General features: G+C 36.6%; 4 protein-coding genes and 1 long non-coding RNA gene across 7 annotated transcripts; 3 read left to right on the forward strand and 2 right to left on the reverse strand.

Annotated features, from left to right (window-relative positions):
• Positions 1-4458: 4458 nt before the first annotated feature.
• Positions 4459-28485, reverse strand: LOC117424512 (dysbindin domain-containing protein 1-like). 2 transcript variants are annotated; one of them, XM_034040898.3, is made up of 4 exons: positions 28219-28485; positions 22690-22833; positions 13362-13499; positions 4459-5153 (listed from the first exon to the last, which is right to left on the reverse strand). In XM_034040898.3, exons 1-4 carry the CDS (start codon positions 28247-28249, stop codon positions 5008-5010), a joined length of 459 nt encoding a protein of 152 aa, XP_033896789.1. In that variant the 5' UTR covers positions 28250-28485; the 3' UTR covers positions 4459-5007. The 2 variants fall into 2 exon arrangements, with proteins under 2 accessions (XP_033896789.1, XP_033896790.1); XM_034040899.3 differs by lacking the exon at positions 28219-28485 and adding an exon at positions 23822-24397.
• A 4603-nt stretch (positions 28486-33088) lies between these two features.
• Positions 33089-38698, forward strand: gas8 (growth arrest-specific 8). The gene is made up of 11 exons (XM_034040589.2): positions 33089-33244; positions 33735-33833; positions 34217-34414; positions 34503-34709; positions 34850-34904; positions 35551-35756; positions 35951-36118; positions 36344-36430; positions 36607-36816; positions 38108-38173; positions 38258-38698. Exons 1-11 carry the CDS (start codon positions 33242-33244, stop codon positions 38405-38407), a joined length of 1449 nt encoding a protein of 482 aa, XP_033896480.1. The 5' UTR covers positions 33089-33241; the 3' UTR covers positions 38408-38698.
• A 4031-nt stretch (positions 38699-42729) lies between these two features.
• Positions 42730-49652, forward strand: mthfsd (methenyltetrahydrofolate synthetase domain containing). Of its 2 annotated transcripts, none has more exons than XM_034040516.3 (8): positions 42730-43072; positions 43471-43574; positions 44196-44309; positions 44593-44706; positions 45412-45502; positions 45892-46004; positions 46912-47037; positions 47766-49652. In XM_034040516.3, the coding sequence occupies exons 1-8, from the start codon at positions 43045-43047 to the stop codon at positions 48294-48296; spliced, it is 1221 nt and encodes a 406-aa protein (XP_033896407.1). In that variant the 5' UTR covers positions 42730-43044; the 3' UTR covers positions 48297-49652. The 2 variants fall into 2 exon arrangements, with proteins under 2 accessions (XP_033896407.1, XP_033896406.1); XM_034040515.3 differs by lacking the exon at positions 44196-44309 and adding an exon at positions 44353-44466.
• Positions 49653-54020: 4368 nt separating this feature from the next.
• LOC117424397 (forkhead box protein F1-A) lies at positions 54021-58736 on the reverse strand. The gene is made up of 2 exons (XM_034040692.3): positions 57430-58736; positions 54021-55323 (listed from the first exon to the last, which is right to left on the reverse strand). The coding sequence occupies exons 1-2, from the start codon at positions 58412-58414 to the stop codon at positions 55163-55165; spliced, it is 1146 nt and encodes a 381-aa protein (XP_033896583.1). The 5' UTR covers positions 58415-58736; the 3' UTR covers positions 54021-55162.
• Positions 58737-59452: 716 nt separating this feature from the next.
• Positions 59453-83297, forward strand: LOC117424277 (uncharacterized). Its single transcript, XR_004547888.3, has 3 exons — positions 59453-59752; positions 79459-79620; positions 82978-83297. It is a non-coding gene; the product is annotated as an uncharacterized LOC117424277 (long non-coding RNA).
• Positions 83298-144179: the final 60882 nt, after the last annotated feature.

The raw sequence follows: 144179 nt of genomic DNA on the forward strand, positions 1-144179 counted from the left end.
TTGTAGTTCCTACAGTGTCAAAAAAGAAGTGAAGAGGGGTGTTAAACATTTATTTAGTAGGATTGGTTTGTGGTTTTAAGTAGGCCAGAACATTGAATCACTTTCCTGTATGGCACTTACTTATTTTTATTTAATAATTTATTGTTATACTGAGAATGGATTTATTTTACTTGTACTGTGGGAGATGGGCAACCCATCGTAAGACCTCCTGACATCAGGCGCCTAAGTTAATTTTGAACAAAAATAACAGGTAATATAGGTATAAATGGTAAGTTCTTTTTACTCAGAAGAACCAGTTCAGCTTTCCTGTGAAGAAAAAGTTTAGTTGGTCAAAGGACAGCTTGACACTACCAGCAACAGACAGATAACTGGAAAAAATGTTTTGTATGACTGAATCTGTTTGTTGCAGCAGATGTAATGTTTCAAAAAGCCTAACAGACTCCCAAGAAATTCAAAAGAATGACTACACAGCAAACCATACCTTACTCAATTTTGCATTTTGGGGGGAAATATAATGGGATAGGTTGCATTACATTAAAAAACACACTGAGAACAGTATTACATATATTATTTTTATTAAAGATATGGTATTTTTCCAGCAGTAAAACTAACACCAATCTACCTAATATTTTGCCTTGAAAGCAGGTTTTCACAGCTAATACTGTTGCATAAGCCTATAACATGATATGAAGTGTATTTCTGTGTAGACCTAGTCTTGCCATGGCATACTTTAAGTGTAATGGTAGCGCATTCCATGTGGAGCAGTAATTTTAATGACAGTATCTAGCGTAGAGTCTGACTGGAGTTCAGTAATGAAAAGGGTTGTCAGTTTTTTGTTCTTTTAATTGATTCTGGAAAACTGCAGAATTGCAAGACAACCTAGTTGAAAATAATACTACAGTAAACTGCATTTTCTTAAATTATTGTACTAAAGTACATATTGTACTTTAGTGACCAATGACCCTCACCTGATTTCTGCGTAATCTGAATAATTGGTTCGCGCAGCACTAAACCAGAGTTATATTTAAATAAACCCTACCTATTCTCAAAGGTATGCAGTTCAGCCAAGTTACATAGTTGTTTTTTTTTGAAAAAGCTACTAATAATGTTGATAAACTCATAAATAACATTAAAGCGTAAATATTTGTCTTTAAACTTTTTTATGTGCACACTCTTTTTCAGCACCTAAGGCACATTTATGCATTAAAATAGTTTTTCAGATTTCTTTTTGTTTAACAGTTAACTCTAAAACAACAAGAAGCAGCAGTCACTTAATTTAATATCTGATAAGACAAGCTTTTTGTTCTCATGCTGCATGTTTTGTTGTTTGTCATTCCTAGACTCCCATCTCTACTCTGGCCAACATGTTTTAATTCCTTAATTAATAGGTACAACAATGAAGAGTCACATAGTACAGTATATGACTTACCATAAGTAATCAATTCATTAACATATACAAGCCACAGTGTTTCACGGAAAGCTCATTTTTAGGAACCGATGGCCAAATATATATATATATATATATATATATATATATATATATATAATTTCCTCAGCTTGATGCAAAAGGATCATAGCAGTGCCTTTCACCAGTTCCTGGAATAACTTTTTCAACAATACCCTGACAGTCTAGATTTTTGTTTCATGTATATATATGTATTTTGTTGAAACAAAATCAGTCATTTCTGTTTTCCAGTGCACATAAGACAGTATACAGTAGCTACAGTGATTACTCTATGTACATGGTTATATATCTTTTTTGCTAGTCTATTTCAATCAAAATGGACAAGATGACAAATCTGTCAAGTCTTTGATAGAGGACTGGTTCTTGGTTGGTAGGTGCTTCCAGAACCAGGAAAAATGATGACAATATGGGCCATTCTGGAGAACAAGTCCATGTATATGTGCTAGAATACATCAACCCAAACTACTTGTATATTTGCATTAATAAGTGCACTAAGGAAACTTGTTTTGTGGAGTTCAAAATCGCACTATGGTCTAGCTGTAAACAGGTTTTGCTAATACAACTTGGATGTGGACCGCCTTGCTTGGTATTTCCCTATCAATCCAGCATTTGTTCAACAATGTCAACAATATTTCAGATGAAATGGATCTGCATGAAAAGTGTTCCTCACTCAAGCACACATTCCTCAGACATGTTTTAGCAACAATCCTGTTTGACAGATGGAGATGCATATCTAATTTCTAGCATCTTCTAGTCCATGGTAAAGCATTCCCTATACTGATACAATCTACGTGACGGCTGCAAACTGAACGGCATCTGCTGCTGTCTGCTTCATCTGATCTGTCTAGTTCTCTGAAACACATTCAATTCCAGTCCTACAGCTTTAGCAAAAAGAGCATTCCCCTGTGGATTATTCAGCTTTCACCTTCACTGTCTGAGGCTCCATTGAGGAAGGGTCAAGGTCAATGTCTTATTTTATGTTTTCCCTTGATAGATTGCTGTGCCATGGACTTTTATTCCAGAGAGAGAAAATAACTTATTAAAAGTGTTACCTCGTACCTAGTAATGGTCAAATGGTTCCAGCAAAACAAAATCCCAGCTTGGCTCATCAAGACTCCCCCCACCCCCGCCCTCCCCAGTACGTTGTGTACAAACAAGGAATGTGTCTGCTGCAACATGTATGATCATAAATCTTAAATATTGCAAACCTTTTATTTATGTACCATTTATTGCCATTTCAGTTAATTCCTCTATGCCCATTTATACGCTTGCTTACTGTATATTATGCAATTATTCACCACTGCATGGATATTGTTTCAAATCAAATGACAGAATTACCGTCTTAATCACACTTTTAAATTATGCTGCATTGCAAAGCAGATTCAGAGCTTGATTCAGCTGTTTATTGGTAGGTTTATTCGTGGACAACAGTGGAAGTTTATTTAAACCCTAATTTCTTTGCATGTCTAAGTACCTCAGTGTCTTTATGTTTAGTTATTACCCTTGGAGGAGCTCATGAGCAAGTTCAGTACTGAAGCACTGTTTCTGTGATGCGGTTCAGTTTTATGAGATCCCTTGTGTTTTTGAAACTTGCTTGTACTTGAAAGCCTTGTGTTCTGACGCCATTTGTGAAAATGCCTTCATCAAGCAGTATTCCAGTTGAGGCAAAAGAAAAGATGTCTCAGTTTCGGCTAATGAATACAAATACCATCTGCAGTACAGCTAGTGCTTGACTGTTAAAAAAAATGTTTCAGGGAAGTATTACAAATGACTGGTATGAATTAAAAGTTTGGATTTTTTTTTTTTTTCTTCTAAAATAAGGGACTTTGCACACTATTACGCCCACTTGAAGTTAATTCAATCAGTTCTCTTTCATTACCTCTGGGCACACCATTACCATACATCAATGAGAACTGAATTATTACAACTTGTAATGAAATTTCTCATGTTTTTCTATACATTTGCAGTGCCCAAATATTTTACCCCTGATTTTCTCCCCAATTTGTCCAATAATTTTTTCCCCTCACTGCAGCAATTCTCCACAACAGCTCAGGATATCTGAAGGTCAGTGGCATCCTCTGATCCCACAACCAAGCCAGCTGTTTCTTTACCTCCAGGAACTCGAGAGCGATTGTCTGCTAGCTACCTGCCTCTGGAGGACAAAGGCCAGCCCTGCAGTTGTCTGCCTGAGCATAGCCAGGACTCCCCTGCATGCACACAGACATGCTTTTACCAGGTGAGCCACTCAGGGACCCTGAGGTTCCTTTTTTAATTAGTTACCTACAGTAATGTTTGGGATGGGATGTCAACCTGGGCTGACAGAGCCCAACTATAAACTCACTACCAATCTCTTAGAGCCAGGCTTTGTAAGTGGAACAGTAGGGATCTTTTGTACCAGAAACCGTCACACCATCAAAATAAAGTGCCCCAGAAGGTCTAGGTCATTAGATCTAGTGGCTTTCAGTATCCAGATAATTTCAACTGACTAAAAGTTCGTAATTCACTGTATTCCCAGCAAACTCAATTTATAACATTGGCCTCCCAAACCTTTAAACTAAAAACACGCTTGTGTATTTAACATTTATTTTCTATCTCTAGGACCAACTCCAGAAAAAAGTGTTGTCTCCTAAATTTGTTATTGACTTTACAATTCAGTGTTTAATGTTTTATTGGTGAAGCATTGATATTTTAACTGCTGATCCCGTTGGCAGCTATTGTACATTGCATTGTCTTCAATTGCACTTTAACGTTGACATTACTGAACAATGCTCTGGTGGCCAAACGGTGCACCACAGAGTGTCTCCACCACAGACATTTTTCCAGCACACTTCTCCCCCTGTGACATCCAACCCCTGCGATGCTTCGACAATGTTGCACAAACTATGAATCACCTTGTAAATATATACTAAAACCAGACAGTACAAACACACAACTAATAGCAAAGAAAGTAAAGGGAAGTGATATTCCAGTTTCATTCTATTTAACCCCCCCCCCCCCCCCCCCCCTGCTCAGGTCATAGGATAGCAAGTCACATTGGACATTAGAAGGTATGAGTATTTTCAAGGCAGGACAAATATAGGCTTTTGGTTTTAAAAATATGTTACAGTGAATGAGTGCAATGGATCATCTGCCATTGGTGAGACCACAGTCTTGAGTGCAGTACCTGCAAATGTAACAATGTCTCCAAAAGTGCTTAAAGAATGTAGCTAAGGGTTGCTTTCAATTCTACAATGTTTTCACAAGAGAGGATGATCTTGACTTTGTAAACCCCCACTTGTGACTGGATTATTATATCCAAGCATGTTTATCTTAGTTGGATTTCTGCCTATACCTAATGTGCAATAAGGCAAAACATTCAGTCAATCAATCCCGCCAAGCCCACAGGCTTTTTAAATAAAATAAAATAGTGCTGCATTCACTCATAAGTTGCCTACTTTAGATTACAGTGCACAGTATCCATCTGCCATTTCTCTTCATCAACACAGATTTATATATCGCTTGGTATTGGTGTCAGAGTCCAGGCAGGGGAGAGTGTCTGTGGCTCAGGTCTTCTTGGGCCTGTCGGTATTCAGGGGCTGCTCAGACTCACTGGGGTTGCTCTTCCTGTCTCGCCTGTGCTCTCCTTTGGTTTTGGTCCATGAGGGCGAGCGCAGGTATCCTCCGCGAGGGAGAGGGGGCTGGTGCAGAGCTGAAAAACACACCATGCATGCGACAACCAATGAGTTGTTTAAAATGGAACAATCGATTTTGACACTTCAAAACAAAATAACCGCCCACATAGCAAGTCCAGCTCTTTTCCCTCATGATACTTGTTTACATCAAATACGTTTTCTCTAGGTACAGCCACAGCAATCGTCACAATATTATGAATACAGTTTTTCAGGTTTTAGTTTCTAGTTCATTCTCCAGAGTTCTTCACTCTCTGTGCAGCAAAAAGCCCAGAAATTTGGTTGAACTGACTATTTATTTCAGGAATTTTCACTCAACCATTTAACCTCTGCACCTTTCTACCAACACAAATCAGCTGGTCAGTCAATCACACAAGTCAGGCAATGTGAGATTCATTCTACAGCCTACATTACCTGATTACCTGATTGTTCCTAACTAGCCTGTGATTTGCATGGTTTTTCAGCCCCCCCTCAGAACCCTAACAGTGGGCAAGCTTTGCTCCGGATCCCCTTTTGTTTGACTTGTAAGTACCACTGCCTGCCATACTGTTGCAGTTGCTTACTGTATATTACTGTCACCCCTTTAAGTGGACAACCAAGTTTCCTCCATTACTCTTAACCCATAAAGACCTGTACAGGCACTTTTACATGTATCTTTCTAATATGGTGTAAGTGCTTCGCAACACTTACATTGGACTATGTTGGATTTGTCTGCACTCACAAACCCAAGTGTTGTAATAGCAACCTTGCCTCAAGTGACAGAAACTTGAGCGAGCTGGATTCACACATCTAATTGACCTGGGAAATGCACTCTGTTTTTACTCTGTTACTTCAGCTAGTTAGGATTTACCCTAGAGGAATCTCAGAATATACTGGCAAAAAAAAAAAAAAAAAAAAAAAAGATCCCCTCATATAAACTCTCACAAGACAGTTAAGGATAGACACCGGATTACTTGTAAATCCTCTTAATCTTAATGGATTATATTTCCGAAAAAGATCAGTGTTGAATTCATACTGCTAGCATCACGTTAATTCATACTTAAACACAGATTTTCAGCTAGGCCGTCTTGTCTAGTTTTTAAATTAAATAAAAAAATCAGCCAACTATTTCCTTTGTATTAGAGTTCTGTGTGCGTTCAGAGCAGCATTATTGATCTCAATTAGATTGATCCCACCAGTGCAGAATTTGATGAGTCTGCTTTAAAACTTATTCAGCAAGTTTCAGGATTCCTGCTGCATTCTTTGTGTTTCTGTGGGGAGAAGGGGGGTGGGGGATTAGTGCCTGTCCTTTGCTGTCGTCCCTGATTTATACCACAGTGAGAGCTCAATCCCCTGGCTAAATGAGTTTAAAACACCATCCCAGTCAGCACTACTGTCAGAGGGCTGGTTGAGGCTTCGCCTTTCTGACAGACACTTTTATGAGTGTACATGACATGGGCCACAATGCAGGACCCGAACAGAGGGAGAGCTTCAGACCACATGCCGGGTGTGTGTGTGTGTGTGTGTGACACTGCCAGCAGCAACAAGAAGTCAAACATCCCCAGTCTCAGATAATTATTATATTTCTATTATACTTTGTTGTCCTTGGGACTCAAGTAATGAAGCTGTTTGAGTGGCGGTCCTGTACAGTGGGCTCCAAAACTACTGTACACTTACAGGACCCTTTCCCAAAATGATCCTAATTGATCACAAGAATACGCTTCTGAAACAGTCAAGATGGCTTTGAGAATATCTGACCTTGGGTTTATCTTAATGATTTAAACATGGGCTGATCTACATATCTACATCCTAAAACTCTTAAACCAGAGTTCTGGATAATCGCTTATCAAACTGTCCTAAAACTCTGTAATTCTTATTGTATACCAAGAATCGCTCTTGACATATGTCAAAGTCATCAACATTTACATTATTCTGAAATACTTTACAGCCATGGTGGGGGATGTACGTTACTGACATGGATTATTAGATGAGAGGGACAATAAATAAATAATGTGGGAAAACACCTGTCCGAATAAGAGAGAAATAAAAGGTGCTATTGTTTTGATCAAACAGTTTTGTGAATAGGTTGCATGTTTAAATTATAAAATGTTATGTTATGTTAAGTTGTGAAAAAGTTGAATAAATGTCGCTCATTAACTTTTCCCAGTATCATTCATATTCAACCAACAATTATATCTGACCTTTCAAGAGTGCCAGTAAGATCAATTGAATCTATCAGAAAGCACTGTGACTTTTGACCTGTAAGTACAAAAGCCTAGAACTGAGGTAATATCACATTATAATATATAGCAGACCCTGACACAGCCATATGAAATGTCTTCTGTATTAGATAGCCTGTATCGACTATAGTTTGTATTAGATAGAAATGACATATTAAAATTATTCTTATTTACTATCTATGATACACATTCTAGTATAGGGTGCTGTGTAAGATACAAGCTGGTTCTCAAGGCCCTCTTGTGAATACCTTTGATGGAGTGAATATCAGATTGGATCACACAGCATCCTATACAATAGTCTATATATAACATTTTACCATCATATACGCACATTGTAGTATTATAAATGCAGAGGTTATTATTTAGACCTAATAGCATCATATAAGTATCTGATCATTTTTTAAACATGGCACTTTCTCCAAGTCTTTTTTTCCACTCTGTCCATTTTTTCACTGAGCAGTGAAGCAAAGCAAAAGCAGCAGTGTGGAAAACAGAGACAATCAGAGCTGTGAATCTTCTGTTGAAAAGTCAGTGCCAGTGCTGGGTCCATCTGCACCCCTGTCTGCACAGGAGCAAGCTATGCACAGAGAATGCTGCATTTGGTTTTCAGATTCCGACAAATGTGTTAACTTAGTATTTGGGTTGAAAGTTATGTCTGATGTTTGAATTCATGTTTCCCTTAAAAAAAAAAAAAAAAAAACCTTGTAATGCTCATTTATGTATCACATCTGATCCAATGCTTAGCCACCCCTCTATAGTATTATTTTTTTAATCCAGCCTCACCAGACAACATTTTTCATATACAGTACATTATGTGTTGCCAGACAGGAAAAAAAAAAAAAAAGTTTTGTACAAGAAACAGAATTTAGTTACATAAATAAAGCAGCTTTTCTAATTAAAAAAAATGCGTGGGCATTACACTGTTAAATAGCTTCAAATGTAGTTTTAATTGTTTTAATTTTCTTTTAATAAACTACTGGAATCAAAACATATAAGAAACTAAGTCAAGTAGAGAGATTGTTATGCTATTGCCTTCTTCAGTGTACTGATTAAAACTGTGCGTGGTGATATTAAAGGAAGTACTGAAAAGGAGAACGATAGACATGAAATAGAATTGAGAGGAAAAGATGATTAGATTACAGTGTAGGTACGGCCGATCTTTTGGTAAAGTGGTGTCACTTTGTTAATCCGTTCTAGATTTGATGTTTAGTTCACATTGGGACAAGCGGTTGGGTTTACACTCCCTAAAATGCCATCCTGAAACCAAAAACAGCTTTAGAAAAGACCAGTCTGCACAGGTAAAGAGTGATCGGGTCTCCAGAAACCCTGCATCAATCAATCAATCTTTATTTTATATAGCACCTTTCATAGTGGACCACCATCACAAAGCACTTTACAAGATACAGTAAAGAAAACAAGCAAAACATTAAATACAAGGCTAGGATGTGAAAAGAAAATTCTAAAACACTGTGCATGTGTTTAAAAAAAAAAAGTAGCAACGACACAACATCTAATAACAGATATCAGGCTTAAAGAGCATGGAAAGCAAGAGAGAACAAGTGGGTCTTGAGAGGTGGGAAGAGGCTTGTTCCCAACATCCCTGGGTAATTTAAACAAACTGGAAAGCCAACTGATGCAGCACAGCGTATGGAAGATTAAAACAATCTAGTAAGCATAGTATTTGAATCAACAATTGTACATGGTAGTGGGACACTGCAGCTTTAAGCTTAACATTGATAATTACCATGAAAGAAAAATTGTTTCTTGTTTAATGATGTCTGCTGAGTGGAATGCTTAACATTGTTGGCTTTGATGGCATAATATTTTATCTGGATGAGATGCGTGACAATGTGTGTTTGTCTTTATTATTTTCTTTCTTGTAAAATATATTTTATAATCTGGTAAAAGTATGGTAAGATAAAGGTTAAATTTAAACATTAAAAAATAAAAATGTTCTAGTGACATTTGCTTTTGGTTGACAACATTTGTAAGCCATGCAATGTATCACAATAATCTATTATACTAATAATATGTACAGGCAAAAAGCTTTATAATGCCTTTGATGGGTTTCTCGATCGAAAGGGAATTGGTCATACAGCACTGCAATCATGAATCATTTTCCAGAACAGAGATGGGTACATCTCTACTGATAAGGCTTTTCAAATACAAAGCACTATCATTGTTCACTTTTGCTTGTTCATCATTGTACTTTGTTCTTAGTTCTTCATCTGTGAGTTGCATTAAAAAACATGCAGTCTATGAATACAGTTACAACTCCTACTTGTGAATTATTCATAACCCAGCGCACAGGCCAGCCTGGAAGAGACATTGTTGACTTTAATTTTGCAGTATTGGAAAACAGCTGTTTTTTGTATTAGTTAAACTCTACAATAAGATCAGTTTGCTCATAAAAAGTCCTTTGCAATATATATTTTTTTTGTTCCGTAAACACGATTCTCCACATTCTTACTCAGCAAAATTTACATTTAGATTCCTGCTTAACCATCAAAAATCTACTGACTGCATGTAACTGCTGTGAGCAAGCTGTGACTAAGCAAAGGGCACAAGCAGGCCCAATAACTACAGTACAACTCTGAAGGTAGGCATGGCTGTATTAATGCAGGTCTACTATAAAAACGAATGACCAAGAAAGTGGCCTGCATTGATCTAGTGTAATACCAGATATCATGTTTTTCTAAACCATATGTTTCTTTTAAAATTACCTATTTCAGACCTATACAGTGAACAGATGTGCATGGCATGGACACTGTATGGAATTATTTTATTAGCAACAATCATTGACACACACAAAATGCTCGAATCCCAACAATAGCCTTATTGAGACTCGACACGGTACGCAATCAGTAATCAAGAAGAGGCACCTTCATTTTCTGGTGTGGATCTCTCAGCCAGGTGGAGGCACAGCATGCCACGGTAATCCTGTACCCTTAGGAGAGCCTAGATTAATGGGTGGCCTCCACACTTGGCACATAATCACCCCAGTCATTCAGCCTGTGAGGGGACTTGAGGCTTGCAGAAGAAACGAATGGAAATGAGCCTGGCTGCAGTGTTGTTATCGCGAACAATAAATCATTGGTGAAACTACTGCCTTGTTGTTATTCACAGGCCTGTCAAGCATCTTCAGAATAAAATCAACATAGCAGACGAGGACTTATTTAATACTGGTATCTATCTACTGCCTATTTTATCGGCTTAATGGAGAATGGAGATAGTCTGCTTTTCATAAAGTGTGTGTTTTGAGGGTGCTTGTTATGAGTTGTTGGGGGAACCACAGGCAACAGTAACAGGTCGGCTTGCCCCTTTAACACTTGCCCCTTGAATCTGCACTGTACTCTTATAATAAGAGACATCTTACACACAATGTACTGTATTAACTTATTGCAAGTCCCCAAAACAAAGATTCTTCCCAGCAACTACTATTAAACATAAAATAAATACATTTGGTGATTTATAATATTTGATTTATATTATGCATTTATTTAGATCCACAGTTTTGACCATGCTTTACAGTACTTTATGATTTACCATGGTTGCCTGTAATTTACTGTTATTATATGCTTTTTCTATTCTTTACTAAACATCGTTGTGCTTTAACCTTTAACTTTTGTTAGGGCAGCTGGCTTAGACTTTACAAGACTCGTCAAGAGAGCGAGTTCCCCATTGCAAATGTACTGTATACATATGGCTTTCGAAGACAAACAATTGCCTAATACCATCTCATACTTAAAGCAACTATAAAACATTGTTTTGCAACACTGACTTCAGTTGGGCAAAAAACAGACTAGATAATAACGAAGGTTTAAATCTTTCTACATTTTCTTTTTTTCTGCTAGTAGGAATACTGGCAGGAATACATTACCATACTTTTTTTTTGATTACTTTTCTTCATATTTGTCATCTGCCATGATCCACGGCTACAGATATTTTTACACCTAGCTCATGTTTAAAAGCAAATTACCTCTTTTAAGGATCTTCAGGTTACAATAACATTGCCGTAATCAATCACAGCCAGGTCTGTAGACAGTAAATCCTCCTTGTGTAGGTAGTAGTTGATGTACACAGTATCTATTGTAGCTACTCATTTGAGAATGTGTATTCTAAAGCAAAGGACCTACCCTCAAATGACTAGATGTAATGGGTCAGTATGGATTTAAGGCACCACTGAAAGTGGTCATTAAAGAGTGCTAAGCAAGGTTTTAATCCACGGTTTTTTTCTGTTGAAGATCTTTTGGTCCTTGTATTTTACACCTAAATTTGGTATTTACAGATATTTCAAAGAAAATGCTATAGAAGTAAGATTGTTGATGCTTCCTGGTACCAAATCACTTAATGTAGTTTAAACTCACTTCACTGGTCAAGCTGCTAGCAGGACAATGACCTACAGCAAAAGTATCAGGATGTAGATGTATTATTATTATTATTATTATTATTATTATTATTATTATTATTATTTATATAACTGTATACTGTATACAGTTGTGAATTAATATACTGCAGTATATTGTAACATATGTTTTTTAAACATATTCATTTTCTGTTTAATATAATTCAAATATGTATTCTGTCTATATTTCATTTCCATAAGGGTATTGAAAATGATGGATGAACGTCTCATCTCAGAGAGCTCAGCTCTCCTGAGTACAATAATGAAAATGAGATGATATTTGCCATGATATGTCTTCATTTAAATAATTAATGATTTGAATCAGGGGAATAGATTAGAAATGTAGATTTAAACTGTCTGGACTGGGTCAATTTATATATATATATATATATATATATATATATATATATATATATATATATATATATATATATATATATATATATATAATGTATAAACTGTAGGAGAGTTTTTTTCAGAAAACTAGATTATGCCTGAAGGCTTAAAAAAAGTTGGATACTTGCCAGTCTGAGGATTTAATAAAACTAGCAGAACTGTTATCTCAGTGTAATGCACAGAACACATTCTCTGCGGTGCAGTATATGTTTCCTATTTTGTTTGTTTGTACATAAGTACAGTCAGCACTCGGAAATCCTTTACCCAGATACACGGAGTCCGTTTTACCACCCTTGTATTAAGAATAAAAACAATCCCCATTTTATATATATATATATATATATATATATATATATATATATATATATATATTATTTGTCACATGCGATTTTCGACTCCATCACCAGTTTTCTGATACAAAGCCCATCTCTTCAATGTTACAGTTTATCCGTCACAGCCCGCGTTTTTTTTTTTGGTTTTGTTTAATATTCTGTCTAACGCCAATTCAGTCTGTCTTACATTGTGAAGTTACACAGCGCTTCCTCCGGTTTCACCAAATGAAAATGCAGCCAAAATAAAGCAAACGAAACATGCTTGGGTAATGTAACCGTTAATCATTAAATAGTTCTAGATACTGTGATGCATTTTTTTTAAAATCTGTGATCTTTAGTTGTTTTTGTGCATTTGCAAGTGAACTGTGGCATTATGGCCTAATGTGACGTCACATGAAAACCCTCAATAGAAACAGGAATACTGTGCACCCCACTGTTTAGTGAATCAGTTGAGGGGACTGGGCTGGGATCCTGTCAGTCACAGGGTTTCGAGTGCCATCTATATTATACAGAACTGCTGGGGAGGGTCGGAAAATACCAGGTGACAGATTATGGATTGTCAGCTGCATCACGTCCAAGAAGTGCAGGGAAAGTTTGGGACATTCCCGGTCTATGGTTCTTCATTGAAAAAAAAGAAACATATAAATGAAAGATATTGGCCCTGCCCAGGTTTTTAGGTTTGTATTTTTTAGCCTGAAAGCATCTAGAACCGCCCCCCAAACCAATTATTGAGGTTTCGTATACAATAGTAATGGCATTGTGACTAAGATTTGGTTTTTTTTTCCCAGGCTAGTGACAATATAATTTCCAGTGCTGAACAGGAATCTTTGAGTTTACTCGTTATAATGGGCAGACAGATAGAAAGACAGAACTTACTTGCTGGGGATTCGTTTTGGTTTTCCTCATCAGAGTCGGCAAACACTTCAGCCAGCTCCTGATCGGACATGTCTGTGAGCTCAGTGAGGTCCAGCAGGTCAAAGTGCACCTCCAGGGAGGACACGCTGCTCAGGGGCTCTGGGGAGCACAGCAACATCAACACATCAACACACTGCCCACTTCTGCCCACATATTGCTTGACTGCCGGTGCGCAGTCTTCTGTGGGGCTCAGCAGCAGCACAGTTACTGGTACCATGTCTATATGCACATGGTCTTCGAAAAAATGCTCTTTTCTTTTTTCTTAGGTCTACCATATTCTCATGAATATAAGCTCATGCACCTATTATATATACAAGGGTGTGCTTATGCTAAGATATATTCACATGTGCAAGAAGATGAAGGAGACAGACCAAACCACAAGCATACATTTAAAACAGAAGCAATTGTAATGTGCAAGCCTGTCTGGCGTTTGTACTGAGACTGAACAGCCTTCCTGTTTCAATTCAATTGTGCTGCACTGATTCTCTATAAATAGACAGAGAGAGTAGGTGGGGCTTGCAGAGCTAAATTCTTCTCACTTCGGATTCTCCAGACAAGCTTAAAGGCAGATTCAGAGAGCATGACAAAGGTCATCTATTGGAGCCAGAACCAGAGACATGGAAAAACATTTATTTTTAACTTTTGAAGCTACTTACTTTCTAAAGAGACTCTGTACAGCAAGAGCTGGCTGGAATTGAGCTGTGTGACACAGTTTGTGCCAAACTGGGATTTTTTAATTTTTTTTTTTTTAATATTGATATTTACGGGCCATTGGAGACTAAGCTGATAACACCCGAATCGTTTCACTTTTTATCCAGCACTAGATTCCAACCCGAGACTCCACAGGTGAAATAGCAGTTGGTTCGTCCCCCTTGATAGTCACTTAATAATGATCTAGTTTAAGTTTGTTTTGTTTTTAACCATGGTGCATAGCATAGCAACATAGTGCTTATGAAAGGGGAGGTACTAATGCACTGGCTGTAGTCAGGAAATATATTTAAATCCTGCCATTTCTCTCAGATTCAGTGGGGCTAAGCTGACCACCAAATTCACAGTATAGGATGCACTCCTTTACAGAAAATTATATGTTTTAATATACTGGTACACAGCATAGTTTGGTGTCTTATGTACTTCTTGCCAAAAAATAAATGTATCTATGCACATACTGTAGCAAGAAGGCATAGTGCTTTATTTGTAGTTACAGCTGTGGCCTAAAGATTTGCATCACCCTCTAGAATTAACTAATAAAGTTGAATGAAACCTGCTGAATAATGTTATGTTAACATATTGAATTAATTTTCCATATATACTATACTACTATTATGGCTTATGGTAGACATTTTCTAGTTTCTTTGATTACATGATGTTAAATAAAATATCTAAATTTTTTTCATCTAGTTTTTTCTTTAAAATGTTGTCTCAATCCTATAATTCTAGATGATGGAAAACATTTGGTCATAGCTGTATATAATGAAATACAGTATATAGGAAATGGGACAGATTTATGGTTCAGTATACGGACAATTGTTGCATTTTTGAATATATATGGCATAATGACATACTATAAATTGTTTCATACAATACATTTTGGGACTCATAATACTGTATACTGTAATATAATAGTCTATATATTTAGCTATATATTTTTTTTAAATGTAACTTTTTAAAGGGATGTTTTTCAGATATCAGAATTACTAGGCTGAAGCTCCATCAACATCCACTGCTGTATCCTCAATCTGAAACTGTAACTCATACCTGTAATTCCCTCTGAAATCTACCTGGCACACCTCTACATCCTGGCTTTACAAGCACTGCATGTTCCAGGATTTAACCTGGCTGTTCTGGGAAATACAGTAGAATCCGTTAAGTAAAACAGCCTTAATTCCATTTCACCAAATATAACCAAAGTGGGTTGTCAACAAGATCTGATAAAAATGTGGGTAACCATTTCTTAGTGTAAAATAGAGCATGCCTGTTGGACAATGCCGCTTTCAATAATGATAGCTATATCATTTTTTAACTAGTTTTGTTTCATTTGCTTCTGGTGAATTTAAATTAACAAGCCTCTGGCCCCTTAAAGGTAGAACAATAGGGTGTGCAAGATTAAATACCTCTGCTTTTGTTTTCACCCACACATCATTTATGGTATGTGGTTGCCATTTCTTAAAAATCCTTAATCCTTAAAAAATTCAGTGTGGTTCACAGCAATATTATCTCAGCTAACGAACATAGATGCTACTAATGAGTTCCCCACTAATAGCTTTTTGCACCATCACTGTGAGACTAATTTTATTATTATACCCACCATTCACCACCTTTGTGAACTTGTGATGGGCTAGTTCAATTGCTGCTCCAAATGAGATGCAATGAGCCTGATGTTTTGTATTTTTGTATTACAGGGAAGCTCCCAGAGGTGTTTAAGGTAAGACTAATAATCTTACCTTTAGTCTGGCATTCATTATACAAAAAGCCCTTGTAGGAAACTACCTGGAAGCATCTTGTCATGGTCTTTAGTACAGAAAATATTGCGCTCAAAAATTGTTGAGCTCAAACATTAAAACTCATTTCCAAGGAAACAAATTAAGAATCGGAAACCAAATACCATGAATGGTAAGTCGGTGAGAAAAAATATTTCTTTTTGAACAGCCTTTTTATTCTACCTTCATAGGCTAACTGATACCACCCAGTATCCTATACTGTAGCATACCAAATAACAGAGGATTGGCTCTAATGCATACATGCCAACAGTCCCTATGTGGATGGGACAGTCCCAATTTCCTAGCAAATGTCCCACGTCCTGATGCATAGGAAGAAAGTCGCGATATTTACCCATAGAAAGAAAAGCATTTATTCTGCACAGTAGAGTCAGTGAAAACCACACACTGTGCTCTTCGTGCGGCTGACACATCTGCTGATCACTAACTTATACAAAGGCAAGATTATGTCTATTTTTACTTTTTTGCTGTCATGATGGTCGTGTGGTGTTGAGTTGGGGGGATACATTTATTATATGATAATGAGCGTCCTGCTGAAGTTTCCAAATGTTGGCAAGTATGTTAATATAGACTAAATGCAGAAACACTCAGCATTTCTCATTCCATTGCTGGCTGCACAGCATCAATACAGAGCCAAAGCTGCTCTGTGGAGGACTCAGGTCAGGAGCTTATTGGCACTGGAACTGCTCATCAGCAGTCTTCCCCTCGTTGCCCTGGATTATAATGAAAGTGTGCATACAATCACAGGGGGCATTCACACCTTCATAATGATATATTAGCATCTCTGAGTGCACAGAAATGCAACAGATACTGACTGACGCTGAGGTTCTGTCGACAGGATTCTGTACATTGGGCTAACGGTTATGTTTCGGAGGATGTTTTTAATCGGAATCTGAATTCACTATTGTCTGATGCATGTGTATGTACTTGTTAACGTGTTATATATTTATTTATTTTTTGTATTTGTTTGCTTTGTGCTGCTGTGATGTTTGCCTCTTGACCAGATTGTCGTTGTAAATGAGAATTTGTTCTCAATCTTCTTATCTCCTAAAATAAAGGTTAAATGAAAATGAAACAATGGTAACACTCAGGTACTAAGGGCGCATATTACATACTGGTAGTTTTTAGTAATTGTTTGGAAACTACTGTTTAATCATATGAGGTTGTTATACTGCAATATGTAGAATTTATTTTAGAATTGCTTAGTAACTGCTTACTGATATTCATATTTTATGAATTTTAAGTGCTGACAGAATACATACATTAATAATTAGGCCTTCTGACACAGCTTCAATTCATGTTAATGTATAGGTGTGTGCCACGGAACCTAAAGTACATTTGTGACCCCTTTCTTGCATAGTAACACCAAGTAATAAGTAATAGGGGATATCTAGTAGTTAAGTAATACATCCTCTGTAACCTGAGCATAATCAAAGTCAATGGTGGTTTATCCACGGCTCAGAACCATCATTTCCATTTAGTTAGATCTAATAATAAAATGAGCCCAGTAATACAAAAGTTATCATTTATTTTATTGTTGAAGCAGATCCAATATTCTCACAGCTTAAATGCTGTCTTGTACGTGTGACAAGATCATCGAGATCCAGTTTAATGACATCTGCACTTTAATCGTTTTTTCCATATAGGAAAAGTAACGAGGCCCATTGGGTGAGAGATGAGGTTCTTTGATGTGCTTTAATGAGTGCTGCTCACTCAAGATTAGCTAAAGTACTGCACGTGGAGGTTGCCACCTTGTTTTGATTAAAAGGCATAGAATAAAGTGGAGAGAGACAGGCACAGACAAACACCATAGAGAAAAGTAATGCATGCAAACATCAAAGGTTTTGTGTCAGTTCTCTGCTGGCCCTTACTGTTTGAAGCTTTGCAGCCTTTCTTTGTTCAAGCAACTTTGAGGAATTATATGTTTAGCCTTTATAACTCATGGTAAGTCCATTTAAAAAAAAAAAATAACAGTTGTGGGTTGTAATTCGATGCACTGGCAAAAAAACAAACCCTGTTTGCTTTATTGGACAATTCTATAAACCTGTGCCTGCACATACAGTGAGTCCTCATAATTGCATAATAATCGCACAGCACCTGAAAGGTTATATATTTGTACACAATCAAGAGTAAATTAAATCTAAAACGTCAATAGAAGGCTAGGTACGTATGACAAAGGTTTAGTGAAGGTGCAACATCAAGGCATTATTATGTTCACCACTCAGACAGATGGATGGATAGAGCATAAGGGTCCCCATTTTTTGAATGAGCAACAGTGGAGAATGCTGTATTTGATCAGTTAAAAACAATTACGATGGTATCTCTTGGATGAACTCAGCCCCTGTTATTGTGTAAACGATTGTCTTTACATTTTTATCGGCAGTCATATAAAATTAGATATAAATATGGCTGTGGTGGCTGAAGTAGAAAAGTGAACCCAATGCCATGAGGCAGGTTAATAAAAAACGAGCACTGGGACTTCTAAGGGTTTCATAACAGATCTATCGAACTATTCCATCTTCTATGGGGAAACATCCAACTTACTGGTGAATGGCATGCTATAATGGGACTAATACAGTATCAGTAACTGAACTGTATATGTTACATGCTTAACTAACTGGAGCAGCTGTGCCTTAGATGACTCCAGATATCTCAACAGGATGAAATGTAATTTGAAACTGAAATAACCTCTCCTAACACATTTCCACTTACAGTTTATGTTGATGTTCTAAGGTTATCAACCTTTATAATGAAGCTATAATTCAGCAGCTTGTTTTTTGTGCTAGAATCTTCTACTCAGCATTTTACTGATGAATGCAAAGCACACCTCTGTGGGTTCAATATTGTGTTGACAGCACTGTGGATAAATCTGTTAGATTATTTTTTTTTCTTAAATCACAAATCGATGGTTGAATCTTGAATACAAGTCACTTAAAATATCTCATTTTTTTTGTATTAACCACAATGGAGCTAGCATATTGCTGGGTTTCTGGAAAGGGTAAATTAGTGTAAATTAAGTTGTATTTGTATAGAATTCCACCTCAGTGTCAGAATCTGCTACCTTAAAGGGGTTATGGCTGGTAAAATAATTCCATAAATCTTACATCTTGTGCCTACCACTGTGTAGAACGTACTCTGTGTATGTGGGTAATATCAGCACAAGCAGAAGTGAAAGGACTGAGTGAATGACCTCATAGACATTGCAGAGGTGAAATGAACAAGAAAGTGCAAGTGGAGCAGACTACCTGAAAGCAAGGCATACAAACTTTTTATTATTTTTTTAATTTTTTTAACCCAGTACAGTCATGCATTTTTTCAAACTGCACATTTGAGTTACATAGGCAGTAACACAAGAAGTCTAATTCCGCAGTGCATCAATGTGACGGATATCACGTGAATCAACTGACTTGATCTATAGGGCTTCTGTTGTTATGCTGAATGAAGTTCAATTGTAATTAATATCAGGAAGGCCAGCACATCTTTGAAGCCTCGACGGAAGACCTGCTGTATATTTTTGTGCATGCTTTTTTCTTGTTGGATTTGATTATAACCAAAAGCTCTTTATTGAAGCACCCTGTAATGCCTCAGCATGCAGAACCCTATATATATTCAGAGTCATTTATATTGCTAGGCACCGTCCACTGTGCTGTTTGATGTCTCCACCAGGCAAGTTTCATTGCTCTGCAGTGAAGGGTTTTATACAACTGATTTGTCCCCCTGCACACAGTATATGGAAAACAAGCCATTTGATGCTGCTATTGTGGAAAACATTCATTCAGAGAAAGGTTTTGACTCCTTATAGTGCCTTACTGTGCAATATAGCTCTGTGGCTACCAGGCTAGTTCTTTAAAGAAAATAGGTGTCTGTCCCTTAATGTGAGCAAATTGAATAAGCAGTATGCCTAAAGAAAGAGCGAGAAAAAGTATAGAGGCAGTGTCACTTTTTTTCAATTTATTAAATCTTACCAGCTAGCTTACTAACATGATAGCCATGTTTTGTTTGTATATTTATAAAGAAGTAGAGCCAAAACTGTTCAGCAAACACCAGATCCTTACTCAGGGACTATAAAAGTCGATCATATCATTGAAATGGGGTTCAATATTTTGTGGTAGAAATGTTTGATAAATATGTTAAAGCAATTGTAGCAGTTTTGAAAGAAACACATGTTACAGCAAGCATAGATTTTAAAACATGGCACTGCACCAGGTTTGCAAGCCATGCCTGTGCTGCACTTCCTGGGTGATATCACCTGGTGGGTGAGTCATGTAAAATTTATTGTCCATAACCAATCAGCTACTTCCCCTCTCAACCAATAACAAGCTTTGACCCAGATATATATTAACTACTACCAGAAAATGAACACCACTTGTTAATGTTAATAAGGTAGTTGCCAGCACCTAATAAACTTAAAAAGCTAATGCCTCTTAAAATAAAGAGTAGTTTCAGTTGTTCTAGTAGAGGTTTGATGCAATGTGCAGTTAGCCTTGACATGACCAGTTTCTCTGATATTGTTTTCGTTTGGTTTGGCTACAGCTGAACTTCAGTGCTGGCAGATGTTTCTTCACATCATCAGTACAGCTACTGCCACGCTGCACTGGATATTGATTGGCTGCTTATTTTACCCTCAGATGTAATCAGGGCAGCAGTGTGGAGTAGTGGTTAGGGCTCTGGACTCTTGACCAGAGGGTTGTGGGTTCAATCCCCAGTGGGGGACACTGCTGTTGTACCCTTGAGCAAGGTACTTTACCTAGATTGCTCCAGTAAACACCCAACTGTATAAATGGGTAATTGTATGTAATGTGAAATAATGTATAATGTGATATCTTGTAACAATTGTAAGTCGCCCTGGATAAGGGCGTCTGCTAAGAAATAAATAATAATAATAATCAATCCCTTATTTATTGTAAGCTGCCAGCCACTGAAAACAAACTTGGCAGAGGTTCAATACTGCCCTGGCTGGAAGCACCGAACAGTTAACTACTTCTTCACAAAGTTAAATATAAGTTTTTCAGTGCAAATCAATCTCCTCATCACACAGAGGACAAAGCATACCACAGTATCCTGACAGCTGATATTGAATAGCCCTGCCTGGGAACAACAACATCTGGGTTGATATCCTGCTGGTGAGTGCAGCACACTCAGTGGAATCGGTCCCAATTGGTCAAAGTGATTGTAGCAAACAAAATAATGACATAACCCTGTTGTGCATGTGTTATATAGGTCTCATATGTGCAGTTTTGAAATAAACTGTTATGGCAAACATGTATTTTCATTTTAAAACATGGCTACAGGAGGTTAAAGATATATCTGTTTGCAAGCCATGCTTCCAGGTAGTGTTGGTCATTTCACAGCTTCTTTCCTGTGATAAACTAACCAGCTACTTTTATTTACTGACATGCTTCAACCTTGTAACATACTTTGACTCAGAAGACACTGCTAAAGAGAAATTATCAAGGAAGTTCAAATGTAACAGGTGGAAACTGAGAACTTTCTTTAAACTAGTGTAGCACAAGACATCGTGTTTTAAAATGAAAACACATGCTTGCTATAACAGACTGCCCATTTGAGACCTATGTAGTGAATGGAAGTGCTAAAGAGGTAAGATTCATGGTACTATTTTATTAGATTCAAAATAGTACCATTTTATCTGACTGTCAGACAGAAGGCAGTTGCATTTGCAAGTTAAATCAATAAATCTTTCAAGTGATCGATAAATGGATTACATTTTCTGTTTAAAAGGGACGTCGATGCAATATATTTTAATTACTACAATGCAGTCCCCTATAGAAGGTCTACCATTCTAAATTCTTTGACTTCTAAAACTTTTTTTTTTATATATACATTTGGAATCGCCAATTGTTTTTTACCCCATTTTCTCCCCAATTTGAAATGCTCCATTTTAAGCCTGGCTCACTGCTGCAACCCCCGCGCTGAGTTGGGAGAGACAAAGACAATCATCCTCTGAAACGTGTGTCGTCAGCCGTCCGCTTCTTTTCACTCTGCAGGCCCGCCATACAGCTACCTCAGAGCTACAACGTCGGAGGACCACACAGCTCTGGGCTGCAGGCGCCCAGCCAGTTTACAGGGGTCGCTGGTGCACGGTGAGCCGATAACACCCTCGCCGACCTAAGCCCTCCCCACCCCGGGCGCCACTCCCTGGGAACTCCCGTCCACGGCCGGCAGGGGAATAGCCTGGACCCGAACCGGCGACTTCCAGGCTATAGGGCGCATCCTGCTCTCCACGAAGAGTGCCTTTACTGGATGCGCCACTCAGGAGGCCTGACTTCTAAATCTAAGCTTACAAACTGTATGGCATTCATAGGCACTGAAGTTGTGGCTATACTAGTTGAAGGATGGCTGTTTAGTCCACAGTGTGACAAAAAGGCCCAGACATCTCAAGGAGGGAGGGAGCTTGGATGAAGTCAATAGTTGAAAGCTCACAATATCACATAAAGCATCACCACACAGGCCCGAAAACAAAATGGCAGCCAGTCATAGCAACAGAAATAAAGCAACGTTAATGTATAATTTCATTTTACAACTAAACTATGTTTTAACAGGTTTCTGTATATGCAGGCAAACAAATGAACATCTTCATGGTCTCATAATAAAGGAGATATGCGACCATGCTTTATATTAGTAGTGAGTCAGGGCACAGTGGATCATTCTTGTGAGATGGCTTCATGCAGCATGAATAGTGAACAGTGAGGGACTCTTTTATTGAAGACTTCATGGTATTTGTAAAGTGTAAATGTTAAACCTTTGGGTTAACAAAAAATAAGTTGTCCACTTACGCCTTCTTTCTGCCACATGCAGTAGCCCAGAGTTGGGAAAGGGGATCCCGCCCTCCTCTTCTCCTAAAGGATTGTGGGATATGTCTGTTTTCAGGTCACCCGAGGCAGAAGGTTTCAGTAAGTTTAGAGCTTCTTTGTTCAGTTCTAGCAATACAATAAAATAATTTATAACATGAAATACTGGAAATATAACAACACCTGAGTGCTCACTTAAGTGTGCCCACTTATATTTAGGTAAAAGAATCTTAAGCTAAAGTGAGCACTTACATTAAAGACTGAAGGCATTACTGCGGCCTGAATAAATTTAAAAGCTACAGTACTGTGACCTAATTTTTTCCCTGGTGAGATATTTAGGGCAGTGAATGAATGAAGGGCTCTTATACTAGCACAGTACATGCATCAGTTGTCCTCAACATGGTCTAATGGCAAAAATTGGAATGATTTGAAGTAACAGAGAACAACATATCGCTAATATAGAATAAACATTATGATAGTGACATTAAATAATATTTAAATAACAATGTATATGTTTTCACTGAATTTATTTAGGTGTATAAGTGATGACTGCATGATGATATTGTTTTAATAATGTTTTTGTAGTCTTGAGAAGCGATTTACCCATATCAAAAGTCAATTTGCAATTTGCTATGCCTTTCCTTTACATTTACCTTCACTCTATAACCTAGAATGAATCAAACTGCTCGCCAGTCTTATTTAACCCAGCATTTATAAAACAAAATCCAATACAACTAAAAGCATGGATTTTCTAAAATCCTTACAAAAGAGTCATGATGACATTACACAACAGATCAAAATAGTTTTAAGGAAAGCTCGTTTTAAAATCCTCCAACATCAGTAATTAGTTTGTATATCAACTACCATTCCACATTCACATACAAAATAAAATACAAAACCCAGCCTAATACAATTAAGTGGAAAAAAAGAGCCAGATGAAGCAGTCAATAATTACAAAAAGGTCAGTTCATATAAAAATTGGGTGAGCTATTCATTCAAAAGTGGATGGAATTAATATCAGGAATTTAGAAAAATACAATAAAACAACAAAGCAAAAAAAGGATTGGTAAAGCCCTTTTCAAGACACAACTAATATACAAAAAATGACAATACTTACTGAACAGATTAGACAGCATTATGTCACTTTAGCACCTCAGCAGCATACACTTAAAATTGAAAACACTGTGTTCATGGGCGCTGTAGTAATCCCTATCCTTCTACATTGAACCCAGTGATGGAACGACTCAGTCATGAAAGTGAGGCCTTCTCAAGAAATCAAGCAATTCATATTGTTCACAGCCAGTACCGCTTGAAATGCAAACCACGTCACACCACTGTACTCTGAGGCAGTATGCCAACTGATGACTGTTAACAAAGCAAACACAGACTAAACACAATGGGATCTGATTTCAGTGAAAATATGTGGTTAGAATCTCAGATTCCCAAAGCCAGGTTCAGCTGTTCCGTTCAGTCTTTCTGAGGTAATGCAGACGCATAACAAATGGAACATTTCCTTGTGGGCAGCTGTGCTTTTGGAAATGATCTGGCTTGGAACAATTCCATAAAATGGAGTGTTTAGAGGGTATGTTACTGTAATTGAAACATGATTTCATCTGGTGAGCTTGTACATCGAACAGATACATTGAAAAAAGAGTATTTTAGTGTTTTGTTGAACACTGGGGAAATATATGGCATGAAAATGATGAATGTGAATTATGTGTGTGCAAATATATGAAATCATGTTCTTAGATACTATTAACTGCAATAAAAGAAGAGAACTGAAGAAGAGAACTGGAGAAAATGAACAAAGTAGAAAAATAAATAAACTGTACAGTTTGGATAAACAAGTATCACAATACAGTATAGTCCACAGCGACAGCAGCCTGCTGACCAGAATGTCTAATTTGGTTAAAGTCAGAGCCAGTGAAGGAGATTTTTATATAAATTCAGGTTCTCAAAAGAGGAGAAAACACTTTTCACATGACAGCGATAACAGGGTGCATCTAGTGTCCATGGAGACAATAGCCTTGACTTGACTCGTGTTCCCTCAGAAAACTGGTATCTCCTTGTAGTTTAAATATATCTCATACTTAAAGAGGGAAACTGCTCTCTTTTCAAAATAAGGCCATTGCTCTGAAATATACACTGGTAAGCAAGTACAGCTGCTGTTATATCATTTTTCATATGGGATGTTAGTCTTCTACTGCTGAGTGAGTGCTACCCTTTATTATTTAGCAAAAAGCTTATATCCTGATTAATTTCATTTCATATGTTTTTTCCTGATCAAAAGCACAAATTGGCAACCATTGTACCATGTAATTTAGGAGAATATGGCTACTGTGTCCTCAACCCAAGGCTATAGATTAGCATTTGTACTTTTTTAAGATTGTCATATAGTGCAATGCTTTGTGCAATGCATTAAAGACATGCATTGGTGAAGCATAGTACTCTGAAGCCTATGCAACACTATTTTTATCTAGCAATTCTTGCTGGAATAGTTAGTAAACATGTAAAATAATGATAATACACCTAATAAAATATTTAATAATTAAACTTTTAGAAAATGAAGATGATATGAAACCCTTTTATTTAATTACAGTTATGTATTACTGAGAGATTCATTGAGACTAACAACCCTGGAGCATCACATACAGCTATTTATATATGTTTATAGTGAACTTGTGGAACATGCTATCATTTGCAACCCAACATCAAATGTATGGAGGACAAGGGGCAAAGTGTGTAAGTGGCTATGTCTCGGAGCTTAGCAACCCCTTACCCTAAATACCCCATTAAATTATTGCTTAGTTTCTATGTTTATACTACCTAGGTCCTAAGTACTGACACTCAGACATCGTAATAAGGATTATTAGTGGACTATTTTTTATTTGAATCTACCTAATCTAGCAGTATAGCCTTTTCTTAAGGGCACTTGACATAAGCCAGGATATCAAAGGTGTAAATCCTGCTTACAGTCCTTGACCCAAAGGACGTGCGTGTGATATAAAAACTTGCATGCCTCACTTGGTAAAAACACAGCCATGTGGAGTGCATGGTGAGTCATACAGTCAGGGGAGCGCTGTGCAAAGTCACCTGTCTGCTGGGGATTTGAAAGGTAGCATTGCATTGGCTCTAGCACTCTTGCGGGTTAGGGAAGCAAAACCGGCAGGGACTGTATCTCCTCATCGCACTACAGTACCCTACTGGCTAGGCACCTGGTGAGCGCAAGCAGACACCTAAAGGGCTGGCCTTTATCTTCCAGAGGCCGGTAGGTCACTAGCATCACCTCTCTATTATTATTCAGTTACGTATACTGCACAGAAGCATTATCTGAAATTCCATCTGTGCTAGTAGTTTGAAACCAAGAAAAAACATGTTGGTACCAAACCAGTACACTACGCTGCAGTTTCAGGACCACAGTTCAATATTAAATCCACAGTGTTGCTGACAGTACTATAAAGGCAATTAGTTCTGCTAGGATTGTTTCCAGTTTACTTCCAGTAGTATTAGGTATAATTTTGCACACCAACGTTTTATAGTCCTCCAAGCCCATCTTGAAAGCATGACAAAGGCAGATCCCTTTCTCATTGGCTGCATCCTGCCTGTTCTAAGTACTGAATTAGTCATAGTCATTAGCACAGACTGGCCTATATTCAAAGCTGTGCTTACATTTATTAAGAGCTGCTGTGAGCCATATGGTGATGGGCAAGTCGAGCCAAGGATACAAACTTGTTTACTACAGTACCCATGAACTTCTCAATGTTAAATATTAAATATTATTGACAAAGCAGTTACAAAAAGGCTGGAGAACAAATCGAAACACTTTTGTAAGTATGTTGTCCCTTACATGACTCAAGTTTTTTGGCCTCCCTGTAATAAACTGTATAAAAGCTGCATCTTCCTCTTGCAAGTCAATCTAAATAGGCATGACACTAGATCTGATAGACTTTAGGAAGTATGATCTGCACTACATGTAAGCATTTGGAGGTCTCTCATGTGACAGTGCTGTATGATAGCATGGCGTTCTATGAACATGTCAGTGCTGTATGATAGCATGACGTTCTATGAACATGTCAGTGCTGTATGAGAGCATGGTGTTCTATGAACATGTCAGTGCTGTATGATAGCATGGCGTTCTATGAACATGTGAGTGTTGTATGATAGTATGGCGTTCTATGAAAATGTCAGTGCTGTATGATAGCATGACATTCTATGAACATGTCAGTGCTGTATGAGAGCATGGTGTTCTATGAACATGTCAGTGCTGTATGAGAGCATGGCGTGCTATGAACTTGCCATATGGAGGGTATTGAAATGCCCCTCAGTATGTATTTTGTATTCAATTATTGACTTCTTCGGAAAAAGGCCAGCACCTCAGGGTTTTAAGACTTCAAAGCTGAATGATTTGCATTCTGTGTGCCGCTCTCTTTCAAGAAGGAAGCAAACCCCTAGTTAGAGGAGAAAATGAGTTTCAGGGATGACAGTTAGGCTTGTGTTAAGTATTAATAATTCATAATTATTGAATAGCTCATGAATATCATGGGAATCCACTTTTAAATATGAAAAATAATTACATTTTATGTTAACGTTTTTTATGGCAAAATTGTATCTCTGAAGTATATCAAATATATTTTGTATCCACTTTCAATTATTTAAGATATATTCTAAGCACAACTATTGCCAAATTATACTACAGATATTTTTTAAAAATATGTATGTCACGTTTAAGGTTATCTAATTAATTCTACAGTAGCAATAACCATTTTTAGGCTTTATATTCCTAACCATTCCAGACTTAACTATCTTTCAGTAGCAGGGCCAAATACATTAAAACTATACAGAAATAAATAAATAATGACATTAATGTAATATATGTAATATATATATATATATATATATATATATATATATATATATATATATATATATATATATATATATATATATATATATAGATAGATAGATAGATATAGATATATATTTTAGGTATATTTATTTTTAACATGGTTATGGGGCGTTACTAATAATGAACAGCTCATCTGTGACAGAATAGAGTAAATGGCATTAATGGCATAACAATTTATTTTATTAGCAATTATGTTTACTTATGTACTAATATATTTGTCCATAGACTTTGATACATGCCAATGGCATCATCCTATAGTTAATCTTGAGTCCTAACTAGTCATAAACCCATGCTTAAAAATGCACCTTAGCAGATCCTTCAAATAAACAGACCCTAAAACCTAATTTGAAGCATGCCTATGATTGCCCTGCAGGTTTTCTAGAACTTTATGCTCAAGTACCATATTTCAAAGACAGTAGTTATGTGCATACAGTATGCCTTTAACAATTTTAGTATTAGAAGCTTGTGTTAAAAGAAAACTCAGCATTTAAAAAAAGAGAAAAGAGTTATTCTTGCAGCTTATAAAGACTATTCCTCAGACTGTAGCTCAGTTTTGGAACATACAGTATTTCACTTCTTTCTATTTGAATCTGTCTGACTTTACTCACCTGGGGTACGTGCCCCTCCTTGTGCCTCCATCCAGTCAACCTGAGTCAGCTCGGCAGCTTGCTAAGGCAACAGCATCAGAAAGAAGGGCGAGGGAGGCTACTCTCACAGGCAGAGCATCCCTGCAACAACACAGCGCTGGGCATTGCACCAGCAGAAATACATTGCCATGCAAGCAGAGATCACTGTGTGAATTGAAGAGCCACACTGCACTGTAAGCATTGCATTGGAAATGAGCAAATTAGGAGACTGCAGAGAGAGAGAGAGAGAGAGAGAGAGAGAGAGAGAGAGAGAGAGAGAGAGAGAGAGAGAGAGAGAGAGAGAGAATGTGAGACACGCTGGCAGACAGCCCAGACAGAAGGAGGGAGGAAAAGAGAAAGGGGAGGAGGAGGAGGAGGGGGGTTGGGGCTGGGGTGAACTATGTATTAACTGTATCTACTCTGGTGGAGATTTGTCAACCACCACTCTGAAGCTTTGGTTATTAACATACGGTAGTGTAATAGAGCAACATCGTTGAAAGTGATAATAACCAAATAACTCACATTCTATGTTGCAGATAGAAGGGTCTATGTAGGGTCAAGTGGATTCTATTACCTGTAAAATATACAGAAAGTCAACCAGTGAGGAAACCAAGTACAATAGTACTGTAAGTTGAGTTCACCTGCATCAAGGTGAAAATGAAATCTGAAAAACAAAATGTACACCAGAAATACAGTCCTACTATATATAACCAATGTTATTTACCTATTTTATAGCACAATTCAATCATACGCCATTGCATTCAAAATCACAAAAAAACATGTTCATTTAACACATATAACATACATAATTATATAAATTACAAACGTGTTTTTGCTTGAAAAGGAATTAAAATTAAAAAGCAAATTAAACTTACAGCTTTTTAACAAAATAAAATTAAAATTAAATTAAAAAAAGCATAAACGCATGCTCCTATTACACAATGGAAGCCCAGAATGCGACCCCTGCACCATTCAAAAGCTCACCTGAAGCATAAAGGAAGGAATCTAACGCCTTAGCGATGATACATTTATTCATCCCTTACCTATGTTGTTACACCTTTTGTTGTAAGTTCAGTGATGCTTTCACATTGAATCATTGAGTCTCATTTAAATACATGTAGAAAGCATTTACATGGATTCTGCTAACTCTCAGATCCGAGTTCTCTCTGTTCTACTGTATTTTTCTCTCGGCTTCATAACATTTTCATGAGAGTTAAACAGAGCATGAGATTAGGGCTCACCAACTCTGCTTTCTGTGTGATTTTTAGTTACAGTTAGGTAGAGGAGGGGAAGCAAACACATGTGGCACTTCTTTAGAATTTAGAATCCTGAGGCCTCACAGCTAGAGTCGTCACAACCTCCTTTTATTTGTGATCAGCACTCCGATTCCTTTATCACATGTATTATGGACTGTACACATGTTGTCTGCCCTTAAACATGATGTTTCATTTCAATACAGTGGCACTGCAATGATAATGCAACAGTGGCACTGTTCTAAAGGGCAGATGATAGCATGAGGGCAGCTACAATGGTACTGAGGCATTGCTATCACACTTTGTAATATTTTCATAATACAAGTATTCCATGGCTAACTGATTATGTTGAGAGTGGTGTTAGTTGTGTCAAGTCTGGAAGTGTATTTTTAACATTTTATGTAGAAAGTGAATGTGTTGGCAGCTTAGAATTTGTTGTCAATGACTTTATGAGTGCCAGACACCACTCTGCAGAATTGTAGTGTTGTTGCTACTAATAGGTTCTAAGAGGACCATAGCTTATCGTTTAAAATGGTATGTGAACCCATAAATACTATATAAGTATATGTAGTGCCATCATTGAAGTACATTAGTCCCATATCAACACTGGTGTGATAATATATACTGTGCAATATTTAGTCTAAATAGTCTTGGTTCTACTACAGGTTTCACCAGTTTACTACACTGGTATTTTAATGGCATCCCAATAATAGTTTTTCTGTGAGGGTGTGTTTTTTTTCCAGGAAAGGTAGTAGTCTTCAAAAGCACCTGATTGGTGAAACTCTGCAAATGCTTAATAAATCAATGAAAGTAAAAGCTACTCTAATTTCAACAACAACAGAATTAACCTGCAATTTGATTTTTAAATATGTTTTAATGGAACTATTTTGGTAATTTTTTCACTTCATTTTTGAGGGTGTTCTGTGTTCTGGCTCTCATATATTTTGAGGCACTGACTATCAAGCATCGTGGTTTAGATTTATGAGAGCTTTGAATCCCCACACAGCCCTGACAGTCCAGGGCAGTTCTCAAATAGAGACTGCTAGTAGACCGCATTGACCTGAATTGTGGTGAGATTTTGTGATATGGTTTCTGTCCTTTGAAACAACAAAACTTATTTAACTTATAACTTGCCCTGAGATCACGAACAACACATTTAAAAAAAGTTTTTAACATAATATAAAATATCATTGTAATAGGAATCACAGTTGTGAAGAGGACAACAGAAGGCTTCACAGCTTCATCACTTCCCTGTGGGGCTGGGGCAAAGGCTGTCTAATATCACAGTCCATTATAAACAAGGTTGCTGTTATTAAAGTCACAGCTGTGTCCTGGCTGAGGAAGACAAGGAGGTATTACAGTTGTTTTACAATTTACAGTCATGGCCGGGGATATTGTTCTCTTGGTAAAGGCTGAGTATGGCTCTTACTGTGTTATTGGATTTAACAACATTTAGTATTTAAATCATGTAAGATTATCATGAAACAGCACATGCTAATTTCAGTAAAAAAAGAGATTCAAGTGAAGTTACTAGAAATAATTCCTGATACCTAATCAAATAAGATTTTCCCAGCACCAAAATCTATAAGAAATGTAATCAAAATGATTGGCTATATCATCATTAATAGAATGCCACAACATTGAAAATATTTTAATATAATCAATGCCACACAGGTTAAGGCTTTGCTACATTTATGATGTAAAACTATACGTGAAGCAGTTTTGGCAATGCAGTCCTTTGTAGATTTGATGTGATTTAATTCTTAGCACTTATACAACATTGCCCATGGGCTGTTCTGTGTGTTTTATGAGTGTCTTGGAGAACAGCTGTTTTTTTCCTTCCCCTCCTACTACAAAGCACCACATTTAGTACCAGTCCTTTCTGTGCTGAGATCCTCTTTACTGTATTACACTGTGGTTAGTGGCTGCTGTTACCCATATACGTTACCCTGAATGTCTTTAATATTAAACCCTTCCATTACATTTGTTCCCTTGCAATATCTATGGTCGCTGCAGTATATTATACAATTATTATTTTCAGCTGTGCAGTTTAAGGTTGACAACAAGGACTTGGAAAGTGCTAAAGGTTGGTGGGGAGGAGCTGAGGAACTCTGTCACCCCCTAGTGACTGCCTCCAGCAATACAAGACCAGGAAGTCACTGAAATCACCAAAGCCATATTTTGTCTAATTACATTCCGTCTAGTGCTGCAGATTAATTTCCTCTAACTGGGATAGCTTGATTGGGTTGTCATGCAATATATGTTCTCTTGATTATTTTATGTAGTTTTCATAAATAGTTGAATATAATCCATGTTTTCAATATGCTAGAGATGGTGCCAGTATCAAAATCCTCTATTCTTTATGGTTGATGTATTTATTTATTTATTTTTAGTTGATTGAGTGACATTGCTAGACGAAAGAAACAAAGGCACATTTCAAGTTATGAGTGTCTGTGCTTGAATCAGATCACTGCGTAGTCTTCTTTGTTCAAGACTGAATAGATTCAATTATTTAGCCTGTCTTCATATAACATGCCTTTTAAACCAGGAAAATTCTGGTTGCTCTTCTTTGCACTCTTTCTACAGCAGCAATATCCTTTTTGTAGCGAGGTGACCAGAACTGAACACAATATTCTAGATGAGGTCTTACTAATGCATTGTAAAGTTTTAACATTACTTCCCTTGATTTAAATTCAACACTTTTCATTATATATCCAAGCATTTTGTTGGCCTTTTTTATAGCTTCCCCACATTGACTAGATGAAGACATTTCTGAGTGAACATTACCTAGATCTTTTTCAGAGATTCTTTCTTCAATTTCAATATCTCCCATATGGTATTTATAATGGACATTTGTATTGCCTGCGTGCAGTACCTTACTCTTTTCTGTATTAAATGTCATTTGCCACGTGTCTGCCCAGTTCTGAAAGCTGTCTAGCTGCTGCAACGGTGTTTGCTTACTGTACCAGATCCTAAGTCATTTGATTTGGAAGAGCAGAGGACCTAATACTGATCCATATGGTACTCCACTGGTAACCTCACTCCATCGAGGTTTCACTTCTATCAATACTTTCTGTTTTCTACATGTTAACCACTCCCTAACCCATATGCATGCATTTCATTGAATCCCTACTGTGTTCAGTTTGAGAATCAATCATTTATGCGGGACTTTGTCAAAAGCTTTCTGGAAATCTAAATAAACCATGTTGCATGCTTTGCAATTAGCCATTGTCCGTGCTGCATCCTCAAAAAAATCAAGCAGATTAGTTAGACACGATCTCCCTTTCCTAAAACCATGCTGACTGTCTCCCAGGATACTGTTACCATACAGATAATTTTCCATTTTGGATCATACTATAGTTTCCATAAATTTACATATGGTTGGTATACAGGGAGTCTTCCAAAAACAACTGTAAAAACTGAATGCGATTGTGGGACATTGCAGGATAAACTAGGGGATTAAACTTCAGTGTGTAAAACAAAAATGATAAAAATCCAAACACGATGTTTTAAAATAGTGCTGTCTGTGTTATTGCGCATCTCGGCGATCTTTGTCGTAATCCCGCGAGATTTTATATTTTCATGAAAATGCTCTCTCGCGATGTTTGTTTGGTGTTGTTGCCTGGAGACGCGGGTCTGTTTCTGTGTGGATCACTGCTGAGTGTTAGGTTTCTTGTGAAATGATCAGTTCGTTATTATTTTTATTTTATTTTTAATTTCCTTGTCTTTCCACGCGTAAAAATCCCTCGAAAATGGTACGTTTTTTGTTACGTTGTTTATGCGAGTTGCTTGTATTTGCAGTATCCTACTGTACGTCCATAAGTAGGAATAAGTCTTTCTTTACTTCACTTTGCAGTATTGTTTTTAAAAAAAATGCATTCGTCACAAACTAAAGGCAAATCTTCCATTATTCCAGTCTTTATCATTGAGAGTTTCAAGTCAAAATAACAATTTTCTTTTTTTTTGGAGTTTATGCATTTTACAAATTGGTCTACTTTACTTGCGTTTTCAGACCCTCCATTTATACATGTAGTTTAAAAGTTATTTTAAGTTACGTTATTACAACAGTCATTTTCTTTTCTCTTTGTAAAAGATTATTGTTTGATAAGCACTGTTCTTACTGTAACTGTACAAAAGGAATTTCAGAACAGTCCTATTTAAATGCAAGGGAAACAAAAACTTAACAACTTCATTGATGCACAATGGAGTGCAGAATATATACTCATATCGACATTATTTTTTTAGCCACCAAAAAAGAAGAAAGGGGGGAAGAAGTCTGGTAAAGGAAAGAAAACACCAACAGTTGTAGATGGACTTTCTACAGTGGAAATGTCTAAGGAGCAGGTAATATTAATACAATGATAAGATTTAAGAAATTACTACCTAGTAAAATATATCACCAAAGCAATTATTATTATTATTATTATTATTATTATTATTATTATTATTATTATTATTATTAAATGGTTGTATGACCTTAAGAAGTATTGTTTGTAAGTTAGTGATTCTTCAACAGTGTGTTACCACTTATAACTGGTCCTCCAGTTTTTTGTGTTGAGGATCTTATTTATTTGGTTTATTTGTGTTATGTTACTTTTGATTCTTTGCTTGTTTTTACATTACTGCAGCTGTTCAGATTGTATTAACAGTATGCAGCAGAGTGAAATGCTAAGATGCTGTAGGTCACATGGTTTGAAAGCATACTTGTCTTAAATATTTCAATGTAGCTGGAGGAGCACATTGTCCGTCTACGTGAGGAACTGGACCGGGAACGGGAGGAACGGAATTATTTCCAGCTGGAGAGGGATAAAATCCACACCTTCTGGGAAATCACCAAGAGGCAGTTAGAGGAGAAGAAATCAGAGATGAGGAACAAAGACAGAGAAATGGAGGATTCTGAGGAGAGGCATCAAGTAGAAATCAAGGTAAAATCTCACTGCAGTTATCTGCCTTTCAAAAAAAAAATCTGGTTTTGTTTTTTGGTGACCTTCTCTGCCACATTTTATTTTACAGGTTTACAAGCAGAAGGTGAAACACTTGCTGTACGAACACCAGAACAACATTACAGAGCTCAAGGCTCAAGGTGTTGTTGCTACGAAGCTTGCACAGAAAGATCAGGGCATGCAGGAAGATGATTTACGTAAGGGTGTGCGCACCCTGAAAGTGGATTTAAAAGAGCAGGAGCTTTCCAACGAGAATCTGGTGAAAAACCTCAAACTGGTATGTCAACTCATTTAAGACATTTTAGAATTACAAAAATGTATGTTTATTATTTTCATATTGAAAATGAAGTTTATTACCGCCTTCCATTTGTATATTTGTAACCATATTTGCATATTCCTTTTTTTTTATCTCAACAGAAACATGATGAAGAAGTAACTAAACTGCGGAATGATTTTGAAAGACAAGTACGAGGTCAGCGTTATTAGTGTGAAGTGAGCTTGTTTGAGCTAGCGGCTGATACAGGCCTATAGGTTTCATAAAAAAAAAAAGCTTATTTAGGTGCAACAGTTGGCTATATCCTTTTTAGTTATTTTGTTAAATATTTTAGACCTCTCATTTTGTTCTTATACAATATATATATATTTTTTTAATGTATAACGTGCATAGCCTTTTTATTACATTTCATAAAGATGATGTTTGGATAGCTAATGCCACCTGCCATTTTGATCTGCTTAATGCCTTGGATATTCATATTATGCAAAAACTTTCAAATTAACTTTGACATTAATTTATGTTTAAATGTAAACTGACAATCATCTTTCAAGAGGTGTTATTTGATTACATTACCGTTTAATTTAATTAAATGATATATGAGCCTGCATATGCTTTGGTAGTCAGAATGGCTTCTAAAGACCTGTAACACAAAAATACTTTGATTAAAATATAAAAACAAAACAAAAAAAATCATTTTAGATTTCTAATTAGAAGATTGAAATGTACTGGGCAAACAATGTGATGTAATTTTCACATCACATTTAAGAACATTGTATTGCATCTTTTTGCTAACTTGTTTTCATGCTTTTCTAAATCTTATTTGGTATCTTTCTTACCCAACCAGAAATCGAAGCTAAGTATGAGAAGAAGATGCGAGTGCTACGAGATGAGCTGGATCTGAAGCGCAAAACTGAAATCCATGAAATCGAAGAGCGAAAGAATGGCCAGATCAACACACTGATGAAGAACCACGAAAAGGCGTTCAGTGATATCAAAAACTACTATAATGACATCACACTCAATAACCTGGCTCTTATTAACTCTCTGAAGGTAAGATGATAACACAACGATTCACAACAGTGGGATGCTACCTTCTATATTCTGAGTCCCCATGGAATGAAAACATGGAGTCTCTGATAAACTTGACCTAATGATTTCAGTGGTGTGGATTTATTATTTTCAGACCTGCCATTAAAGTAAGAGGTGGAGCAACTTCATCCTTTTTCGTCTGTGTAAACTTTTAGGAGCAAGTAGAGGAGATGAAGAGGAAAGAGGAGCGGTTAGAAAAGGAGATGGCGGAGGTCCAGCTCCAGAACAAGCGCCTCACTGAACCTCTTCAGAAGGCACGGGAGGAGGTGACTGAGCTACAGAAGCAGCTGGCCAATTACCAGAAGGATAAAGTCTCCCTGGCGGTAGGCATCTCTGATCATCCAGACAAACCAAAATTATATTGTGGGATGATGAAATATGGACGCACTAATATATTGGCTTTGCTGTACACTTAACTGTGGTCTTAGCTTCATCATCAGCAAATGAGAACATAAAACCATTCCCTCACTGGAGTGGATATACAGAACATTGAAAATAAATGTTGTCTTAGATTTTATTACATTGTTTTTATGTACTTTTTTTATCAGGGTGCCAAAGCTCGATTAAAGGTGGCAGATAAAGAAATGAAAGACCTGAAATGGGAGCATGAAGTATTAGAACAGAGATTCAGTAAGGTAAGAAGGTGTTTCTCATTAGTTTTGTAACATTGTCAGTTTTATTTTCCTTTCCTTTCGTTCACCACATTGCAAAAATGGATCTCTTGCCAAGTATGGTATTGCAGCTCTTCATAAATATATTTTTTTATGCTGGTAGTATCCCTTTTGAGTTGTCCTCTTTCTCCTTGTATTAGGTGCAAGATGAGCGGGACGAGTTGTACCAGAAGTTCATTAAAGCTATTCATGAGGTACAGCAGAAGAGTGGATTTAAAAACCTCCTGTTGGAGCGGAAGCTGCATGCTCTTACAGATACACTGGAGAAGAAAGAAGTTCAGTTGAACGAGGTGCTTTCTGCCTCCAACCTCGACCCCACAGCTCTGACTGTTGTAACACGCAAACTTGAGGTACAGTATTTGGATGCCATTCAATTGTGACTTCATTAATGTTTTTTTTTTTCCATTACTAGTACACCAATACTAATAGCTGATGTAAACATCACCGATGTAAACATCAGCTGCAGTACAATAAATACATAATCTCTATAACCGTTTTGGAATTCCTTGAAGCAGCAACTATTTTTAATGAGCTGTTTCCAACGAGTCATCTTCCTGAATGCACACAAATTAGAGGGTTCATATTTAGTTATAATATAGTGAAATACGAAAACCCATGGGGCTATGTGTAGTGAAAACTTTGTGATTTTGTGTTATAAAGTATGACCAAACAGATGGTGTACGGGTAAAGTATAATGGACTAATTGACAAGCACTGAAAGTGTTGTCACATTATCAATATTAAATCCCAGGTTTCTTATTTAATACTGCACTTTTTTGCAGGACTAACTTGGGTGTCACAAAGTGTACATTTTGAACCTAATGACTTTACTTATTGCGATTTGTTAACACTAGCAATTGAGTCAAATTAGAAGCTTCGGCTGAAATTCAGGGGAGAGATTATTGAATAATTGCGCTCTCATTAGGATTCTTGAATAATTGCGCTCTCATCAGATCACGTCCTCGTATGTTATATAAATCTCAGGTAAACTCACCTGGGCGTTGCCGTCGCAATCCCAGTTGTAATCCTACCATCTACCTCCCCAACCTCCCCCTTAATGCAGGCAGTCCCCTTGATGAGGGGGGAGGGACGTGGCTTCACCACGGTCCACCCTGCTGACCTGGCATCGGTGGCTTCTTCTCCCCTTAACAGGTGGGACCAGCGGCCAAATAATCACCACTTTCACCATACCCATACAAGCAGTCATGATCCCGACATTGAATAGACTTTATATACTATTAGAGATCTTGATCCCATAACCACAGAGGTCCATATTTTAATGATCCAATATATATGAAAATGTATAGAAGTAAAATAAATGAATTTGTATTAGATGAACCATGTAATTTTTGGTTGTGAAATATATACAAACATTTTAATTAAAGTATTATTAGTGTATGATTTGTGTATATAATTTACTGGACAATTAAAAAAAGAAAACGATGTATGCTGGTTAGATTTTAGTTTTATTTCCTTTATTATGAACTAATAGATATGTAGAATTACCTTTTATGCTTTTCTTGTCAACTTATTTTATATTTTTCCCACATTATTATTATTTATTTATTTGGCAGATTCCTTTATCCAAGGCTCGCAGCTGACTTTTTACATTTTTTAACTCTTAAAATGTTTTTGTTTCTAGGATATTTTGGACTCTAAGAACAGTGCTATCAAAGACTTGCAGTATGAGTTAGCCCGGGTTTGTAAGGTAGGATTACTGTGTTGTTTTTTGCATTTTTGCAAGCTCTATTTCACAGCTGGTTGGTAAAACATGTACTTTTTGCATTTTCAGGCTCATAACGATTTGCTGCGGACGTATGAGACTAAGCTTCGTGCTTTTGGAATTCCAGTAGATGAGCTGGGATTTAAACCTTTGGAGAGTACAGTAGCTGGACAGACACTTGGTCAGGGACCTGCAGGACTGGTTTCTGCACCAACATAAAAGAGCCACTCAAATAATGATACCTGCTTTCCATAAAAAAAGACACACTAAACCTCCCTTCTATGATGTCTGCATATATTCTTTTAAAAATGTGAAGATGAAAACTGTTTGTTTTGTCTATTTTAAGGGAAACATGTTGATTATAAATTCAAAATAATATTCTCGTTGTTTTGGAGTATCATGTTGTACTATACTTGTGTCCAGAAAGTTTGTCATTCTTAATACTAAATGGTTTCATATGCAAACAGGCAAACAAAAAAGTGATTTAATAAAATAATATAGACAGGTAAATTATGTATTTTTCATTAAAGACAAAATAGAGTACCATCATTTTATGGTAATTAAAGATGTCTTCATAAGAATCATACTATGAATTAAACATGTTGTTGAAGCTGACACCCTGGGACCCTTCAAGAAGCTGCTTGATGAGATTCTGGGACCAATAAGCTACTAACAACCAAACGAGCAAGATGGGCCGAATGGCCTCCTCTCGTTTGTAAACTTTCTTATGTTCTTATGTTCTTATACATTTTCGAATGATAACCGTATACAGTAGCAATTCAAGCATTCTACTTGGAACACTTTTTTCTCTCTCCAAACCAATGCGAGACTATATTATCATGAATACATGTTTTTAAATAAATGTATTTAACATAATAAGATGTTTATTCAGTGAAGTCCTGAAATTAAGAAGTATAAAATACATGACAATCATGGTGATGCACTGATGCAGCTGTCCCTTATTTGTATACCGTTTAAATTTTTTTTTTTTTTAATACGGATTTTCCTTTTTTTTGAGGTGCGATAAGCGTTTCTAAACACAAGATTCACAATTAGATTACAGATGATTAGGAAGTACATATTTGAGTCTCAGAAAGAATACTATTGAAATTGTCCATGGAAACTGGTGCAGTTTTGATATGGTACAAGCCAAAATGGCCCTAACCCCCTTACCTTCCAAGTATTCAATGCTTTAAATGTATATTTCCATAATCTAGTTTAATGTAGTTTTTGTATAATGACATCACAATTCTGGAAAAATAATGTTCCCCACAGGGTCCCAAAAGGTGCAGTAAACATACCCTAGGTGGTGGGCTCTTTCAAATTGTTTCTGATTCACCTTTGTATCTGAATCACACATTTTCTCAAATAATTTTAACGTATAAATTGAATGTACAGCTGTTTTTTAAACTCTTAAGCAGTTGAGCTTCAGTGCTTTATAAGATAAACTGCCATAAAATAATTACGAAAAAAAAGTGTTATGATATTAAGAATAATAGTAATTAAAAAGTGAATCATTTTTGCAGTATTCAATATTTAATATTCATTACATTGTTATGGACCATTTCTGACTTTACATATCGGTTTTGTGACTACATGCAATTGCAGATTGTTAAAACATTTCTTCAAAAGCCTGAAAAAATACCCACTGGCTACAGTATAAATAGATCTACGAGCATAATAATTTACAAGCACACATTGGTATGATTATAAGAACGAATGTAATCTTTGGGTCCAATACGTTTAAATTTGATAAAATAAGAGACCGCCAAGGATCAATTCACACACTTTACATGAGAGTTAGGAGAAGAAAAAAAAAGAGCTATGGATAAATATATGAAACTTACTTATCTCTAGGTATATGTTAACCCAGTACAGGTAGTAGCATGAAAAATTGACAACAAAATTATTTAGCATAGATCATTGGAAGTATCAAATTGTGGAGATATATAGAGCTCAACTCAATTTCTAACATATTTAAACTGTTCATATGCACAGATACAGACTGTTGTAATGCCCATTTTGTTTAGTCTTTTTTTTTTCTTCTAACTCTATAAGGGCTTTTACACCCCATCTGAGGCCTCCTGCAAACAGCGGTACCAAGTTTGCACCCCAGTCTTTCACTGTGCATCAGTTGACTTTCCCTAGTTGCAATTGTTTCTGTGCTGGGAACACCAGCTCCCACCATGGACTGCTGCAATATGAATTTTCTGAGGCTGCTTGAAATTCATAAATAAAAACCAAGGTGTGTAATATTACATATGTACTGTATTTCTTTCACTTTGTCAAGGAATTAGCCAAACGCTGTCCATTTCAAAAGTGGACATTATAACAATTAAAAAAAAAATTTGAAAATATCAATTAGATCAATAACCCTATAAACAGTAGCATTGGTTTAATTACACCGTGTAACAATTTTTTTTTTTTTTTTGTTCCTGTGTAGTAAGTGTTATTTCCTAATTGCTTATGCCTCAAAAGTATAGAAAATGGCTATTATTCCCCACAAACTTTGCTTTTGTGACCAGGACAGTGATATTTTGAAATTTACCTATTTTCCAGAACATTCCAGATAGATTCAGTGCTGAGTAAACTTGGAGTAACTTCTAGAACTTTCCAGTAATATAAATAGTAGTATAAATTCAGGGGCCTTAAGCCCACCAGTTCAGTTTAGTTCCAGCTGCCTAAGTGGATACATATCTGCATTTTTCTGAGATGGCATCAAGAGGCTGCAAGCATCCGGCAGACGCATTTTGCTATGTCTGCGGCCAATTTATCAAGACGAGCGAAAAAGTACTCCGTGGAAGCATCTGCTAAGATGTGTGAGGCCTATAAGGCATATTTCGGCATGCCTGTCGGGGATCAAGACAAACCCTGGGCACCTCATTTCACCTGCGAGCACTGCAAAAGAACTCTGGAAGGTAAGATGGACAATTGTTGCTCGGAATTATATGTGATAAAATTTGTTAAAATTTTTAAAATTGTAAAAGTTTTTAATTTTAAAATGTTTTACAATTTTCAATGTTATTGAAAAAATATATATGAAAAATGTTGCAAGAATCTCTTACACATTAGTCATGGGTGAAATAAATGTATTTTAGTAGGATGGTACAGAGGGGAAAAGAGAGCCATGAAGTTCGCTATCCCAAGAATTTGGCGGGAACCCACTGACCACTCAAGCAACTGCTGCTTCTGCATGGTGGACCCTTCCAAACGTCGGACTGGCAAGAATGCACCTGCTATCACGTATCCGGACCTTCCTTCATCCATCGCCCCGGTGCCACACTGCCATGAGCTCCCCGTACCCACTCCTCTGGAGAGAGAGCAGCCGTCTTTAGAAGAGAGCAGCAAGTCAGAGAGCGAGGAAGACGTTGTAGATCCAGATGACAATTTCAGAGGTGGAGCTGAGGAGAGAAACCCATACTACCCCAACCAAAAAGACTACTCACTTCTAAATCTTTTGTAGTCATTTTTGTATTACTTTAGTATAAATACATGTTAATTTGGATTCATATGTTGTTTTTTTCTGACTTTATGTGAACGAAAAGACACAAATTCGCCCGTTTTCTCATTGGAAATAGGTACATTTCAAAATATCACTGTCCTGGTCACAAAAGCAAAGTTTGTGGGGAATAATAGCCATTTTCTATACTTTTGAGGCATAAGCAATTAGGAAATAACACTTACTACCCAGGAACAAAAATTGTGTTACAATTATTTGTTTTACTGTTTGAAATGCAGAGCTAGGGCTATTTGTGGATTGTGTTCTAGTGCCCTCTAGTGGAATGTTCATGCAGCATATCAAACTGTCTAAATTGCAATGCACTGGTATTATAATGGTATCCAATGTTTGTTTGTTTTTTCTAACTTGTGTGAAAGGGTGATAGGCATTCCTGTGCAGGAGCAGCTTTAACTAAGCAGCTGTGAAACAGTAAATGAAAAATCTCTCTACCAAATCACAGTTTTAGATGGGAAGGATGCATATAATAAGGGGAATGGTTTGGGAAAATGAAAAGAAATATGTGAACAAATGTGGTTGTAAACCCATTCATTTCCCCACACAAATATAACTTTAGTGAGAGAATCATAGAATACAATCTGTGTCAGCAATGGCCAAGAAAAAGTAGTATGCAGCTTGGGAGACGGAACTGTTCTTTTCACAGTAATGTAATGTTAACTGTAACTGTCTAAATTCTATAAAGACATCATCTGCATGTCATCACTCCATTACTCCACTGCACCGTGCTAATATGTAAGTACAGATACCTTATGTGTAGCTGTGAAGATCAGCACTGACAAAAATAAAACCGTCTGCTTACTGTATACAAATTCAACCAACGCACAATAATGAATACTTACTCTATTAACTTAGAATTCAATGTCGACTGCTCCCTAGACGCGCTTTGTGAAACTGCGCCCTACAAAACGTTTTTAATACCGCTTTCTCCAATGGGACTGTCTTTAGAAATGAATATAGTTGTTATTATAGCTAAACAATACGATATACTTACAGTATTTAGACTGCGCACTAGAATGAGTTTCGACCTTTGTGAGTTTCCGTACCAAAGCTACTTGCACGTGTCTGACATTCTACAACAAACAGCTGATCAGTTGTGAAGTAACAGAATTTACATCAGTTGCATAAATTTGAACTTGCAGTCATTTTGTAATGAGCTATATTTATGGCACTGGCTGATAACAACGGAGGTCGCTTTATTTTACTTTTTAGTATTTTCTGTCATTGAGACGTGTAATGGATACAGTCTAGCCGATTTAAAGAGATGTCCGTACAAAGACGTGTTGAATTCAAATAGTGTAATCGCTTAATCATTTGAAAAAAAATAAAGTGTAAAAAAAAAATGGAGCCTGTAATCAGTTTTTATCCAGGTGGAGTATATCATTTTTATTATTAATGTCGTTGCTTTTTTGTGTGTGTGTGTTTTTTTAAAAGAATAAAGTAAATTTGCTTTTGGTTGTTTAGATTTATTTATTTATTTATTTATTATGCACATTGAACTAACTGATTTCATGTGAAAACAGAACGCCTCAGTTTGTTGTTAAGTTACTGTCTCCGTAACAGTGCCATATCATTTCTGGAGTGACTTTCACGTTGTCTATAGCGCTCAAATGTAAACATAATTCTGTCCAATTAATATTTTACCGTTTTTAGATTCCCATTGTTATTAGTATATTTTTTTTACGTATTTCTGTTCAGCAGATATTATGGGATAGTTTATAAAAATGCCATGTACACAGTATAATTCTGAGATAACGTGTTTTTCCAGGTGTTACTAAGTGGGATATCCGGAAGAAAGTTTGGGACTACATTGAAGACAATAACTTGGCCAATTTTCCAAGACCAGTTCATAACAGAATACCTAACTTTAAGGTACCCTCCTTCTTCTTATGATGATGATGACTTTTATTGTGATGTACAGTACCACTAGGTTATATTATTGGAAGGTACCGGTATAATGTAGTACTGTATGAACTATATACAAGTATTATCATCCGTAATAGTTTTAGATAATTTGAAAGTACATTATGCTACATATAAAAAATATTGTTAGAGGTTAATATTAAGGATATTAATGAGGAAGATGCATTCAAAGTACACACTTAAATTTGCAGTGTACTGGTAAAAACCTGCAACAAACTGGACCTTGCAAGCGAAATGGCAGCCTATATATATATAGCGACCCCTCTACCTGTAATGAAAGATTAGTTCAAAGCTGCAAAACAGAACAATTGTTGTTTGATTATACAAAATCCCATAGTTTACCATAGTATATTTGAATGGTAATTTAGTATTTTTACTTTGCTTTTCCTATGATTGAGCTATACTATGCATTTCTGTTTAGGGCAAGGTTCTTAATATGCAACCAATACTTTACAATCTTTTCAATATGCTACACTTTGTTATGCTTTTACCTTAGTAAACTTTTCTAAGGGATGTTAGTGTAGTATCTAACTGCAGTATCTGATCACTTTGGTTCTTTTGCACAAACAGGGAGCCTCCCAAGCTGCAGAAAAGCTGACAGGTTTAGAGGAATTTAGAACCAGCAAGACTATAAAAGTTAACCCTGACAAACCCCAGCAACAGGCCCGCTTTCTAACCCTTGATGTAAGTCGCATTGTATCTCTATCTGTCTTTCTGTTTGCTGCAGGGGGCATATCAAGCATGTGATAGCATCAAAGGCCTTGAGGTCTTCAACAAAACGTGTGGAGTTAAGGTGGACCCCGATAAACCGCTAGAAGGAGTTCGATTAGCGACACTGCAGGTAACCTGCCATTCTGAGACGTGTAGGAAAACCGAAGGGGTTTGGGAGTAGCGTGTGCCTCAATACATTGCATAGTACTCTTCGGTCTGCTTTGTGATGAATAACTGCAAATACTTTTGATTTCAGGCAAGAAAAACCTTATTAGTCCCAACCCCGCGCCTGAGGACAGGGTTGTTTAATAAGATCGTCCCCCCTGAGGGAGCTAGCAAGGATATATTGAAGATATGCTCGACGTCCCAGGTGAATGTTTTATTAGCCTGACTTTCTTCATTTTAATTGATATACAAGGCTTGCACCCTTCTATAACACTAAATTAGCTGACCACAGAATATGTGTTTCACCTGTAAGACTGTAAGACTGTAAGGGCAAGTGACCATACTGCCATAATATTGGTTCTGTACTTTAAAGGGTCACTTTATTGATCCAAAATGAAGAGGCCTCACAGACAGATCCAATATTCCACGTCTGAAGTTTTGAAATATTTGTGTACCCTTCTATTATATCCCAGGGGTGGTGTTGTTTCCCATTGGAACTAGTTTGTATTTTATTCTATCAGGATTATATTGTAATGTCTTAGATTTAAATTCCTTAAATGTACTGCCTGGTGGCTGAGTAATTACGGTGGCTATCGTATTAATGTAAGGTTTTCTACCAATAAATAGATTCAATAGCCTTTTTCACATGTTTAGTTTAACAAGATACCACAGCATGTGGAGTTCAAGCAAGAAAAGGTGTTTAATGGGTAGGGACCTACATGGAGGATAGGGCTGCTATAGAGTGAAGTGATGAACATCTTTGACAAATGATAAATTCGACTGCACAATTGTGGAGCAGAGAAAATGGTACTGAAGCAATTTTAAAAGGTAGGCAAGTTCAAATCCACATGTCTGTAGTACATCATAGCCAGTCTAGGTACTAATGCACTTTTTTGTCTTTGGTGTCTAGGGAGTGAAAGAGTACAGTGTGCCCATTGGACTGGATGCAAAAGTGCAGGTGGACTTGGTCGTGGTGGGGTCTGTGGCAGTGTCTGAAAAAGGTTGGGTTAATATAGAATAAGCCATTGCAATATTTTTGTTTCATGGCTTTTTGCTCCCAATGCATTTTGGTCAATTTTAAGAAAAAAGAAACAAAAAAAAACCATACAAGTAAATAACAAATGTTGTAAGAATCATATTTCTTGGTATCTTCATCCATTACCTTCCAAAGAAAACATCACTTATTTGCACTGTATAGAGCGAAAGATGGCATGCTTGAACCTACTTCTCACAAACTTTTACCCAAATCAGCTAATTGGTTTTACTCGTACTTTTAAAAAGTCGAAGAGCATGGTCCTGTTGATGATGGTTGTCATTTTGTTTTCTAATCATGCCCATTACTTTTCTGTTGTTTCTCATCAAATGTACTTTCTTCTCGTTTGTGATCCAGGATGGAGAATAGGGAAAGGAGAAGGATTTGCAGATATGGAATATGCCATGATGGTCTCTATGGGAGCTGTTAGCCAATCTACCATTGTTGTGACTATTGTCCATGACTGCCAGGTTAGTAAAGAGAATCACACAGACTACTTTCTACTGAAGAGTAATCACCTAATTAACCTACAAAGCAGTCTAATTATTATTGCAGCTTTCCTTTGTCAGTTCCTAGTTTTCATTGTAAAATGACAATTTGCTTGCCCTACATACCTTCGAGGTGGTCTTATAAATTGTGTCTATATATCCTAGATGTGCAGTGCGTGAAAGCACGGAGGATGCTTTGTAGTTCACATTTCTTGTTATGAATGTTCATGCATAGAACTAGTGAAAAAGCCAGCGTGACTGTATTTGAAGCTTGCTAGAAACATTATTAATAGAGGATACACCATGAACAGTCATGCAGTACTGGAGTTATTCCACGAATGAAAAAGGCTGAATAACCTCTATGGCCACCCTCATGTCTGTTTAGATAGCAAGTACCATCCTTAGATTAAGCTCCACATCTGCTTAGCAGCGCAGCAACATTTTTAACTGTGTATTTCACCCGGTTGGATTTGAATGAATGCAAAGTGAGATCTGGTAAAAAAATAAAAAAAAAATAATAATAATAATAATAATAATAATCACAATCACTCAGCACAGCTGAAGAAGTTATCTGATACTAGCTCTCTCACTGGTTGTATAAAGTATTAAACAGTCAAAGAGTTTCTTATTGATAAGATTAAAATTATGTTTCATAAAATTGGATTCTACTTTCTCATGCAAGAACTACATACTCTATGGTATTTCCTTAATAGAAACTAAAGCACCCTGACTGTTCAATAAAATTTGAATATTTTGCTGAAAACTATTTATTATAAATACGCTTTTCAGAAGTTGACATGTTGTAAAATACTAATCAAAATGTATTTTTAAAATCAGTAAGAAAAACCGAATTCCCTTCCAAAGTGCTTGTGTATTTGGTTTGTTACAGGTTGTTGATATCCCTGAGGAGCTGGTAGATACCCATGATCTAACAGTGGATTATATCCTCACCCCAAGTAAAGTGATTAAAACTGAATGCAAACACCCGAATCCAAAGGGGATTATTTGGTCTAAGGTAAGATGTGGTCACTACTGTGATGGCTTGTATTTATTTTCTTAGGTTTCCTTTTCTACTAATTTATTACAACAATAGTTTAAAGATTCAAGCATTTCATGTACAATTCGTGTTTTGGGCATCTGTTAATCTGTTTCTATTACTGTTCAATGTTGTGCAGGGGAATACAATCCTGATATTCCACAATTATATTATACATCAGCAAAAATCTCTGGGACTAATCTAATACCTTTCTCTTGTATTGTATTTGCTTTTCTGCCAGCGTTTGCATGTTTTCAGTATTAGTATATAAGAAATAAATGATATATGGTAGGTGAATATTGTGTTCATAATTACAGTATATATATATATATATATATATATATATATATATATATATATATATATATATATATATATATATATATATATATATATATTATAAATATAATATATATATATATATATATATATATATATATATAAATATAATATATATATATATATATATATATATATATATATGTGTGTATATATATATATATATATGTGTATATGTATATATGTGGATTGGTAATCTGGCTCTGTGGATATTGTCTACCCACATCCCTAGATCTGTGTGGATACATCAATGGAAACATTAATTTTGAAGTCTGTAGGTACTTCTTAACCAAACCTGTTTGGCCAGCCATGATACATTATGGGTTCCTTATGTTATGATGTACATCTTGTCCATTTTGCTTTTCTAGGTGGATTTAAACTTATTGGGAAAGATACCTATCCTTAAAAAACTGCGCGAGATGGAAAAAGAGGCAGGGAAAGATGTGACGCTGAAGACTGAGCTTCCAGGTGCTACTGAGAACCCCAGCTCAGCAGAGGCCGAGGGAGCTCAAGCTGTGGTGGGGAGCGCCAACAACAAAGACTTCCACTCTGTCAGAAAGACAGAAACCACAAGGCCAGATGGGATCACCACCGTTTACATTGGCAATATCCCCCAGAATCTGAGCGTGAGGGAGTTCAAGACTGTTCTGCGGGAGCACGATGCAGTGCCTTTGCGTCTGAACTGGCAGGGAGCGAAGCGGCGGGCTTTCTTAGACTACAAGGACCCGGGTACAGCGGAGAGCGTCGTGGCTGCTCTCAAGGGGCTCAGCATCACTGGGAGCAGCATCCGCGCCGAACTTGCAAAGAGTCAGAGAAGCCAGTGCAACCGTGGGCCAGCCCCCAGGAGACCCAAATCAACAGAAGCTGAAAGTGCAGCTGAAGTGAAAAGCCTTTCATAAACCAGCTGCCGTGTTGGGCTCTTACTGTGGTTCATATTTATTTTGTGCAGTGTAGAGAGCTGAGATTCATAATCCCTCCCCCCCCCCCCACATTGAAAATGCTTCACCATAAAGAAACCCCTTAAAAAAAAATACCAGATGTTTACAATTGGGTCTTCTGTTGCCAAATCAAAGGAGTAAATTTCCATTTTTTCCATTTTAACATTAACCCATCTACTTTAGTTATAATGGGATAGTATGAGTGAGAAGGGCTTAAATCTTAACAGAGCACCCCAGTCTGACTATGTGCTAGATACTGTTGCAAATTTTGTTTTAAACACAAATGATCATTAATCAACTGGGACTGAAGCAATTCCACTGCCCCAACACTATAGTTTACTATTTAGATGGCACAGTACTGCCTGCTTTTGTAAAAATACGATTCCTTCTTTACGGTGACTGCTGTTGAGAGGTTCTTTCATTTAGACAGAAATGTGTAGTAAAATAGCAAGATAATCTGCTGTCATATACACTTTTATTAGTTGGCAGACACATATTATTATTTATTTGAATTGCAGAGTAGGAATGGCTGTGTGTATTAAAACTGCAAGATGTTTGGACTGCAGTGGTAGTCATGATGCTAATCAGACATTACTGTACTGCATGGCTGTGCTTGGATTGAAATCACACACTCTTTCTAAATATGTTTCTAATTAAGTGCTTTGGCTTACTGCTATCCTGGTCTTGTTACTTTGGTTAAAAGGGGATTTTAAAAAGCAACAGATATTAACTGTTGGCAGTACTTTATTTTTGTATTACCATTGAAGTCCTGGAGAGACAGTTACAAAGAGAAAATTGTAACTTCACTCAGGATTGTGTTTATTTATATTGAATTGTATGTTTGACATGAATTCATTGATTTGAGTTTGTAAATTGTATTACCACCATATCTCCTTTTAGTATGTTTCAGTGTTTTACATTTCTTGGCCTAGAAAATAGGGGAGACTTGATCTGGGTATTTAAAATCTTTACAGTGGTCAACAAAGTCAACCCCAGCCACTATTTTAATGAGAGACAGAGACCATTCAGAAGCTGAGTGGAGACAGATTCAGGACAGAGGATAGGAGGTGCTTTGTGACACAGAGTGGTGGTGTATGGAATGGGTTTCTGAGCCATTACATACACTGTTCATAACTTTCGTCATGTTCTTATTTGCTTTTGAGTGGTTTCACAAACCCCCTTTTAGCACTAATCTTGACAACCCTACCTAAAGATTAGTGCTAATCAGGGTCTGTGAAACCAGCCCTTTGAATAGAGAGATTTTATGTTAAACTAATTTGATCAATTAAAAAAAAAAAAAAAAAAAAAAACTTCCCAGTATCACAGAATTGATTTTAATGTAAAGGTTCTGTTTTTATTGAACCTATTTTTAGGTGAACTATCACTACAAATCCACATCATGCGGGACTTGTAATTAAATAATTGTTCACATGTGCTGGTGAAACAATTAAAATAAAACTGCTAAGATTTCCAACTTTGCATTATATACATCTATACAGCATATACCTATATCATCAAAACAAATGTCCATGCATAGTTTTATTAAAACCAGACAAGTAGTTATCAAGATGTAGTCCAGTGTTGGTTGCCAACAGTAACCTACTGTACATTGACCAAGTATCTATGCAAAGTATCATCAAATTTGGTCAAACAAATGTAAGTTTAAATTAATTAAGCAGATTCTTATAACTGCATGAATGTGTACCTAGGAATATCCTGACCACGTTTAATCCATATTTAATTGTCAACTCTCAGGATCTTATTAAAAATGTTAGTGAGATACATACAGGCACTTCCACTGTTTCCTTGCTTAGGGAAAAACAAATACTGTGGTAAATCTCCAAGATCAATTCTCCAAAACCATTAATCATCTGTAAGCAGCCTGTACATTAATAATGTATTAAAAGAGAAAACTTACAATACCATCAAGAGGGTTTCTGACAAATGTATTGCTATGGTGGATTTCTCACAAGCCACTGAACAATTGTGTTTAATCTTTGGCCAAGGAGTGGTGCTGTTGTTCTGTATTAAAGGACAAAACGGTTGCTTTACTTTCTCTCACTCTGAAAAAGATTTATTTCAGTGTTAAAATTAGAAGTTCTTGTACAAAGTTCTTATACTCACAAATCTTGCAGAACATTTGAAGAATGAAGCCCAATTTCTAATCACTGGACAGAACATAAAACACACCCGTAACTGTTTCGAAGTGCCTGACCTCCTGATGAAAAGAGTTAGTACTCTGTTCTGTTCTTCTGCATTCTAATCCTTCTCTTGGCTTCCATTCTGTTTTGGCAAATACAGTATGGCCTGTTTGCAAATGTAGCATGCAATGAAATAGAATTAACAAACACGGTTTACTGGGTTAGGTTCTGTATCCGTTATCAAGTTTTAGAAATGTAAGCCTATGCAGTAAAATCTGTTAATATCACTCCCTCCACTTAATATCACCACATTAAAATGGCCCTGCTAGAACATAATGGGAGTCAATAGGGCCGAGATTCTGGTTAATATCACTTTGGTTTGTATTACACACTGGTTACTGTCGCTCACAATTAAGAGCCATACAAATATCACTTTGGGAAATAAAACACTAAGATAGAAAGTTTACAGTTCAGTTGCTGCACAGTATTTGAATATTCAGAATACAAAGTATGGTAGCAAAATAAAGCATACAGAACACTAATGTGTATGCTTACAGCTGTCTTGCGTTTATATATATATATATATATATATATATATATATATATATATATATATATATATATATATATATATATAATGTTCATGTCCAGTGAAATATTCAAAATAGATTTGTATTACTTCAAAACACCCAGGGTAAGACGTATAAGAAACAGAAGTAGATACAAATTTCAGCTTGTGCTGTCATCAGTATGATCATCACCCACCATGCACCCAACTACCACCACGTAGACCCCCTATGAGTTCAACCTCCTCTTCCACCCTCTTTCGCTGGTTGTCCTTGAATCACAGATCAACACATCCGATCTCGTCAGGGTCACACGGTCCAAACTTACAATAAATGCTGTGTTATAGCCTACCTAGTATTGGTGATGGCGCTGCTATATTTTTCATTCATCCACCACACACTGGTATCGAGGACAACCGAGAAACAAGAGCACGATATAAATCCAATGCATTTACACGTTTTACTTTGTATCTTTTTTCCCTTTAGAATATTATTACATTTAATGTTCTATTAAAATTTGAAAAGATTTTGAAGAACAACATACAATTATTTGTGTTACTTTTTTGCCAGTAATTTGTGCATACATTTTTTCATTATTTAAAATTCCTGAAAATTGAATTGACCTGAACCAATTTAATGCCCCACAGTGGTTTTCTTGAAGTAAATGGTGTGCATTTATTTTCTCTTTAGATATTTAGTAAATATATACATAAATAAATACAACGCATCTGTTGCTGTGAGATCATTATATGTCATACAACACTACAACTGACCAATAAAGTAAGCGTGGTTTCTCAGCCTCTTGTTGTGTCAAGTTGTAACCACAAGGTGGCACTAAAATGTTAATCACTCGATGGAACTCTTTCAACTGCAGATGGAGAATACGTGTTGAAATAGCAGTATCAGAGACACTGATAAAGACTTCTAGTCGAAACACTTGTCATTTATTTAGTTTATTTTAGTACTTCTTAATTGAGTTTAATAATTATGGAGAATAGATTTGTATTACTGCAATGTGAGTTTACCATAGGTATATCCTGTAAACAAGCATTGGCCTACATTTTGTATTATAATTATTTAAATCATGAACTAATTGTAACATGTAACATAAAGCTCAATAAACTACATGTTCCAGCGAATTGACGAAAGGGTTTAAAGCTGCCATTCAGAAAAGTTATTTAAATTAGAATTAAAGATGGCACCGATCCGCTTCTGGTTTTGATTTTTTTCCAATTATCTAGATTGACATAATTATGTGGGGGCATGTCGCAGTGGCTGTGAGGAAGCGCGGTTTTCTTACCCTTCCAACATACTGGGTGCTACTAAATACCAAAGTAAGTCCCCCTCTTTTAAACAAACGAATATGAATGTATTTCATCTCAATCGACTTGTAGGCTACAGTTTTAACAAAGTGGCATGTTATCAAATTATCTTTTAAAATTTTAAAAACAACACAATACAGAATACGTTTAAAGTCAAATGAACCGACAGAAGACTGCACAAACAAACCATTAGCTTTTTAAAATATATATGATACTCCGTGTTGTTTACAGTAGTTATTTCTGGGAACTGATTAGTTTGTGAAGGCATAAAGAAAAGTTAACTGGAAATGCACAACAACGAAAAGAAAACCACACTAACCCTAAGCCTATTCGCCTTTAACAGACCCCTGATTAACAATATACACCCAGGTAAACAAAGGAAACCTACATAGCCTACTGATATTATTATTATTATAGAATAATAATAATAACAATAATAATAATAATAATAATAATAATAATAATAATAATAATAATAATAATAATAATAATAATAATAATAATGTCATATTTGAAAAGAAGCAGCTTCGGTCAAAGGACCTCTAGAGATCAACTGCGATGGTCTCAACGCCAGAATATAAACATATGTTGCGAAATGTTAAAACGTTAAACCAAATAATTAGGTATAGTACTTACATTTTTTTTATAGTTACAAACCAAGTTTTATGACCACCTACTAAAATCCGTGTGCTTGCACATTTACAGTGGGATGATTTTTTTTTTTTTTTTTTTACCTCAGTTAAATATATAGTGTTACAAATTAACACAATTACGAGCATTGCATGGAAAGCAGCGTCTATTTTACTTTGGTTTTCCAGCAATTGTCTCAACAAACTGTTCAACGCGTTTGTTTTCAATGTCGTATTTACTCTTTTCAAAACTATGTTGGTCACTGAAATACTGTATCTGTTATTCGTCTAAAAACTGTAAATATGAAGAACAGACATTTCTTAACATTTTATTTTAAAAAGTGTGTTAGCCTTAGGCCCTACTAGAGGAGTTTTATTTATGGAGGTGCATATTTACCAAGATTCTACCTCCCGTAGGTTAACTGACTATTGTTTTTCGAAACAGAAAAACAAACTGCTAATGTTAAGTTAAAACAACTCCGAGGGCCTAATTTTCGTTGAGTGTATACTAGCGCAAAGGTTTTCCATGATGTTTTTGGACCTGTATAGGCGAAATAAATATGTGAAGCAAAGGATCTGCCAGAAAAAGTTTATTACCTATCCATATTTATTAAGGTTCAAATACAAAGCAGGGTTTAGCTCTTAAATATGTTTGTCGAGTAAGGTTGGTGGTTATTATTATTATTATTATTATTATTATTATTATTATTAGTAGTAGTAGTAGTAGTAGTAGTAGTAGTAGTAGTAGTAGTAGTGCTAGCCGTCGTATTAAAAAAATAATAATAATAACTTAATTTAACATAACAGGCCTTGAATCCCACACACTTAACAGTTTGCAGTGTAAATCTCGGTTATTGTAGCGACCGTTTTGAAACATTTTACAATGTATTTTTGGAGTTATCGATATTGGTATAAAGATTTTTAACACTAATGATATTAGTTATTTACGGTCGATGCGTAAAGAACAACAAAAAAACAGCGATATCGGTAACAAACAATAAGCAACGAAAACAAAAGAACACCAAACTTATTTCTGAATAAATTGTTTATAGGTGTTTCTAACAGTTCCACTCAAACTGCATGCCAACATTTTATTTACAATAATGCAATACTGTGTATTTACAGACGTTTAAGAAACTAGCTCAGTTAAAAACATAAGACATTACACAATTTACAATTTATACAGTGCAGAAAAATAACATAGGTGTACAATATGGATAAACGCACATTATAAACGTTTTTCTACATGATTTTTTTTTTTTTAATTCTTCATGGCAAATATTGCGAATAAAGTACAAAACATTCAATACTGATATTTAGAGGCTACGGTAAATTTACGGTTAAAAGCAAATATGCAGAATAAATAACAGGTTGCGCTTTGATATAAAAGTGCCTTCATTTCTCTGCAAACGTTAATTCTGCATCAAATTACTCATTTATAACAAAAATAATCTCAAAGCACTTTAATTATCCATAAAAACTGAAACAGTCTTGAGGCACTAGCGTGTCCTATATATATATAGTAAGCTTTGAAATAGCTTCTGCGCCGAGTCTATGTAAACTCAAACAGTTACACTGGTAAGAAACGAACAAATTCGGTTCTCGGTGTCTCCTTTAAAATCGGCTCCTGTAACACAATACAGGTACAACAGTGGTAGTTATCTGCCAGCAGAGTTGAGTAGTACCAAAACCTGGTCGCAGTAAGTGGTGCATTGCAATATACACTTTTACCAGTCTTCTTGGTTAACTTGATAGCACGCAGCAGCATCTAAGTTGACATGATGCCTAAGATTTTCAGTCTTCATAATGTTGTTTTTTTGGAGCGTGTCCATGTCTAAATAGTCTGTAACGGCTTGGTTTGGAATTAAATACCTTTTAGAAACTGGTGCATACGCATGCTTTTTTATTTTTTTATTTTTTTTACATGCATGTGAGAAAACTTTGATATTTTGTACAAATGTTACTGCACAAGGTTCTCTCGCCTTCCTTAGATTTCGAACTGTTCCCCGTTGTTTAACTGGATTATTTTTGTTTTGTCTAGGACAGGGGATGTTTTATTAAGCAGTTCTCGGGAGCCCATGCGCTCCTTTGTTTGTCACCTTTATAGAACAGTTTTAGTGACTTCCTCTACGTTAGAATGCGTTCGTGTTATTGTGGTCCAACGCACCATCACATGACGCACGGTTTGATGTCCTGGTAAGCGACCTGCTGGTGGTAGTATGAGCCACTTCCAGCCGAATGCATTGCCGATGAAGTCATGGCGTTGAAAGAAAAGACGAACTCCTTCCTGTCACACATACTGGGTGACTGGGAATGATACCGCGGGATGCCTGTCAACGACAAAAACAGTATGATCAGCAAATGAACAAATAGAGAATACAGGCCTATCATTGGGGTATTATTCAGCAATGGACATTAATTGAATCGGAATTTATCAATAATAGATATGGGCAACAAAGTAATTATTATTATTATTATTAATAATAATAATAATAATAATAATAATAATAATAATAATAATAATAATAATAATAATAATACAGTAAACACAATCTGTATTTTATTGTTTTATTCCTGTTTAATGTTTTATGCCTGTGTAACACTTCTAGCACGTTTGTTAAACCAACGTGTGCGACCAACTTCTTTTAAAGTAAAAGCAAAATCACGTTGATTCAGCTTACACGCACACATCCACTTTTTTCTTTTTCTTTTTAACAATATACGACAGTAAAAACCACAGCCTACATTTTATTTAAAATACACTTTAAATGGCAGTTTTGCTTTTAAAACAGCCAATGTTTTTAAATACCCTGTTTACAGTGCTTAATAACTGCGTCATCGTAAAAGGCCTATACAGAATTCGGGGTTTGTAGAACTACTTGGCCTTTTTATTTTAAGGACCAATTTGTTTTCAATGTTGGCCTACTCTTAAAGCGTTTGATGTTAAATAAATTACACGACTTGATTGCGCAAATTGTATATTTAAAATCCATTTGTGATATTTGAAAGAACATGCTATAATACATTATTATAACTGACATAACTGGCGCATGCAGGTTTATAATCGCATAATCCACAATTGATCATATATAGCCAATATATAACAACATTTAGTCAAATCAATCCATGAAATAAGAATTAAATGCATCTTTTAGGTCTTTTATCATCTTGATTTTAGACAAATTCTAAACTGTTCTGCGCCATTTTGATTTAATTCATATTCATGTTGCCAATGTCCTTAAAATAATAATTTTATATTTCGATGGATTGGCTATAAAGGCTGGCCTGTCTGCCAAACGAAAAGTATAAAAATACTAAAGGACTTGAAAAAATAACGTTGCACGCGTATTATTTCTATAAATCCTCCATATTATCCCTGCCAATAAATGTTATGCTCTAAATAAAGAGAAGTATACAATGGCACTTCAAAATATATGATTAGTAATTTAATACACCATGTTATGTGTCTACAAAACAAAAAAAAAAAAAAAAAAAAAAACCCATAAAAAGCATGACACGATCCTTTTTGATATCGATATAATTTAGGACTTTAGGTACACGGGTTGTGTGAAACTATAACTTAAATAACATTTACTTTTAGGTCTGCATGAGAACTGACAACTAAACAGAAAGGTTACAAGTATGGGGTTGCAGTTACAGGCTGCGGTGAAAGTTTGGGAAATAATGTCAAGTCTGAAAGTGCTGGACAGAGATTGTCTTAATTGACAGTGGGACCGGCTGGTCTGGCTGCACGCAGTGCAATCCCTGTAGACTCTGCAGCAGTGATGGCTGGGCTGTTGAATGTTGTTCTTAAGGGTGGAATGCCACCATCTAAACACTGTGCCTGCAGAGATGCCCTCCCCGTGTTTTCTTTACCCACCTCCAGGAATGTATTAGGAAAACAGAGTCAGGGTTTAAGCCTCTGTTTGCTGTTCAGTCGAGTGCCCAGTTAAACGAAGACAGGAAGCTACTTGACTTCCTTGGTATAGGCTAATTGGACTAGTCGGTTCTATTTTTGGTGTTATGTTAAGCATTCTCCAAGGCGTATCATCATCGGTTAAAAGATATATCGTGTCATATTTGGTCATTCCTTAACATTTGTTCATAGAGATTTTAGTTTTGAGCTGTGATATTACATTGTCATATATTAAGACAGTTAAAGTAAAATTAACCTTTTTAAGCAATTAAATATTTGCACCTGTAACATTGAAAGTAATTTAATACAGAAACACATCCGCGTAACAATTTAAGAGTGTACCTGCACTTATGTTTAGTTCTGCAACTGAAACGTTTTTTTAAGGAACAAAGTTTGTGTAAGAAAAGCATAAAGGCCTATGATTTCTCTCTTTTGAAAATAAATAAATACATATGGTAATAATATAAATTGTGCTTTTGAAAATGCATTATTAAAAAGTGCAAATAGAAACATAAAATACCTTGTAAGTCTGTGGTATTGTGGCCGTTTTGATGAAGATAAGATTGGTCCAGGGAGTGTGTCGGCAGGCTGGGTTGCAAAGGGTTTGCCCCGGGATTGCAAGGTGACAGGGACTGCTGTTTGATGTAGGATGCCCCGTTATTCAAGGCTGAAGCTGTGGGTGCCCAAGCTGAGGCCGAGCTTGAGTACACCGAGTGAGGGTCCATCACACCCCCGCCGGTGAGCAAAGGCGAGGCTGGCACCGAGTTGTCGTGGTGGGAGTAATCTCCTCCCGAAGGTCCTGTACAGCTTCCCATGTAGCCATGTCCAGTGTTGGACGGTAAATGTGACAAAGAATGTCCTGCTAAACCCATCCCGTCCACGTTTCCTGCTAAATGTCCGTTCATCATGCCGATGCCACTTTCCAAAGACAGACTGTTTGGCGCGCAGGAGAGAGAGCCCCCGGTACCCTGGAAGTTGTAGGATTCTGGAATATGGTTGAACCCGAGTCCATTCATCATGCTGTACATGGGTTTGAGCGCTTGGCATTTTCGCCTAAAGCCACGTGGCCTTCTTCGGAATGAACCTTCCTCAAACATGAATTCGCTGGCGGGGTCAATGGTCCAATAGTGACCCTTCCCCGGTCTGCCAAGACCCTTTGGCAGCTTGATAAAGCACTCATTTAGGGACAAATTGTGACGCACTGAATTCTTCCATCCTTGGTATGAACCCCTGAAAAAAGGAAAGCGGCTTTGGAGGAACTGATAGATCTCACTCAGCGTGAGCCTTTTAGATGGAGAGCTCTGTATTGCCATCACTATCAGAGCGATATAGGAATAAGGGGGCTTCTCTGGCCGTCTGATTCCAGCATTAGTCTTCTTGTTTTTGGTGGTAGTAGAGGCGCTTTCCATCACTGAGGTCTGTCCGTTCGGCTTTTCCGTAGCTGCAGACATAGGGCTGCTCTGGGCAGGGGTCTGCGAAGATGGTTGTTGAACTTCTGCCGTCATTTACAAAGTCCTTTGGGGGAAATGTCAGACTTTAAAATTGAGGTTTCCTCCTTTTTTAATAATAAAAAATAGAAACCCTTGAAACAGCGAATTGTCTGTTTTAAAGTGTGTCGTAAACGAAACCGTTGTAAAAGTGTTGTTTCGGGAAACTGCGTGTCCAAGTTGTTTTTTTCTGAAATGTAAGCGTAAAGGTTTGTTCCCTGTGTAGCTCTCGAGTTGTGCTGCTTTCCAAAGTTAGTGGCATGCATAGGGAGTCGCTTTTCGATGTTGTTGGTCTGCTCTCTTCCTTGCACTGGAGATCGCCTTTTACTTATCTCTTGTCATCAGCGTCCTGCGGGCTCTTGACAGTCAAAGACGTAAGAGGCAAGATATTCACGCCCCGCCCCCCTCTCACTCCGGCATCTACGATCGGTGGGCCGAAGAAAAGACTAAATACCCGCCTTTATTCTGAATGTGAGGATTTTTATATTTTACTTTTTGATACGACATAGGACCTAACTCACTTTTTGTGTAGAGTTAAACAGTCTGAACAGTGAGTCACGGTTGGATGTGAAAAACACATGTTATTTAAATTAAAACAACCAAAAGAAAAAATAACATTGGCTTACATTTTCCACAGTATTAACATAATTTATTATTCAGTGTTTTACTTGTCTAATCTGCCACCAGTTTTTATTTATTTGTATCTTTCCATTATAGTCATATGTAATGCTATGTAAATACCTTTATAGCCCATATTTTAACTCAATTGCATCTGACATTTATTTTAAAAGTAGGAAAATGGATTCATGCAGTTTCTTGTTGTACATTGACTGGGCGTGTAAATGTTGTCTAAATGACATTTCGAGTTTGTTACAGATTATTTTAATGTAATAGTAAATTTAAGAGAGCTTTAATAGAAATGGGCATATCCATTTAAAATCCAGTTTCTGATTTCTTTTTAAGATAGACAGGAACATGGGCAGGATGTTTATACAAGCAAAATGTAAACATATTCGCTGGGCTTCTTTAAATAAAAAATCAAGCAAAAACTCGCGCTAGATCTCCTAATGCCCCATTCCGATAGTTTGAAAAAGTTCGCTTTTAAACTGTGCAATTTATTTAGATTTTATTTTTTAGAAAATACTTGCAGAAGGTGTTTATTTTATTTATTTATTTATTTATTTATTTATTTTAAAGTTTCACAGACTTCTGCGTCCAGGAACGAAAAAAAACCCCCCCCCCAAAAAAACCTCGGGAATGCCACACACCAAGCCCGTGTTCTGAACTGAACTGAAGGGTGATACATCTAGGCGCCTGGCATCCTCTTTCTCGATCAGATGTCATTCACAAATCAAGGTAAGTCACTTTCAACTTTTGGCACCGTCTTTAAGGTGACGGGATTCGCAAAATGAATACCAAGGTGTCAAAATGTGTTTTGCCACGCCAGTTAGTCACGAGAGAAGGCGAGGATTCATTAGAGACTCGCATTTACGGCGCCTGTTAAATAACTCCTTCTTCTTCTTCTTCTTCTTCTTCTTCTTCTTCTTCTTCTTCTTCTTCTTCTTCTTCTTCTTCTTCTTCTTTATACGATAAAATGTTTTTCTTAACCGACAATACAGTGTATAAAGATAAATAACTGTATATATACGTAGTTTTGTGGGAGCTTTTTTTTTTGGAAATGGGAATGTGGATTCTTACGCACATTGAAAACCTACGTTAGACTTAATAGGGCTTCTAAAAATGTGCCTTTAGGAATGAAAAAATGAAGGCTGAATCATTGCATTATCTTAATGGTCCTTTCATTTAATATGCACAAACACAGTTGCTGTTGAAAGTAAAATTGTATTCCAGATTGGAAACGTTGTTCCCAAGCAATAGTCTTAAAAACAGGGCCCTCTAAACAGTTTCAAGCCAGCGTCCGCTGCGCATTGACCTTAGACCTGAACATTGGAACGACTGAGCCCCGGTTGGCTCAGGTAAAAGTTTCTATCAGCTCCTAGAGTCAATTACAAAAAAGTTTCAGTCTCGCGATGTAGTTTGTGTAAAAAAAGAAAGAAAAGTCTTTAAAATACCTTTTTAAACCACTTTATTAAATCAATTATTAGCATTAATAACATGCATCTCAGTAATAGCATGTCTAATACAATTTGCATAATTATTTGTAATGCTATTTTGGCCCATTGTGCATATTTCTTATTTTATTGTATTGCGTTGTATTGATTTATTTTGTCACTTTTTATTTTAACTAATAAGGCCAATTCATGTATTCATTGTAAAGCTGTATCGATTAAATAATCATCTCACAGACCCTTTTGTGTTATTTTAAAACATTAATTTAGTGTTTTCAATTAAGTGTCCGACCCCCCCCCCCCCCCCCCCCCCCCAATTCCTTCAAAAGGTTAAATTAGCATCTGGCAAACATCAAGCATGGGCGTCCACTTAAACAGTCTGCTATACGATTTTAAAACTTTGAAAAAGCTATAATAAAGGAACACGGGCTGTCATGATGAAGTGAACATAAATCATAACAAATTGCACAACAACAGTAACAGCAACTGATTCTTTATAAATGCGCAACAAACAAATGTATGTCGTAAGTTTTGATCTACAATTGTGTTCTACATATGCAAAGAAATGCATTCTTGCATTACCAATATGGGTAAGATTTGTATTCCATATCAATTTCATTTTTATCATTCATATTTAAAAAATATGTTTTTTAATTAAAAAATTTGTAAGGGACATAATATATGACTTTGTGTGACGATTACATTTCGTTTATGATAGCTTTGAATATACATTACTGCTCGATTTCCTTTTCCTTTTATACCTATATCTTAGTGTGGGCGAATGCTATTGGTAAAAGAAAACAACACATACATACACACAGACAAACAAACAAGCAAACATCCATGGCTTATTATATGTATATATATATATATATATATATATATATATATATATATATATATATATATATATATATATATATATATATATATAATTTATTAAGCAATTACCTAAGTGAACTCGGTTCTAGCAGCTAAGCTTGTAACCTAAGTATAGAAATACTGTAGGTAGTATTGTTTTAACCATGCGGTACTGTGGGTGCCCCGGTTGGATAGGGGCCCATGCATTTATCAAAAGCGCAGACCACCCAGCGCGAGGGCAGGGGCAGTGGCGCGCCCCTCTCCTCTCCTCTGCTTTTAATTAACGCTGATGACTTCACTCTGAGAAGACCCTTCTTTCCACATACGCTCCTCCGCCGACAACCCCAACCGCTTCCCCCTCCCGCTATCTCGGTACCTCTGCGTACACACCGGTCTATTGTCTTTTGCAAACTGACTCCTAAACGTTTATGTAAGCCAGAAGGGGGAGTGACGGGACTTATTCTACTACTTGGTATAAAAAGAAGACTGGCATTTTGTTAACTTGTAAATGTTCAAGCTAAAAAGTGTCGACAGGGATAGAGCAGTATTTTATGGCCACTTTGGACAGTTCCTTGGCATTATCGGAGTGGTGCAGCAATAAATGTCCATAGCCCGCATCATATCGCATTCCTTTTCAAGCAGTTTAACCATTGATATGTATATATTAAGGGTATAACTGATCATGTTCATGCAATATATATATATATATATATATATATATATATATATATATATATATATATATATATATATTGCATGAAAAAATATATATATATATATATTGCATGAAAAAATCAAATAAATATCTCAGATGTTAATATAAAAGCTCCTACATGCACCATGGTGTCTTGCTAGTTCTGTCACATTACCAGTACTTAGTGCTTTGTGCGCTTTGTGTTTTAATGTCTGGTGTTTGAAGAGCAGTTTTGTTACATTTATGAGACATTTAAAACGAAGAGTAATGCAGAACAGCCAAAATGTCTTTAGAAACGTTTGTCAAATTATTTTATTTGTACTATTGCTTCATATTGTTGCACTGAGTGCTGTAGTTAAATGTGATGTGATGCCAAATCAAACAGTTTCTGCTTATTTAAAGACACGTTTTATTTTGAGTCTATATGCCTTTTAGATGTCCTTACCAAATACGCAAATAAACGAAGATATAGCCATACACCAAAAACGGTGAAAATGAAAGATTCAATCAGGATAAATGTTTTAACGAAGCAGATGTGATGTAATAACAGTACACCTGTAAGATAACACGTAAGATAATAAGTTGTTAGTATATCACATGACAATAAGATCACTGTTATATACAGTGATTGACCATTACTTGGCAATAAACAGCATAAGTTAGACACCTTAGGAAATTGGCTACTGCCACAAGCATATCTCAGACACGAAGTTTCTAGCCCACCCTTACGCAAGCCAGTCTATATAGTTTAAGTTCATTTTTTGGTCATTGCTAAGTTATTTTGTTCTGCCAGAGTCTCGAAGTTGCCCTCTTCCACTTGGCCCTTTATCCAAAAGCACACATTTTCCATGACGTTGTTCGGTGAAATATTTGACAACATTGCATCCCTTGGAATTTACAGCCACTTCGCTGAGAGCTTTTTTCAGTCTTTGGCATTAACATCACAGATATTAGCCATAAAACAGCCATGGCTTCCAGCTAACGTTATTAATTTCACAGGATTCCAACAATTGTTGCCTTTTGTGGTTCTTTCTTTAGTAATCTTTAAATTCAGACCAATTGCGAATGTTCTTATAAAAGCTTTTGAAATGTTTTCTGTAATTGCACTATTGTTTTTTTTTTGGATGTCTGATCCCTATAGTACTACTACTGCTACTAATATCTTCATTAGGGATCATATTTTAATATACACAATAAACATGATTTTTTTTAAAATCCAAACACCCCATCTTAACGCATATGCTACGAACAAACATCTTGTAATAAAGGATATTCTCTTCAATAATGAACTTAAACATATATGCTAGTCTATTTTTAAATATACAAAAACAAACAAACAAAAAAGCCTTTAAAAACGCAACATGTGAATACATTTAAATACAAATTAAACCTTTTTGCGCTGTTGTTGGAAATTACGTAGGCCTATATTATTATTATTATTATTATTATTATTATTATTATTATTATTATTATTATTATTATTATTATTATTATTAAATCATTTAGCAGACGCTTTTATCCAAAGTGACTGACAGAGACTAGGAGGTGAACTGTGCATCACAACTGCTGTTGCAGAGTCACTTACAATAGGACCTCGGTTTTACGTCTCATGAATGGTATAAGAACATAAGAACATAAGAAAGTTTACAAACGAGAGGAGGCCATTCAGCCCATCTTGCTTGTTTGGTTGTTAGTAGCTTATTGATCCCAGAATCTCATCAAGCAGCTTCTTGAAGGATCCCAGGGTGTCAGCTTCAACAACATCAAGGTTATATTTTAATTGTGGCGCTTCTGTCCGTATAGTGACGTTTAAAATAAAAACAACTTTAATAAAGATGCTGTTTTATTATGTTATGATAGCCAATTGGACCAAGGCTATTATTTCTGTTAGCTGGTGTTTTAAACCCTCCTCCCCTCATGAAGGACGCGGTGACATAATTAAAATGCAAGTCTTGTGAAATAAGCTGCTCTACAGAGGTATCTTTAAGGGTTAAAGATATTGTACATACACTGTAAACCAGATGTCCAAGAATTAAACACAGTTCTTTAGGCAACGCATTTTAAAATCATTTTTTTGTATTTATATACTTAACACTTTTATTTTGGTAACACCTGTTTCTTTGTTCCATCTAAAGCATATTCTCAGACAATTACAATAAAGGCGTGTTTCAAACCTGTTGCACAAAATTTGTGTTCAATGTTTAAACATTTGCTTTGACAATGTAGCAACGTTTTATATATAGACTTATCTTGTTATGTAAGCCTATATTTTTATTTGAAATTTTATTACTACAATATTTATCGATATAGGCTACACATTGTATATGTTTTTGTGCGTTATGTTGATCTGTTTTTTTTAAAATATTGTTGTATTTCATACCTCAAATACGCAAAACGTGCCCGAAACCCAAAACAATTTGGTTCGGATAAACACTCGAGGTCCTCGGATTTACAACAACTCATTTTTAACACCACCCTCTGTTAGGAAACCAATTAAATATATCATTTTATGGAGACAGAATATAACAAAACCTACAAAAATTATTGGATACATCTCTGAACGGGAGAAGATCCAAGAAAATCTTCCTTTCGTTGGTCGAAATAAAAGATGTCTACCTTATTTCTAATGTTCACTGTTCCTAACCAACCCCCCCCCCCCCCCCCCCCCCCACATCGATTGAAAGATACAAATTTAAATAGATACAGGATCATACAGATCTGAAACTTTGTCAAAATCTCTTTCAGCATTGGTTTAATTATAACCTTCAAACACCTTTTCAAGTCCTACAGAATATGCTATATTTAATAAACTTCTGCACTTTTTAGTGCTAATTTATTTCTGTATTCCGTGTGGAGTGATTTACAGCCAGAAACATCAATTTGAAAAAATAATATATATATATATATATATATATATATATATATATATATATATATATATATATATATTCAATACACTCAATAGGGATGAATTACTTGATTACAAGAAAAGGGAAGAGAGGGTTAAGAGAGTACCATTAATAATTACATATTTTCTAAATTATTACCCAATATTTCAAAAATAGTTTGGAAGCATTTATGTATACTTCGTAGCTTTCAGAAGGGATGCAAATTTGGCTGACATTTTAGTCCACAGTAAACATAAACGGGTCATAGATACATTAAGGGACATTGAAACCTGTAAAAACACATGTAAAATGTGCAAATATATTGGTAAAGATAAAAGTGAAATCGCAAATAAAGAAAACAAATATTCTGTCTTTAGAAAAAATATAATTAGATAATGTCCAGTAGAAGGACATCACAAAGACATTACATTCAAAGAGAAATAAATGCATGGTTGCCATGGCATCAAAAGCCTATACATACCTCCAATGTCTGTTTTCAAACACACTTTACCTTGACAAAGGCATGTTAAGCATACTGAAACGCTGGGAAGTTGGCTCTTTGAGCAAAAACTTATATATATAATGTGTTACTCGACTTTCCTTATTTGATCTATCAACACACTGCATTCCCATCTGTTTTTTTGTTACCTCTCTTTAATAATAACGTTGTGTAATCTGCCATCTATTTGTGAAATATATGAATGGATTTAAAGAAGACATAGAAAAATCTAGTCCAGTTAAAAAATGATCAATGCATGTAAGTGCCACACGTTTTTTCCAAGGTTCATGAAGGTTGACCAAACAACTTTATCTTTTTAGGATGTTCCCTTTTAAATAGTATTACAAGTTTATCAAGATATTTACACCAAAAATGAAAAATTGCAATTTTTTTGTTTGTTTTTATTTAAATATACATTTTACAAAACTAATGACAATGGTTAATTTAAGGACTTTTGTTTTTTGGCTGAATTGTATCACCTTTTATCAATTTTCTTTTATAAAATAGAAAATGATTACAAATTAACAAAAGCACAAGTGCATGTAGTCTATAAAAGCACACCACTGTAGCCATACCGCCACAACAGCAGCCATTGATAGGAAAGTTGAATCTCATACAATGTACGGATATTTTTAAACTTCTGTATGGCATACAGGGATGCGTAAATTCCTGACAATGGGGTTAATTCTAGTAGATTATTCACAAAATAAGATGTTTTATTAAAACGAGGAGCTGTTGTCGTTGTAAAGAAATTAACTCATTGTTATCCTTTATAATTGCAGTAGGGGGAGTTGTGTCTGTCAAGTTATACCCAGGGTTATAATTTAATGGTATTCTTTGCCAAACCAAAGTGGTTCAGGAAAAACATCTTAATTTTAGAACACTGCATGGGGTTTTAGACTGGTTGTCACTTTTTTGCCTTCTAAAATTGAAAATAGAAATCAGCTTCCGGCTCTAATCTTGTTGAGTTTTAGAAAAATTGTTCTCTTTTTTGCAGTAATTATATATTGTATTTATATTCTTCCCAAGTTTCCTGACACTTTATCCAAGATCTAAGCAACAGAGATTCCCCACATATGTTTAAATACAGAAAACATTATCTCTATATGAACATTAAATTGCCCTTAAATCTCGACCAGCAATAAAACATCCCTTTACAAACAAAATGTTATTTAAATATTTTATTAGGTAGGCAATCTTTGCATTATAAATTGTAGGTATCAAGGCTGCAGATTGCTCAGGGGCTCATCTCACGATAACACAGAAGAGTTCACGATCATTGTCACCACCAGATTTTGTCACGATGAACACGCGGCAGCTTCCAGTCTCTCTTAACAGTACCTAAATTCATCACCCTTATCATGTGATCGTGCTGTAGCATACAATGATGACGTCTATAATGGCAGGCTTTCGCTTAAGTGAACGTTTATTGCAACTAGCCGACTACGAGGTCGTCTGTGGTGTTGTTGACGATTCAATCACAGCAACAAGCGCCCTTGCTTAGTTCAGTGTTTACGTTCCCACAGTGCATTACAACATCCACTAACATGTCAAGAGTACTCGTACTCAATAGTAGTTGAAGAGCGACTGGAATTATGATGGTGTTCGGGAAACAGTACAGTTTGCAAACGTTGAACTTATGTAGATGCCAAGATGTTGGTTAGGTTACATTTGTTTTTTGGGAAACGGGCCTCTGAGCAGCAATATATGAACGGCATTCTCTCTCTCTCTCTCTCTCTCTCTCTCTCTCTCTCTCTCTCTCTCTCTCTCGTATTACTAAAGTCCTAATGCAAATAGCCTACTTGTTTAAATTTTATTTAAAAAATAATAAACTGCCGTCCTTAAACATGGCATTGGAAAGTATTCAAGTTGAAATACTTTCTACAAAGAAACTGCCAATCTTCCTTGGCCGAACGTTATTATTATTATTATTTCTTTCTTAGCAGACGCCCTTATCCAGGGCGACTTACAATTGTTACAAGATATCACATTATACATTATTTCACATTATTTTACATACAATTACCCATTTATATAGTTGGGTTTTTACTGGAGCAATCTGGGTAAAGTACCTTGCTCAAGGGTACAACAGCAGTGTCCCCCACTGGGGATTGAACCCACAACCCTCCGATCAAGAGTCCAGAGCCCTAACCACTACTCCACACTGCTGCCCTTATAATTATTATTATAATATATGTTTTTAAATGTCTCGTTTGTATGAACCGAAGACTATTAATATTTTACCAGACACAACAGCCTAACTTTAACATACATCTTAACATACACTATTCACCATTTCACATTTGGTTTTTAAAGCCATTCAGTAGAAACATACAACATACATAAATCAGTTTATCTATATTACTTATATATGTATATTTTACCTTTAACAAACTGAATCGCCATATAAAACCTGGTGCCTGAGACTTTTCTTTTTCATTTGAATTGCAATCTGCAATACCTATTATATTTGTGCTTTAGAAACCATGCCCACTGCCTGAAAAGGTTTGTAAATATAGTTGATCCATTTTGATTAAATTGAATAAGAAACCTGGTATCTTTTTCTCCTCTCCTGAATCCTTCAAAATTCCATATGTGGGTTAAAAACAATTCCATATTTTTGTTCAGACATATTACATTGTTGTGATATAATTGACAACAGTAAACAATAAAAGCAGGGGTACCCCTTCATCACTTTTACTTACTTAGTAGGTGGTCATGTATATTTTTGTTCAAGCGGTGTTTATGTTAATGAAAAAGTATGGGATTACAAACAGACCACTGATTACACTTATAGCGCTGCTGGATTGATTTGAAATGTGTACTTATGGGCCCCACCCTTTCATTTAATCAACATTAAGCTCAAAGTAACATTTTATAAATAAAAAAATAATCAATTAGATCATCTTGTTTCACAGAAGGGAGAGCGTGTGTGACGTCACACCAGGATATTCACTGATGTAAACACATGCAATAAGATGGCAGATGACAAGTGAGGGCGATGAATGTTTCTGAATGGTTAGTAGTAGACCTAAGTTTAGTCTAGTTTTATGCAGTCAACATATTGAATATGCTATTAATTTGTTAAATTAGCTCGATATCATTGCTATTTTATCCTACACATACAGTCTAGCCTGGCATAGGCAAATATGATCTAAGAATTTATAAAAATGTAAAAATCACAAACTACGAGCTTTAGCGGCCTCATTCCAATATTATTTTACCTAATTTAACATTAAGTAGTCCAAGATTAGTGCTAACCAGGGTCTGTGAAACCACTGGTAAAGTTATATTATTATTTTTTTTCAAAAAGTTCAAATGCGGCTTTTAGGCGAGAATGGGAGACAAGTCTGTAACTTCTTTTGCTGTTAGATCCCAATTAGGGAGAGTTGCATATTTGGTAGACAAATGCGAAAACCCCAAAACAAAGTTTTAACTGTAATAAAAAAAACCAAAAAAGTTACAATAAAACTATTACTATACAAACTTTCGAATGTATCCGAGCCTCAAAGCTGTTTACATCATGCATGGTTAAAATGGTTCTTGTTTGACAGTTAACAATACAAGTAAGCTATACTGTTTCCATTCCTATTGGTAGCCAAGACGGTCTGAACAACTGCATATACACAGACGTGGATGAAAGTTGTCACATAAATGTCAACTAACAGTTTTGGTCTACATGATCGCGGACTGCTCAAATTAATCTCGCTAATACTCATGTCAGCGCCTGGAGGATCTAACAGTCTTCAAACAGGTGCACCTTCCACATCCCTCTCTTTTAAACAAACTGACAAAAAGACAGTGACAGTGACTTTCTCCAAATGTAAACAGACTCAATGAACATGTACAAATTATTCTGTAATATATATATATATCACTTTAAATATTATATATACTGTATATTCTCTGAATATAGTATTCACTATAATAACCTCTACTCTTTTAACCATTATCTCAAAGAGAAGGAGATGTGATGCTTTTTATTGGACTAACTAAACAATAATTAATCACAAGATTTCAAGACCTCAAAGGTCTCTTCTTCAGGTGAAAGTAGGAAAGAGAGATTGATGTTTACATTCAAAGGTGGCATCAGAACAATTCTAATGCAAGGAAAAAAAGCTGTGTTGAAAAAAAAAAACAGGAGAGTGGCTGCATAATAAATAATGACAATAACAAAGACAAAAATAAATAAATACATTATAAAAATAAAATATAAAAATTAACTGTAAATACTAATACTGGGAAAGAAATAATAGTGAAAAAAATACAATAAAAAAATTAAAAATTAAAAATAAATTAAATAAAAAGTAAATTATATATATATATATATATATATATATATATATATATATATATATATATATATATATATACAATTACAGCGGTTGTTTCCAATACAGCTGGTTGTAGTATCCACTTGTCCCCAATAACAGAAACCGGTATGGCAGCACACTCCTGTAGATCCTTTAAATTACAAACAGTTCAACAAAGGTGAAACACTCGGTATCCCATTAAAATTAATCTTTATTATAGCCATTTTTTTTTTTTTTTTAGCATAAAACAAGCAATGCGTTTTGTCACTTCAGTGTCTTCATCGGGTTACAGACTGAGTAAACGTTGATTGTACGTAACAACTAAGGGTACTTTATTAAACACAGGTTTTACTTTGTATTCCAATAATTTTTCTCTTAGTATCCTGGTGGCACGTTCCATTTCTCTGTCAATCTGTTTTGGAGAATATCCTTGTTGGATGAAAGTATCACAAAGTCTGCAAAGATGCTTGTTTCTGTCAATAGTTTCAGAGCATGCTTAGTTGTTATGTACAATCCATCCCTACAACCTCTCCGCAAAATCATCCAAGAATTACACCCATTTTTAGCTGAAGATTTCACCCTGTCCAATATTTTCTTGGAAACACCTCTCCTATCCTACAGACAACCACCTAACCTGTCCCAGCTTATCATCCGGAGCAAACTACCAACTGACCTAAGCAATGCACAGAATGGAACTAAACCCTGCAATACCAACAGATGCAAAACCTGTCCCCATATCTCTACGCAGAATACCATCCTCACAACACAAGGGAAACTGGAGATAAAAGGATAATGTGTATGTATGTATATATATATATATATATATATATATATATATATATATATATATATATATATATATATAATGTAAATGATGAAACACACAGGAAAACCACGCCCAGTTTCGCATGGAAACCCACAATTCACGTGTAAATGTTAATGAGGGTGTTTATCCTTAACTATAAATATTGCAAGGGATCAGGTCAGTTGTTACTGTGGACTCCAAGATGGCAGAAAGTAGTGGCTGATGGGTGATTTTATGGTCAGCAGTGGAGTAGTTCACCTTAATGCTAATGTGGGCAGCCTTTTTATTATTGTTTTTTGCTGTGTCTGGTCTGTCATGTTGTATATATCTTGTGGGTTTACAGTTCTGTATAAAACCACTTACCACGAACTGCGTTATGCATTTGTTATAGTATTAAAGCAGCTGTTTGAGAATACCCTTGCTGTAAGAACTATGCTAAAGTTAGACATGAAGAGCAAGCGAGCTGCTTAACTGAATTAATTCCCATCCTTTTTTTGATCCCAGCTATGTCCAAAGACAACGTGCGTCTGTCCTCCACGTTAATAAATATAGTTTGTGAACTGGATGTCACAAGCCAGCTCGATCGCCGAAAACAGCGCAACAACATCCAAGTTGTTGATGCCCTCTCAGAACTGACCAAATAAAATTGCAAATGAACATATTGATTGTGTTTTATTTGTTCGCATCATTCATATTTAACACAGCAGTAAATCCAACACAAATTAAAGAAAGGATAGCATCTCTGAGAGCATGAGACTCAAATCGCTGCTGTCTAGTTGAAACTGGCGGCTGAGGTAACCTTCACAGTTGCCAAGTCCGCTTATAATAATTTTTTAGAGTCGCGGGTTGTAATTTGTATAAACACCCACTCTAACATGGGTTGCGCTTGTTTTGGGCTTGTTGTGAAAGGCAGTGCAACTTTTTTTCTTGTGAGGCTGTAACCTTCCCCGTCTGTCTCACAGGTAGCCACTGATTCCTGAACACCTAATTTTGTTGTTGACAAGAGTTTGTGCAAGCAGCAGGCAGTGGCAATTTGGGGAATTAATTAATGCACTTTAGTCTGTTTCATCAGTATCTGCCACCTCCCTTTCAAGTGCCCACTACCCGTATTTGCCCAAGCGCGATGTTGAATGCAGCTGTCAGACGGACAGGTAGGGTTTCTAAGCCAGGATAGTATATGCAGCATCACCTGATCCCCTATATGCTGTATTGCCTGAAAGAAACAGTAAGAACCTCACACTAACGGTCAAGCATGGTTTGGGGATGCTTTGCTGCATCAGGACCTGGACGCCTTGCCATCATTGAAGGAACCATGAATTCTGCTCTGTATCAGAGAATTCTACAGGAGAATGTCAGGCCATCCGTACGTGAGCTGAAGCTGAAGCGCAGCTGGGTCATGCAGCAAAACAATGATCCAAAACACACAAGCAAGTCTACATCAGAATGGTTGAAGAACAAGAAATTTAAAGTTTTGGAATGGCCTAGTCAAAGTCCAGACCTAAACCCCATTGAGATGTTGTGGCAGGACCTGAAACGAGCAGTTTATGCTTGAAAACCCACAAATGTCACTGAGTTGAAGCAGTTCTGCATGGAGGAGTGGGCCAAAATTCCTTCACGGCGCTGTGAGAGACTAATCAATAACTACAGGAAGTGTTTGGTTGCAGTTATTGCTGCTAAAGGTGGCGTAACCAGTTATTGAGTCTAAGGGGGCGATTACTTTTTCACATGGGGGCATTGGGTGTTACATAACTTTTTTTAATAAATAAATGAAATATGTATCACATTTTTGTGTTATTTGTTCACTCAGGGTCCCTTTTATCTAATATTAAGTTTTGATTGAAGATCTGATAACATTCAATGTCAAAAATATGCAAAAATACAGAAAATCAGACAGGGGGCAAATACCTTTTCACAGCACTGTATTCAGATTCATTTTCAGATTCATTTTATACCTCCGAGTTAATTTTTAATTTATGAGTCGTCAGATAAATTACTTGGAACCGGATTCAATACTAACGACAAGCCAACCCACCTGACATTTGAAAAACAATTTGGTCAAGAGCAGTAAAACACATTATTAACCAAGCAGGCACAGGGAATTTTGCTATATTACAGCAGCTTAGATTCATTCGAGTACCAGTTCTCTGCGCATGGAAACCACATTTTCACTAAATGTCCCTAGTAGTCTTCAAAAACAGCACTTTACACATAGCTAATTTACATATCAACACCCACCATTCCCATTCATTTGCATGATTACTCGAGTAAAATAAACTGAGCGAATGGAAACCCAAAAAGAATTTTACACAAGACATTTTTCTTGTGTAAATGTCTCGAGTTAAAAAAAAAAACTTGCATGGAAACCCCATGACTGATAGAACTGGCAGTTGTTCCTTTCTAGAATGTTATGGCTGGTTTAAAAGACCCTGATTAGCACTAATCCTGTACTATCTCCGATTACTTCAGCTAAAGTCGTCCACAATTAGGGCTAATCAGCATCTATGAATCCAGTCTTGAATGTAGATTAACAAATAGAGTGAATTGGATTAATCCAGTACCGGTATATCAGAAACTCATTATATGACAGAAAACTTGTTTGAATAATATTCTTTCGCAGAATTCATTATTTTTTTTAAATAATAATATGATTTCATTTAGTAAAAAAAAGGTAAATATTTGAAGTTATTCATGTTCATGACCACAAATATAGCAGAGGCTGAAGCGGTTCAAGTTCTCCTGCTTGCATGGACTCACTTCTTTGCTGCTCACTTGTCAAAACCACTTGAAAGAAAAAGAAATATTCAGAGAAAAAAATACCTTGCAGAGAAAATATAGCAACCCCTCTTTGATGATGTCTGGCTTGGCTATAGGCTTCATTCACAGTAAAAACTAACAAAGCATTTTCCACATTGGGCTAGATTCTCAAAGCTATTTTCTTCATTCATTGTATCATCTCAAACCATCTAATATCTTGATTATACAACATGCCCTGTAATGGGGAAATTAACCAAATGGTTTTGTGACAGATCTTATGATAGCTATCATTGTGACCCTAGAGTATGGGTGCATCCCATTTATATTTGTTGTTTAGTACCCCAGTTTTTTTATCGGGTACATTTTTCACCACCCATGTTTTATAAATATACTGTAGTTAAGTACAGAAAAGTATGGAAATATTTTTAAATAACAAGAAAAAGGAATGGTGTTCTAATATTTATAAGGGAAACTAAAGGATAACGTTTGTAAATCAACAATCAGAATAATTATTTTGCAATGAATCTTTAAAGTTTCATACAGCAGTACTTTGTTCTCCAAACCGACTGAAGTCCTGCTTTTACTTTAAAAAGAGAAAAAAAATATCAATGTAGATAGTTAAATCTCATAAAACTAATAAAGTACTGTATCTGATTCTTCAGTCAAGGGTTATGGAAGTACTGTACCAGTCACATTGCAGGTACATTGGCTTCACAACGCTCTTTGAAAGCTTTGTTTTGGCACAAGGTTTTTAACAAGCCAGGTTTACTCAAGGCTCAGATTTCAACCAAACTTGTTCCCAGCTACCCTCACTGTAAATAGAAAAACAGTTTACCAGAGAAGCAGGTGGTTGTCATGGATACCACTTACATGATACAGGCTCAGACTTTGAGCATTCCTTATTCAGATGTTGCTAATGATAATTGAAAGATATGGATTCAAAAGGTTGGGTATGGGTATAGTTCCTCCTGCAAAATACCACAGAAACCACTATAAAATTGCCATTTTCCTTCTCATGCACTGCATGCATGCTTTTCAGCTCAACATATTGCTAGGGAGTGTTGGCTGAAAGAAACCATTGTGATTTCGGTTTGTTTCCCTCTGTAACTAGAAAAAGGTCCATTCATGTACATTAATTATGGATTGGGAGTGAAGTATCATAAGCATGAATTCGACGTGAACATATAAAACCACAACTGGTGCAGGCTAGTTTGTAGATGGCTTTGAAACAGAGCTTAATCTGCACAGAAAAATAAACATATTTGCATATAGATTTACATATTCTGCAAGCCAACGCAGGCGCTGTGCTTTTTTTTTTTTTTTACTCGGCCTGGTAAGACTGCTATATAATTATATGTTTTTAGATACAGAGGTTTCATTTCAAGATAAATAGAAGTCTCATGGATGCCATATCCAAATAACATAATTTTACTGTTCAATGTGTCTTCCAACAACTCTCATTGGCCCCTTGTGAAAAGTTACTTATTTTAAGTCACTGAGAACCCCAGACAAACTACCACCTACCAGAAACCAGCACAAATTATAGAAGGTTTCCTTGTAGGCTGATTTCAAGCTGGTTGAAATAACAGACCAGTTGCTTTAATTACAACTGATGGACCCTGAAGGCTAGGCTGAAAACAGCAGGCTCGACAATCTGATCGGATTGGTGTATCAGTGTGAGGTACAGGAACAAAACAGACACACATCCACAACACAGCCAGGTTATTGGGTGCATGTCTTTTACTGGCTTGGAATTCATCTTCATTATGGAGCCAGAATCTTCTCATGACAACTTATACAAACATTGAAAGGGAGCTTGAAGGGAATCTTTCTTGAAATTGTCAAAAGGCTTTTTATTTCCACCTGCTTATTCCACTTTCCGTTGGCCGATATTTAACAATGCAAGTGGAAAATTTGGATAGCACCACATGACAGTTGCTAGATTAATACAGGATTGCATTTGTCCTTTCCACATCTATAAGGGAAGCAGTGTATTTCCCTTTAAAACATGGTTTAAAAGAACTTAAACTGCTGAGCAGTACTTTTTTTTTTAATGAGTGCCTTTCCCTAGAAAAGCAACTTGGCAAGCTAACATAAACAAGGTTTTCACTACTCGTAAATCAATTCACCACTACATGAGGCAGGATAAATCAAATTTATAATACTCCATTAGAATCAACCCACAGTTTTAAATAGGATACTACAGTGAATTCAGATTATGAAGGGTTCTATACAGTACTGCCCATCTAATTTTCAGGCTTCCCCAAATCATATTAAAATGCCATTTATCATACTAAACCTGTCATGCAGATTAGGAAACAAATGGCTGAAAAATATTTCTCAATTCATGGTCTGCCATTTTAAACATAAGATGCTCTGGCACTCCGTTGTATTGATATGCCTCACAGCCCATTTGTGTGCTGTGATACCCAGGGCCTGGCATTGCTACTGCTACATATACAATGTCTGAATGGGGAGTCACTGGCCTGTGAAAAGGAACTGGTGGAGTGGATGAAGGAAGGAAGGTAAGCAAAGAACATTGACCACATATCATTCTCAAAATCACAATTCCCAGTTTGTTTATGGACAACATTCTTTATTGATGCACGCTTTGCATGAATTAAATCATTAATTACACTGTGATCTTTTGTGTGGACCCAGTGTTCTATATGACAGTATATTTTAACCCTGACATCTCTAGTGTCTTTTAAAGATGATGATGATAATTCTGATGATGTGGAATTCAAGAAGCAGGTACAGAAGAAAGCACCAATTACATAAAGGCATAGTGTGTTGTCTTGCCTGATGAATCTTAATTGGGTCTATTTTAATGATACCTCTACACTACTGGAAAACCTTATAGTGAGCCTCATCCCACTGTATCTTATTTGATCAGATTTAATAGTGACTCTTTTAAAAGTAAATAGCTATCTTGAAATAATAATGGAGCCATGTGATTGGCTTAGTATAATACATGCTGTGATATTCATCTATTGTTTATAGGTTCGTCTGGTCCTGAACGAAACATTTCATGGTACTGAAGTGCTAAAAATACATTAAAATCTTAAACATAAGATGTTTCTATGTGTGTCTTCTGTCGAGTTCTGTCTGAGTACAGTAACTGTAACTGTAAATGACAGCATTGAAAAAGGAGAAGCTGTGTCTTAAAAGCTAGCTGAGCAGAATACTTATCTTTCAGCAATACAGTAATGGTATATCTTATTTTTTTATATTTAGGTATATACAGTACTCATATACCCTTTTTTCTATACTGTCTGTATCCAATTAGCATAAGCACGTGCATGATATGTAAGTCTCTGCAGAGTCATTGCAGGGTTGGAAATATGACTTCCAATACATATTTCTTAGCGACATTACAGTATTCCAGGTGAGCTTATATATACCAGAGCTTGTTACCTATATACTGTGGCTAAGTAATTCTTACAAAAGTTAATGTGGAACACTAACAGCAGTGCAGCAGTGTGGAGTAGTGGTTAGGGCTCTGGACTCTTGACCGGAGGGTTGTGGGTTCAATCCCCAGTGGGGGACACTGCTGTTGTATCCGTGAGCAAGGTACTTTACCTAGATTGCTCCAGTAAAAACCCAACTGTATAAATTGGTAATTGTATGTAAAAATAATGTGAAATAATGTATAATGTGATATCTTGTAACAATTGTAAGTCGCCCTGGATAAGGGTGTCTGCTAAGAAATAAATAATAATAAATAACACTAGCAGCTTGAACTGCAGCATATGTCTTTTTTCAATCCCTGCATAGGCAAATGGACTCCATTGACATTTAGTAGGATTTATTTACAATTTGTTAAAGGTGTTGTAGATAATGAAACAATTCCAAAAACTTATCTGTTGCGCATTTCCATTATCTGCAGAGGTCATATGTGCAGTTTTGAAAGAAGCACCTGTATTTTCATAAAAAAAAGATATCTGCTACCATATTAGGTTCAATAAAGCTTTCAGTTTGCATGCTTACTTTCAGGTTTGTAGGTAGTCTGTTCCACTTGCACTTCCCAGGCTATTTCAACTCACCCTAGGTAAGTGAGACACCACATGACAAGTCACAGACATTTAAAAGTGACGACACTAACTGAGCCACTTCATTCTTTTTCGTAGACAGATTTTACTTTTTTTTCTGCTACTTTAGGTACTTTGACTAACCTTGATAACTCAATTGAAAATGAAACTGCATGAAAAACAACAACAAAGAAACATCATGTAGTGTAAATAATGATATTCTAGTAGCTATTGTTTATGTTCTCATTTTGAAATGTTTAAAGACAGAATTTCCATATAGCCCCCCAACGCAATCTTTTTCTGTGCAAATAAGTAGGATTTGCCCATATAAAGTCACTTCCGGCCCTATTTTGACAAATTATGTTCTCAGTCTTGCCCATGAATGGACAGCCTAGCATTCTCACTCTAGCATTATAAGACGTCAAGCAGTAGTTTTTATAATAATTTCGTTTTTAAACTTAAGTTTGGAAGGTTGAATAGCCTTCAACACATTGCACCAATTAACCAGTACCAGTAATTTAGAATTTAGAAATATCTCCCATCTCCAGCCTTGAAGTTACCACTAGGTCTAACTTTCTCCAAGGGGATGGGATTGTCTTAATTGAGTTCACATGGCCATGCAATATCCCCTGGGCCAAATGGGGTAGAAACTAAATGTTATTGTGACACAACTGCTCTTCTGTCCTTTGTGTGCGGTGGACAGAGGTTCACCACCTAAAGCTCATCAGATATACTAACAGCCATCACTTTGTAGTCTGCGACATCAATTTGGCTGTCCAATGTATAGGACCTAATGGTGGTATGAACCCTTTTGAATCAAAACCTTATTTGCACATGATTTATCTTTCTAGTGCTTTACCCAAGGTACCTTTAACTCTGTCTCAGAAAGACGTTCAACTGTTTTCTGACATTTCTGCGTAACAAGACAACATACAGGATTCTCTTGTGTCATTTATGAACAGGAAATGGAAACTCTCCAGAACATGTCCCTTCATTCCTTTCTCAGATGCTCATGCTTGTCCTCCACTGAAAAGGGTTTTCTGTCTACCTTCCAGTAAAACTGTAAGTTCAGTGAGTGGCTCAGCTCCAGACTATGCTTTACCACAAAGCATAGTCTGGAGCTGAGTTTGTAATTACTCTACTGTCTGAGAAGTATGCAGTTTGATCTTCATTTCCCCCTTTTAACAGCAGCCACAATAATATACAGCTTTTTTTTTATTGTTACTGGTTGCTAACTCTATGCATATTGCATCTGATATCATCTCTGCTTCCAAGCAGGAACCCTTAACATTACTCTGTAATGGGGCTTCATGCTATGGGTGCAATTCTCAAAAAAACAAAACAAACAAACAAAAAAAAACATGGCTTTTCAGTGGTCAGAATGTTTAGAAATACTTTTAGGAATATACCTTAACAATGACCAAGAAATTGTTATGTAGTTATGTCTTGTATTAAGTAAACCGAGAGATGCATTCAATTAAATTAGGTCATAATATGCTGTCAAAGTTTTCAGCATATCCTAGGTTGGGAAATGGCTCACTGCTTCCATCGTATATTATACCCTGAACAAATCAGACATTAAATACTGACTTATATAAATATTCACTATAATATAACAATACTGGGTTAATAGACACAATGTATAGGCCTAGTTATATTAATAAAATGCATATTACTTATAGCGTCTTTTATAAGGTACCAAATAACAAAATAACAACAAATTTGATAACTGATGTTTATTCTATTTTGCATTTTATGCAATTCTAGCATTAAATAATGTCACACATTTACCATTTACTTTAGTTCTGGTACTTTTTAAAAGATGCTGAAAGGATAGAAGTAATTAAAAAGTATTCCTATGGAAGTAAAAAAAAAAAAAAAAAAGGCTAAATTATATTTGGATGCTTGACTTAGCTTTACCTCAAAGTACCCTGCTTCCCTGACAGAGTCTGTGGTGAAACACTGCTGCCATTGCACAAATAAACATGGCAAACTGAGACACTGTATTTCACTCCCCTAGCTTCCCTGAAGACCTCGTCCATCCCATGTCAAGCTGAAGCTGGGTACATGACTTCTTCCTTTGGGATTACAGTTAACAATGTCCCTGTACTGACTCTTTTTCTTCTTTTACCCCGTTCCTCTTCACAGGAGGTCCTTCCCTCTGCACTAGTGGATGCAAACTGAATAGCATGATGCCCCCTGATAGTGCTCTACAAATTTTTTTTTAAAAATCCATGGCAACAGCAACGAAGAAGCAAAACAAACACAGCAGCAGTGTGAGAATACAGTAGAGTATTAAACAACCAAAAGGTAAGAAAAAAGGTTAGAGTACGAATATAAACCAGTTGTCAGAGAACTTGCAGACTGGATGATTAAAAACACTGTAACCTGTCTGTCACCAAAAGTTGGAAGTAATATCCCCTATCCCACAAAGAACAAGTGGTAAATTAATGAAATGCTTCTTTTTAAGGAATTCAATAATATCATATTGACACCCGAAATATTTCTGTTCATTGAATTCCTTTTAACTATTGACAGCTGAGATCCAAAGAAATCAAGTGTTACATTTTAGATAACAGTAATAACCAATGAAAACAATGTACAGGGTCACAAGAGCATATACAGGTTTATGTGCTTGAGTTTCAATGTGTGGTGCCTCCACTAAAATGCATTCTGGATCCCAGCAACATAAAACCTACTGTATTTGATTTAGAATGAAAATCCCAACATTAATTTTCATAGTTACAGGATACAGGTTAATCAGAAACAAAATGCACATTTCAAATCTTCTGTGACACAATAGTGACAAAGCTCAGTGGAACTTGTGAATAAAGTTCCACTGTCATTATTTTACTAACAGTAAGGCTCAATGTTAAATTCCATTTCCAATCTCTTTGTGTTGGTATAGTACGTGAATGGGGTACAAGATTAAATTTACTAACCCTCCACAGCTAGTTTAGGAATTACATTCATCATAGACTCCTAACTTCCTACAGATGTTTTGGATTGCGTTTGGATATAATCTGATGAAATGCTGATTTTATACACATTTGATAAATATGTACGATTATGATGACTCTCCATATGTGATTGCACTGGTTATTTGTTTTTTGGATATTCAAAAAAGTATATTGGTGGATTGCACCTTCCTGATTTATTCTATTTCTTGTAATCAGGGCAGCAGTGTGGAGTAGTGGTTAGGGCTCTGGACTCATGACCGGAGGGTTGTGGGTTCAATCCCCGGTGGGGACACTGCTGCTGTACCCTTGAGCAAGGTACTTTACCTACATTGCTCCAGTAAAAACCCAACTGTAAAAATGGGTATTGTATGTAAAAATAATGTGATATCTGCTAACAATTGTAAGTCGCCCTGGATAAGGACGTCTGCTAAGAAATAAATAATAATAAATAATAACGCCTCAACCCAAATTGGAATTGTCTTAATATTACATTTAATAATGCAGTCTCAAATTATTTTATTACAATAATAGGCTGTGTGGGCCAGTGGTTAAAGAAAAGGGCTTGTAATCAGGAGATCCATGGTTCAAATCCCGGCTCAGCCACTGACTTGTTGTGTGACCCAGAGAAAGTCACTTAACCTCCTTGTGCTCTGTCTTTCGGGTGACATGTAGTTGTAAGTGACTCTGCAGCTGATGCATAGTTCACACACAGTAGTCTCTGTAAGTTGCCTTGGATCTGCTAAATAAACAAATAATAATACCACACCAAACTTGTAATACACAGCCCTTCTACATCTGACTGTGCAGTAGTTCTTCTACATCAGAACTACTGCACAGTGAAAAAGTCAGCAGAGCTTTGTTATCCTGTCCATTTTACCCTCCGTTGGAAGGTTGGCAGACCAGGGGTTTGCTAGCTAGGCTATGTTTTGCAACATATTATCAAGTAATCAGTCCTCACCACATTCTGTTACCAAAACCCCTTAATTCCAGTTAAAGCATGTAGTTTTAGGTATAATTAAAAACTTTTGAACATTGTTTATTTTCAATGTGATTCCTGCAAAGATTTTGTTCCCATCAAATCCTGTAGTTTTTTGCATCTCCAAATTTTTTAAATTTCTTTTACCCAGCCACACATTCAGAAATAGGGTCCAATTGTGCATCTAATTATCACAGTAACAGTTTGGTTAGAGAGAACCATATTTTGGTTAACATTTTTCAGTGTCTTACTCACTATGAAAAGAAAAACAGATGAAGTTAATATAGTAGCATCAAATTAAAGAGATCAACAGTTGGAGCTGAATGTAATGCTTTTTTTTTACTTTTACATATATATTTTTTTAAAAGTGTATTAAATACAGTAATTACTGTGGTTAAAATACAAAATGTTATAAATATGTAATTAAAAAAAAACTACAGTTCATTCTACGAAATGACTAATTTGTTTAAACAAATGTGATTATGCCACCAGTATATAAAAAATGTACTTTAAATAGAAAAACAAGGCTTTGGCAACCTACTTCTCAGAGTGACATTGATACAGAATGCTACCTACTATCTCAAGTTTAGTACCAGATTATAATATGGTGACTTTTAACACGTTTCAATTCAATCAGAGATTTGAAGTATTGCTTAACTTAACTTTTTTTTAGCACTGTTCCTTCCAATGGGTCATGGCCAGATATCAAAGTTAATATATTTTTTTTTATTTTAAAAGTTGGGTTGAGGTGTGACATGATCAGATTTAAAAAGTCAGACGTGAACCGAACTTTTGGAGACTAATTCTACTGACCTATAGCTATAACTCCCAAAAAGGAAGCAGGTTATATTAGTGGAGGGTAGTGCATAATACAGACATCCTGCTCCAGTTTTTCCCTATTTGCTGTGAGTAAACTTGAAGCTACAGCAAGAGTCACACAATGACAAGAGATTGTTATCAGATCTTTTGTATGTTTGGGTAAAATTGGAATAATCTATCATCCATATGTAATGTCAATCTGAATAATTATGCCTGAAATTATTCTATGAATAATGGTAAATGAATACCTCAAAAATGTAACCTGTTTACCTGTCATTCATTCTTATTTTTTGAAGTTGCATTAGAACCATTGATCTGATTGTGCTGTAATTCTATACAAATCAGTTAGTTATGAACTTGTTTAACAGAAGTATCTTTCGTAAGGCACAGTGCAGATACTATGACAAAGTGTCTATCTACGGCAACGGCTGCAGATATTATTTTTCCATATAAGAAACTGAAACTATTTAATTAGTTATCTTGAAGTTCTATAAAGTTACTGGAAGTGCTAAAGAAGCAGCAAGAGGTCCTGAGCCCAAGAAAAGGACCAGTGATATTATTGATAGTGCAGGAGGCTGTGTGGTCCAGTGGTTAAAGAAAAGGGCTTGTAACCCGAAGGTCCCTGGTTCAAATCCCGGCTCAGCCACTGACTCATTGTGTGACCCTGAGCAAGTCACTTAACCTCCTTGTGCTCCGTCTTTCGGGTGAGACGTAATTGTAAGTGACTCTGCAGCTAATGCATAGTTCACACACCCGAGTCTCTGTAAGTCGCCTTGGATAAAGGCGTCTGCTAAATAAATAAATAATAATAATAATAAAATACGACGTTTGCCTTTAATTGAATGAATTTAATGCTGTATACCTAAATGTATAAATATTTCAGTTTATTCTTGTATTCTTTTCCCTACACAGGTTTACCACATTGCTTAAATGCACACTGGCAGGATTTACATCAGCTTCCTACTGTGATGATTGTATGTCACAGCGTTTCAAGACATCACTCAGAATGCAATTTAAATACATTTTCATGGAACAGTGATTGGATTTTAGATTTTTTTTTTAAAACATTACATAAGGAAGCAAAGAAGAAGGACGTCCCTTGGTTTTGGAATGCACGATGGCATTCTTCACAAGAACAATATATTTCAATGTACATGGGCTTTTCACAGAAGCTGTTAGAATTGTACTGTTTTTTTTAGTTTGTTTAAATATATAAAAACAGATTGTTTGCTTGTTTGTTTTGTTTAATACTTGATACATAAAAAACAAACGGTCAAATTTACACTACGTTTTTTTCTTAAAGGAAAACAAAAAAAAAACTGTTAATAAAAAACTTGATTTGAAGGTTCCTTTAAACCAGGGGTGTCAAACTCCTTGAGGGCCGCAGGGTCTTCTGGTTTTCATTCAAACTTAAGCTCTCAATTAACATAATTGATCTAATTATTTGTTGAATTTGACATATTTAATATTTTTCAAGGTCTTACAGTTGATGATTTTAAAAATGCACTTGATTCAAGGTACACTACCTATGAAATATTTTGAGGCCTGAAGAGAAGTGTTAAATGTGTCCAGTTGATCAAATAATTAGACCAATTAAGTAATTGAGAACTTGGGTGGAACGAAAGCCAGAAGACACTGCGGCTCTCCAGGAACTGAGTTTGACATCCCTGCTTTAAACAACCTATATGTATTCTTTATTATTATTTATTTCTTAGCAGATGCCCTTATCCAGGGCAACTTGCAATTGTTACAAGATATCACATTATACATTATTTCACATTATTTGTTTCATACAATTTTACATACAATTACCCATTTATACTGTTTTTTTTTTTTTACTGGAGCAATCTAGGTAAAGTACCTTGCTCAAGGGTACAGCAGCAGTGTCCCTCACGTGGGATTGAACCCACACCCCTCCGGTCAAGAGTCCAGAGCCCTAACCACTACTCCACCACTAATTTTATTGTGATATGGGATCGGTTAACATCATCTGGTTGCAATAACCATACCTTAGGCACCTCTCAGATTTCCCTTCAACTGCAAAGAGAAAGCAGTGACATCACAATTTGTCAAGTACTTCAGACACTTAAAGGAATTCCCATCAAAACATAAACAAATCTAAATATGGCAAAACTATTTGCAAGCTAATGGACTAAATAAAGACTTATGACAATAGTTGGATTTTGTCATTTATATATTAACGGCAAAGCAGTAACTAATCTAGCTATAGGATGGCATGCTTTGGTGTATGAGTAACAGATTGACTACCTCTGTCTGTTCACTTCTACCAGAGGATATTCCCTCATACACAGATGCTTGTGGTCCTATAAGCCTATAGTTTAATAAAAGGGCATTGAAACAGGTAAGCAGCAATCCACAACAATGTATTTTAAAACAAGTAGTGTTATGAAATATGATGGGATTCATTGCATCTGTAGAAATGCCATTACAACCCAATAATTCAATTTTGCATATTGTGTTACCCTGGACAGGCCATATTGTCTAGCGAAGTGAAATATCGAGACTGAAGCTGCAACAACCTCAAGCATTCTGCTGTGCTCTCTCTGATGGGCTTATCGTTGTGTCTTCAGTAACGTGTTGCCCTGAATAAAACATGAAAAGCCTGGTTATAATTGCAGTGGCACTCTGCAGTATAAAAGCTGCCCAAGGCAAGTGCTTGATGGATGTGATGAATGGTGATTTGGTAATGGTCCATATATTAGAAAAATAGAAGTTTTAAAAGCTTAAACTCATTTTGTTGCTATGGCTGATTTGATTCAGGAATCAGTCAAGCAACAGATGTTTTATTTTGGGAATTTCAGTGGGCACACACCGTTCTAAACTGATATTTTTGTACCTTTTATTTAGAATTGCTATCTTTTTATTTTATTTATTTATTTATTGCATTTATATAGCGCTTTTTATACAAAAGTATCGCAAAGCACTGGACAGTACATAGCAGAAAAAAAGAACAAACCACAATACATTTGCATAGCATGTCACACATACAACTGTCATAATCGACCATTTAAATAACATTTAAATAACAGTATACACATAATACAAAAGCAACAATTTTAAAGTTACGTTAAAACCCACTAAGATAAGAAAGGCATTTTATAAATGTGCGTTTTTAGACTTGAAAACTGTAACGGTCCCAGCTTCCCTGACAAACAAAGGCAGAGCATTCTTTTAGGAGTTCTACAAGAAAAAGCCCTACCTCCCATGTTGTTTTTGTTGACCCTATAGGAATAACCAGCAGCCCCGCATCCTGTGATCTCAGAGTGCGTTTTGGAAGGTACTGGGTCAGTAACTCCTGCAAACTAGGTGCTAATCCATTCAGGGCCTTGTAAATTAACAGTAAAATCTTAAAATCAATTCTATACTGCACAGGGAGCCAGTGTAAAGAGGCCAAAACAGAGGTAGTATGTTCACTTTTTCTGGTTTAAGTCAGAATTCTAGCAGCTGTATTCTGAACAAGCTACAAGCGGGAGACCACATGTTTTGGGACACCAGAAAAAAGTGCATTACAATAATCAATTCTAGATGAAACAAAGAAATGCATTTGTCTCTCGGCATCAGATACAGAAATAATTGGTGTAAGTTTGGCGATATTTCTCAAATGGTAAAAACAGTTTACTGGTAACTAAGTGCTACATAGTTATAGGGTGAAACCTGGACAGATGGTAAAACATTTTTGTCTTGCAGTTGGGTTGACATTAGTTCCCAAATAATTGAGATTAAAATATATAGTATATGCATTAGACGCAAAGCATTTTGTGAATGTTTAAGTCTGACATGGTCAAATGGGGAGGATTTTTTGAATTTGGTTTATTTGATACAGACTGACTTAGCATTAACATTATACAGTAGGTTCCATATTTTGGAATTTGATTTAATCTACTATAGAGAAGACTTTGGTAGGATAATATATAAAGTGTGCTTAATTAAATGTATTACATCTATTATATGCAGAATACCAAACACATATTATGTGATCGTTATGAATGTGTTTTGATCACTAGTCAATTTGTCAATAAAACACATGGAATTTAGCAGACGCTTTTATCCGAAGCGACTTACAGAGACTAGGGGGTGAACTACTGTATGCTGCTGCAGAGTCACTTACAATAAGACCTCGGTTTTACCTTCTCATCCAAAGGACAGAGCATAAGCAGGTTACTGTACAGTAAGTGACTTGCTCAGGGTCACACACAGTGAGTCAGTCTGAATTAAATGCAAGTTTATGGCACTGCCATAGCTATACCTTACAATGGTTATGGCGCTCTCTAAAATGAATGCCTGAGTTTCAAAGGGATTTGTCTCAGTGTTAAGTAGATGGTGATGAGACAGCACTGAAGTACCCTGTGAGTTTGCTCTAGTCCACTTTCCTAACTGGCACACAAATAGTGCATGATGAGGATACTTCATTTTAAGAAAACGAAGACACAGAAGGGTTTTTTCTCTACATCTGCTATAAATTTGCATTTAGAAATTAGAGAAACTAAGCTGTACATAGCAACTCGGCTAAAGACTGCAGACTCAGCCTAAGAAACTGGGCTTTAAATAATATTCACATATCCTTTTACCTTATTTAAAAAAAAGTAAGGCACGTGTTTGATAAACGTCAGAAAATGCTAATCCCTCACATTGTTCAGTTAAGAGTAGGTCACTGTCTTTTAAAATGTCTATTTAACTATAAAGCATCCGTCAATTTTTATAAGAATTTTGCTCAATTATTCGTGTGTCCATTTCCTAAAGCTTAATTTCCAAATTACTCAAACGTCACTTCAGTCTTCAATTACACTACTTCTAACAATTGTGTTGGTCCACGTTTCCCACGTTGTCCGTCTACACTGATACAAGCAGGGGGTTAATTTTCTCACAACGTATCTTGGAGAACCGAGACTGTTAATTGCGCTGGAGTCGTATGGATGAAAAATGGTAACAAACATGCTTTATATATGATATTTTTTAAGGCAACATACTAATATCGGCCCCATTAATTTATATCAATAGGCCTATAGATAAAGTCTTGATAAACACATTTTTAACCTTGCAGGTTTGTCTAAACATACACATGTTTATAGTTGGGTTCTCTCTTTGCCAGGGTTAGACTCCTACATAAAACAGTGAGTGGACTCTATAGGGTTACCCAATGTGGAGCAACGATGCAGGTTTTCCTAAATTCCCCAGGGTCCCTGGGGAATTTTTCACATTTACAGTTCCAGTGCAGTCAATTTTACACCTAAAAAGATAAAGAAATCTATCTATGAAAAATCACACTTTTAGTTGGAATAGAAAAATGTTTATTTGCATGTTTATAATTATATGATGTGAAGTAATCAGTATAATTAATAGCAGAACATGCTGAATTGGAAAATGCTGCCAATCTCACTGTTGGGTAGATTTTCTACGGAGGTTCCCAGCCCAGAATAAAGAACACGAGACTCACTCTCTAAACTAGGAGGGCTGTCTTTGCCTGTTCTTGAGAAATATTATTTGGCTGCAAGACTATATTCGATGCAATACTGGATTTTCAAAAATGTTAGGCCCTAAAGTCAGATGTACTCACATGAAACCATTTGGAAAACAACCTGACTATTCACATCTCCTGACTGGTCCCCCAAACATTGTTTAAATATTTAAAATAAAAAAAAACAGTTATTTTACATAGACTAAATGTATAATGTTTAAAATATGTTAGGATTAGACAATGATTATTTAAAACTGGAGAACATGTATTATATTTCATCCACCAAATATAAAAAGCTTGGCATGAACACACTGCAGGACATCACAATGGCACACTGATCCTTTGACACACACAGTCATAATACAATATTGCAAAGGAACTGTCAGTTCTTTCAAATAACACAAGTCCTCAAAATGACCACAATGTAGCCTACACTAGTAGCATACATCCAATCGAAGAAATATTATTGCTGCATGCTAAACCGTAAAAAGAAAGACAATGCAACTGCAGGAAAAATGAAGCTTAAGAAATCGGACACTATTAGCCCAACACTTGTGCCCCTTTTACTTACAGTATAGTATCCCAAAGCGCTTTTACAATAAAAGCTATAAAGACCATACAAACATCACAACAAGCAAACAGAATGCATAACCGTTAAAAAAAACAAAAAATAAATAGAAAATCGGACAAAACAGCAGGTCACATAAACATGACACAGTGTAATGCATAAAATAAAGACCTGAAGTGGTAAAAACAGGTGTAGTGTCTTTGTAAACACTGATATGATATTAAATAACTTTTGATTTGTATTATAAGCTTTCACAATTATTTTCAGCAAATCGAGAGATCTTAACGCAGGATCGATGAGGGAGCAAATGTTGTTTGTCATCGAGTCTGCCGGATATTCGTTTATCATTTTGGAAGGAAAAAAAAAAAGTCAGCTATTAAACTAGTTTTCACTTAGTTTATTTTAGAAACGTCTTAACTGAATCAACACATTTGTCATTACATTTGTTTAAAAAATAAAATGTAATCGCCCTCTAAAAGATAGTTGTCACGCCGGTGCCACTTTAAGACTCGACTGTTCGCCAGAGAGCACACGCAGACGCAAGAAAAAGTTGCGTCAGCAACATTACAATGAAAATGTCAATAGGAGTGTGAAAAATGTGACTTTGTCCACCCTTCCAAAAAACTGAGTGGACAGCGTCCACCTGCGACCACCCCCAACTCTAACACTGGTCTTTGCACTCACGTGTATAATGCCTTACTTAGTTACTGCATGAAACGTTTTTGGGAAAAGCATTTTCAGACTGGGGGAAAAATAAACAAACAAACAAAAAACATAACAGGATCCCGAATGCACAGCGCATATTTAGATATAGATCGAGACTTGTATTTATCTCTTTGGGAACGGTTTGGAGTGGAACCCCACTGTTTACTTCAATCTTCCATATTAGCCCTCTATTCACTCTATTTGAAAACTAGCGTTCTTCTAGACCAGGAAATAACAAAAAGAGCATAAAGCATAAATTATGCTTTTTTTTTTTTTTTTTTTTTTTTTACACATGTAACGTTTTCAGATAACACTTGCATAGCTTATACAGGACACTTTAATCTACCGTAACTGGGCTGGATAAAAACGTGATTTCTATATTGGATAATGCACTTTTAATACATACCAAATGGGCACCCCAGGTGTTCATGCGCGCACAGATGCGTGAGAACCGAGGATTGTGTTAAATCTTTGTCACAAGGTTAATATAAATAAGTCGTGTAAATCTAACGTTTTTGTGTTTAGAACAGATAGCCACTAAAAAAGATGATTATTCATCACATTGCGCAGCCATTTTGATACCTAATATAAAGTGCTGAACCACAGCTGGTGGCTGTTCTGTTCTGTAGCATTTTATTAATTGGTCGAAAGCCCCCCTCACCTGTCTCGCATGTTAAAATATAACCTTGATCTGTTTTAGCCTTTCTGGCAGTGATACAGCACCACATACACCAAAAAATTAGACAGCTATCTGCAGTAGTGTGTTCTTGGGCAATGATATTAAGAGTCCAACTTTTTTTTTTTTTTTCTGTGAACATGTATTATTTAACACATTTTGATAATGTGCTCATATAATCAAGGGCAGAAGACTGGCAAGTTGAGAGACAAGGTTTGAAAATGTCTTTGTTTAATGAGTAAATTGTATTAGCGTATCCTCACGCAAGAGGTGTAATGCAGTATCATCATTTTTAAAGATACTGCTTTTGTTTAAACTTCAGCATTTTGTGAATGTTTGTCACCAATCAGCAGTGTGGCAGCCGTGGTTAGGGCTCTGGACTCTTGACCGGAGGGTTGTGGGTTCAATCCCCAGTGGAGGACACTGCTGTTGTACCCTTGAGCAAGGTACTTTATCTAGATTGCTCCAGTAAAAACCCAACTGTATAAATGGGTAATTGTATGTAAAAAAATAATGTGATATCTGTATAATGTGAAATAATGTGATATCTTGTAACAATTGTAAGTCGCCCTGGATAAGGGCGTCTGCTAAGAAATAAATAATAATCAATCAGGAAATCTATCATAAGAGCAATTATTTTTTACTGCAACATGCATTTGTGTATAATACTATATATGGAAAACACTGAAAAAAATATGAATATGAAATAAATGAGCTTCCGCTCTACACTTACTGCTCTGTAAACACTAAGGCTAACATATATTTAGCATGCATATTTTTGATAGCGGTTAAATGTGTAGGCAAAATTCTAAAAGTTATTGAGTAATAACAGAATGTGTGACCTCCACAGAAAACAGCGGAAGAACAGTGTCTGCTTGTTGTATTTGGATAACTAGTAGTGAATAATTCATTATGGGTAGGTCAGTTGGATTACAATTGATTATTTTGTGCACCAGTAGTTGGCATTGATCAGGAAATATTTTACCACAGTAATGGGTGATGCTGATATAATATGTTTCAATTCTACCATCATATGAATGAGTGGTGAACCTCATCTTCTATTTGACAATCCTTGAACCACTGTGGTAGATTGCTTTTGTAGGGTTTCTTCACTTGCATGCACATTGCTTAGAGAAGGGAAAAGCACAAGTCGTGGACATTTTAGTATTGTCTGAATAGATATTTTTTTCTTCATATTTTAATTTTGCTAAACATATTGTGCTGCAAAATCATAAAAGACAAATCACAAACCCAGCAATAAAGCAAAGTGATTCATGGTTTTAATTATCTTTAATTATTAGCTGCTTTAGTTAGGAAACCACAAATTCGCTTGTTGTAGACCTAGCAGACCACATATACTAAGCAGTCCTCCATGTAAACGCACTGTCAAACTGACTCATAGTAAAGCAGATGGGATGACTCTATCCAAGGCAATGTAGGCCTGACTGAAGTGCTGTATCATTTCCTTTAATCATGAGCCATCATCGGGAGGATGGTCTTCTTTTCATGTGGAAAACGTTGCATCGTACAACATATGAGAAAATTGAGCAACAAACAAATGCTTGTTCTGTGTTGTTTTCTTTAGCATTCCTTTGGGATGGTGTTAATAAAAAAGGAACTCCGAAACATATTGAACTGAAAGACACAAAATTCAACATCCATTAATTATTTCATACAAGGCTGGAATGTTATCCCCATGAAGCCGTCTGTCTTATACTGACAAATTGAAATTAGAATACCAGAAGTGATTGCATTTACAAAATGCTGGCTTAAAGGATAAGCCAGCAGTTTGTAATATGTTGTTTAGAATTATGTGTGATACATATTAAAAGATGACAATGTTTGCAAATGGTGCTCATATTTAAAAAATGCATGCATGCAAAAAAAAAAAAAAAGAATTAGCAAAATTGCACAAGTGGTCATTTTTAGCCATTACTTCCCATCTTATGGCCTTGTGTCCTTTTACACTAAAATACTGGAGCCTACTGCATGCCATTGTGCACATTAGTAGGGATTTCATATTTACAAATATTAACACACTAACGACAGTAAACTAATGTCAGGTGTTATGTTTGCATGACTTTACAGGTATTTTTTATAATAACTTTCTCTTCAATACCCTCCAGGTTGTTTGGATCTCAGACTGACCACGGACCACCCCAGGAGGCACACAGACAGGTACGTAAAATGGTTGTTCTTTATTATTGTCCAACAACAAAAATCAATAGAAGAGGTTTTTCCCCCCACACAGAAATGTCAACAACAGCAATGCCTATACCCCCTAAAATAACAATGGTTTTCCCAGGGATGCTATAATTTAATATCCACACAGTAAGTATTCAGGTAAGTAAACAGTATAGTTCAGTCCCGCTGGAGGATTTCAAAATGTCCCACACTGTTTAGAAGGTAGATTAATTATGTCCACAATACCATTAGTGTCACCTGACCTTCAATGGCCACAGAGTGTCTTGTTCCTCAATGGACAAAAAGCAATCTTCTCCAAACTGACTCCTGGCCAATACTTTGCATCCAGATCCCACACCCGCCTCCAGGGGGTGCTTCCTCCCTCTGTGACATGGAGAAACAATGAAAACAATCCTTGCTCTCCCCTCCCCGTCTCACTCTCTGAGCAGGGCTAATTCACGCACCCCTCCCTACAAGAGCATTAGTCTTCCGACCCAGCCACTGATACTTAACTAGTAGGCTGAGAGCCTCGCTTATCGGTGTGTCTGCAGGTAATACAGCAGTCTGTCTTCTCTGCAATCCTTCTTGTGGGAGAGAGAAGGCAAGCCTTTCTTTTCTGTGCCGTAGAGTCTTCACTGCATTTAGTTGTGCCGTTTTGTTTCCTTCTGCTTCTCTTCAATGTATTTATTGCTTAGGCTTCAGTGCTGCTTTTCTTCCTACCATGTCCAAAATGGCCACAGTCCAGTTCCAATGTGTTCCCCCGTGCTCTCTCTGTTCTTTTGGTTGCAGTTAGACAGACTAATCAAGTGGCGCTGATGACTTGCACCTGACTATAATTGAAGTCCCAATTGCTGGTGACCGTGACCATGGTAAAATAATTAAAAGGATAAAACACATACATAAAACTCCTTATTGGGGTCTCCCTTTGGGTACATAAAACACATAATTTAACCCCTATTGGGGTCTCCCTTTGGGTATAATAAATAATTAACACACAGTGTAAAAAATACAATAATTAGTGCAACTAAAACAGTGTACAATAAAACCACCAGTTAATAAAACAATTAAAACTTTGCACACTTATTTGTGTAAAGTTAAGTTTGCTCTCATTACCCAAAGGCTTGGGCATGGTCTACTGTAAGAAACTTCATACCTTCGATGTCTGTGTTCTGATCTTGCAGGTAGTAAGCGGTCAATGGCAGTCTCGTAGTTGTTCATCATGCTTACCCTATGATCTGTGTCATATTCTGAAGAGCTCTTTTGTCGATCGACAGTGACATCCACTCACTTTGGCAGTAAAAATGATACAGAACTAGGGAAACAGATTTCACATTTGTAATGAAGCAACTGCTAATATAATTGCTTCTACTGGGGGAAACAAGCTGAAACCGCACTTTAACAGAAATAGTGCACCCTGGCCAACTCTAATTGCAATTAAGTGAGATTCTAAGAATTCACTAAAATATCTATGCATTAAAAGAAAAACAAACCTATTCTTAGGGTTGTATTGACCTTGGCAGAATGTGAAGTTCAAGCATTGAGCTGTTATTACTAGGAAGGTGATTCACCAATCCCAACTGAAGCTTTCTCAGTGCTGATTAACAGTGTTTGGGACTTGGGGGCTCTCCATTCACCGCAGGGCGTTAACAACCATGTGGTGAAGGGGGTATAGAGCAGCCCTTGCCAAAACATTACTCAAAATTTCCCGACCACCTCTTTGAGGGGTGTGAACTTTAAATGGAGAGTTACATTCAAGAAACTAACCCCCGCCTCGCCACATCTCTTACCCCATATATCATTAGCAGCAACATCAATCGCACGCTTTGGGAAACTTGTCAATTAAAAGTGTATTCAATTTCCCTACTGCTTTCACTGCCTCCTGTCATTGTAGTTAAGCTTTTCGTTTCTAACAAGTTTACTTAAAGGTATAATAATAATAATAATAATAATAATAATAATAATAATAATAATAATGCTGTGGGAGATAGTGTCTGTGGGTGATGAGGACAACATACACAAACTGGACATCCAAACGGAAAACTTGCAAGTTTAAGCAGCATTTATTAATTCTTGGTCTGTGACCACTTAAACAAGGGTCTTGACAGTGAAGGGGCCAAAATAAAAATAAAGCAACACAAGTTCACTTCTTTCTGCTCTCATTGCGAGAGCAACGGGACGTCTTTGCAAAGACAGCCAGGCATCAGTAGCCTCCCTCTCGCGAAGTTCTCCGAGTTCACTCGGCAGGTTCTGGAACAGTCCCGAAGCAGCTCCTGCTTCCACAGCTGTCAGTTCAGCACTATCATTTAATCAGAACAGATTAGTGTTTCCTAATAGAATACAACGTATACAGACTCCTGGACCCTCTTCTCTATCCTGACCTCCCCAGCACAACCTCCCTCCTCGACCACACATTCCCCTTATATACCATCAAACCCCACCTGTGGAATCAGTCCTGCACCTATCACTAATAAAACAATGATTCATCACCTTGGTGTTTGAAGCACATATGTGGTTTTACCTCTCCCAAGATGACCGCCCCAACCAGACAGTAGACTTAAGGTCCGCGCCATCTTGAAGAGGGTGGAGTTCGTGCACATCGCGATGCCCCTGGTCGAGAGGCCACACTTTACACCTGAACAAAGGAGAATACGTTACCCTGCCACAAATGATGTCTCATGTTTTGCAGGTAATGGGACCCAAACTGAGCACTGGGGATCAGTGCTTGGTTACCTCTGTTGAGTACATTTATTTTAAAAAGTTCTGGGACTAAAACTTAAGTGGACAAACCTGAACATTAATATTAGTTGAGAAACAAATGGAAAGCAGATTTTATATTTTGGAAAATGCCAAAAGCAATTACATTTACTCAAAATCCACTTACCAGTAACTCCCCTTAGCTTTGCATTATATGCTGCACATTATGGAAACTATGTAGGATTAGGTGGGGTTCTATTATTTGTAACCAAGGCAGTAAATGGGCAGTAAAGTCCTTGAGAACTTGTGTGGTAACATTGTATTTATTAGCCTTTATTTAAAATGTTACTATAGAGCTGTTGCACTGCTCATCATGTTGAAAAAATAATCTGTTTATATTTAACCATCATTATCCTGTTACAGCATGCGTTAATTGGAGTTCTGACATCAAATTGACTATAATTTCTGAGATTATTCAAAGATAAGAACTAAACAGTAACACGGGGGTGACTAAGGGGGTAGTAATTGATTTTAAAAATACAGTTACTTGACATTTTAAGACATTGTATTTGGGTTTAATGATTGAACCATTACTCTTAAGTAATAAAGCATGACACAACAATGTAAGTGGCCATGTAGTTCACTTTACTGTTTATCCCCACATATCTGACAGTGTTTACTGAAGATGATTTAGCAGTAAAATACTGTAGACTGCAGCCTTTTGGAATGTGGTTTAATTGCTCTGAGGTTATGCTGAATAGCACTGAATTTAACGAAAAAGGCAAAAAGGCTCTTTGTAGAACTGTGCACTTCATTCAAAGTTATTTGTGGTACATACCCAAATGTTAGTGGATCATTATACAATTTCTTTATGAACAAATTAGAAAAATCTGGCAGAAGAAAATTGATGTCAAGCATATAAACCTGGACAACATTCCTGCTTCATACTTGAAAATCGATAGGCAGCACTTGTGCGGCACGCAAGACCCCACACATTGCCTGCTGCATAGCCCACAAGGAAGTTGATGCTTATAATTTAGTATCAATTCAGAAACAGTTCCCCCTCCTCTAACCACTGTGGTATGGAAGCCTACATTTTTTAAAAAATCCTACAGTGAATAGTCTAAAGAAGAGAGTGAGAGAGTGAGAGCTGGCTCTTAACTGAATGAAGAAATATCTACTTTATGACTCATCCTGTGACCTTTCATTTGAATGTTTAATATACCCTGTGGCTGTTTACCATACTGGAGTTTGGTCTTGTTGGTTTTTATTTTATTTTATTATTATTTTTTTTTTTTAAACTTTCCAAACAAGGACCAAAGGTTGTGTAAATCAAGCATCCCTTCATAAACACCTGCCTTGATGGATGATCATTTTATTGCTATACGCAAGTATTGCTATACGCTCCTCCTGAAAACGGACAAAATGTTTTTATCTACAGCCACGCAAAGCAAGACACAGTATACTAAAATTATGTTTTTAGTCTGTCTATCCAACATACAGGGCCAGATGTATTTATTTTTGGTCCCCATACAAACATGTACTACTGGGCCATACCTGATTTTTTAAAACTTTTTTTATTTAATTTTCTTAACTAACTAAAATACATAAAAATGTCCTTGTTTTACTTTTTTCTACTTTCTCAGTACAGAACCTTTTTTGATAGCCCTTCTCTTTTCTGTTGCACAAAAAGCAGGTGCTTAATATATTTGTCTATAGGTTAATCCAGATCTTGCCTTCAAACAGGATACCACAAACTAAGTATGAATGCCATTGTTGCTAGGGGTGCAACGATTATTATCATATGGTAATAGAGGTTTGTATCGTGATACAAGACTAGAAGCACAGCGTAGTTCATTGTAGTTCACCACAGTTCTTGAATGAAGAATAAGGGTGTGTTATAGTTACATCTCCCTTTATTTTTGTCATTAATAGTTATTAAACGATCATTTGATATTATTATGCATCATCACATATATCGTGATACATATTGTATAGCGACCTGCATATCACCCTTAATTGTCACATGTAAACAAGGTCACCAGAGCTGGATTGTGTGAGCAGGCTGGAGTGGGAGACACATAGACTTGGTGGACTTGATGTCTTGTTTATAACTGGGGCAGGTTTGCAGGCGTACTTTGCTGGAAGCCTTGTCAGAGATTTACTTCTGTGGATTGTGGGGAAACGTTTGACCTTTATTTCAAGGTCACAAAGTATGAGATCGTTCTCTAAAGTTTTTAAAGTTGTCATGTCAGGATGGAAAACCTATGATCCGATATGGATAAACATATGTACAGTTAGAGTGCAATCTTGGGTCCAGTTGCTTTGAAGGAGGGCATGTCTGACATCGTTAGCAAAGAAAGCTGTAATGATGGCGTCTGTGCAATTTATTGCCAACAGATACCAGAAAACACGATTCTATTGTTCTTTATTATAATGGACAAAAATTTTGTTTTGTTTTTCAGTGGCATGAAACATGCCCAAAACTTCTGTTTTAAATGTATGACCTTGGATACTGAACTTGGTGGCAGGTTTACCTTAACGTACTGCCCTTTTTCCTTCATTGTTTCTTAACTGAAAGTGTTGATAGTCAGACTGATTTGTAGTTTTGGGAAGCAGACTTGCCATCTTTTGAAAAGGCAGATGAAGACTAATGCAGCTATGTGCACTTCCATTAGATTATGAATAAAGGGGCAGGAGACTTAAGAAGGGCCTGCTTCCCTTCTGTCTTGACCACCAGAAACTGCCTATTTTAAAGATTAATCTTTTATTCTTCATACACTACAGTAAAACCCCAACCGCCCAACACTTGTAGGAAAAAGACCATTTCTAAACCATTAATGGATGAGTATCTAATTAACGCCTCAATTTTAGAAAATGTAAATATGTCTTTGTACCAATATTGGCAAAGGTTTCTTCTCAAAGCATTTGTCCAATTGCATTACAACATTCAAAATGTAATGATGCATACAAGTCTTTTGTATTTGAGTGTCTTATTGTTTTAGTTGAATAGACTTCATCTACTCTTTATATGGCAGACTGGGGGGTGCTGTGTAATATGTGTGTGTTTAGCTGTCTTCATCGCTATGTTTTTTTCTGTGTTCTAAAACAAAACCAATGTTTTCATATTTATATGGAGGACAGCTGATAAGTGAGATGAAAGTTAATTATCAACTTCAAAGGCTTGTGATTGGCAGGTGTGCTGATGAGGTCAAATGTAAGAATAGGTGTCACTTAGCAGCCTGGCTCTTTCAGTAGCTTGGCAGTGATGTGATTGCAATTATGGATGACTTACTGGATCCAGGAAACAGTAAACTTCAAGATGGGGTAACTTGACAGGCTGTGAGCTCAATGTTTTGTTTACTGCTTTAAAAGCATTTTTTTATGGTAGGAAACTGTTCCACTTTAGAATTTTGCTAATTTGTCACAATAATTGCTACAGACTGCCTGACTGTTTATGTGTATGTAATTGTACAGTTTTGCATTTATCTATAGAACCACTAACCAATTGTGATTAAACTTATGAATGACATTCTTTAGAGATAAAAAAGGGAACAGTGTCATAGTCTGGGGTGTATGAAAGTACCCTGTTTGTTGTCTCACTAAGTTTTTACATAACCATAGATGCGCTTATTCAGTTATGTTGAAGTTGATCTGGACATACTTTGGCACAGGTTATTTCGAGGTCAGTATATGGAGGCATCTGTCCTGCCTATTAATTGTAGTGTTTTTAGTTAATGTAAATCGGGAATTTCATAGTTTAAAATATTTTATAGTTTTGTTTACTATAGTTAATTAATTATTTTTTATGCATGAGAAGACTTTTATGGTCAAATAAGATTTATTGGAATGTTTGTGAATCCCAGAGTTTTACTGGCTGAGAAGGAACTAATGATTTATATTTCTGGAGAGATTTAAGTCCACTTTAAAACTTGTAACTCAGACATGCACAATGTGTAATGGTGAGAAATGTGTCCAAAACTGTGTGGGTGAATTCCCAGTACACTTTACATCAAAGCTGGTTGCTGGGGGAAGAAAATGAACACCCTACCAGATAACCACATTAAGATTTATTTTTTTCCCACTTTGACTTAGCCAAAACTAATTTGCAATTTGGAGCACTAAGTCTAAGCTGTATGTTGTCAAGTTGTCTGGTATCAAATGCTCCAGAAACACACCACCAAGAGTATCTACAAATAAACCTACTTTTCTTCTGGTGTATTGTCTTTTTAATCTTTTGTATATACCAAATAATGCATAGAAAAGGCAAGCAAAGAATCTGAACATTTTCAACTGACGAAAATGGCTCATAATAATATTGTTAAGAAGATGTATGAATTGTATGTATTTAAAATGTTGGTTAGCTTTCCTTTAAGCTGGAGTCATTGTATATCATTAAAGAGCAGCTAGGGTGTGTGTGGCAGGGGACTGTTTTGGTTTGTGTGTAAAATGCTCTGTGCTTGTGCCCACAATCTGCCTCTGGACTTTCTATCCTGCCTTCTGGCCTGGATTAACATTGTTATATTGTGCGAAAATACATGGACATTGTGGCTACCCCCCATTAAAGTGTTTATGTTTACCTTTGGGGTTTTTACTTAGTTCATTGTGCTGAATATGCATTATCATTGCACAATTTGTGGCAATAAGTACATAATATGATTTACCTCTAGTTAAAGAAGAGCAAGACATTTTATTATTATTTAAGAAGCAACATTTCTCGGAGAGCTTTGAAAATGTGTTGCAATTGGCTGAGAAAGGCTTTTAGGTGTAGAAATAATTTATAATAAGCTTCAGTAAAGAATATCAAATCAAACATTTTTAAATCCAAGGTTATGATTTTTATTTTGTTTTGCAGGGTGGTGAGAGAATGTTTTAGAAAGATTAAAATTGACCACAAGAAAACTTGGCTTACTGTTCATTTTTCACTTCTTTTTTTGTTTGAGTCCTAGAAGATGGACAGTGCAGGCAAGCTGACAAGTTTATAACTCCTGCAACAGAATCATTGACATATGGAAGTAATTTTAAGGTATGTCAAAACCTCTCTTCTCAGAAGCACTGCCGGGGATTACATTGTTTTATAAATACATTTCTTAAGTTTATTTATTATGAAAGTGTTTCTTTTGCTTAACAAATGTGAAATAATTTTCCATGTATAAATTGCAGAAAATTTTTACCATGCTCTCTTAATTATTCAATAAAACATCTCTCCTTATGACTAAACACTTCAAATAAATTGAAGAAAAAAATAAATGTTTGACTTGGACTTAAAGCTGACATGAGGTTTATACTACTGCATTGGCCACGGCTCTTGAAGCATTGCATTTTAGTATTAAGTGTTGTTACTACAACAATGTACTTAACAAGTTTCTACACAAAAAAAAACAACAAAAAAAAAAAACAACTTGAGACAAATTCTGATAATCTACTGCTATGTGCTTGATTGTTGTGTTTTGGAATCCCAAATTAATTGCATTACATCCAATTATAATTAGCATAAAATAAAAGCCCTAATCGTGTAACCCTTTTTAGCTTGCCTGGCACATGTTTTTTGTAAGAAGCCTGTAAGATACTCTATTATCTGAAATACTACGGGAATTATTCCCTTACTGATTTGAAAGTACTAGAGATTTAATAAGTACTGTCTCATCTCGCACTGTGTTCCACATCATTTACAGTAGATTGTTAATAGTTTTCCAGAAACAAAGAGTACTCCTTGACTACTGTATTATCATGAGGCCTGGTCTATACATTTCATTATATTGTATTAGTGAACAATACATAGATGGGTTAATTTTCAAGTATGCAGGTGACCCTGCTGAAAAGAAAAAAAAAATCATAACAGATTGAGGTGATGATATTCAAATTATGTGTTGATAAAACATGTCAATACATTATTGAATCATCAGAAATTGGCCATTACAACACAAAAATGCTGTATTCGCTTTCTCTTGTGTGCTGTCATTTTATAGATTGCATGATCTATGCTTCCATATATTGTGATAAAGTCACCCCTCTGTATTTACTGTTCCAGGTGTCCGCTCTTACCAGCCCCGTATTCTGATACAAAATAAAGCAGTTCCACACTTTGTTCTCAGTTAAACATGACAGTGCCTGTATCTTTATTTGCAATTACAGCCAAACAAAAATAAGCAAAACAAAACCTAACTCCTCTCAGGAGTACTTCCTAAACCCAATACAGTCCCTGACTGAGCGTCGGGCAGCTAAGCTGCTTACCGACCCAAACATACAATCCAGTACACACAGTACTCACTTTACCTGACTGCCTTCTCCAACCTGACAGCCCTGAATTAACCAACTGTGAGGTTTATATGCCCCACAGTCATAAGTGTGGGCAGCTGGCTCTAATTTACCCCAATCAGACCCACTGCCAAAACAATTAACAAATAATTTAACCCAATTAGGAGGCCTTTAGCAAAATGGCCTCCTGTTACTTCAGTGTTACCAAGATGGAGTGTCCTCTCCTAATCCCCAGGGTCCTAAAGCCTCTATAACTTTAATAAGAAAGCCCACTCCATTACAATATAATAACAATCATAGTTTTGTAGCCCATTTACTTGATCTTGGTCCAGTTCCTAAAGTACCTAATCTAAATGTACCGATGTTCTAACCTGGAGCTATGGATTGTGCTTATACTGTAAATTAACATCCTTTAGGGCAGGGGTGTGCAATTCCGGTCCTGGAGGGCCGGTGTCTCTCCTGGCTTTTGTTCTAACTGTGTTCTAAATTACTTAATTAGACCAATAATTGGTAATAATTGGTCCAATTAAGTAATTTAGGGCAAGGTTGGAACAAAAGCCAGGAGGGACACTGGCCCTCCAGGACCGGAATTGTGCACCCTTGCTTTAGGGTGTCCTGGGCAATCCTGCAGGAGTTTCTTCAATGAATGAAATGCATGGTATTTCTTTTTACATCAATACTGATGTGTTTGTTGGTTCTTTGGACAAAGCTTGAGCCAGTTTACACCTTGCATAGATGCTTGAGCCAAGTGTGAGGTTCAAGTCCTGTGCTTAATGACCTGTTTGAATAAAAAAGGTGACGTTTCACACAATCTTAAAAAGTTTGATGTTTGATACTTATATTTAGTCAAAAAGCAATAATAAGCCTTTGAAAAAAAAGGCAGAATATAAATGGTTAGTGCACAAATTATTATTATTATTATTATTATTATTATTATTATTATTATTATTATTATTATTAATTTTGGATACATTTTTTCAATTTTCTGCCTAACTTCAAATGCCTAATTCGGACTGCACTTGCCATTGCAACCAATGAACTGTCAGTAGGACTAAAGATATCTGTTCTTGCTGATCATCTGTTTTCACCTGCTGAACCTAAGCGGTGAATGTTGCAAGCTACTGATCCCTGGAGATGCTGAATGCAAGGCCAATCATGCCTAGGAGATGGACAGTGCAGGCAAGCTTGCCTGGCTGCATCGATCACCTGTCTAATAGAGGTCGCTGAAACGTGATGAGGTGTGAGACTCTCTACCAATATTGCATACTTAGCATGAACATGATTCAAACCACAATTGCATGACTCCCCCTGAAATAAACACCTGTAGTTCTGTTATAAGGTAAGTCACTAGGGACCCCATATCAAGTATAATATTGACGTATGGTTTCTACAGCTGTTAATGGCATGCATTTAATTATGTTGGCATAGTTCGGATTATAGGTCTGTTTGGACTACTGCAGTCAGACTACTATAATAACGATACAATTGCATTGTCATGTAGGTGTCTTCCTGGATGGCGACCTATAATTGAAGTATTAAAACACTGCTTTAGAGATTCAATAAATAAAACTAAAAACAACATTTATCCAGATTGAAACTCCATATGTAAAGCTGTAAATGTTTTATTTGGCGTGACATGTCTTTGACATAATTAAAACCCACAGGGGGTCTGCTTGTATAGTGTGTAAGCAACACCAGGTAGATTAGAGATGTCTGGTTTCCATAATGGGGCAAAAGCTCCCTTGACATGTGTACAGACATCTTTTAAAATCAATGTTTTCATGACTTTTGACCCCCTTCTTTCCTGTTAAGTGTCTTTCCCCAGGTTTCTCCCCTGGATGAAAACAATAAACCTAACTTTTTACTAGTAAAGTCTTGGGGTTAATGCCTTTAACAAGCTAATGTTTCTTAAGGGAACCGTAAATGAAATCATTGCTAAATTCCATTTGTCTGCTTGGGCCAAAATGACATTGTGAAACCAGATGTGAAATCTACAAAAAAGGTACTAGGTTTTACACAGGTTGTGTAATTCAGCTGGGAGACTGTCACTGCCAGTAGTATTTCATCACAGTATTGTTTCTGTTTCAGTTTTCCTTACAGTAAAAAAAATATTATTAATACTGGTATTTAAAACTGTGAAATTGGGCTTTAATTTTCCTTTTTGTTTTCATTCCTGATGTGTGAATTCTTTCAAGATTTTTCTTGGCTTATACCCATATGTGTCATGGTGAGCAGATATGCCTTTTCTAAGTATATTTCTCTAAATTAAGGCTTCTAATTTTTCAGACCTCTGACCGTACACTATATTTAATAAGCTGACCCTGTTAATACTGACCGCAAAGAGAACAAGTCCTTTAGGGGACCTAGGTGCCAGTGCCATTGCCCTGACCTTTCATTATCTGAAGCCGTGGGATATGACATGATTCTGTGGGTCTGTCCATCACAAAAAAGACATGTCACAAAGAACATTGTAACACTGGTAAGCCAGGTAATATGCAAGGATTGTGTAAAGGTCAAAGTCCTGATAAACTTTGTATAGTTTGATGCTTTTGAAGTAAATCTGGGACAGGTTAAGATAGTCCCCAAAATTAGACTCATCCTTTGTTTCTCGCCTTTCTCAAAGTAGTACTATAACTGAACTCACACGGCTCCCTTAATGAAACGACTGGATGCTGACACTGGAACTGTGAACTTCCTGCCAGTTCGCTAACGATAGAACACTAGATTTCTCCAAACCAAGCAAAAAGGAGACACTAGCACTTTTCAAAGCTTCTGCATGCTGTACAAAAATATCTCTAAATCAGATCTGAGAAAGAAACAAACAGACTTTGTTTTGTAATGCATTGTTTTTAGCATTTCATAGACATCTATTTTCACAATGAGTGAAAACATTTGCAACTACAATTTGCTCCAGTCGTCTAGGGGAATTAATTTGATATACTGGTGTCTTTTTCTTCAATTTGTTGGGTCAGATTTCTTACTTTAAAATATTTTTATTGGTGCAATTACACTGTAATGACAAGCTATTTTAAAGTGAAGTTTAAGTATTTGTGTAAATACAAGCGTTTATAACATATATAACATACACAGGGACAGGTAGGGTGGCATTGACTTGACTAGACCAGTCTGCAAGGTTTATGCTATCTCTTATTCTTTATAGGGGCTGAAATCTGCAGTGAATTCTGTTCTTGTGAAAGTAATTTGTGCAGTCTTGGATATGGTGTCTTGTGTAGCAGGTGGAGGCTTTTAGCAAATCAGTGACCTTGCAGTTCAGAGTCCTAACTAGTGTTCTGAAGGATTGAGAAACAAGCACAAGGACCAAGACAAAAGGTTTAAGCAAAACACTTGTCAGGCTGGGCATTCACCTTCACTGACCAATACACATTTTAGGCCCAGCCCAGCCCGGCCCAGCCCAGCCCAGCCCAGCCCAGCAGAGCATAGGTTACTCACCGAAACTCCCTCTCCTAAACAAATTATTTCTAGCTGCTTATATACAGCTGTGGCTGGAGCCTAATTAATCATCAATTTTTTCTAATATTCATTCCAGCCACATTCTGACGTGGAGATGGCAGGGAGAGATTAACTCCTTCCCTGCCAACTCAACACAACCCCTGTGCAGGACCTCTGCCCTGTCACACCATCCTTACAATAGTCCTTCAAATTAGCAGTACTTGATTATGCCTATATTTTCTTTTCTTTTTATAAATGTAGTTTTAGTCTCCATAAAAGGTGCTTGATTGACAGCCATAGAAACTGAAGTCCTCTCTTTACCCATGAAGCAAGTAAAGAACATAAGAAGAACATAAGAAAGTTTACAAACAAGAGGAGGCCATTCAGCCCATCTTGCTCATTTGGTTGTTAGTAGCTTATTGATCCTAGAATCTCATCAAGCAGCTTCTTGAAGGATCCCAGGGTGTCAGCTTCAACAACATTACTGGGGAGTTGGTTCCAGACCCTCACAATTCTCTGTGTAAAAAAGTGCCTCCTATTTTCTGTTCTGAATGCCCCTTTATCTAATCTCAATTTATGACCCCTGGTCCTTTTTTCTTTTTTCAAGTCAAAGAAGTCCCCCGGGTTGACATTGTCTATACCTTTTAGGATTTTGAATGTTTGAATCAGATCGCCGCGTAGTCTTCTTTGTTCAAGACTGAATAGATTCAATTCTTTTAGCCTGTCTGCATACGACATGCCTTTTAAACCCGGGATAATTCTGGTTGCTCTTTTTTGCACTCTTTCTAGAGCAGCAATATCTTTTTTGTAATGAGGTGACCAGAACTGAACACAATATTCTAGGTGAGGTCTTACTAATGCATTGTAAAGTTTTAACATTACTTTCCTTGATTTAAATTCAGCACTTCTCACAATATATCCAAGCATCTTGTTGGCCTTTTTTATAGCTTCCCCACATTGTCTAGATGAAGACATTTCTGAGTCAACATAAACTCCTAGGTCTTTTTCATAGTTCCCTTCTTCAATTTCAGTATCTCCCATATGATATTTATAATGCACATTTTTATTGCCTGCATGCAATACTTTACACTTTTCTCTATTAAATGTAATTTGCCATGTGTCTGCCCAGTTCTGAATGCTGTCTAGATCATTTTGAATGACCTTTGCTGCTGCAACAGTGTTTGCCACTCCTCCTATTTTTGTGTCGTCTGCAAATGTAACAAGTTTGCTTACTATACCAGAATCTAAATCATTAATGTAGATTAGGAACAGCAGAGGACCTAATACTGATCCCTGTGGTACACCACTGGTTACCTCGCTCCATTTTTAGGTTTCTCCTCTAATCAGTACTTTCTGTTTTCTACATGTTAACCACTCCCTAATCCATGTGCATGCATTTTCTTGAATCCCTACTGCGTTCGGTTTGAGAAGTAATCTTTTATGCGGGACTTTGTCAAAAGCTTTCTGGAAATCTAAATAAACCATGTCGTATGCTTTGCAATTGTCCATTGTCAATGTTGCATCCTCAAAAAAGTCAAGCAGGTTAGTTTGACACGATCTCCCTTTCCTAAAACCATGCTGACTGTCTCCCAGGATATTGTTACCATATAGATCATTTTCCATTTTAGATCTTATTATAGTTTCCATAAGTTTACATATAATAGAAGTCAGGCTTATTGGTCTGCAGTTACGTGGTTCAGTTTTGTCTCCCTTTTTGTGGATCGGTATTACGTTTGCAATTTTCCAGTCTGTCGGTACAACCCCTGTGTCAAGAGACTGTTGCATGATCTTGGTTAGCGGTTTGTAAATAACTTCTTTCATTTCTTTGAGTACTATTGGGAAGATTTGTTTATTTTAAGAGCTCCTAGTCCCTCTGTTATGCTAAAGTTATTTTAAATTGGATAGTAACAGGTCGACATGTGGGGCATGTTGTCCGTGTCCTCCTTTGTAAAAACCTGTGAAAAGTAATCATTTAATACATTTGCTATTATTTTCTTCATCTATGATTTTACCATTTGTGTCTCTTAGACATTTAACCTCCTCTTTGAATGTTCTCTTGCTGTTATAATATTGGAAAAACATTTTGGAATTGGTTTTAGACCCCTTAGCAATATTGATTTCTATCTCTCTCTCTTGGCCTTTCTAACTTCCTTTTTGACTTGTGTTTGCAGTTCCAAGTACTCTTTCTGTGTACTTGGTTTTTGGTCCCTTTTAAACGCTCTGAAAAGTGCCTTTTTTCGCTGAATATTATTTAATTGATCTATTAAACCATTTTGGCCATTTTGTTTTAGATTTAGATTTGTCTACTTTTGGGATGTAATTGTTTTGCGCCTCTATTACTACATTTTTAAAAAAACAGCCATTCTTTTTCTGTGGATGTTTTCTCTATTTTACTCCAATCTACTTCTGTTAGTCTCTGTTTCATACCTTCATAGTTTGCTTTTCTAAAATTGTAAACCTTAGCTTTAGTCATTACTTTTGGGGTTTTAAAACACTGCTTTAGAGATTCAATAAATAAAACTAAAAACAACATTTTAATGAGACCATATTGTGGTCTGAGTTTGCCAATGGCTCTCTGACCTCTGTTTTAGTTATTCTGTCTTTGTTATTTGAAAAGACTAAATCAAGGCATGCCTCCCCTCTAGTCGGTGCCTTGACAAATTGTGTTAGGAAGCAGTCATTTGTCATTTCCACCATTTCAGTTTCATCCGTCGTGCTCCCCACTGGGTTCTCCCATTTTATACGGGGGAAGTTGAAATCCCCCATTAGTATGGCTTCTCCTTTTCTACACGCATTTCTAATGTCATTGTATTACAGGTTATTTTGCTCAGCGTCTGAATTTGGCAGTCTATAGCATGCTTCTATTATTATGCCCTTTGAATTTCTGTCCATTATTCTGACCCATATTGATTCGGCGTTGTTTTCTTTGTCCAGATTTAACACCTGGGCTTCAAGACTATTTCTTATGTATAGCGCTACACCCCCCCCCCCGTCTCTTCTGTCCTGCCTGTCTTTCCTATACAGTGTGTACCCACTAATATTATATTCGTCTCCATCACTCTCAGATAGCCAAGTTTCTGTAACACCTATCACATCGTAGTTACTTGTTAGTGCAGTAGCTTCAAGTTCTAACATTTTGTTTCTGAGACTTCTAGCATTAAGATAAATACATTTAATAGTTGCCTTACCTTAGTTGTTGCCCTTGTTTTGATGTGGTCTCCCTTCTGTTTTTTGTTTTCTCCCCCCTTCCTTTCTAGTTTAAATGCTTCTGGACTTCCTAAAGGATCTTTTCTCCGAGTAGATTGGTTCCCTTTCATTGTCACCGGCAGTGACAATGAAAGTGTTTCTATATCACCCCCTACAAGGTAACACCCTCTTAGGGGGAGGTAGAAAATAATGTACACCTATCCAGTCCTTAACCCATCAGTGAGTCTGCCTGAAAAAGGTTGGGTTAGCTACAACTGTGATGAGGAATTAGCCAAGAACCCCAGAACTTGTTTGAATTTACAGTTTCTGAAGATTCTGGCTGCTAACAGATTCAGCTTTCTGTTAGCATACTACTGCTGTTGTTTTTCAGACACAAACCGTTTCTGTTGCAGCAGTTTCAATGTGAGAAAGGTTAGCCATGTGAGCTGCAAGAATCTCTTTCAAAATGGTGTATTATGGCAATAGATAAGAGGAGTTGGGAAGGTAATTGCTTGTTCATTGTAAGCATATGATAAGGGGTGACTGGAAGGTCAGTGCACTATTGAATTTTACTGCAATTATATTGCTAATAAAGTCAGGTTCCTGCACTCCACAGTGAGGAAGTGCACTGCAAAGTGAAGGCCATGTTACCCATTAATAATAACTTTGGTAGGGTCATTAAATACCTGTCAAGCTGCAGCAAGGGCTGTAAATTAAACCAGTGCTAGTTCTGAATGATGTCTGAAGAAGACCATGTCTTTGTTTTAAAAAGAATACAAATAATTATGATTATGATTGTCACATAGAGCTTGTTTCTCCAGACAAGCTCATGGGCAGATTTTGAGAAAAATGATAGATATTCCAAATAAATGTGAAACTTCAAGGTAGGTGGCATATGTAGGCCAAAGCAAAAACCCCAGTAAAGGACAACGCACAATGAGGCTTTGAAATTAAACAACCCTGTATGTTCTGAGAATTGACCAAATGATTTTGGACATCTTTTAGGATCAATATAAAGACACAGTGTCGGCAGTATTAGGCATCCTCAAATGTAATTGTATTATGGATGATAGTCGCCCTGCGTGGGTGACTGTCCCATGTGCTGAGGTTACAGTAGAGCCATCTGTTTTTTATTTTTACATATGTTTTGAGAACCTGTCATCCAGTTGTGATGAAGTTTGGTACTGGATTTCTAAGAAAGGTTTTGAAGATACTCTATCAGAATCTACTTTGTCATTGCAACCTTTGATTAGTTGGTCAAATAAAGGCTATATATTCAGAACCACTGCCTAAATTTACTGTGAGCTCCAGTTTGCATAAAACTATGCAGTGAGTTATGATTATTTTATGCATGCTACTGTTTGTTTCCCTTATTACTAATGGGAGTTTTGTAAACATGGGAGACAAATGCTGTACTTGTAGCAAGAGTCTTAAAAGGGAAAAAAAAATTTGCACAGGATATATCACATGGAATATTTGTTTTCTGACAAAAAATATAAATTAAAGGTTTGGTAAACAACATATCCCTGTGATACATACAGTCTAGCCAGGACTGTGCACGTTTCATGTTCTGACCTGACAGTCTCCATCTGGATTTCCGTGTCTTTAGCTAAAGACAAATTGCTAATTATTACAAAATGGTTTGCAAAAGAGCAATTCTGAAATCCATGGATCTGCAAATTAGGATATTTTTTAGAACAATTGAACCCATTTTGAAGCATAAAATAATTTACCAACGTAAAATGGCAAGCAAGGAAATACAGTCAGTATTAGAATATAATATATACCTTGTGTATTATATGCGCTCTATGCATGACTGTGCTATCTTGGCCTAAATCATCATTTGCATTGTATAACAAGCACATAGTACACTATATAAAATACACAATTATGCTTTGCACCTGTATATAGAGAGCAGCCAGTGTAGAACACAACATAGTGCATGGTATAATAAAACATTACGGTAACCCTAACACGTGGCCAAGATAGAAAAATAAACATACAGTGTGGCTCATTTGCCCAAACTATCACCAATGGCAATAGTCCAGGAAAGATAAGACCAAAACTAATGAGCTGCTGTATAATTATAAAAATGCCAAGTACAAAAAAGAATTGTATGAACATCCACTTGGTTTGCACTGTTTACAGAAAACAGTTAGAAATGCTTTATGCATCTTTTTGCACAATAATTTTTAGTAAATCTGTGTGGAGAAGGGATGCTCACATTTAAAAGTGAGCTAAAATAATTTAGAATGGAAAGCCAGCATACAGTCATAAAATTTAAGTAAAACTAAAAGAAACAGCATCTTAGCATTACACATTAAACTGATGAAGAACACATTACGCCTAAGTGCCACTTTTTGTCATGGCTATAACTGCTGTAAAGAAGTTATTGATGAACATCCAAATAAAATAAAATAAAAAATACAGATTTTTACCTAACTAAATAAATAGAACTACCACGGTTTACACAGGCCCAGCAGCTGTATGGCTGGACAGACTCCTTGATTGCATAAGCCCACTTTGTGCTTTGACATGCAAGCTTAGACGGCATGCATCAGCAATCTTTTCTTTAACTTAAAAATGCTGTTTTAAATAACATTGCTTGACATGGTAATAAGGGTTTTAATTGATGTAATCATAAAACATTTAATATAATAAAGTTAAAAAGAATGTATAAGAATATATATTTTTAAAATAGGTTTGTGTGGTCTGAAATGGAGTTAGCATAATTCATTTAAGCTGTACAATTTTAAGTTCTTTAAATTTGCGAAATTAGCCAGGTTAGACCCAATTAAATAAAACTGCTAATTTGCAGGAATTCCACTACGGTAACAGGAGATGGTTAAATACCATACATTCAGATGCAGAATTTATTTAATGCTATTAAATTGTTATTCAATTTAAAGGGCTACATTCTCAAACTTCATTAGGTGTGTTTTTACAATTATAAAAATGGTGCTAATGACGTTCCAGTAAAAAAGTAAAAAATGGATAATTGATGACTAATGATTGTATATTGTAGTACTGTACAGTATTTCCACTGTCTTTGCTGCAAGTTCGTCATGGAAAGTTTTGTTTTAGGGCAGAGAAAGCGGTTTCCTGTTCTATAAAACTATAAGTTCTCCTGATTTTTTTTTTTTTACCTCACTGTACATGTCTAAATGCTTACTGCCTGGTCTCCTGCAACAAACATATGAATAGATTTAGTGGTGCCACTGTGGCTGTCTTGTTCTTTTATATACTTGTGGGGCTTGTCCGTGCTGGGTATCCTGGTTGACTTCAGTGCTTATTCCAGTCTAGGAAGGACAGCATCTGGAAACTCTCTATACCTCATTAGCAAAGTGTACTCTCTCCATCCTCAAAATGACTCGATTATTTTTTCTGCATTTGTGACCTCTTCTTGTTTATTCCTTGAAGTCTTAGACAGATGAAGATTATATATATATATATATATATATATATATATATATATATATATATATATATATATATATATATATAATTATCTCTTTTACCCTAAAAGACCTTGCCTGCACTCCCCAGCATACCTCTAAAACAGTATATTCTCAAACACACTTAGGGGTTGGGAGAAAGAGATGATGCTGCATTTCTCCTTTCTACGTAAAATTGTAGTTTTGAAACCTCATTGTTATTCTTTCAGACTGGGTAGAGAAAATATTAGATTTGCATATTTGTTGAACTCCTTTTTATTTGACTGAAGTGGTATACCTTTTAAACCACATGATTCAACTTTCATTTAAAACTTAAGAGCTGTGTTTCAATGTAATGTCTTTATTGAAGCTTAACTTAATCGCCATGACATGCATATAAGCTAAGCCTTTAGCCACCATCATTTTTACTGTAAAAAGCCACTTTCCAACTTTTTTACATGCCTTTTCTACCCATGAAAATTTATGTACAGTATTTACTTAGCAAAAGTGAACCAGGATACAACTGAATATCTGGTTTTCAGACAAAAACATAAACATTTATTTGTTCATTTGTTTGTTTATTTATAAAATGATTCCTGAGTTAAAAAAACAAACAAACAAAAAAAAAAAAACCAAGACAAAACAAAAAACAAACAAACAAAAAAAACATTATTTACCAATAAATACATATCTTATTTTTAGGTCTTTGCTTTGGTGCTGGGGCTCACACTGAAACTGAACTCCCATAATTCAAAATAATTTATACCACTAGATAATATAATTACAGGGACAAGCAATGAGTGAGATGTTATGTGTTAAAATTATCCCTCTGTTTTTCTACATAAGCTCTTTCCATTTAAATTAGGGTAACTGAAGGACTCAATTACATTTTTTTGCTGGGAAATGAAAATTACATTTAATTAAAAGAGAGGATATTTATTTTATGTCCTTACAAAAGTAAGAAAAGAGATCCAGCTAAAATACATTTCTGTTAAATAAGCCATCGTTAAGACATTGGGAATTTAACCATTAAACACAGATCTCCTGCCATCTTCTTCTCCTTTGAAACAAAACATTTGGAAATACTTTTACAATCCATTTTGAGCACTGATTGAAACTTTTTTTTAATTGTTTTTATTTTTGCACAATACTATTACTGGTATGTTGCGTCTTTAAAATACAACATGCAGTGCATCAAGATGTACTGATATCTAGAGAAACATGTGCAAAACATTAACTATAATGGTGTTATAGATTTCTCTTATGCATTTAATTGCAAATAAAATATATGAACGGTTAAGGACAGACTTAATCACCCTCCATTCCTGGTGGATTGTCACTTTAAAGATCTGCTTTGCAAATACTGTAGCAAGGCATTAACAAGTAACTCAATTTCACATATACAGTTTACTGTGATTCTGCATGGCACAGAATCAAAGTGTGCAGAATTTGATTCTTGCAGATTTTTCACTTTTTGGGCTATTTCAGTATTCTCAAACGTGCTCCCTCATTAGCACCACTCTTGCCCTGTTCTCTGTCTTTTAGCACAAGCTAACACGCTTTTGCATCTTTTGCTTCCAAGTCTGTAACAGCTCTTGCGAGATTGTGTGTGTGTGGTATGTATGCATGCATGCATCGAAATATATTTGTGTTTGCAAGAGCTATGACAAACACAGCAAGTGATTAATAGGTAGGTTTGTATGTTGGTTACATTTTTGATGCACACCATCAAAGCATGTGTCTTGAATCTCCAACACGGGAGAACAAAATCTGATGAAGATTTTGTTTCACTGATGATATTGTTATTTTTATTACTCTAGTAAATCCTTTTTTTCATTTTCAGAATTCACTGCTACTATAGGTGCCCAAAACACATTGGTAATAATTAATAAAGATTCCGTTTGACAATTTTTCCCAGGTATACAATAACCACCTGTACTACCTTACCCGCCGGGTCTGCTGGCAAATATTGTAAATAAACGCCGGGTCTCTACACGCGGGGTCTCTGTCGTTGCCATTGAAGCTGAGGAGGAGCTTTAGCGTAATGAACTGCTAATAAGTGACAACGATGAAAGTGACCTTCGGGATTAATAAATAATAATAATAGAAAACGTAATTTAAGGTAGGCCTACATGTAATGCATATTTGCTTAATGCAGTTAATACGTTATTAAAAGTTTTGATAATTTCATGCGTGCTGAAAGTAGGCCAGATAAAAACCTCTTGGTGTGTTTTAATGTGTTTTGTTGTATTAACAATGTACAAGCTTGAGATTAAACAATACATTATTTTTCATATTTATTGCTTTTATTGTTCATTTTTCAAAACATTCTTCTTCTTCTTCTTCTTCTTCTTCTTCTTCTTCTTCTTCTTCTTCTTCTTCTTCTTCTTCTTATTATTATTATTCTGTAAGCGGATATCTACAGGGTTGTCTTTTAGTGGATTTAACTGTTATTATTATTATTATTATTATTATTATTATTATTATTAGTATTATTATTATTATTAATAATAATATTAACAATGGTAGATCGAATTCCGCTTCTGCTTGTTCATTTTCCAACGTTTTGCAAACCGTAGCCTTATTAACCGGTGCATATAAAAGGACTGTAATAATACTTTCGTTTTATAGTTGAGGGTGTACAATACAATGTAATTTTGTTATAAAACAAAACTGTTACTTAGTTCCCACTGACACACAACATTTTAACAAAGTTGCTGGAATGTTTAAATTGAGTTACAATGTTGCTACAAGGGTGTGTGTTAGCGGCTTCTCAATGACCACATGAAGCATGTGAAGCTAGAGATATCCGGTCTCAAATACAATAAACACCAGAGGCGTTTGATTGAATTTTTAAGGTATATATATATATATATATATATATATATATATATATATATATATATATATATATATATAATCCAGAACCAAGACCATTGATACTATTTATGCACATACATTCAATGTATGGGGTTAGAATGTATTTATAATTTATTGTTAGTTTACATTTTATTTCCAAAACCTTTAACTTTTGTGTTAAACACCTTTTAACCGCTGAATTTAACATATTGGGAATGTTTGTAAACTATCAAAAAGTGATCAAAATTATTTAAGATGCACTGCAACGTGTATTTGTGTATAAGACTGCATGTGTACATCATTTAATTGTACGGGGGAGGGGGGGGGGGGCAGTGAAGAAATACTGTTGCCAATAACCACATAAAGCTGAAAAGAATATCCCAGCCTGGTTGCTTTCAGTTGAGAGGCCTCTCAGAGTTATGTGCTAATCATGTGCCAAATTGCAGTGGTTTTTAATGTCTAATTTACTTCACTAGTTGCTGGTGCCATGCCACCTGGACATATGGATTTGTCACTTGCATTAAAGCCTGTGCCTACCTAATGACAGGATATTTTCACCCTGTGAGTTATGAGAGACCAGGTCTGCTTGAAACTTGATACATAAGGCCATAGTTGCACAATATCACGTCTATATTAAGCATGAAAGGGGTTAATTACCACCCTAGTAATTTTGCATGCTACAACAGCTAAAAACAACAACAACAACAACAACAACAACAACAACAACAACAACAACAACACCACCACCACCACCACCACCACCAACAACAACAACAAAACAATCTGCCTGGAAAGCACAGTTTATGAATCCCAGAAGTTCCATTCACTCAGGTCAGGCTAAAAGCTTGGCACAAGCTACAGTAGAAATTTTTCACTGTCAGGCTACAGGAGTCAGTACAAAGAAAGCAGCTGTTAGGCCTCATGGACCCTGGCCTCTAATTAAAACAGTGGAAAATTAGATAACTCCACAACTTCATCACTGCCAAAACTGGCCGTCAAAAAAGGCTTGGGGGCAACCACCCACTTTTTGTTTATATCACGGAGATTGGGCACTTTTCTAGTGTGTGTTTTTTTTAATAGTTTGGGGCTCATTTTTCTAATGGGCCGCAAGAGTCTTTTCGCCTGTTAAATGTCCCCGGAGTGTTTCTGATGGGGGTTGACTAAGAAGAAGTGATAAATTTCACCATCTCGGCTGCTTAAGCATTAATTTTGATGGACGTTGTACTGGCTAGCTGAACTTTCCTTAATGGACAATTCAGTTTGCTTTGGTACACAGCTTCGAACCTTGATTCTATACTTCACTAAAAATGAGATCACAGATTCATTATCAGGGTTTTTATTCAAATGTTTGTATTAAAGCAATTTAAACAATATAACATGTTGAACTCTGACACAACAGAGTTGCAAAATGGTAAAGAGTAATGCTTCATCATTCATTTTAAAATATAATTGTAATGAGGATGCAACAGTGAATTAAGGTAAGAATGAATCTGGAATTATAGTAGAGCCAATGTGTTAAACATTCACTAAAATTGTTAAACGTTATACTCACTTCAAAAACGGATATTGGTTTAATTAACCAAAAGAGAAATGTGCATCTCATATAAACTGAGAGGATTTATCTGCAAACAGGATGTTGTGACAACAACTCTATAGCAACAGTATTTTATTTTCCATGTTATGCATGTGTTTTTGGGATTTTTTTCTGAGGCTGAACTGGCCTGTAAGTGGATGTTTCTTTACCTTCAGTTTCCACTTCTAGTCTGAAAAATAGACCTTTGTGGTCTTAAAAGCTATAAGAAAAGTGTATGTTATATACATATGCAGCTGATCCCATTAAAAGGTATTGCCAAAAAAGAAATAAATAAAAAAAAAAACCTGTGTTGCATATTATGTAAACAGAAGAAAGACTGGGTCACGCTAGTTCACTTAATGTAGGTTGTGTAAAATGACAGCATCAGGTGGAGTGGGATGTACAGTAGATGCCACACTGCATGCCAGTTGGCAACACATTTACCTTGGCATTAAGCAAAACTTTTCCATTTATATTTTGTTATATTTGCATCCTAAATGATCGATTTACCTGGCAGACTTGAGTAACATAATCTTGGTGGAAAATGCCCAAATGTTTAACAATGGTTAGAAGATATTATTGCAGTATTAATGGCATTCAAGTCATGAATAGCAATAACTGTTGGCTTTGTTTAATGTAAAATAACATTATAAAATAAAAACATAACAGTAGCTGTACATTTTAGTAACCATTAAGAATACTTTTTAAGTCCACTGCATATTCATTGAGTATTTATTTACGTTTTGAGTTGTGTCTATAAACAGAAAGCTTTTCACAGCTTACTCAAGTTGTCAAATTTCTGAACTGATACCAAATAGCAACTGGGAACAAACTGGCTAAAAACTTGAAATTGTTCAGAGAACACACACATAGCCCTACGTATTGTACACACACACACAGACCGAAACAATTTTAAGCATAGCTAGCTCTCACGTGCATATTTAAATATCACTCAAAATTCATAACTTTTCACATATGCTAGAATGAAAGTCCTTTAATCACACACACAAATATTGATGCATATGTTTTTGCAATGAAAAAAGTTTGAATTTAAACATAAATAGTGGCTAATATCCTTGGGGTGATGATTCTGTTGTAAAGCTGATATCACTGTGTAGGAATAGCTGGGAAGCCCACCCTGCTTGTTTCCATACTGGAGAGCTGAGAGGGTCTTCTGAAAGACCCAGCATTCTCTAAATTAGATAACGAGTTCATCAAAATGTCCTCCCTGCAAGGAATTACAGAAACCAGTCAATCAATGAATAAAGCTTTCAACATCCACATTTCAGGAAAACACATTTTTTTAAATGTATTAATGTATTTTTATTTTCAAACAAAAGCCAAAAAATAATCGAGTTGCACAAGTGACAAGTTATTTGACATACAATCTAACAACTAGTCAAGCAATAATAACACAAACTGCTTTTTACAGCCATTCCCAAAGATAAATGATCATCATTTAATAATTTACTGCAGGAATAAAAGAAATGTAATCAGGTTTGCAATTATTATATTATTCTCTTCACTAACCAATAGGAAAATGTGCATAACTGTGTCGTGTAGTGAGCAGATTAAAAAAAAAAAAAATTGTGAGATACAATAGCTGTATCAATTTTTGCACTTATTTTAATTTAAATCCCAATCAAAGTTATCTGAAAGGAGAGCTGCTTACCTTTCAGTTTTCAGTCCTTCGTGTTATAACACGTTTTGTGATGAGGACAGGATAGTTAAAACCTGGAATAACATACAGATGAAACCCACTTTGCACCAACACATGTGACACACATGGTGTTAAAACAGTATTCCTTCTTCTAATCAACTTTCAATTCATGTTGTCTTTACCTAATTGCTACTCGGAACTAAAAGTAGCATATTGGGCCTTTTATATTCTGGCCATGAAGGTGATAGTGGGAGCTCCTTTTCTCCCTTGTTTTCTGTAGCTGGCAGCTCCCTATTGGCGGTGTCGTGGAGGCATCCCCTGGCAGTGTCGTGGAGGCATCCCTGGGCGGTGGTGTGGAGGCATCCCCGGGAGGTGTCGTGGAGGCATCCCCGGGCAGTGTCGTGGAGGCATCCCCGGGCGGTGTCGTGGAGGCATCCCCAGGCAGTGTTGTGGAGGCATTCCCGGGAGGTGTCGTGGAGGCATCCCCAGTCAGTGGCGTGGAGGCAACCCCAGGTGGTGGTGTGGAGGCATCCCCAGTCGGTGGTGTGGAGGCATCCCCGAGCGGTGTCAAGGAGGCATCCCCGGGCGGTGTCGTCGAGGCATCCCCGGGCAGTGGCATGGAGGCATCCCCGGGCGGTGTCGTGGAAGCATTCCCGGGTGGTGGCATGGAGGCATCCCCGGGTGGTGTCATGGAGGCATCCCCGGGCAGTGGCGCGGAGGTATTCTCGGGCGGAGGCGGTGCAGGCTTGGCAGCCCTAGGTGGTGCAGGCTCGGCAGCCCTAGGCATTGCAGGCTCAAGCAGCTGCTGTGACCCAGCTGATGGAGATAGTGCATAGGGGCATCCTGACCAGTCGTGTCCCCACTCCTCACATCACCCGCACCAGCCCGGTGGAACCTCGGACCATTCCCTTCAGCGAGGATCCTCCTTCCCGCACCAGGTGCACCAGGGGAACAGGTTCTCTGTCTCCTCTGGCTGCTGTTGCTGTTGCTGCTGGGGTGGTGGGAGCAGCAATCTATCTCCCTGTGCTGGTGGTGGAGACCGAGGCGGCTCCTGCTCCTCCCTCTCCTGATGGACAGGGCAGCGGGCCACGTAGTGCCCACCCCCGCAGATGGGGCATGACTGTGGTGGCTGTCCGGTGGGGTACCAGGGACAGTTCGTGCGGGAATGCCCTGGCTCAGCACAGCAGTGACACCCGGGCTGCTGTTCCTCCGGCTGTGGCTGGTGTTGCTGCTCTCGTCTGCAGCTGAGCTTTCCCATTTTTTTTCTGATAGTTATTTCACTAATAGTTTTTCAAATGTCATTAGTGGGGTGTCATGTCGTTAGTAGTGAATACTGTTTCAACTAATTTATCTTATGACTGTTATTCACTCTGTTTCAAATAAAAACTATGAACAGTAGATGACACTATGTGGAAGTGTGGCGTCGTTTCCCATCTCATTTTACCAAGCTATATTAACATCCCTATCATGCATATATATTCATAAAACTTGATAGCATAAATACTGTATATATATAGAAATTAAAAGCATCACACTCACCATTTCAATGAAAATCCACCCGCCTTCGAGCCATATGGATGAAGATATCCACATCGTCCTCTAAATCGACTGAGCTTGTTAAATCAGCCTCTATTGCCAAAATTAACAGTTGTTGTAGACGATCTTGGGTCATGGTGCTCCAAAGTCTATTAAGAATGCGCTTTTTGGCACTGAAACATCTCTCAGCAGTTCCAACTGTAAGCGGTAGCGTTGCTAAGAGCACCAGTAGATCAAACACCTCAGGTCCACTTCTTGCTCCTTACACACCTTCAGGAGTTCTGGGAAATTAATTCCACTGTCCGAATCCCGAGCGAGTAAGATTGGCTCAATGTGTTGTACAAACACATTGTACTGCATCTCAGGAACTTTGCACTTAAACTCTTCATTTAACTTCTGAAGTTCTTCTTTTCCTTTTGATATATTCACAGATAGCAGGTTTTTTGCAACAAAGTATGAGCTACAACCGTAAAACTGATCCAATGTTTTCGGCAGTCGCCTTTTTCTCAATGTGGGCAATTGCAGATTCTGCTCGCTGGCCCGGTGCTCAGCTTGCTCAGTTAATCAGCTCTCAACGGCATTCACTGCATTAGCAAAATCAATATTTCTCGCTGTAAGAACATGCTGGCATAATGCACGTAGTTCAACACATTCAAAAAAGCCAAAATGAACTCAAAATCCATCTGTATCATTAATCCCTTTGCCTTGGCTGACACGTTTGCTTCGGTGGCACTCTGCTGAATGTTTTCTAAAGTTTGTCTTATATTGTCAAATTGTTCATCTATGACCTGCAAAGCACGGTTGTGTGCATACCAACATACTTCATGTAGAGCCTTGTTGTCATAAGGTCCTTCTGAATTTTTTTTTTTTAATTGTGTTGCGGTGACTGCTCGCATGAATGAAGGTTCTGAACAAGCCCCAAAAAGTTTTTTGAAACTGTATTCGAGCTCCCCATGTCAACCACAACTAAATTCAGGCAATGTGCATAGCAATGTGTGTAAACAGCACTTGTTTTTTTTTTATTTTTCTTTTTTTTAAAGAGCTTGCAGCCTTGACACATGTCTGCTAACATTTTTTGCCTCATCACAGCACTGTCCTCATAAATGATTGAAAGACATATTCATTTTAGCAAGCACACTCTCTAGAATATGAAAAAGTTCCTCAGCAGTAGTGCTTGCTGTGTCCTGCAGATTTACAATTCTCTCTGTAATTTCTCAATTTTTGCTAACATACCGGAAAGTGACTGCAACTTGGTCCCTTCCAGACACATCGGGGGTTTCATCAAGAATTACACTAATATATCTGGCAGTGGTTAATTTGTTTCTCATCTTATTTTCGATTGCAGTACTTAAAGCGGAAGATTTAAGTAGCCCACTATCTCAAAGAAAATACCCCTATTCTCGGATGTTTCACATTCATCATGTCCCTGAAAGGATAAACCCAGCTTTCCTACAGTCTGACAGAGATAGAGAAGGCAGTAAAAGGTGCTCCCCTTTTTGTGCACTCTATTTTTTCTTTCTCATGTTGGTCTTGTAGTGCTTGACTAAGCTTTAAATTGACATGATTCTTTTTGTGCTTGAAATGCTTGATTCGTTCAGTTGCTCTTCTGCACTGGCTACTTTTTGCATGCTCTTTGATTTTTTTAGGGACTTTTTTCCTATTGCAGCACCCAGTTACTTCCAAGCTTGGTCATGTTTTCTGATTAAATTATGTGAAATTTTCTTTCATTTTGTCGTTTTTTTCTAAATATTCAGTGCTGCTTCTGATATTTTGTACCAGGCTGCATTGAATGAGCGTACTTTATTTCGGAATGCAATTTGTGGAAATTTGTTTTTCACAGGCTGATGTGATGCCTTTATTTACAATGCGTAAATATTGAACCCACGACCCTCCAGTCAAGAGTCCAGAGCCCTAACCACTACTCCACACTGCTGCCCCTGATTAATCGGGTATTCACTTTCCGTAATGGCGCCATCAGAAGTAGCTTGCTGCGTTTCATCAGCTGAAGTCATATTTGCAGTGCCATTGCCTTCTGCTCCTCCTGGTAATTCTTCTTCTTCTGTAGGATCTTGTGGAGGATAAGTTGTTATCCAGTGGCTTATCCACAGATAACTGGTTTTTGAAAAATGTTCTAATATCCATGATGACTGCTTCTGCTCTGCAGGTTTAACGTAATGGTAACATCATCGCGAATGCGCGCACGTTTTCAACTGTAACAAGCGTGTGACTGTACACGCTCAACCACGATCTCATTTAAAACGCTTGCACAGTCGTTCGTTAGCTCGTTATGCAGAAATGCAGTTGGTGAGTGCCAGTGAGGAAAATTACAGACAGAGAATTGATGAGAAAATAAATATTTCTTTGATATGATTATTGAGGGGGCCGGTGCCCCTGCATGCGTTTATGCAAATTCTAACCCGCGACTCTCAAAAACAAGCCCAATCCCCGCTTATTATAAGCAGACTTGGCAACTGTGAAGGTTACCTCAGCCGCGATTCAACTGGACAGCAGCGATCTGAGGAGGCTCGTGCTGTCAGAAATTCTCTCCTTTCTTTCAAGTAGTGTTAGATTTACTGTTGTGTTAAATATTAAGGATGCAAACAAATAAAACACAATCAATATGTTCATTTGCAATTTTATTTGGTCAGTTCTGAGAGGGCATCAACAACTTGTTGGTTTATATGTTGTTGCGCTGTTTTGGGAGATCGAGCTGGCTCATGACATCCAGTTCACCAACTATATTTATTAACTTGGAGGACGGACACGTGTTGTCTTCGGACAGCTGGGATAAAAAAAGGACAGGAATTAATTCAGTTAGGCATTTAAGCAGTTCACTTACTCTTCGTGTTTAACTTTAGTGTAGTTTTTACAGCAAGGATATTGTCAAACAGCTGCTTTAATACTATAACAAATGCATAACGCAATTCATGGTAAGTGGTTTTATACAGAACTGTAAACCCACAAGAGACATACAACATGACAGGTCAGACAATAATAAAGAAAACGCCGCCCACATTATCATTAAGGTGAACTACACCACTGCTAACCATAAAACCGACCATCAGCCACTACTTTCTGCTGTCTTGGAATCCACAGTAACAACTGACCTGCTCCCTTGCAATATTTATAGTGATGTCACTTAAGGGTAAACAAGCTCATTCACATTTACAAGTGAATTACGGGTTTCCATGCGAAACTGGGCGTGGATTTTTCCATGTTTTTTTGTCATTTACACGAGTAAGTGAGATTTACCCTATCCCTCTCTTTGGCCGCTTTTTTCGGCCACAAACCTGATTTACAGGAGTAATTCTCCGAAACGTGCTTGTGCATCGCCATTTCACGTGTAAAGTGCCACGCATAGAAACCCCATGAATGATGGATGGTTTCTGTCCGCCTGCATTTAAACATAATACAACAACAACAACAACAACACAAATGAAAATACATATATAAATAAATTAATTAGAAAGGCCAAGAGAGAGATAGAAATCAATATTGCTAAGGGGGCTAAAACCAATTCCAAAATGTTTTTCCAATATTATAACAGCAAGAGAACATTCAAAGAGGAGGTTAAATGTCTAAGAGACACAAATGGCAAAATCATAGATGAAGAAAAAAAAAATAGCAAATATATTAAATGATTACTTTTCACAGGTTTTTACAAAGGAGGACACGGACAACATGCCCCACATGTCGACCTGTTCCTATCCAATTTTAAATAACTTTAGCATAACAGGCAGAAGTGTTAAAGGGACTAGGAGCTCTTAAAATAAACAAATCCCCTGGGCCAGATGAGATCCTCCCAATAGTACTCAAAGAAATGAAAGAAGTTATTTACAAACTGCTAACCAAGATCATGCAACAGTCTCTTGACACAGGGGTTGTACCGACAGACTGGAAAATAGCAAACGTAATACCAATCCACAAAAAGGGAGACAAAACCGAACCAGGTAACTACAGACCAATAAGCCTGACTTCTATTATATGTAAACTTATGGAAACTATAATAAGATCCAAAATGGAAAATTACCTATATGGTAACAATATCCTGGGAGCCAGTCAGCATGGTTTTAGTAAAGGGAGATCATGTCTAACTAACCTACTTGACTTTTTTGAGGATGAAACATTGAAAATGGATAACTGCAAAGCATACGACATGGTTTATTTAGATTTCCAGAAAGCTTTTGACAAAGTCCCGCATAAAAGATTAATTCTCAAACTGAACACAGTAGGGGTTCAAGGAAATGCATGCACATGGATTAGGGAGTGGTTAACATGTAGAAAACAGAAAGTACTGATTAGAGGAGAAACCTCAAAATGGAGTGAGGTAACCAGTGGTGTACCACAGGGATCAGTATTAGGTCCTCTGCTATTCCTAATCTACATTAATGATTTAGACCCTGATATAGTAAGCAAACTCGTTAAATTTGCAGACGACACAAAAATAGGAGGAGTGGCAGACACTGTTGAAGCAGCAAAGGTCATTCAAAATGATCTAGACAGCATTCAAAATTGGGCAGACACATGGCAAATGAAATTTAATAGAGAAAAGTGTAAAGTATTGCATGCGGGCAATAAAAATGTGCATTATAAATATCATATGGGAGATACTGAAATTGAAGAAGGGAACTATGAAAAAGACTTAGGAGTTTATGTTGACTCAGAAATGTCTTCATCTAGACAATGTGGGGAAGCTATAAAAAAGGCTTTTAAAAGGCATGTCGTATGCAGACAGGCTAAAAGAATTGAATCTATTCAGTCTTGAACAAAGAAGACTACGCGGCGATCTGATTCAAACATTCAAAATCCTAAAAGGTATAGACAATGTCAACCCCGGGGACTTCTTTGACTTGAAAAAAGAAAAAAGGACCAGGGGTCATAAATTGAGATTAGATAAAGGGGCATTCAGAACAGAAAATAGGAGGCACTTTTTTACACAGAGAATTGTGAGGGTCTGGAACCAACTCCCCAGTAATGTTGTTGAAGCTGACACCCTGGGATCCTTCAAGAAGCTGCTTGATGAGATTCTGGGATCAATAAGCTACTAACAACCAAACGAGCAAGATGGGCTGAATGGCCTCCTCTCGTTTGTAAACTTTCTTATGTTCTTATGTTCTTATGTTCTAATATACACAAGAGGTGGGCACCCTGTCACACACCCTCATGCACTATACATCTGTTTTGAATTATAATATACAGTTTCATATGGACAAAACTGCTGTAGACTTCAAAAATGTTCAGGACAGTCACAGAAATTATATCTTCAGTATAAATACCAGTCCATTTCAGCAGTCTTCTACACTGGTGTAAAATAAATAGCATTAAGTATTTTTCCAGTTCTTTCTTTGTTTTTTTGTTTTTTTTACTCTTTTGGTTTAAAGCCCTTTTTTAATTAAAAAAAAAAAATCATCCCAGATATAATACCAACCTCATGTTTTGTTGCCATGGAAGGGGAATCAGAAATTGCTTACTGTCTACACACAGGGTGAGGTCCGAACTATGAACACTGTCTCGGACACTAGCTAAGGTTTACGTTCTCTTTAAGCTTGTTTTCTGTGGAAAATTTTTGCAAATAGTTTCACTTACAGAATGGCCACTAATACATTATGACCCCTTCTAACATTACCTCCATGACTTCATAGTAAAATGTAATGTGTAAAAGAAACATTAATATCCTGTAAACAAGGTGACACTTTCTTTGGTGTTTAATGGGTTTCCTATGTACTGTACCACCACACATACTGTATCTCCTCCTCAGCTCCGGTATATATTGGAATGGGTGTTGGGATTTCCATTGTAAATCACAGACAGAATGTTTGTTGCTGGGAGACCACCTCATACATTCTAGACTATGAATACAAATCATTTATACAGTCTTCTGATATATTGCATTGTGTCAGTATTGCATACAGAGTTCACTGGGTTTGTTTCATTAAAAATTGAAATTGAAATTGAGAAGATTTTTTTTTTTTTTGCCAGCATATGTAACATCAAAAGCTACAGTGGTAAGTATTTATAGTTTTTGTAATTGGCTGAATTAGACTTGCTTTTCTATTTTATTTTTAATAGAAAGAAAGTTGTCTTCATGATTTACTGCACAGAAGGCAAAGTCAGGGTACTTATTAAATAGAGGAATTCTATGACGCTCGCTTCAGTTTCAGTGGTGGCCAGTCTAATCCCATTCATATTTTACAGTGATGCTAGCTGGTACAGTTGAAAATAAACCCAGCAACTGCCTTATATGGTACTGTACATTCAGACCATGAGCCGACCTTGGAAAGAATCAGCATATTTAAATGAGTAATCGGTCCCCTTCAGTCACTGCTTGTAAAATTCCAATTGAGTGTTCTATCTATACTCCATCTATGGATATGAGAGATGATACAGCATCTGTAGTAAATTAGAATGTTGATTTATTTATTTTTAAACAATAATTATTATAATTATAGATTGATATGTAAAAATCCATTTGATACATCTCCATTTTAGATTTGGAAGTTTTCTTTTTCTTATTTAAAAAATAAAATCATTACAGTTGCCCACTTATTAGGGGTGAATTTACATATGTTCAAAACAGTTCCATATGTACTAACATGGTTAGAATAAAGGGACCAGTCATGTGGTATCTACAGTTAAGATATAATATAAAAGTGACTTAGTTAAACAAGACACAATTGGGGAAAACTTGGTCCCCCATTTTGTTGCTGTAGTAGCGTTAACTTACTGTAGTGTTACAAAATAAAAAGTTGTTTGAGCTCATGAAGAATGAAGTGCGTACGTTAATCCAATTAAACAGTGAGACTGCATCTGGTTGGTCTTCAGGTTGACATCTGTGTGAACGACCAGGCCACTTTTGCCTGCTTTACTCCATTTGAACTGACCACTTCGGCTCTGAGAGGCAACCACCAGGAGAGGATTTTTTCAGTTCTTTTTTCAGTCGTCTCTCTGCAACAGTTTTTTTTTTCCCTGATTGCTTTTGACACTGCACACTTTTGGTTTGGCACAACATGAAAAATGACTTGGAGGGGATATTTCTCTTGTAAACAGAATAACTGAAGAACGTGTGTGCAATTCAAAGAGGCTTACCAGCTTGAGCACATGCAATGTGCCTGGTGGTCTCCTCGGTGCTTTGTGCTGGTACTGCGGACAAAGAATCCTAATGCTGCATTTGTCTGCATGGAATCCTGTTCTGCGACTTGTTCCTCACAAGTATGTTGTTTTAAAGATTGACCTCCCCTCCTTGGCATTTGGAAGATGCTTAAGAAATACAGTTCAAAATAGGACAAAATGATTGTAGGGGCTCCATGCACACTCCCTTACCTATTACCTCCTTGAGTACTATCCCTTTCTGAGCACAGGGCTGTGGACTATCTTTGAGATTTCGGTTTGAGTGCTCTGAACGGGCTACTCTTGGCTTAATCTTGAAAGGGGTTTCTTCTTCTTGTGAGAAATGGTGAGTGACAAATGCTCATCTGCAGGCACCAAGAGCACCCACAGTGATTCCATTGATCACGACATGTCTGCTTCATTGACACACAGCTACAGGATACTCCTGAAATATCTTCTGTTTTAAATAACCTAATCTTAAGAACTGGTAATAGAACTGCCCGTTTCCCTTTCTCTAAACTCACTAAAATATAAATATTTAATTTTCTTCAACCCTGATGTTATTCAGTGAAACCCTAGTCAAACTACACAAATAATCTCAAACTCTGTGGTGTTCAAAAGGGAAATGAAATTAAAAAGGAAATAAGCATCTTGCGTCTGAAAATAAATATATATTCACACTCAGGGGAGAGCTCTGTTCTAGACAGTGGACGCCCAAGACGTTATCCCCTGTGCCATTCAAAAGTTTACAGCAACAATGGAACATCAACCTAAAGCTTAAAGTTATGAGCCAGCCCCCTTAGTGATGTAAGGTTTATCTGTAGACACTGCTGGAGCCATGAATGTTCCCGCCGGTTTTTATTTAGCGGATAAATCGACCACCTGCGACCACCTCCCTTGACTTATAAAATAGATCTTTATAGTCTGAATGCTCTCATTGTCCGTAAAGGAGTCCAATGCATGCACTTGTACCACTGCACAGCTCCAGATCTTGTTGAATATATAATTAAAAAATGTTATAGGCCATTTTATAAGAACAATAACGCACTTGAAAATGTATCATGCTGCTTAACCCCACACTAACTTGCTGTACTTGAGACGGTTATTGTGCTAATGATAACTTTCCTGTCTGTGTCAATTGTAAAGAGTGAATCTTACTATGTTTATGTTGTAGGCACTTTTTGCTTATTTAAAGTTCAGAAAAGGATTTCCCCTAATACTGTGTTAATACTTGTTGATAATAGGCAAAAGTTTTCTGGTTGATTTACATCCGACAAAATTACTTCAAAGACTTGGGGCCAGATATACACAGCTTTTGCGCTGGTGCAGAGTTTTCTCTGCTTTGTTAAATGTAATGAAAAAAGCTGCTGACATTTCAAAACATGAAATAAGAGGTACAGCTTGAAGAATCTTTGTCATGAGTTTACTTGACTTTTAAATATATGACATGCATTAGTTTTACCACAGAATTGATTATGAATGTAAAATATGAAATAAACTCCAAAAGGTATTTTAATGGCCCCTACATGTTCCAATAGTTGTTTTGTTTTGTTTACTAGTTTTGAGAACTAAAAATCTTTTTTCTCTTCTTTTAAGCTAAAATATGGTACAGATGCCAATGTAAACTTAGTAAATGCTGGCCCTGAATTGCAATGCATATTTCAGGTGAAGCCAATTGTGTACTGTCACGGTCTGCATTCTCAAAAGAAAGCCTGCCTCCTGTGATGAACTGCTTGCTCCCCTCTCTTTTCTGATACCAAAGTCCAGCTGAAGGGCATTCCACTGGAAGGCCCTTGTTCAACTGCAGAATCCAAGTAATGACAGGAGTGTTCTGGACCAGCTGTTTTTGCTCCTCTTTAAAAGCCTGATTTGCTCTTAACTAGGAGTCTGCTTTATTTGACACCAGAAATACTTCGTGATGATTGACAAATTAACTGGTATGTGAAAGACTGAAGTACAAATATAACATGTGGTGCTAAAAAAAATGGATCGCTTTAGATGTACACTTAAACAGATCAAAAGTTTATTTTAACATGAAGAAAACAATTTGGAACCTTTTTTCTTTTTTTGGGTGCAGCTATTTATGTGCAGCCGAGGGTGTGTGCTTGATTTGCAGGATGGTTGACTTGTTATCTGAGAAAAGGCACACACTGAAAACTGCAAATAAAGTTTTCATCCTGAATTTTGGATACTGATAGAACCTGCTTAAAGCACTATTTGTGAAGGGCTTTGCATTACTGGGGGAGTTTCCCATAACTCAAGGCTTTGTTATATATTCTGAATGTTTATCTCTTCAGCTCTTTGGAGTAAGCTGAGTGGTGTTGCATAACTAATAATAATAATGATGAAACGAAGAGATTTATAATGTATAGGTCTGTCATAAATTTGTGAAGGACAATTACAGTGCTGATAAGTTAATTCAGTGCGTGTATCTGTAAATTACAAGTGTCCACCTACAATATTTTAACCAATTAGGTCCTCCTGTGCTATGTAAAGAACATGTGATTAAGAACAATTACAAAAAGAATATTTAAAAAAATAAATACAATACTATTGTGATATCATTAGAAATTGGCCAAAAATATTTGCTATGCGCCATCTTTAAACAACATTGTTTTTTAATATTTATCACATCTCCTAATGCTTAACAATGTACTCCAGCCTGAAGTTGTTTCAAGATGGCGTTCAATTAAATAAATGTATGTAAAGTAGGAAAAATAACCTTACAATGAGCAATGGGGCCTACATTGGATTTGATACACATGGAAAAAATAAGAATGTTGTACAGACTTTAATTTTAAATACAGGCAAAATTCCCATCATTTAGACAATTGTCCTTTTGGAATAAACATTGCACTGTGGTCCCAATGTATTAAAACCATGGTATAGGAGAAAACATTCTACATAAAGTATTAATTACGTATTTGATTATAATTTTCTTTACTTTTATGTTAAAGTTTTATTTTCAAATTTTGATACAGCTTAAAGCACATGTAACTAGCATTTGCAGTCTCTCGTATCTTGGCGTCTGGGCAGAGCGCCAAAGTTACCAGGTGTCTAATCAAGATGTGTGGAGGAGTGGAGACACAGTGTGAAAATAGAACACCACAAACAAAGGACTAGTTTGAAACAGTTTCTAACAGATTAGGTTAAAATGCTTAAATGTTACGCGCTATAGAATGAGATAGATTTGGGTGCGCTTCCCCCCTTACCAGGAGGTGTGTTGAAGGTGTGTGATAGCAGGGTGGATCCATACCAATTGGAAGAGAATTTAAGAAATGAGGTGGAAATGCTAATGTATTCACAGTATTTAATGTAATGTTTTTGTTTGAATCTTCAGTCAGTTCTTTGATTTGACTCCACGGACGTCTGCGTTATGATACAAACGTATACATTAGGGCATGCTGTGACCTGCGTGTCTTTGCTTGCTTGTATCTAATGTTTATACGATTGTATTAACATTATTTTCTTTTATACATATAAATTATTTTTGATTAAATAAAATCATTTGTCAGATTTATTTCCCTACAATGGCGACACCATTGGTATGTCATAATATGGAAATGCTACCATTTATAGCTGGTCTTTGGTATGGTCCTTATGTGTTGGCAAAGGACACTGACATTATAGACACTATTTGTAATTCCCTTCCTCACCAACTACGCCACCCAGCTCCTGGTCCAGGCCTTGGTTCTTTCCCGCCTAGACTACTGCAACTCCCTCCTGGCTGGCCTCCCTGCGTCCGCCACCCGTCCGCTCCAGCTCATCCAGAACTCCACTGCCCGCCTGGTGTTCTTTCTGCCTCGCTTCTCCCACGCAACTCCACTACTCCGCTCACTCCACTGGCTCCCGATCACCGCTCGCATCCAGTTCAAGACTCTTGTACTAGCCTACAGATGCCTTGACCAGACTGCACCCAGCTACCTCCAGACCCTCATCTCTCCCTACACCCCCACTCGACCTCTCCGCTCCGCCTGCACTAGAAGACTGGCTCTACCTCCTCTACGCTCCCCTGACTCCAGAGCCCGCTCCTTCTCCACCCTCGCTCCACAGTGGTGGAATGACCTTCCTACAGATATCAGGACTGCCCAGTCCCTGACCACATTCCGGCGCCTCCTTAAGACTCACCTCTTCAGACAGCACCTGTAGAACTCCTCTGTTTTTCCCCTGGGACACTTATCACCCTTCTTTAAATGTGCTTTACTTGCTCTTATCTGCCCCCTATTTTACTGCATTTAATCCTGTACTTCAGAGTACTGTAGTCTGCCAAGTGTTTAATCTGTAGTATTTTGTATTTAATCATATCCTGATGTAACTATCACTGACACTGTTATCTGCTGTATTATTGAATTGTATTTTGTCACACTTGTACTTGCTTGAACCAAAGTCATTGTATTTATCTTGCTCTTAATTGTATTATTACTTGTACTGTGATACTTGAAATGTATTTGCTTACGATTGTAAGTCGCCCTGGATAAGGGCGTCTGCTAAGAAATAATATATAGGTTATATTAGGTTACTTTTCCTACTAAATGCAATTCCTGGCTCAAATAAAAGTCTATTTTATTTGCATTGCACGCCTAAGATGTAGATGTAGTGGCTCTATCCAGTTTGACAGCAGTGTTCTCATTTCCAATGCAGGGCTGTATTTCTTCCCCACAGCGTGCCTGTTAGAAGCGGTAAGAGACTTTATTGCTGCAGAGCTTGCTTATCTGCCTCTGGCGTGGGTCACAGAGGTCCCGGCCCCCCAAAGTTGAAAATGTCCTGATCCTCATGGTGTGAGCACTCAAATCAGATAGAAAAACAAGATAACCGAGCGCTCGATGGAGATAAGACCGTCGCTGGCATTTTTTAGGAGTGAATTGATCACTTGGCACATACGTGGGCTGATAAGGCAAGGCAAAAACACCCAAGCAATTTGTCAACTTGCCGTGTGTTTTTCAGGGAGTGTCAGAATCCCATAATTGAAAGTTCTCTCACACGAGGATGCTGATCAGTTAAGGAGGGTGGTGCTGGTTGAGGGGAGAAGAGAGGGGGCACTGACGGCTGCTTCAAGTAAATGCAGCAGCACATTAAGTGGGCCAGATTCATATAAAAGGGAAAGGGAAAAGAAAAATGTAATATTGTGTTTATATATATTTACTGGAGAAAATATACAGTTATGTCTTTATAGTTGGTACATAACTGTAATACAGGTAGAAATTATTTTTCACATGTCCATTTTCCTTCAAGACTTACAAACCGTTCAATATGTATGTCATTCTCCTTTAATTGGGCCCATAGGGATTCTTTGTTTTTGTTCACAAAAACTCCCATTTCTATAACTTTTTATTTTGGAAATAGATTATTCAAGATAGTCCGCTGGAGTCCTGCATCTATTCCATTTTACAGCTGGGAGAGACTTAGAGGTCAATGACGTGTAAGTCTCACGGCCTGTCAGTAGCTGTTACACAAATATAATAATTTAACTCCAACGCCTTCGTACTTTTACCCTTTACTCTTTAAGGCATATGTTCCCCTTTTAGTCATTTTGCTTTTTGGCCAAAATATAAAACTGATTGTGTGTACTGAGATCCCCCGAGCTGATGTACCGACTTCCATGTAAGACCAGCACTTTACTGCTTGACTGCAGAGCCAGCTCTTTATTTGACTGGTAAAACATTTGCATCTGATCTGTGAGGTTTAAGGTTTACTCTATGATTTTATGACTGGCGCATTGCAAATGTAATACCTACATTTAAAAAAGGAGATAAGAACCAGAAACTGCCGACCCATCACTTACACCTCCATAACTTGTAAAATCATGGAAATAATCATAAGAGGGAAACTAGAGGAATATCTATACAGCAATGGCTTATCTGACAAATTTATCACTTTGAAGAAGTCACTGCAACTATGGACACAAAAAGAGCCTACATCATATGTTTGGACTTCCAAAAAGCCTTTGACAAAGTGGCACATGAAAGGCTAATCCTCAAGCTGCAATCCATGGGAATAAAAGGTAGTGCATGCAGTGGATTACAAAACTGTTTCAAACACAGGTAGCAGAGAGTACTTGTAAGAAGCGAAACCTCTAACTGGGGCAGTGTACTCAGTGGGGTGAGGCAGGGCTCCATCCTTGGACCACTCAAGGTTCTTCTCTATATCAACGACTTAAATCAGAGGATAATTAGCAAACTTTTCAAATTTGCAGACAACACAGATCATGGGAGAGTAGCAGACATGCTTACAGCCACCCAGGTTGAGACTGCATACAGAACTGGGCAGAAACGTAGCAAAAGAATTTCAGTGACAACAAATGTAAAGTGTTACACGCTGGTCACAACAATGTAACAAACGGGGGGAGATAGAACTAGAACTTGCACGCCACGAAAAAGACCTTGGTGTTGTAATAGATTAATCGTTGTCAGCAACCACATAGTGCAGGGAAGCAATAAAAAAGGCAAACAGAATGCTTGGCTATATAGTCAGAAGTGTAGAGTAAAAATCCAAGGTGGTTAAGATGAGGTTGTATAATGCATTGGTGATACTGTGTCCAAATCTGGACCTGATTGAAGTCTTTAAAATCTTAAAAGGAATTGACATAGTTAAGCATTATTTTAAGTGCAGTACAGAAACCAGGACAAGGGGACACAGTTGGTAATTAAGTGGAGATAGACCAAGGACAGACAGGTGGAGACACTTCTTCACACAGAGTGGTGAGTGTATGGAATGGGCTAAAACTCGTCATGTTGTTTAGGCAGAAACACTTCAAGACCTAACTTGACAAAGTTCTGAGATCAATCAGCTACTAGGAAAAGGATGAGTTTAAATGGTCATACATTTTCTTATGTTGTTTTTTTCTTATGTTCTTACTGTATTAATACATTGACTGACAAAATCCCCAGCGTAGCCAGTTGACATCCTGATTGGTGTATTCAGTTCATCGTTCAATTTAACTTTATTTTGTTTTTTTCCCAGCAAAATCTCTGCAAAACTTTCACAGGTGTTGCAGTGTTTCCCAACACTTCACTTCCGAAGCCTAGCCATAAACATTATTTAGCAGTCTGAGAAATGCCAAATTAAACACGTAAACTAAAGATAATATATTGAGCAAACTCTTTGTAGCTTTCTTTTCATTTCTTATCAAGCACAAGTATCCGAAAAAGAAAGAGAAGTCAAAAATAGATTCTAGTTGCTGGCAGAGTAAATAAGTGGGTCTCTCCTTTTTTTCTTTGCTAAATCCTTCACTAATTATGCAAGCTTTATATTGTGAGTGCCTTGATATGAAAGATTAAGAAGTTTAATGAACCCACAGGAGCTTTAACAGGCCTTCTAATGGTCCATTTTTATCATCCTACAACTTCCTCCAGCAGGTCCTCCAGGGGATCCCTTCAGAGTCTTGCTGGAGCCCAGAGATAAAATAATTGGCCTGGGTTCACAAACTACTGAGAACAGACTTGCATTATTACAATATCAACTCATTGCAGAGATGGGCTGAAGATGCGTTCCGATAAGGATTTGTCATTCAAAGGCATCTGCACAGGTTGTGTTTTTATTTTTTTTTTTTTTTTTTTTTATAGGAGACTGAATGTTCTAAAGGTTAAGCAAAGTGAATGCTGTGTTGATTTGTACTGCTGTACCATTTAAAATAAAAAGTGTACTACAACCTTGTATGATGAAGTACCCTTTTAATTTAAAATGGAGCTCAGTTGAGGGATCACCCTAGAGAATTGCTTTTAGGCACTTTTTTTTTATTCAACAATACCTCATTCACCTGTGATGATCAAGAACTTAAAAACACGAGAGGAGGCCATTCTGCCCTTCATTTTCTACATCACTCATATTACAACACTCATGTTATTCAAATATTGAGTAGCGGCATTTCAGTCCCATATGTCACCCAAAGTGTCTCTTTAGAAGTGTCAGCGCCATGAACTGATTAGCTACTTTAGATCAAGTTTCTTTATGTACTGCTGGCATAGCTGTGCATTGTATGATGCTGGCACTTACCAATATAGAGATACATGTGCTGATCTAACCTATGTTATTAATGTCTATGGCAGGCAACTAGAAGAGCAGGTCCCAATCTCTGGTAACACAGAATGTCTAAAAAAGAAAGAATGCAATAATTGGAATTGGAACCACATCAGAATGCCTGCTAACATCACAAGAGAGAGGGGCAGTTAAAAATGTTTTACAAGGTGATGTACTTTTTCATGTTACTGATGGCTCTGTTTTTTTTTTTATTTATAACCACGGCAGAGGACGAATGTCACTGACATACTTGTCATGCCTTTTTGTTATGGCTAAACATATGTCGTCCCCTGCTAGAAGTTTGTTATTGCAGTATGTAGTGACATGGGGAGTTGTGTGTGTGTGTATATGACAAAGCAAAAACTGCCCCTAAATCCCTATCTTGGTTGCACTTTAGAATGCATTTGGCAGTAGCTTGGAAAATAAAGATTTCAATGCTCTTTAGATCAAAGTAATATTTTAGACTTTGGCTAAACTTTGCTGTGAGACGTCATCATCTTGTCTTTTGATATGTCTGAGTTGCTGCTGTGAGGATACTTTCCAATTGTATGAAGTGCAAATACTGAGGTGCCTGGCTGGGAAATAGGAAGCGTAAGCGTCCATTAGCAACAACAATAGCTGCAGGACTTCAGTCAGGAGGAAACAAAGGCACAAACTGAAATTTGGACCATGCTCAGTTTTTATTTAAAAAGCTACAGATGCTAACCTCTTATTTCCCAGTATACCAGTATAGGCACAGGAACTCCCACGTTAAGGCAAAATAAGATCCTAACAAATTAAGTTATTATGTTGCTTAATTTAAATCAAGATGTTTGTATTTTAGCTGACACACTGGGAAAATTGTGATGTGTGTGTGTGTGTGTGTGTGTGTGTGTGTGTGTGTGTGTGTGTGTTTTGATGTAAGTAATAAATGAAGGATCTTGCAGAACAATTTGATCAGTTGTTTTGTTTAGCATTGTTTGCAACCTGGTGGTACTGTGTGCTGTGCAACAGTTATAAGGTAATTTTAATGAAAGCCATATTCTAAATATTCAGAATAACCTTTTTGTGTTGTAAAGTTCAAGTCTATAAATGTAATAATAAGTCTTCTAAACAACTGACACTTGTTACTCATTTCTTATCTGTAACATATACTTTTTGCAAACAGTGCAACCATCAAAAGCATTAGTTCAAATTATTATTTATACCAGTTCAAGGACATTTTTTGGAGGACAACAGTCACTCTAATGCTCCATGAATTATAAGCCATACAATTAGGGTATATTGAATATGAAAGATAAATAGGCCCATATTCAAAAACCTTTAACTCCTTTAAATTGGTTATTTTAAGTCTGTTTTAATTAAATAAAGTGTCAAAATATCTTAACCGTAGGATGTTAATTAAGCCAACAGTCTATAAATCTTCCCCATCTTGCACTTCCATTAGCTACATAGGTGTAAAATGTGCAGTTTTTAAAGGAACTAATGCTATAGCAAATGTGTATTTTAATTTTAAAACAGACATCCGGTACGATAGGGGAATCAGTGGATTGGTTAGTGACAGGTAGCCAGTAAAGTGGTGGGACAATTTCACCCGACAGCTGAAAGACCCAGGAAGTGTAATAACGTCTAAAAGCATGGCTTAGAATCAGATATCTTTTTTTTTAAATGGAAATATGTGTTTGCTAAAACGTGTTTCTTTAAAAACTGCACATTTTGAATGTTCATGGTGGAGAAAATGTATGGAACTATTTTGTTAGTTATAATTACTTTAAAGCTGTGGTTCCCATTGAAACAACAAAAATAGTTGCTAAGGTTAAATACAAAAAAAAAAAAAAATTAAAAGTGATTTAAATAACTCCAAAGGTCCATTTTTGCAGCTTATAAACATCTGCAATAAAATTACTGCAAAAGTCTGGTGCCTGTACTTCTAAATCCAGTGTATTCAGCTGTGGCAGCCTTTATTTTTGTCGGAACACCATGGTAACAACTGGTGCAGGTCTACAAACTCAGCAGTTTACAAAATACAAAACTTTCAATGTGACTTTTTGTTTGTTTCGGTGAGTTGCGTACTGTAGCTATTGGTAACACCACTCCTTCCATTTTATTTTGTGAAAACACTGCACTGAAGATGTATGGGTATCAATAATCTGTTTTCACTTTTAAGATACATTCCTGTTTTGTGCGGTACAAGGTAGTGGTTGGGGCATGCCTGTGTAATTGTCAATTTGAACTTTCTGTTTATGCAGGATGATTATTATTAGTTACAGGCTTCTAATTTATTTGTAATTTCCTACTCAAAATGCTGTTTTTTTTAAAGCTGTAGTGCCAAAACAACACGGCATATTGCTTTGTTTGTGAGTAGGATGAGTTGCACAGAGAGGAACTCCAGTAATGAATAGTTTTTGGAATGTGCAGACAAAGCTACAGATCAAAAGTTACTGTTGCTTCCTGGTATCTAATCACTTTGTGTGTTGTATTTCAAACTCACTCCAGTGGTTTAACTGCTTTGCAATCTACAGCAAATGCACCAGGAAGCAGCCGTTTCTGTATTGCATTGTATCTAACATGTTCCATAGCCTTAATTGACAAAATAAGCAAAGAAACAAAAGGATCTTGACACAATAAAAGGATGGACCTGTGTTCGAACTCCTTTAATGGTCTTAATATGTTGCTGTGCCCCCCATCTTTTTCTCTTAGGGAACCAAATACATGTGACCAACCAATAAGTGTATCCTGGGAATATACTGTAAAAAGAAGTTCCACCTTAATTAAGGTCTGTGTTCAAGGAATTCCATTAAACCCATATTACCTACATTAAAAGAACATGCACAAGGTGTAATTATGAGTTCCATTAAAATGGGGAGGGAGAAAGAGCAGATGGTATTTTTCAATTGAATAACTCTTCAATAAAGCTAACATTGTCATGTTTGATGTATAGGAAGACTTCATTGGACTATCAAATGATTAATGTCTCTTCTCAATTAAGGAGGGATATTTTTGATGAGTTCATGCAACCCCCTGGTGCAGCACTCATTCTCGAGCTGTAAGAACAAACTGGAGAGGAGCCAGGACTGGGATTTAACTTGGGCAGCAGCTCCAATTTTTGTGTTTACTGAGGAGACTGGAATCTCTTCCTTAGAGGAGAGGCAGCTTTAATAGTAGCAGCAATCAGAGCTCTATCCCTCCCTCCCCATCACTCTCCTACCGCCAACCTCCTTATCTGAAAGGCTGTTGCGTGCAAGTATTCTCCATTGATGTGTGTGTATCACACCACCTACCAATATGCCATGGGTACCAACCCCCCACAAAACTTTTTGAAACCCCCAAACCGCAGAATAATTTACTCATTAGACCATTGTTTTTTTGTTTTTTTTTTCCAATTCTATTATCTACAAAGACATGCTTTGATGTGAAAAATTGCTATCAGACAAAAGCTGGCTCCGAAACAAATGAGAAAGACTTTTGACTAATGTCCTGTGTGTTTAAAATAAAATAAATGCTTTACAGTAGTTAGGGTCTTGTTTTTTTTTTGTTATTAATTAGGCAAGCCTCCATAATGTCTGAGAATGTTGTGACTGTTCTTTTACATTCTCATAAACTACTATAGTTTTAAGAATGAAAGTTGCACTGAGTTATCTCTGTGAGAAAATACACATTATAAAGATCTGAATACGTTGTACAATGAGCTCCATTAATTTGTTTTTGTACTGTATTTAGTGTGATAAGATGATCCTTAAAACATATATGTATTTATGTCAGCTAAATACATTTGTGAGCCAGCTTACACATGGAGTATTTCTAAAAGGTGGGATTCTGTGTACCTTTTTAACTTTTAAGAATACAAAAATTTTAACATCTTAAGGAATGTTTGTAACCTGAAGGCCCTCCCAATTGATTTACTTTATGTTACTGCAGTATAATTCTTGTGTGTAAAAGGCTGCAGATTTACAACATTTATGTTTCATAATATTTATAAATCAGGTGCTTTGATTGGCTTCAGAAGGGATTTATTTTATAATAGCAATAAAAGCTACTGCTCATCTGTACCGTCATTTACCCTTATTAACACACACAAAATCAACACTTCACTGTTGACAATTAGAAGCAATGCGCAAGGGACAATGTGCAATGTACATATTTGTTAATAAATTAAATTGGGGTAAAGAAACACTCTCCCTAATGGATGCAAGAAATACAACATAGAACAAATGTGGAATTTCTTCCATCAGCTGTGGGTACCAAATGTACTTGGAGAGGAGACATGTTTTAGAACTAGATTTTGGCCACAGGGGTGCCTGAAACTTCAGAGTTTTAAAAAGTCACAAGAATGAGGTGGCTGAAACAGCAAAGTGAATTGAAACAAGAAGAAATATACAAATCATACCCGTATCAAGCTGCTCTTTAAGATATTTTGTAATTTGGGTTATTAGGAGTTCTGTAGACTGTCCAAAGCAACGAGCAACTCTGTGCTGGGTCCCATTGCTTATAAAAAAGCAATAAACAACTGGAAGCAGTTCTTTAGACTGACATATTTTCACAGCCTCAGGCTTTATAAAACCACAGGTGTGCAATTATGTCGACATAATGAATGAATTGTCGGTCCCTATTGCTTGACTAATGGACTAGTAATTACAATATATTTACAGTGTGTTTTAACTGGAGTTAACATTTCATTTACAGTTCTCTTAAAGCTACAGTGTCCCACAACCAATGTAATGCAATCCTGCACAGTTAAGCCTGTGCACTCTACAACAGCAGACCGTGTTCACTTTCTGAGCCAAGTATTCATGCTCATGTTACTACTGGTGGATAAAGGTATAGCTGACTTCTTTAAACTTTGCTTTAGAAAAAAATGTTGCTCTTTTCATATTGATCAGACTTCGCCTAGGCCAGCCCTGCAGGTGTCCGCTTGAGCCCACCAGGTGCCTGACCAGAAAGGTCATCTGCAGCGATGTGAGGAAACAGTCCCTGTTGATTTTGTCTCGATAATCCATGGGAGCACCAGAGCCAATGCAACTCTCCCTGTGAAATCCCTAGTGAAGAACAGCGACTCGCACAGGATCCCAGGCAGTAGCCTCTATATGTACATTAATCCCATTAAACTGTATGTCTTTAAACCTTTTCTTGCTGATACAAATATAACTACTTTGAGAGATGGGCATTTACCAAAGAGCAGTACATGATCTTCCATTTGGAATGTATTCTCCCATTAGAGGACCAATTGGGAAGAAAATTGTTATTTACTAAGCTATTGTAGTGTATTAAACTGAAATTGGTGGGGTATATGGAGACTACCAGTATGGGAAACCTATGTTTTTATACATGTCTAGAGAAGGGCTTATTCGATTGTGATGACACTAGGGCATTCTTTAGCACTTGGGGTATGTGGAGACACCTGTCCTTCTGTCTGAATGTCTTACATTTTTCCATGTACATCCTGCAGATGTAGGTCATGGTAATCTACTTATTTATTACCCTGGTAGCTCTAATTGTATATTTACAACTGTGCCTGGGGGTATATGACAAACTTGTTTTTGCTTAATATAGCCTTTTTTAAATAATGACAGCCCACCAAGTGGTTTCTGTTGGCCTCCATCTATGAAACCATATCAAATGTAAAGTTACGGAAGTTTTTTACTGGTGTGGTGTTTCTTTACTGAGGTCAAGAGCCCAGTTTACACAGCAGACCTCAGGCATGAAATGCTGTTCCCTGCTAACCAATGTTATTGCCTGGCTTGGCTATTTTAATGGTTGTGTCGTACCATCCCTTTCCTGGGGTATTATATATGCGCTGTGTTAAAAGTATTTTGAAATTGCAGTGATTTACACAGCCAAGGGTGGCAGCGTGGTCTAATGGTTAAGACAGAAGATGGGAAAACAGGAGATTTGGGGTTTGATTCCCAGGGAAGTTACTGACTCTTTGACCTTGATCCAGACAGTGAAAACCATTGTGCCTCAGTTACTCCCCAACTGTAAAATAGAAACAAATCCCTCTTCCACAAACGTTATTGCCGAAGATAAATGATTGTCTTCCATAGTTGTGTTCCATCATACATTGTTTTAAATTGTGTTAGCCATTAATTATACTCTATAAACGTCATGTAAACAGCTATTTCTGATGTAGTATATAAAGGCTGAAAATGGGTTTGTTGAAAAAAACAAACAAACAAACAAAAAATCGAAAGCATAATGAAATGTTCATAATTATACACCATGGCCCCCAGAGAGCTTCACGTCCTGATTCATGAACGTGAAGAAGAATGAAATGTGTTCTGAGTTATTTACACAGTTTCCGTTTGGTGTCTTCAGTTCCCTTGGGTTTTGTATTGGGGTCCTCAGGCACAGTTCTTCCTTTTTTTTAACATATCCCAGATGGACTCAGTCATGCTGGTTCTGATGAAAGATTGTATTCAAGATTGTAGCTCCATCTTGACCCCATCCTACCCTGTAACACCCCATTCTTCATCATAGGAGGATGTGGCAAAGCCTCAAGACAAAATCTGAAGATAACCTGGAATGAATATAGTTTAAGAATACCCAGCATTAGTGATCATTTTTTACTACTTTTTGTAGCGAAAGAAAAGAAAATGTAATTAATATAATTGTGCTGCCATTGCCCCAATATATATAATCTTTAATAAATCTTTTTGATAATATATTATGTATTTTTTCTTTTAGTATAGATCTATAATATACCACGTAGACTGATGTCCAGTTCTGTGTTTTGCTTTGACACACAGTAAAGGGATGCTTTATCACATTAACATCTGCCTAATATTTCATTCTTACATGGTTACATTTCTACTATGTGTGTTGTAAGATACTTGTTTCTGCTTGCTGTAGATTATTTGCCATGTTTAATATATAGCCCAATCAAATTAAAAAGGTAATAAAAAAAATACTAAATGTAAATGTAACTTGCATCACTGTGCCCCCACTCCCTAACCAGACACTATACCAGAGCAGTTAATTTCTTTCCAATGAAATAGAACACAGAATATATTTCTGCAGCTATTACATCCTTAACTCTGGTTAATTGTGATAGCAGATAGTGAGTCTACACGTGGACCCTGGAACACCATGCATTTGAAGGATGAAACTTCATCCGATCGTCGCTTCGTATTATCTTGTTCCATGTTCCCTATAAAAGATTTTAATGTGCAGACTCAGCAGTCGAAGACAGGCTCCTAATGGCTCCACACTGTGAGTATACCAGGTGGTCTCTCTCAGCCAGTGTGATTTATGCTTTCTAACTAACTCCCCCTCTTGGGCCACTTTTATTTAGTTAGGGGGAATTTAGCAGCACAGGGGTCAGAGGCACAGCTTCCATTGGTGGCTTGCATGATGAAATGGAAAGATTCCTTTGGAAAGCAAACTATAAATATGTAGATGAACTGTGAGAACAGCATACTTCCACCTTCTTGGGCTTTTCAAATATTATGAATTTGTGTAGTGTTTTTTTGTAGTGTTTTATACAGATAGATACAAGTTCACAAGTGCTCGTGGATATGTTGTTAACACCAGGTAAGCTTTAGACTGCACAAGACAGAAATGGATGGTGTGTGAAGATGTTGTATGATTGGTCTGGTGGGGTTTTTTTTTGTTTGTCTTCCTTCTCTTTGTAACATACCTTTTGTAACGTTTCACTTTAAAAATATGGTGGAAATACCCACCCAGAGTCTTTAAACCCAGCATAGACAAGTATTTGTATTTCCAGGACAGTGTTTCAAGAAATGTACTTCTGTTTATAGAAACAAGGCAATGAGTTTCCTGGAGTATTGTTATATTATATATTTCAATCCTGGCTCTCTCTCTCTCTCTCTCTCTTTGTTTTTTTCATGTACATAAAAACCTTTGAATGACATGACAACATTTTTGGCCCTTGGGCCTACCTGTTGTCTTTCTAGTTTTGGCTCCAAGAGGCTATTGAACCAAAAACTTTCTTTCTTTCTTTCTTTCTTTCTTTCTTTCTTTCTTTCTTTCTTTTTAATAAATAGATACTAAAAACAAATACATAATAAATAAATATGGTAATACACATGTCTCACGGGGAGGGGACACCCCTTCCTAACTGATCTAATAATATCACCACATGCAGTTTTAATCCTACAGAGAAGGCGGCATTAGCAGAAAAGCATATTTATTTGTATCATGTCATAAAACTATAAGATTCAATTACCTCCTGAGTTTATTTATGTTGTTACACAGAGCACAAGTTGGCTGTCTCAGTGTTCTTGTGGCCGTCAATAGTTTCAATGGACATGCTCATTTATGAATGACAGACATGATGAGGTCTTGAGTTGGAGTCTGCTGAAACGCATGATGAGTTACAGACCCTGGGAGGTCTCCTGGGACCCTCTCTGGTTACTGTTTTCATTGCCTCTACAAATGCTCCTATTAGCCTATAGACCTTTTAAATTAAGGTTCTCATACACAACTAAATATAGGTGCATATTACAGTTTAGTATATAAAACTAAAATCCTACTGCAGCCCTCTATGACTACTTTACGTGCCTTAACATTGGAAGTTAAATAACTTGATGCACTTAAGTCAGGATCTTAGATTAGGAGAAATATTGTTTTGGCATGTTAACTCCCTATTGAATCTGTGAACTTCTTTTTAAAACACAAAAAAAGCATAGTTCTCTTTTGTAACAGACAAACATCACCGTGCATCGTGACTGGAAGATGTATTTCCTAGAAAATATACTGTCAGGGAGAGATTAATGTGTTTACAACTTCTGGTTGTTTAGGTTATACTGTTGTTTATTGCCATTGTATCCAATGGGCTTGCTTTGAGGTGCCTGTTCTTAAACCCCCATGCAGGGCAATGAGAATGTCTCAAATAAATTATTCCATTTAATGCAGGTATAAGCAGTAAAATTCATGTTTAAAGTTTTTTGTTTTTTTTTTTAAATGGGGTTGTTCTCTTGATGATAAAAACAGTACAGTAGTCAATAAATGACCTGGTGTCTAATATGAAGTAACAGCAGAAGCAATGTATTTTATTAGGTCACTGGTGTTGGTACAGTTAAATTATTGGCTGATATTGGTATTTAAAGAGGGTTGTGCGCATGCTATATTACACTGACCTGAACCAGTATGTATACCAGTATAGGTGCTGATAATTCCTACAATGAACTGTTTCTTATGCTTCACACAGGTACTGGCTTTGCATACTTAAATAGGAGCCTTCTGTCAGGAGCGTTGTTCACAAGAACAACCACACAATATTTGGCTCATTGCCATTGTAGCCAATGGGCTTGCTTTGGGGTGGCTGTAATTAAAACTGAGCCCTCATGCAGGGCAATGAAAATAATTCAAATAAATAACTCAAATTGTACGTCAGGGATTTCATTAACAAGTGTCAGCAGAGCAACCACTGAAAGATTCCTCATGTTTATCTTTAATAGTATCTGTAAGTCGCCTTGGATAAAGGTGTCTGCTAAATAATAATAATAATAATAATAATAATAATAATAATAATAATAATAATAATAATAAAATTAGATTGTAACTTAATACATAGACATATATATATATATATATATATATATATATATATATATATATATATATATATATATATATAAACACGTTGAAAATGTCGTTTTAAGTAATCCACATCGGTACCCCGTCATCGGGCAACACTGTTTACCCTAAAACATACATGCACTTTACTAACCTGCTTTGCATTAGCAGAAAAAGACCTCGTGAGATCGCTAGTATACGAGGGCAGTATTTCTCACGAGTAACCTCCTCAGTCGAATAATTTGCTACACAAATGACAGACAAATGAACCAATTATACCTATTTAGCACCAGGGAGGTTAAAGGCGAGACTCCTGGCCAAACTGTCTCCTTCGCCTGACAGCGTCTTTAGGGAAGTTGATGTTGTTTTCTGAACGCTATGCATTACTCACCAAACCAAATTAAATTGCTGTCTAGTGTGTTCTAGCTAAATTAAACATTTCAGTTGTCTTTAATTATTTCATACTACTGTATACTATTTTACTATAGGTATCAAATTGTAATGTTTGTAAAATGTGGTATTGTAACAAGTGTCTGAGTTATAAATTACACTAATTTTGCCAATGAATTTTCTTTTAGGTCCTATGTACGTTTTTGTACAAGTAATGATGATAATAATACTATTATTGTAGCCTTTATAATCATGTAAATAAAAGATCTGAACAATTGCTATGGTTCCATTTGCACCATGTATGTGTTTAAATAGTGTGGACATATGGATTATTCACAGCATTGCTGTATGAATAAGAAAACGTAAAGCAGTGGCATTAGTGTTGTATGATCCCTTAGTATTTACAGCACTCATGTTCAAAGTCCCTTAGATATTATTACCCTAGTCCAATCCTTAATTGGCGTTTACAGACCGATCTTATGGTGTTGACAATAAGGGAAGAATTGGTTTAAAGTTGCACATCTGTGGTGTTTTTTTCAGTTAAAGATATATGGTCAACGTCACACGAACCTCGGGAGAAGTAGATTAACGCCACCTAGAGGGATTTTTTAGAACAACACGAGGTGTTGTGCTGAACCGTTTCTTGCTTTTATACGTAACTATGTAGTTGGTACAGTAATCACGTGAAAGTTTATTGCCGGACACCAGAAAGGAAAACCGAACACAAGATGTATCCCCCACTTGTTTTTTTTCCATATAACTCTTGGAAAATGTGTTTCCGCTACTTTTGTCTGAGAAGTCTAAAGATAGCTAGGGACCTTTTTGTTAA

The sequence above is a fragment of the Acipenser ruthenus genome, chromosome 19 (assembly GCF_902713425.1).
Source record: "Acipenser ruthenus chromosome 19, fAciRut3.2 maternal haplotype, whole genome shotgun sequence".
In the NCBI taxonomy this organism is placed as follows: domain Eukaryota; kingdom Metazoa; phylum Chordata; class Actinopteri; order Acipenseriformes; family Acipenseridae; genus Acipenser; species Acipenser ruthenus.

Excerpts from the sequence above, each read along its gene's own strand:
- LOC117424512 (XM_034040898.3), bottom strand. The coding sequence starts at position 28,249 with ATGGAGGCACAAGGAGGGGCACGTACCCCAG. Across the intron at positions 22,834-28,218 it reads AGGAGGGGCACGTACCCCAG|AACTGAACAAAGAAGCTCTA; the intron begins GTGAGTAAAGTC and ends TTGTATTGCTAG. Across the intron at positions 5,154-13,361 it reads CCAAAACGAATCCCCAGCAA|CTCTGCACCAGCCCCCTCTC; the intron begins GTAAGTTCTGTC and ends TGTGTTTTTCAG.
- gas8 (XM_034040589.2), top strand. Across the intron at positions 36,119-36,343 it reads AGGATAAAGTCTCCCTGGCG|GGTGCCAAAGCTCGATTAAA; the intron begins GTAGGCATCTCT and ends TTTTTTTATCAG. Across the intron at positions 36,431-36,606 it reads TAGAACAGAGATTCAGTAAG|GTGCAAGATGAGCGGGACGA; the intron begins GTAAGAAGGTGT and ends TCCTTGTATTAG.
- mthfsd (XM_034040516.3), top strand. The coding sequence starts at position 43,045 with ATGGAGCCTGTAATCAGTTTTTATCCAG. Across the intron at positions 43,575-44,195 it reads ACAGAATACCTAACTTTAAG|GGAGCCTCCCAAGCTGCAGA; the intron begins GTACCCTCCTTC and ends TTGCACAAACAG. Across the intron at positions 44,310-44,592 it reads CCCGCTTTCTAACCCTTGAT|GCAAGAAAAACCTTATTAGT; the intron begins GTAAGTCGCATT and ends TTTTGATTTCAG.
- LOC117424397 (XM_034040692.3), bottom strand. The coding sequence starts at position 58,414 with ATGACGGCAGAAGTTCAACAACCATCTTCGCAGACCCCTGCCCAGAGC. Across the intron at positions 55,324-57,429 it reads CAATACCACAGACTTACAAG|GCATCCCGCGGTATCATTCC; the intron begins GTATTTTATGTT and ends TGTCGTTGACAG.